At 38.5% G+C, this 105,676-nt stretch overlaps 6 protein-coding genes, 2 long non-coding RNA genes and 1 pseudogene across 10 annotated transcripts; 4 read left to right on the top strand and 5 right to left on the bottom strand.

Moving 5' to 3' along the window:
* Positions 1–2,338: 2,338 nt before the first annotated feature.
* LOC110042268 (uncharacterized) lies at positions 2,339–16,974 on the bottom strand. 2 transcript variants are annotated; one of them, XM_020747630.2, is made up of 6 exons: positions 16,768–16,974; positions 15,270–15,315; positions 13,808–14,741; positions 11,338–11,604; positions 9,112–9,528; positions 2,339–4,169 (listed from the first exon to the last, which is right to left on the bottom strand). In XM_020747630.2, the coding sequence occupies exons 3-6, from the start codon at positions 14,715–14,717 to the stop codon at positions 3,814–3,816; spliced, it is 1,950 nt and encodes a 649-aa protein (XP_020603289.2). In that variant the 5' UTR covers positions 14,718–14,741; positions 15,270–15,315; positions 16,768–16,974; the 3' UTR covers positions 2,339–3,813. The 2 variants fall into 2 exon arrangements, with proteins under 2 accessions (XP_020603289.2, XP_020603290.2); XM_020747631.2 differs by lacking the exon at positions 15,270–15,315.
* A 70-nt stretch (positions 16,975–17,044) lies between these two features.
* On the top strand, positions 17,045–23,210 carry LOC110042275 (CBY1-interacting BAR domain-containing protein 1-like; annotated as a pseudogene). The gene is made up of 6 exons (XR_016209822.1): positions 17,045–17,361; positions 18,729–18,963; positions 19,800–19,970; positions 20,995–21,210; positions 21,998–22,111; positions 22,779–23,210. The product of XR_016209822.1 is annotated as a CBY1-interacting BAR domain-containing protein 1-like (transcript).
* Positions 23,211–26,957: 3,747 nt separating this feature from the next.
* Positions 26,958–29,653, bottom strand: LOC110042283 (uncharacterized). Its single transcript, XM_089298058.1, has one exon. It carries the CDS (start codon positions 29,512–29,514, stop codon positions 27,922–27,924), a length of 1,593 nt encoding a protein of 530 aa, XP_089154184.1. The 5' UTR covers positions 29,515–29,653; the 3' UTR covers positions 26,958–27,921.
* A 6,381-nt stretch (positions 29,654–36,034) lies between these two features.
* On the top strand, positions 36,035–37,291 carry LOC110042251 (6-phosphogluconolactonase-like). Its single transcript, XM_089297940.1, has one exon. The coding sequence runs from the start codon at positions 36,050–36,052 to the stop codon at positions 36,803–36,805; it is 756 nt and encodes a 251-aa protein (XP_089154066.1). The 5' UTR covers positions 36,035–36,049; the 3' UTR covers positions 36,806–37,291.
* Positions 37,292–40,364: 3,073 nt separating this feature from the next.
* LOC110042253 (charged multivesicular body protein 4b-like) lies at positions 40,365–48,661 on the bottom strand. The gene is made up of 5 exons (XM_020747604.2): positions 48,357–48,661; positions 48,072–48,249; positions 44,917–45,031; positions 41,493–41,613; positions 40,365–40,910 (listed from the first exon to the last, which is right to left on the bottom strand). The coding sequence occupies exons 1-5, from the start codon at positions 48,526–48,528 to the stop codon at positions 40,849–40,851; spliced, it is 648 nt and encodes a 215-aa protein (XP_020603263.1). The 5' UTR covers positions 48,529–48,661; the 3' UTR covers positions 40,365–40,848.
* Positions 48,662–52,633: 3,972 nt separating this feature from the next.
* On the bottom strand, positions 52,634–58,486 carry LOC149106165 (uncharacterized). Its single transcript, XM_089297273.1, has 2 exons — positions 58,309–58,486; positions 52,634–53,637 (listed from the first exon to the last, which is right to left on the bottom strand). Exons 1-2 carry the CDS (start codon positions 58,398–58,400, stop codon positions 53,319–53,321), a joined length of 411 nt encoding a protein of 136 aa, XP_089153399.1. The 5' UTR covers positions 58,401–58,486; the 3' UTR covers positions 52,634–53,318.
* A 5,882-nt stretch (positions 58,487–64,368) lies between these two features.
* On the bottom strand, positions 64,369–79,955 carry LOC149106164 (uncharacterized). Its single transcript, XR_016209970.1, has 2 exons — positions 79,279–79,955; positions 64,369–67,128 (listed from the first exon to the last, which is right to left on the bottom strand). It is a non-coding gene; the product is annotated as an uncharacterized LOC149106164 (long non-coding RNA).
* Positions 79,956–91,374: 11,419 nt separating this feature from the next.
* On the top strand, positions 91,375–95,896 carry LOC110042305 (uncharacterized). The gene is made up of 2 exons (XR_002295880.2): positions 91,375–91,630; positions 91,816–95,896. It is a non-coding gene; the product is annotated as an uncharacterized LOC110042305 (long non-coding RNA).
* Positions 95,897–96,569: 673 nt separating this feature from the next.
* Positions 96,570–104,765, top strand: LOC110042200 (uncharacterized). The gene is made up of 2 exons (XM_089297978.1): positions 96,570–101,777; positions 103,460–104,765. Exons 1-2 carry the CDS (start codon positions 101,466–101,468, stop codon positions 103,529–103,531), a joined length of 384 nt encoding a protein of 127 aa, XP_089154104.1. The 5' UTR covers positions 96,570–101,465; the 3' UTR covers positions 103,532–104,765.
* Positions 104,766–105,676: the final 911 nt, after the last annotated feature.

The following is a 105,676-nucleotide window of genomic DNA, read 5'->3' as shown; positions in this document are numbered from 1 at the left end:
TATGTATACTCCAGAATCCGATCGATATATTACTCTGATTTCTCTGACAAAACGAGATACAAGAGTCAGTCACAAAGAGATTTGAACTCGAGGATGAATTTTTTTCAAGAGTCGCCATTAAAAAACAGTAAAAAAAATTGAGTGATTAAAGTTACGTACATCCCTATAATAGTGTCTTTGCCCTTGTCTAACCTTGGGCCGAGTCTAGGATGTTCGTGAAGAATAAAGTTGCTATAACACACCGCTACTAAGCTGGGGAAGCCTCAACACTGTCTGAAGTTCGACCCCATGTTGGGTATTTTCACGACTAAATACGAGAGAAGGGGGAGAGAGAACGATGTGTGCATCCTGCCCGTCAACCGGGGGTCGTTAAAATAAACACCCCTTCATGTATGACACATACAGCATATACAAACCAAAACCGAAACAACCTCGTTCCCAGGGTTTCTCTGGGATCGAGGTTAAGAGGACAATGTTAGCACGAACTGACTGAGAGAAGTGAGGTTGCTAATCATTCAAAGTTCACAACTATCTACATTTAATTTAAAGGGGGGGGGGGGGGGGGAATTGCCCGGATATAATAACAGATTCCCAATACTTTCTCTTGAAAAAACACATGCAATCAAAGAAGAGAATTCATATTTTGATCTTGAGACTAAGAAAGCAAATTCTCAGTCCTCCTATCAGTTTCAGCTAAAAATAGCTAATTAACTACGCTCGTATTACCCAAAGTTGTTTTTGACAGTATTTATTTCTCAACAGATGTATGCTAACTTTCAATCCAAGGTTACTGCTTTTCTTCCATTGTCTTTTCACCAAAATTGTCATCGCAAAGCGAATAACACCTTTGCTATCAGCATTCATAAATATATTTAAACGCGCGTCATAAATTCTTTCCGCAACTCTCGTCGGTTTTCCTTGAATTCGAAATTACTAACGGGTACCATTTCGGATTAAAGTTTGAGTTTTCTCGTAGGCGTAACACCCACGAAAACACTGCCACTTAAAGTTAACAAATTTATATAAAGGTAACAAACAACAGTCACATTGTGTAGCTAAAATACAAAGTTCCACATCCCTTTGTTTGTTCGACAACAAAAGTTGCTCGTAGTAACAGCCCAGTTTGGTTAAGAATGTAAATTGCGTAAATTTTAAATGAAGTTGTATTGACTTTGGTTTTTAGAGAAGTTCATATAATGAGGCTATACGAGTTCAAAATTCAATTGAGTACATATTTCTTATGTATTTTCGTCATTAAAGTTTCATGGCTTGCAAAGACAACTGTGATTAATATTTTAGCGACTTTCTTTTCTAACATTAGTTTTCGGTTTAATGCTACATTTGTTTGAGAAATGGCATTAAGGTTCGAAACACGAAAGACTTAAAACTACACAATCAAGAAATTTATCTTTTAAGAACAAAAACCTTTTAATGAAAAGTTCGACTGTTTTAAGAAATTTCCAGAAATAGCAAAGGTTTAGAAAGGTGTTAAGCAGAAATGATTCTTATCATTGATAGAAATTGAATCACAGAAACAGAACCAATTAAAAATTCTAGATGTGAGGAAACATCTTGGGGTTTGTCAGGACAACTGAGAAAAGAAAGCTTTAGGGCTCGTTAACAAAAATACAAAAACAATTCTACGACGGGCGTTGAATGAACAGTTTGTTAGTCGCGTTCTGACGTCACCAAGCGTTCACCTGTCAATCGAGCCAATGATTCAAGGCAAGCAAATGGTTTCAGTGACGTCATGGCACTGTCAGAAACCATGCAAACCGGTTATTAGCGCGTGTGATAAATAGCTTCTTTCAAACCAGAATCTTCGATTTAGAAATAAAAGAGTAAACAAAGAGGCAGACCGCGTGATTCACAGCTTTTGTAAACAACGATATACGTTAATCACAACAAGCGTGGGTATTACAAGGGTTTCGTTCGTCATCAGAGAAATCGCGTTTACTTCCTTCCCAACAATTATAAAACTATGATTAACAAATTGTTGTTATTATTGTAAAGAAACGTCTGTCTTTACTCCACAATTTACGCCATTTCCATTGTAAAGGCGGTGCAACTCAACGTCAAGAGCTACTTGTCTAAAAAAAATCTGAATTTGTGGAAGGACTTGAATCTAAACCCCGCGTCAGGTCGTTGGGAAACTAAAGGAAGTTCGTAGAGAGCCATACTGTCCAACTCTTTCAGATACAAGTCAGGTTGCCCTGAGCAAGTAAAGAAATAAAATAAGAGCATGGCGCACGAGATATTCACGCACGAGATATCCACGCACGAGATCCTCACGAACGTGATTGCCGTGGTTTTAAATTGTTACAAAGGAAACCCAGTGTTCAGTCTATAGGGAATTTATTCCAAACAAGTTCACTACATACAACTTTCGACAAAAACGTTGTCCAACTATCGACGACTTTTCTACTAGAAATTGATGTACCTGACTTACTTTATAAGCTAGTGTAAATGTTACCTCCAATTTACAACTACCCAATGTTAAGTAGAATTTCAAAGGAAGCCTGTGGAGATACGTAGGAGTCTGAACCATCTTGAGTTAAATGGTACCTAACAATATTGACACGAACCCTACATAAGAGTAAGCCGACCAGTATGGGCCGTATCATCTGGATTTGAAACGTTTTTGAAAATACGAAACTGAGAAGTTTAAAGTTTCACCCACCACTGACTGAATAACTACGTAACATGCTATAACCAATCAGAACTCACTTTCTGCTTTCAACTAATCAGGAACAGCAGCGTAAAGCGTTTTCCCGCGCTTGATCGGCTTGCATGTGTTCCCGCGCTTAGGCACCGGTTGCATGCACTAGTTCGGATTCTGATTGGTTCACTGCATGATTTGTGTGGTTTTGATTGGCCAGATATGATTAGTTCTCCCACCGCGTCATTTTCAAAGCTGCTTTAACTTTGGATGAAAACAGTTAACACTGTAGAGAGGCAATTAAACGAATGTTAAACATTGCGGTTCAACACGAATTTGCAAACAGGTTTAGCCGTTAAGCCCCCCGATTCCTTCCTAGATTCGGCCTCAGTGTTAACTTTTCAGTCAACTGTGCACATTTACAGTTCACATCACGACATGTGAAACCACAAATGAAACTCCGATTAAAAACGATAAAAAAAAAAACTGCGCAACAAATTAGAATGTCTCCGTAGCCGCCAAGTATAACATACAACAGGTGCACATGTGAACGCGATCAAACTACGGGATTAAAACCAGCATTTCACAGACTAAAAATCAGATTCAGTTGAAGCCTGGGTTTGTGAAAATTGTTCTGTTAATTTAACATTTCTCAGTCACTATTAAAATCGAAAAATCCTCCAAGTGCTAAAGCAAAGTACCCTGCCTTTGAGGAGAATTATTTCTCCCACTGAAACGAGGAAAAGAATGTAAATGACTTGCAAACGCAAACATGCGATCCTATAAAAAAGAAGCCATAAAGATTCGATTCGGCAGTTGACATCTGACAGAACAAAGCGAGCACTTCATAAACAACCCATTTGGGCGCCATGTTGGACTACGATTTTCCGAAGCGAGTCCGAACGCCCTTCGAGCAATACGCGGGACTTCTCGGTAAAGTTCGCCTTTGATCACTGGAGACCGTATTGTCCAAAATGGCACCCGGTAGCAAAAACATTCCTAGGCCAAATACCTCGTGTCACTCCAATATCGCATGGGTTAAAGTCTCGAACAAGTCTCGTACAAGGTCTATACTACTCTCCATACCTTGTGCCTTCCTGAGTCCAAACCTTGATAAAACGCAATAAAAATTACGTACGAATCCTGTAAACGCGTTAAACGATTCCCAAAGCTTTCAGCGCCACATTGGCAGCCGTTTGTTCGGAACCTTTCTTGGTATTGCAGCCGCTGCTTGTGTATGCTGATCCCGCTACTTTCACCGTGCAGGTGAAGACGCCATTTTCTCGATTACTGGAGTAAACAGGCATGTCGAGCCGGGACTTCTGGCAATATTCCTGAAGCTTGTTCTTGTGTGATGTGAACATGGTCGGTTTGGCCGCGGTCAGTGGCTCTGAGGGTGGTAAGACAGGCGCAGAAATCTTCTGCACTGTTGGGATGGAAGAGTGTTGAACTGAAGGTGTGGATAAGTTTGGAGCTGCAGCTGTGGAAATCTGCTCAACAGTTGTATTTGCTGAAAGCAAAGAAGGAATCAATTAAATATAAAACAGAATGACCATGAATGAGACTGATGTCGTGTCCTCAACACCGACCTCGTTCCCAGGATCTCTACAAGAACGGACGTGGAAACCCTGGGGACGAGCTTACTTCAGTGCCCTTTGACAACTCCCACCGAACACGAAGAACACGATTACCGTTCACAAAGAGCAACAGCTTTCACTGAGCAGCTGTACACGAGATGATTGTTGATTATGACTAATTACTTGGTTAAAAAATTGAAGTAAAGACGCATTTTTCAGTCAATAACACTCGATACCAAAACCTAACGTGAGCTAACTTGCACGGCTCTCCCGCGCGCTCTGGCTAAATGTTTTTGCTTACCTAACTATTTGCACTGGTGTGGTAATTGCCGTTTCAATTGTCACAAACGAGTACAAAACTGCAAGCCATTAAGAATCTTCCTCGTTACTGCGCCCGATTCTATCACATCGGGTGACTACAAACTGAACAAACGCCACTAAAACTTTCAACTTTGACTGCTACGTCATGCAAAGTTGACATAGCGCTTTAATATTACTCAAATTGTTTAAGTACACCCTTCTTGTTGTTTTATGGAGTCCGTTACAGCCACAAATTTTCTCTATTACCCCTCGTAAACCGTCCAAGTACCGATAACAAATACCGCCGGATTTCATCAAATGAACACCGTGGGCGCGTGTCTATAAGTGTTGCCCATTAGGTTCAAGGATAATCTGGGATTAGTCTCAAAGTTGAATTCCGCATCATAAGGTATAAATTCTCCTATTCCTCATTGACACGTGCCAAGCATGCCTAGACTAAGCTTAGACAAATTACACTGGCCCTGACTTCACACACACACATACTTCTTTGTTTGATAATGACCCTGCTAAAAAAAGTAAAGCACAACCTCCCTATCTCGAGCACGGTTTTCTCAAATTCAAATCATTTTCTCTTAGATATCCTTACCATCAGCGAACCTGATTTCCCTTTCGTAAACAGTCGATGTCATGATTGATAACCGAGCTTTTCGGAATGGCCGATGCCATACCTGCGCTAGTTTAGGCCTGGACTAGATTGAAAGTGGTTATAATTTGGTGAAGACTAACAAGTACTCACCCAATGCTAATTGTTCACTTTCACACTGGTTTGCTTGCGGTTAGCTTTCATTTGCTGGTTAGGGCAATACCATATATGCCATGCATAAAAAAGTCACCTTTTCTAATTAAATTTTGCGGGGATTTGGCGGATAAACCTGGTGGTGTAGTGGTAAGAGAGGGATGTTAGCATGCGAGAGATTCTGGGTTCGATACTGCGTAGTGACTTACAGCTTTTTTTTTCTTTAATTTAGGGGGAAAAAATTCTTTGATAGTTAAAAATTTCTACGCGTCGCGAAAATGGCAACGACCGTTTATGAAAGGGAAACGTGCATCGGCTATCTCAAAACCCCGCAAAGTTGTCGGGCAAGATGTGGGGTTAAGCCTACTTGTTCTGTGATGTTGAAAAAAGTCTAAAACATCTCTCAGAAGGCAGAGCTTATGTACGAAATAATTTTCAGATTTGATCGAAACAGGACAAAGGACAAAACGCGTTTGAGGGCTTGGTATTTGACATTGGGTTTGAAATACTCGCTCGACAATTATGACAAATAGTCACCAGAGATCGAGCGTTTACCTCCCAATAAAATACGATACATGTATGTCGATATGTTCCGGAAGTCTCAATGCAGTTGTTTCAATATCCAACCACGCTCATGAGAAGCTACTTGAAATGCCTCACGAACGCTGGTGAAGGAATGTGTTAGCACGGCGCGTCCAAGCAAAGTGGTTTTTAGTCTTCGTGTTTTGCAAAGAACGTTACAATAGTTTTTTAACTGGTGAAGAACATTCAGCACATACGTTCCCAGGCAGATTACTCTGGATTAGGTGCAACCTTCTCATCCCCGCCATTAAAGCATGCTTTATTTCAAGGATAAAAATAGACAAAAATACTACACAGCAGGAATCTTGCGATGAAAAGTAGCTTTGTCCAAAACACTCCTCAAGTATACGGTACTTCGTTGTTGGTTATGTTCTTATCACTCGGTGAAAATCACACTGAATAATAACTCAAAGTATATTTGAAGGCTTTCTTGTCCTTTATGGCGAGCACAACAACTAGGAGGTTCTTAATTACTGTGCCACGCGTCTGTACAGGACCTGACAACCAGACCAGACACTGTTTCATATCAGACAATGTTTCAGACAATGATTCAGATGAAAAAAAGACATGCCAAGGTGATAAGCTGACTAAGTTTGTCTGCGTGTCAAGGTTGTGTCACTGACATGTCGGCCGCCTGCTCTTCCCATTGTCTATCTCAGTTTCTACCTGAAGACTGTGTAAAAACAGACTGTGCTCTACAGCGATCCTCGTAATCCCAGAATTCCGAGACATCATTTGATTTTTGTCACGCAAAGTTTAAGGAATCCACAGAAATGAAGAAAACCTCCTTCCAGTCTCGTTGAACGCCCAGAAACAAAAGCAAAACGTGTTGATGTAATCTAACACAACGTAACATGACACGCTACTAATTCAATACTTTCAGTAGTCGCTTCCCCGCCACATGACCCGCCCCCAATAGTCATCGCGTGGAACGTGGGAGACGCGAATGGAGACTATCCTGCTCGTGCGCATGTTACACGTTCTAGATCCCACAGCCCTTCCGTTTTGTGCATAGTTGCTTCAAGAAAGAGAGCCCGCTCGCAGGCTAAGAGAGAGAGAGAAAGACACCAGGGAAACTCTTGTGTAATTGTGAAGTCTAAAATTTTTGCCACGGGTTTTCTCGCACAAAGCAGACTAAGTTTCCAACAATGTAAGGAAATAGGATACAACACCAATGAAGCACTACCAATATACGTGCAAAGATTTTTCCAGAGACACCTTGACCAAGACTCTCGGCAAAGCAAAACGCCAACTCGATTGTTTGGGGATAGTTCAAAGTAATCTACATGACTACACACTTGAATTTCTGACGCTGAGTAAAACAAGAATCAAAAAATAATAATTTAGGGAAGTCTCGATTTACCACCAAATTCTCCAAACTGATATTTAAGGAAACACGTGACAATCAGTATGGAGAACTTGTATCTTGAGCGATGGATTGAAAGAGTTACGCTCTTTTTTTAAGTAAGAATAATTTTCCGGTTCAGTCTGAATGTTCTTATTTTTTCTGCCGATTTTAGGCTGAAAATAGTCTTGTGGATATCCTCACATTATAGCGAATGACATTTCCGTTTTACCCACATTGATGGCGTTGAAGTAAGTTTAGAGCCAGACTGCAGGAAATAATTAGCTCTTATTAACCGTGCAGGAGGTCTGTATGGGAGAATCTTGACCGAGGTCGCGAGTACAGACCAAATGCAGTGAGGTCTGTACACACAACCGTGGTCAAGATTTTCCCATACAGACCTACTAAGCTCGGTTAATAAGATTTTTATTATGCGTCAAACAGCAAGAATTTAATTTAATTTAACTGGTTTGTACTAACTGACATTTTGCTTGCGAACAGCGATTAGCTGAATTTAATTCTGCCAAAGTTTGCGCGTCCTCTTTACTTTTTTTTTCTCATCAGGCTTTTTGGCACTTCCATAAATAAATATTGGTAGAAGAAAATAGACAATGATCTTGCATTTTAGTTTGCAACGTTTTTACTGCAAAACATTACCGGTCTAGATGCCAGCCTAGATGGGAAAATCTAAACCGCTTTCAATATCGATTTCAACCAATCAAATTCGTGAATTTGGTAGTTCTTAAACCTTGTGAGACAGAGCTATATAATAAAGCCTGATAAAACACATGCAGAAATGTTATAAGCATCGAACGTACCGCTACTACTGTTTTTGTCGATTTTTTTTTTTTTTGGCTAGTTTTGCCGTTTAGAGAAAAGAAGAATTTTATACAGTTTAGATAAAAACATATAAATGTACTGAATTTAAGAAACTTTCTACACACAAAATTAAATTCTTTTCAAAATCTCAGCCTCGGGTTTATTTTTACAATATTCTAATTTTCTTAACATTACGCAAATTTCAGCCTCAATATTCTTATAAAATATGTATATTCTTATATAGAAAAAGAGTGTATTTGTTGCTGTAAGCTTTCGACTCAAGTGATTTTGAGCTTACACAGTACATGTACACTTTACCTCTCATGGTACTGTTTCTCGTCTTTGGGTGTCCTTTATTAGAATAGACTGTTTTCTCCAAGGCCACCATGCAAGCTTTTGTGTAACCCAGTTGTCAAAACAATAATACTGACAACACTAATCATGACATCAACAATTGGCTCAAAATGTATGCTACTGAAATGTCAGAATGATTGTTAAACAGACAAAAGGTTATGGCTAGAGTTCTAAAATCAAAGGTGCATGAATAGAGATTTCCATGAAATTACAGTCTTGCATGTACATTTGGTTTCTACTTTGACTAATTAAGTAAAACATTACTTTCTTCATAAAGGAAATAAATTCAAAATGTTGAAAATCAATGGCAACTATTTCTGAACAGTGCCTATGGAATGACTGTGGATTACATACATGTAGTGAACAGTTAAGGCGGGCAAGTGGCTTACCAGGTTAAGCAGGAGCTTTTCCCGGTTTCTGTACCATGAAGCGACCGGGCGTATTTCTACTCCCCCTTGGATAGGATGCCAGTCCTTACAGGGCTGACCCCAGTACTAAATTTGCCAGTACCCACTTATACACCTGGGTGGAGATAGGTGCTAGGAGAGTAAAGTGTCTTGTCTGAGAGCCTGGCTAGGGCTCGAACCTCATACCACTCGATCCAGAGGCCAGCACACTAACTATCAGGCCATCATGCCAACTTACATGTACTGGAATGCTATTTTAAAAATTTACAAAGTTATTTCTTATTACTTTTTACAACTAAAGTATGCCTTACTTGTGGTGGAAACAGCAGCAGTAGACGTCTCAGCAGCACTGGATTCTGTGGTTTTATTCTGTGTTGAAGTAAGCTGCCTGCACTGTTCAATATAATCGTGAAAACTTGGAGCTGGCGGGGGACACTGGTTCAACATGTGAAGAACAACTTGAGCTGCATTCTGTTCTGCCTGCTTTTTAGTTGTCTGTGGACCATTGCTTTTATAAACTTTGTTGTTGAAGACGACAGTGGTAATGAACCCTTTGCCATTCTCAACTTTCTCAGTGTCGTAGGATGGAATGGAAAGGCGAAACTTTTGGCAGAATTCATTAAGTCTGCTCTTGAAGGAGGTGGCTACAGGCGATGTTGAATCAAGTTTGATCCGTTTTCCAGAAGAATCATGAATCATACTGTTGTCTATAGCAGGTCGCTTGATCACTGCAAGAGTAACATAGCTTTTGTCAGGGAATATTGATAAGGTAAAACCATGTTAATGTGGCAGTATTCTTTCCAAGCCATTTAAAAATTAGAGAAAAGACAAAATAATTGGGGGCCTGGCATACATCTTTTGCTGTATGGTAAATGTTAGTGTTAGTGATAGTATAAAGTTTAAGAAACCGTACTAAGCAAATGTCAACACTCAAACATGTTCTATAAATGTGCGGTGGCAGAAAATCTCCATACCCCCACCACAGAGAGACTTAAAATTTTCAAGGGGTGGGAGGGGGCAAAGGCCCAGGAAATTCCAGGGGGAGGTGAAATGGATAGTCTAAAACTAGTTTCCAGATAGACAGATTCAAGTACAGACCCATCACTAAACTAAGTTGCTTTTGAGTCTGTTGAGAGGCAGTTGATTTGATTTGTGAAAAGCTTCATTGTTAATGTACATATATAGGAAATGATCTCATAGTTTCAGGAAGCAGAGGATTTTGTGCTCTTGTTAATCTCTTTCCATTTCAACCGTTACTTAGTGAAATATTCAAAGATCCTTTGTTGTACAAAAGGGGCAGATCCTTAAAGATATGCTAGTTCGAGCAGAACTTTCAAAGCCGCTATGACACGTGGATAGGAGTTGTGTAGGCCTGTCACCCTATTGTTATCACAGGTAATTTTGTTGATAAAAATTGACTTTGTGAGTGTGTTTGTGATCGCGTTCAAGATGAATGATGGTGTCATCTACACTATAGAATCTCCCAAGGGAAATAATACTGCATTGAAAAGGACATGATTATTAAGGGAGGTAGTTTGATAAGTCACTATCAACTATTTAATCTCATGGAAATTGCAATGTACAAGTACAAGAGTCCACCAACAAACAGTAATGATGAGAAAGTTACAAAGGATGGCCCAGGGTCTACATGATACCATAGGAGGCCCCGTGCATTCTTTCGCCATGAATATTTATTCAGGCGATGTGGTGTCCAAAGATGTTCTGAAATCTTTCTGTAATTTATTACAAGGTGGAGATGGAACATCCACAAAGAAATTACATGAAGATTTTGATATTCTCTGGGCGTCAAAAGGTGGAAATGTAGTTCTGTCAAAGTGGTCAAAAGATGATTTCAGCACTGGTTTGATTCCTGATCACATCAATTCCAAATATTTTGCCGGCAAGCCCGTGGCGACCAAAAATTTAGGTTTGTGTTTCGCTGCAAATGAAAAATTTTATTGACACTTTTTGGTGACCACATTTTTCCATTTGCCGATTGAAAAAAAAACTTTCAGTCGCCAGTTGGCGCCTGCCAGAAAAAGTTAATTTCGGACCCTGGCATTATGTTGTTTGAGAAAAAAACATACCCCTTCCACTGAATGTTTGTTGTAGAGCTTGCATTTTATTGAAAGATGCAGACCATCCGATGAAAGTGGTTTGCTCCTGTTCTGAAAAGCTAACTTTTAGTCTATATTCAATGTTTTTTCTATGTTCAGGAGTCAATAGTTAGAATTGTTTGTCTAGAAAACATTAATTTGTTTAAGGGAAGGATATCTCAAAGCTAAATTCAAACCCTCCAAGAATTGGAGAGTGTTAAAAAATCATGTTGCTTTCAGTTTTTAGACTGCTGTGGAAAAAATCAGAGCGTTTTGTTTTGTTTTGTTTTTTTTCATTTGGAAGGTATGAATATTATGACCAAACACTTTGACCTGCTCCAAGAGAAACACTGAGTTTTTTGAGGGTCTCGTAGAAACAAAGCTCACTGTTTCTCTTTGGTCTCGTCATTATCGGAATAATGTTATCTAGCTTCACTGTACCTGCAGCTGTTTTCACATCAAACTTCACTGAAGAGTCAATCAACCCAAGATTTATTAGAGCAGTGTAAGCAGCTCCCTGCTCAGCTTCTTTGCGATCTCCTTGGATTCCTGCACTTTTAAAGATATTATTCGCCACCTCAACCTTAGCTGAGTAGCCAAAACTATTTTTCCATGTGGCATATGAAGGAACAGGCAACTGCTGCTTTTGACAGCATTCTTGGAGACTGTTCTTAAATGAAATGAAGTTTGCTTGTCCTGGAATAGCAGCTGCAAATAGGAATTAAAGAAAGAAGTTAAAAAGTAGTGCAGGCAAAAATGCATGCTAACGATGAAGAACGTAGTACATTTGAGCTGCAAGATCACCTGGTAGGGGATCCTTTAGGAAGTACATGTATATTGAGGTGAAGTTTCATGTACAGGCAGGGCTCAACACTAACGGTAGCCAACTCGCCACAGACTAGTACAAATTTAGTTTTGGCTAGTAGGTTTCTGATCTCCACCAGCCACTTTGGCTAGTAAGCAAAATGAAATTGGCCGAACTAGTATCTGTCTTCCTCACGGAAGACAAACACTAACACTTTTCTCGGAAACAAGGTCAGAATTTCATTGTGGTCGTATCATGTTTACTTTTCGCTGTGTGGTACTTGGAAGGGTATAAAAACTGAACATGTTATTATGTGAAAAGAAATATTTGACAAACAAGACAGCATTTTCTGAAAGCACACATCAATGTTCTTTCCTTGTTACAAAATTAGTAGCACAAAACATGAGTATTGTGATAAAATCATGCACAAAATCGTGCAGAACTGTAAAGGGATGACATTTCATTTAGCACAACAACATATAGGTGATTTAACATTGTGTCTATACTGACAAAACTTACCACTGCAAAAATAATTACATGAGAAAGATTTATTTCCTTTGACATTTATTAGCAGCCAAATTTTGCTAATGCTGCTTTTGAAACAGTTTGAATTCTACAGCTCCTGTCTGTGAAGAGACTGAAGAAGTCTCGACAGTTGTTAAAATCATGATGTCTTGGGGTCTCGATATTTTTACAACAAAGTCTCAAAGAAAAACAGAGTCCTGAAAGTTTTTTTGGGATAATCACTGGATTTTTCTTTGTGATCTGTTGGCTTGAGAGATTTGATGTGAGGAAAACACAAGGCCATTGAACAAAATTAAAACCAGTGCAATTCAGTGATAAATTGGTTCGCCCTTGTGTTTAACATTACCAGTCAAGCATGACCCAAGGTGTGCCAACTATATGTCAACTGGTCAAGAGGTTTCGAATGCAAAACTGCATTGATTTTTTCCCTTAAAATTCTATAATGGATATAAGAGGGTTCTTTACCAGCAGTACTAAAGAAAAAGCCAAAAAACCAGAGTTCTGAAAAGAAACGACCCACTCAGGAAGAAAGTGTAAGGGCCTGATTACATGGCGAATTTCAGCCCAGCTAGGGGGGCTGAAATTTTGTTGCGATTACATAACAAATTTCAGCCTGGGCTGAAATATTAGCCTCGGCGCCAAATATGAAATTGTGTGCAAAAAGTCTCCAGAGAATCAAAATGGCGCAGAGAACACGAATCGTGAAAATAGGCGCATTGCTTCTCTCATAGTTTGACCTTTTGTTGGCGCTCAATTTTTAACTTTTTGGGATAGTAACACCCTACAATGATGATGGAACTGAAACAAAACCTGTCTCTCAGCCAGAAAGACGTACTTTTATAGAAAGGAAATATGTCCTCAAGCTTGCCAAGTTCATGGCCTCCCTGACAGCCTCGTGCTGTTTAACCTTGTCTCGATGTTCTTATATTCCATCTAAGCTTTGAAATTAGAGAGATTCTCTATTTTATCGCCTTTATTCCACTGAGATCGCTTCTACTTCATAGCGGCAGCCATCTTGTTTCCTGCTTTTCAGTCCGGGCTGAAATTCCATTTCGATTACATGAAATTTTTTCAGACTTTTCAGTCCATTTGCCCGGGCTGAATCCTTCTTCATGTAATCGCCAATTTGATGTCATGAGAATTTATTTCAGAAGCCAGGCTGAAATTCGCCATGTAATCAGGCCCTAAGTCTCAAACGTCCACCATCAAAATGCTAATGTGCTCTTTTTCATTTTTCACATTGTTTTATAAATATAATATATCTTGTTGTTGTATTATTGGAACTGGTTTAAGTACAATGTAATTACCAACAATATGTATTAAAGAGAGTTGCTTGGATTGTGCTTTCAAGTCTTGCTAGTAATTCTGCTGTTATTACACCCAGCCAAGGTCAACACTTGGCCAGTAAAATTTTTTTGCTAGTAACATCTAGGTTGTCACTAGCCACTGGGCTAGTAAGTTGAAAAGTTAGTGTGGAGCCCTGTACATGTACTTGTCCAAAGCAAATTTCGACTTGTTCCAGTTTTAGTGCAACCCTCCACTTTATATTCATACCCCTTATCTCAGGTCCTTTCGACATACCTTTAACCACAGTACTCTTTTCTTTCTGCTTTGCTGAATAATAATTTGTGTGATTCACTTGACCAGTGTTTGAAACTGGATTTGTTGTAGAGTTTTGATTATTTGGCTTTGCAACATTAGTTCCTGGGGTTGACTGATTGCTGTTCATGTTTCCGACAGTTCCTGGTGTGGTTGAACCACCTCTACCAGAGTTACCGCCCCTAACAGCACTCAACCATTTGGCTGTACCTCTACCACTGCTGACTGTATTTCCACCTCTTCCATTAGCTAATCCATTTCCATTAGAGGCACCTCTTGTAGTGCTTGTTCCTCCACGGGCTCCTCTATTTGGTGCTCCTCTCTTAGGCCCTCCCCTGTTAGGTGCTCCTCTTGATGTACTAGGAGCTCCCCTTGCTGAATTTGCACCCCTACCATTACTTGCTACCCTAGCAGGGGCACCCCTTGTTTGATTTGCACCACGAGGGGCCATCGTTCCTCTAGATGAAGCATCCCCCCTACCACCAGCTAAACCTCTACCTCGGTTGCCACCTCGTCCATCTCCGCGTCTCCCTCTTCCCCTAGGAGGTCCATTCGAAGGGTAGGGAGGAGGAGGGGGTGGTATGTCAAAGTCATCATCAGCAAATGAACGTGGTGGAGGATAGTCCTTATCCCAAGGTGCAGGTCTGGAAGGACCATCAATATCATCTCTGACCCAAGGAGGAGGTGGTGTCAAAGGCTGGTCATCCCAGAATCTTGGTGGCCGTCCAGGTGGAGGTGGTGGTGATGGCGGATGTCCAAAGTGGTTGCGGTGCTCCCATGGAGGTGAAGGAGGTGGTCGGTGATCAAATTCATCATAATAATCTGGTGGTGGTGGGGGAGGGAATGGTCTGTCTCTGAATCCCCGTGGGGGAGGTGCTCCCCTTCTTTGCATTTAAAGCCCAGGATCTTACAGAATCTGTGTAACATAAATAATAAAAATCATGATGTCCAAGGAATACAAACAAAACAGTTCTTGGCCACTGTAGCTCATGCAGTTACACAGTCTTCCTCAATCTGTAAGGCTGTATTTTTTACCTTGTACACATGCAAGTTAACAGTGGAACTGAAACCAGGTCAAATTACTTTTTCACATAGTTATATTCCTTTTTTCAGGAAATCTTATTTCACAAAATGTTAACGTCACTTTTTTTTTTTTTGGTACTTTTCATTTGCCAAAATTCCTCATACATTAAAACAAAGTAGACCTTTGCAGTGTGAAAGGTAACAGTGTCTTCATGATACCACTGTCGAGCTCATAAGAGAAATAATCTGCGAGTCCCATAAAAATATTCTGCAAGACCTTCCTATAAAGGACTTGCAGAATATTTTCATAATCACCTTGACAATGGCATCATGATGACACCGACATATCGCTTTTATGGCATATTTTTGCCTGCCTAAACACTACAGATTACAGATCAAAGCAGGTGACCAGGAAAGATACCTTGAACTATTTTGACTCCTTTCCCAGCTGTAAAGTGATACAGACCCTGTTTGAAAAAGACCTTGCCTTAATAAATACTGACTGGTGCTTGTAAAGTACAACCTTACATTATGGTTACCATTAGAAACTACATTATAATAGAGAACGGAATGTCAAAACCAAATTTGATTAAGATGAAGCAATCCAGTTTGTTCTCACACTTTTTTAGGATGTTAAAACTTCACATGATGTTATCTGGTTCAATGCCATGCTTTTTCCTCAGTTGGTCTCATCTTTGCCTCATGTTTGAAATGCTTTTCATTAAGGAACTGAAACCAATGCTTAACAAACAGTGTCACTCAATTTGTGCAAAGCTATTTGTTTAGATAATTATGCATGTTAACATGCTTTAAGGTTTTTAAATTCCCATTTACTTTTTAGACTTTTATATTTGTATGCTATTTTATATTTTACTTGAACTTGAACATGACCTTGGAGAGGTTGAAACATCATTCGTTTTTATTGCTGATTTTTATTACCAAATCTTTATCAAAGAAACTTCTTATTGAAATAAAATTAGCCAGATTATTTGAAGGGACACGCTATTGCATTGTGAGACTGTGTGCTAGAATTATTTTTATTTTGCAACTATACAAACATGGAGGAAAATGAAAAAAATAAGAACTATATCGTCATTATAATAAAATGCGAATAACTTGCCACCCCCAGTATCATAAACATTTTGTCATATTTCAATCACACAGACAAACAAAAACACCAGGTCAACAACAAAAACATCCGCACAACTTTCATAACTATGAAAGCCCATACACACACCACTTGTTGTAACATCCCTTTAATGTCTATTTTCAAGGGGGCACCACATTAACCTGGCCAGATTTCAGGCTTCACTATGTCCTGCCCTTGAACACAAGGAAATGACCTTGCTAAGAGTCATGATATTGATGGAAAGCAAGTATTTGGAAATAAATAAATATGTCATTTGTTTAGGGTTCATTGGTTAGCTGAAGTGTACTATTTGGTCTTAAAAAACAGGTTCTTGTGTAAATGGTACATGAGGTCAGAACCACATTTTGCTCTCTCGGCAATGCGTAGGTACAAATAAGGTTACACTGCAATCTGTTATCAGGCTATTTACCCAATGATTGAAAGTAAATTACAAATTTTTTGTGATTGTTTTGGTATGACTTATTAGATTAACATGATAGGATCTACTTAATTCAACCATGTGGAACCTAAAACACTTAACAGTAAAAGAAAAGCCAATAGTTCCTTTTTTCAGCTCAGATTGATTTTCACTTCTGCATGTTCATGAACCGGTGGAATTTTGTTAGCACACTCGCCGGCTGTAGTTTTTTTTCGCCGCTAAGCTTCTCTGAATCAATAACGATAACTTCCTCTTAAGCTGACTGTTCCGTAACGCGATTTCCGTCTTTTCTTCGCGTCAAACAACGTCGCAAAACACCCTAAACACAAACAACCGGTTTCAATGACTTACCTGATTGAGCACGTGAAAGCAAAGGACCTTGTCGTCAGCCCGACAACGTGAAAATCCGCCACATTAAAGCCCTTATCGACGTACTTTACGATCAATTACAGTCTTTGGAAGTAGACAGCAGTAAATATAAAAGATTCTGACAAATATAAATGCTGTTTTACTCGCTGAAAAGCTTTGCACCTGGAGGTACAAAATGGCGACCAGCAAAGCGGTTACTATTGCGCATGTGTGGCTGTAAGAAAATTTTTCTTCACCTCCCCACACAGGTGAGCATTGTCATCATAGGATGGCGGGCGAAGGGTGGGAAAGGCATCGATCGGTCTGAATTCGTTGGAAATCTTTTACGGTGAATGCATCTAGCTTCTGACATATCTACGAGTATATATATGAGGAACATAAGGAATCTGTCTTGAATAACTTAGAGCGCAAAAGATTCGTTGCTTGGCAATATATTCTGCGGCGTCGTTGACACGATCGCATTGATCGTAACTTCTACAGGAAAGAATCTGCTAAGTTTCCAGTGGAAATGAAGAAGTCTTCGTCGAATTTAAGCGCTTCCACTCCGAGTGAGATCAGAAGTGAAACAAAAGCAAGGTTGATATATAATAAGTCGAGTTATGTTATTAATATTAATAATTTACATCAACTTGTCAAAACTTTCATACACATGTGGTATAAGCTTAGTTCTCGCCGTCGTAGGAGTAACTCAGCAGCCACACCTGCCATTTTTGTTGATGCTGATGGTAAATGTTTTCATTGCTGAGTTACTAATTATGAAATAATTTAGTAATGAAAACATCTACCCAACTCCATTGAAATATTGCACATGTGACCGTAAGTACAGTCAGCTTGTTTGTCCCTTAAGGCAGACCACTTAAACTGTCAAAGGCAGTCATTTCCTCAAGGTGGACACCTCTCTATTTAATGAAGACATGTATATGTATGATGTTTCGAAGGTTAGAGGCCTCTTGCTAAGATGGTTCTCCTCTGAGGCAGACACATTTTTAAGATGGTCACCTCTCTAACTAAAGGCAGACATGTTTCTAGGGCAGGAACATAGACCTGCAAGGTAGACACCACTCTAAGACAAAGGGAATCCTACTGTGCTGTGTTGGTGGACAAGTGAAACACTTAATAACAGTCGAACCCCTGGTCACAGCCTCCTCTCCTCAGCAACCATACACTATACTCTATCAGTCTTAATAAAGACGACCTTAAATGTCTTATAATTACAGAAATTTGGTTTTATTTTCTGATTCACTCTTCTCTCAAGAGCAGCCAACATTTAAACAGAACTACAGTATAAAAATCAAAGTACAGTATTCAGCACATAGGTTAAGTCTCTGCAGTTACCATATGCTAATAAGGCAAAATTTTGACCCAGTATGGTCTAAGCTCTTGTAAGCGATCACCTCCCATAAGCGACCACTTAGGTTTGACATTTTGGGTGGTCACTTATGGGGGTTCAACTGTGTTGATAACATTATTATGAAGGTAAATTAAGTGACAAAGAAATTTTTTGAAACTAACATTTTGAATATTAGTCCTTGGTCAGAGCAAAGAGCATATTTACACATTGTACCTTGCTCCGACAAAGGGCTAACACTTGGAATGTCAGTTTCAGAAATTCGCTGTACAACAGTTAGTCAAAACCTGTTATGGCAGCTAATTTGTCTTTATCATCTTTGAGTACATACATGTACTGTAGACATGTTCTCAAGGTTGATACCTCTCTGATTTGGACACCTTTGTAAGTTGGATACTTATCGAAGGCAAGTATGTCTCCAAGGTGAATACCTCAGTCTTGCCTTTGTGAAGCAGACACCTCTGGATCTCTGAAAAATGCATCTCTGTAAAGTAGACAATCAAAGCTAGTCTCCTAGCTTGTCTACTCTATAGCATGTACTTCTGTACTGAGTGTAGACATTGACTGACTGTACTTGTATGTCATTGCATTTCAGAGACCATGAACTAAAGGTAATAACAGAGAGAATCAATCTTTCAGAGAGAAATTTCAGCACACTTCTTAGAGACTTTACAGCCTTTAGTGGGGGATTACAATCTCTACAAGAAAAAGGCATGAAACTGTCCAGGAGTGTGGATATGTATTCTGACAAGGAGTACCCTTCAATGAAAGCAAGTTTAGCTGGCGTCAGTGAGAGTATTGCCGCAATACAGGACTTTCTGGGTGCACAGGTGAGTACATGTAGTCTTACCACAGCATTTAATTTGCCTCCATTTAAAAGGTTTGATGTCATTTGTACATGTAACTATTTTTTGTCTCTCATTGTTGTTATGCGTCAGTTGGATGTAGCTCTGATCTTTATTTACTCTTAGTAAATTATATATCTATGTCATGAGACTACATGAAAGTGCAATTCTACTACACCCTGAAATGTGTAACTTACAAGAGATTTTTAATTAGTTTTTGGCCAATGGTATTTCACTATTGCTCAGGAAAGGGAAAAATGAAAAATTTACACAGATATCAGACCTAGCTAAAATTCTTGCTCCCCTTGGTCTTTGTCAGCTTGCATCAGTCGTGACCACCAACTTGTTCTCCCAACAATGCTGCTCACATTTCTGACCCTAGGGTGGACCTACTCATAGGCACCACCCATGGGAGAAACCTGATATAAAACTTGGGGGTCTATACCTACAATATACACCTGTGCTATTAGGGGTGGTGAATGATCCTTCAAAAACCATGAGTCTCGCAAAATTTTCTTTGAATTTCAGTGGTTTCTTAGGCTTGATTTTGAGAAGTTAAGTACATCTCGCAGTCTCAGTTTTTTCAATAAGTCTGTATCGATACTTTGTAAGACTAAGAAAGTCTTGAAGTCCTGATTCGTTTGTTGGTTTTTATAACTGATATTTGAACATCTTGTACTCACAAAGGTCTTGGGCTCGTAAAAAAAGCTAGTCTTGCCTTTTCACAAGGTCCCGAATTTACCATTCACCAACCCTGTTGTTGCATCCCTGCCAATGTAGAAGTTCATATCATGATGTATGTTTATAATATTATTTGTCAGGTGGACTTTATGCAGGCAAAGGTTTCTCCACCTCTGTCCCTCAATGCCACAAATGTTAAACATGCAAGGGAATATGTAAAGGAACTGTCTGCATCCAGAGAGAAAGAATTGCTGAAACGTAAAGCAGTGGAAAAACTTAAAATCAAAGAGCCCAAAAACAAGGGAAAGATTGTATCCTTAAAATACTTCCCGAAGAAATTTAAGGAAACATATCATAATGCTGGAGGGATTGTGATTCACTTTAATTAATTGTAACCAATTATTTTCTTATGTTGGCAAACTGTTCAGTACAATAGTTGCTATTACAGTGCTATGCTGCTTTGCACTGTGCTATGCTACATTGCATTACATTATGTCACTTTTTACCTACATTAAATTCACCATACATTGATTTGAGAGACCCAACTGGGTGCACAAACTGTTGTTTTGCTCGCAGATTTGGTGTATGCTGGATTGGGCAGCCTCTTCTGCTGGTGATCTTTGTTTCTGTTTACTTTTGTATGAGTCGTGTACCTGACATAAAATCATCAGTGTTATTAACTATTGAGATTATTATTTTTAATTAGTCTTCATAAACTCTTAATTCCAATTATTTTCCCTAACTGTTGTTATTATAGTCGAAGGTGGGTAACCTTATCTCCATTGGAGGATACCTCTCACAAATCTCATGTGAATGTTTTAAAACAATTCTGATTTCCCATCAGGCTTTATAGCAGAACAGAGGATATTGAAACATGCCACAAAGATACATTTACATGTGTAACCAAGGTTTATCACGATTTCATGAAAAGGGTGCATCCTAAGAGCATGTACACTGGGAAATTAACCAGAAATAAAGTAAACATTTTAAATGGGAAAGAGCCACATCAGTCATAACAAATTATCATAGTTCACCTTTTGCAAAACACCTTAATGCCCTTCTGTCTCCAGTGAATGTTTACTGAGAAATGCTAATGTCAACCACCAAATGTTAATGATCATGTTTACTGCTTGCTAATTAATAATACCAAAGCAGAGGCAAGCATATGGGTTTACTGAAGAGGCTCAAAAAGGCTAGTGGTGAATAGAACTGACCCAATTTTTATTGTTATAAAAACTAGAGATGTACGCATTCAGCAACTCAGATGCTAGCCTGGTGAAGCCAGACATAACAGTACTCAAATTAATTGCTGATTTGAAGTTTGAATATTAACAGCTGATATTAAACTTTTTTTTAGCTCTGTCTTGAATTTCCCTTAGCTTTAGCTGGTTTTCTTTTTTGACTAAGGTTTCTATTGTTTGACTGGGCACACACTATGTTTTCCAGGCTGAGCAGGACCTTCAGAAGCTAACAGTTGATGCCAACCGCTCAAGACAGACACTGGAAGAACAAATGGTGGAATTTGAAAGAAAGAAGATGGAGGACATCAAGGTAAGAATTAAATGACAGAAGTAAATTTTTCTGACTTTATTTGCAACCAGTTTCTGTATTTCATGAACTCAAGAAAGGAGCATTTCATTATGTACACCTTTTTAATTTATTGTGTAAATCAAGAGCTTAAGGTGTCTTGTTCCTTTTACAGTTGGCTTACAGTTGTTCTTTGAGATTGTTGGTTGTGACTGTTTGCTGGGTTTTGCATTCAAGCCATACTGGGTGGGGTCAATTTTTTGACCTTCAGAACATGTTAATGTATTCATGACCTAGTGCATGACTTAATATGCTTTTTGTTAGAATTTGCAAGACTGTGAGATTCAATTGTAAAAGTTCATGACAGACCAACAACAATGGCGACAAGCTTTATTTCCCCCATTTGGTCCACACGCATAATATTGTGTATAACTTATTTAACTCCTACACCATCCTATTTCTTACAATCCTATGATTTCTGGACATTTGTTCTGGGGTGTGTCTTGGAGTTAGGAGTTAACTCAGTGTTACTCCTCCACCTAGAATTTCAGCTACTGTTACAATTAACTGCAGTACACACTGAAGGAAGAATGTGTACAGGGCCTTGTAATGTTCCTGTTTTTAGCCTGGGTACAGACATGCTAGACTTGGATGTAGCTGGATTTGTCTTTATTTTGGTTTCAACCCAGTTCTTAAAAAAAATATTTAGATCAACAGAATTTTATGTATCAACTTTGTATCATGATCATACATGCATGCATTCCACTTAAAATACTAATAGTGATAATTAATTTTTTTTTTCTGTCTACAGACAGTGTTCAGTAATTTCTTCCATGGCCAGATGTTGTTTCATGCCAAAGCCTTGGAGCTTTATACAGCTGCATTTCAAAGTCTTATTTCCATGGATGAGGAGCAAGACATCGAGGTATTGTTCATTCTGAGTTACGAGTGCAAAAGGTACATATATTAGTGGGTTAAAAACATCTCAGTCTCTTTTTTGAATAATAATACCAAATATCTGTTAGTGGTTTTTCTATACATTTTAACAAGTCCTTCTAAAATTGTCACAAATTCAAAGCAAATTTGCCTTTTGGCCCCTCTATTTTTTTTAGGATAACAAGACATGAAGTATCTTAGAGCAAAAAATCGCCTACCAATCTGAGTACACCGATATCCAGATTACCCATGGCTATGGCTTTGAATTCTAGTTTTTCATTGACTGATTGGTAGACAAACAGACAGACAGACAGACAGACAGACAGACGGATGAACGACTAGAGAGACCTATTTATTTATTTCCTATCCAAGGTTTTGTTAGACAGTGTAGTTAGGTTAAAGTAGCTTTTAGTTAAATTAGATTTTATTGTTGTACATTTAGATTTATTCAACTTTTAGTCCTCCAAGGAGTTAGATTAGAGTACCTTTAAATAAAAGTTAGATTTTATTATAGTAAATTTAAATTTATTTTCATGTTTAGTCCTCCTGGTGTAGTTTTTGCTGTCTTAGGGGTAATTTATTAAAGCGGTAAAGTAGCCAACCGTCAGATTAAGCAACATCTAGTTTCAACGTTCCCTCCGAACTTTTCAATGCAGGCCTTCCAAAATGATCTTCATCCTGCACTACCGCCCTCTCGACTGGACGTGGTGAAGAATGGTTCCCAGACCTCACTCAACCGGTTTAGCTCCCAAGGCTCTCTCGGATCACAGCAGTCACTTAACAGAACAGGGACAAGCGACAGAGGTGTAGATATTGACGATTATAACAGTGACTTCCAATAACAGATGCAAGTCAAGTTAATGTGTCTTTTCTGTAAATCCAAACAAGTCCAACCTCGTCGTAGATATTAATTTCCGATTACCAGTACTTTTGGCCACTCAGAACATAGCACGTGCACCACTTATCACGGTGCAACGTCCTTGCGGAAGGAAGCGTCTCACGAGAATGCGAGGCAAGCGCAAAGGGCGAGGCACGAGCGAGATGCGTTTAGAGAAATAATTAAAAAATGAACCATTGTCCCACCACAAGTCTCACGCTAGCCTCTTTGTCTTCCAGAGTAACTATTATAAGGATTTTGTTTCGAACCATGCTGCTACTTTTTCGTTACCGCATATTTTTCATTGTTTTTCCACTCTAACTCGTGAACTAAACCATATAGTTAAGATATACGCGTACTTGTGTTTAGTCCTCCTGGTGTAGTTTTTGCTGTCTTTGGAGTAATTTAAAGCAGTAAAGTAGCCAACCGTCAGATTAAGCAACGTCTAGTTTCAACGTTCCCTTCCAACTCTTCCATGCAGTACAAATAGGTCTTAACGCTGCGCGATTGGCTTAAAAAACTCGCACTGCTTTGTCATCCAATCAGAAGTAAAACCAAAACGAATCGTCACGCGCTCGCACACGTTTTCCCGTGCTTCGCCTCAGCCACATATACCGTAAATCCTCGAATTAGCGCCCCCCCCCTCGAGTAAGCGCCCCCCCCCATTTCGTGGACAAGTAATGAGACAAGAAAGGATGTATAGTTTTCGTCATGTTGTATTTGATTTGTACATTGTTTCAGTTTGTGAACACGTTTAGTGAACACGTTGAACACGTTAAGTAGTAACGGTGCCGCGATTTAAACTTTAGGATCAGCTTTTCATGTCAATAAACAGCTTATGCAGGTGTTAACGCGCACATGATGTATTAAAAAAAGGATCATGTCAGGCCACGATTTGGGAAAAATGAAATAAGCGCTCCCCCCCCCCCCCCCCCCCACCTCGGATAAGCGCCCCTCTCGAATAAGCGCTCCCCGGACGCTAATTCGAGGATTAATGGTATTTGCTTTGACTTTTGATTGGTTCATTGGATTGTTTGTGTAACTCATTGGTTCCTTAGTTATCAACCTTGTAGCCCGTTCCAGGCTCTCGCTTTGTCGATCGCCCTCACGATCACCGACCGGGTGGGTGACGAGCGAGGTCTGGGAGGGTAATGTTGACGCCCGCTTTTTCTTTTTCGAGACTGGAACAGGCTATCAGCCTTGTTATTTATTATTTATATATTTGCCAATAATCGAATGTTATATCTTACATTTACCATTATAGAAAATTGCAACACAACCTTTATACATATTGACATGAATTAATTTATTTATTTATATCATTTGTTGTTATAGCTTTATTTATTTTTGTTACTATTATTTTCTGAATGTTAAGATTTGTCTTTTTCCCGAAGAATTGATCATTGTAAACGTTAACCGAATTTAAGCGAACAGCCAAACTTCATACGTCATTTATGAATACTGAAGGTCGTCCAGTCGTAGTTAGAAAGCCCAATGAAAAGGGCGTGAAGAAAGCTTCCAGCATCTTTCTTCCACACCTATTTGTACTTTCAAACTTATGGAGGGGGATTTCGGTCACAATTCAGAATTATGAAATAACTGAGATACTACGCGCGCTCTCATTGGTCGTTAGGTGTGTTTAGATGAGAGTATATAAACACGGTTGTGACTTTTTAGATTTGCGCGTATTTTTGAGAAATATTTGATAAAAGCAACAAAGTAATTTTTCCGTGTTTACATAGCCTCATCTAGTTGGTACAACCCATTTTTGATAAGGTACGATCCAAGTCCGAATTTTGACCCAAAATCGCCCTCCACACAAACCGCAAGAAACCGCCGTGACCACGTCTCAAAATTGGTAGTGTTGCAATCTCATCTCGCTCCCCTTTCGTTCCATCACCGATTTATTTTCATCAAATTTTCATCGACAAGTTCAGGTCATGGCTCGATCTGCAAAGGTCTTGCTCAGTCACAAATCAAGTCTATTTCAGACTCGTTAAATAGTCGGCCCAAAGAATTTTAACATAATTCCTGTCACTGCAGGCCCTGCTCTCACAGACAAAACAAAAATTCTAATAATTGTACATATATTTGTCATAGTGTTTCTTTCATTCATTTTGTATGCTGGGCCGTTTTCCTCTTTCCTTTGTTATTTTTGTAACTGTTTTAATTGTATTGTACTATAATAGTACACTTATATTTTAGACGTTGTGCGCAAGTGTGAATAAATAACACATTTATGTTTTAACCAGTTCTTTCGTCGTTCAACCCGGTCCCCTTCGCCGTCTAGGGCATGTTCTAACATTTAAAAGTACTAACACACGAGGGGCCATGTTGCGTGTGCTCAAGAGACTTCATTATTAAAGTTTACCGAATCATGTCGCTGCAATATGTGCACCTCTCCGTTACATTTTCTTTTGTGGACATACTGTGATTTTCCGGCTGCTATTTGTCGCTTGATGAGTGGCCTTATGCTCCACTTACGAAGGAGCGAAGAGGATGAGTGTTTGAGTGTGATTTGTCGCTTCAATACGTCCCTACAACAAGCCCTTTCGCGTGTAGGCACCTTTAGGCCCTAGTTGTCCCATGGTCGTATAGACTCCCAAATAGCCCAAATGCTGCACCAAACCTCTCTTGATTCTTTCAGCTTGAGGTTTCCGGATTCAGTTGTTTGTCGTCACAGTTGAGAGAAAATAGAGGTTAATTAGTTGATCGGCAATTTCTGCTGACTGGTCCTTTCAGTTTCGCTATGGCGTCCATTCTCCACAAAAGGGGAACCCCCTTCCCACTGAGAAGACATATACGACTTCCTGTTTATTCCACCCAGTCTAGTCTATCCTGTTAGATATGTTGCCATCTTCACTGCATATTACAGGGGTAAGGGATAAAGAATTCACGACATCGAATTCTGTGGTCAAGTGAAAACTATTTTTTGTGATCATGTGTGATATGTTATCACGGGTCTTTTCCATGCCTTCTGCTACGCTGGCGTCAACAATGGAATAAACAAAACAGGCAACCATAGGACTGCACTGGTTGCTTCGTCTGATAACAAGTCAACTCACGAAATCGCTCGAATCAGAACTGTCTGTACATGCTTCTTTCGTCACTTCCAATGAGTGTGCTTTAATTGAATTCTTGTTTCTGCAAATAAATAAATTCGTTTGCTCGTAAACTGAGTAGCTAAATATACCCTAAATCTTAATTAATCAGCAGTGTCATCGTTTTTGCGGCTTATTAGCCAAGGTAAATTTTTTATCGTACTAAAGCCTGTCTGATGACCACCTCAAGGCGTGAGACTCTTTGATTTATCCTCTTTGAGTTTTTTTCTGTACAAATACAACTTGATATCTCTTCAATTAGATACAAAAGAAATTGCTTACTTGGGGCTATAAAATTCCGCCAATTATGATTGAAATGAATGTATACAGCGTATGAAATTTCACATTTTGAGCTTAGGAGAGCTTAGACAGCTTAGAAATTAGCATGCATAATCACTAAGGCACATGATCGATGCATGCTTGATCGATGGAATAGAACAATAAAATATTGCGTGCCGGACGCCAGAAACTTCTGCTGCGTGCGTGACACCCAGGCGACAAAGGGCGTACAATCTGATGGCATGCAAAACGTAAACAAAGAGCTGGTCTCGACTGAACGAGACATCTTCTTAGACTTCTTAAGACCTCTTGCTTGTAACCTTCACAATGAATTTCCATTGGAGTCTGCCATGTAAATTTTGTGTGCATTCCACTCACCATAACTGCGATGGATCTTTCATTGTAGTTGATTTAGCGTGTGGCCATCAACATGGAAAATTGCAGAGACCATTGAAGCATAACAGGACAAAATTATTCATTGCAGAGAACCCTTGTGCCACAGCACAATAAACCAACATTGTACTTACTGCACCAAAACTCATTTCAGAGAATAACAGCAGAAAATCCTGAACACAACATTTCTTACTACAAAAGACCTTTAATATATACGAAACTTTGGCCATGGTATAAAAAAGATTGTTTCAAGTGAAGTTGTTCTGTTACACAGATCAAATATTTTAGGTTGATTTCTTGCCACACTGACAAAGTTACCAAAATTCTATGAGAGGAGCACTTGCCTTGACCTGTTGTTTGCTCAAGTGAACCCAAAATACTTCCTCCCTGCCTCATCCAAGGGTTAAAAATACCCAAGATATGTAGAAAATTGACCAAAATGCCAGTTGAATGGCTGTGTAACTTGGTTAATAATTATTAACAGTTCCCAATAAAAAATACTGTCACTTAACATGGATATTACGAAACAGTATTCTATCACCAATCAATACAACTGGAACCCTCTCTCTTTCTCTTAAACTCTATGCCAATAGTTGAATGGATCTTGACAAAATCCAGCCATTTCTGTTGCCCACAAAAAGGTCTTTGTCAAGCCAGTAAACATGCTGAGCCAAAAATATGGTGTGAAACAGGACCTAAAATGGATCAAGTGGCTAAAAAACTGACAAAAATACCACTTTAAACGATCACCAAATCTTTCCTAAACACTTATAAAAGCTACTACACTTGACTCACAAAAAGAGGCTGGTACAATATATACATTTCTTTTTGTCTCTTGAGTTATAAAGTACTGAAAAGTCATTAAAATTTTATGTTTAGACAAGTCAAGTCACTACTGTCTACTAATAACTGTACAGAGTAGTACTGGACTATCAGCCTCTTGATAAACTAGCTTTTGTTATCGTAATATTACGAAAGTTTAGCCATCTGTAGTACATATTACAAGCAAAAACTACCTAAAACTATCCCCTAGCCCTCTGAATACATTGTAATACAGTGCTTCAAATTGAGAAAAATCAATTAAGCTGGGTATGAATTCTGAAACACTTTGATACACTTAAGAAGAAATTGCATCTTCCTGCCTTCTACTTAAACCAAAAATAGCTGTACTTTACGTTTTCCAACAGGTTTATTGTTTAGCTGCTCAATTGCACTGTAGGCTTCCCCACTGGTAGGTAGTGTAACCATGGCGTCCCCAGATGATCGCCCAGGAGCAAGGTAATGGATGCGTATCGAGTCTGGAATGATTGGGAACCCATAAAAGAAATCCAAAATTTCTTCTGCCGAAACAGTGGAGGGCAGATTACGAATCCCAATCACACATCCTGCACTGATATCATTCACACTTATATTAGCGCCAGCTGCTAGCTGGTTGACAGGATTCAAAGGACCCTCCATACCCACAACTGCATTGTGTGGAATAGGCATCTTTCCCACAGAATTCACCCCAAGACTGTTCACAGCCATACCCAGGTCAGGAGTTGAAAGATTCTGATCTTCCCCATTCATGTTCCCTACGGAATACATTGCACTCTCCTGAGAGAAATTACCCCCAATAATGGTGTTAGGTTCCTGAAATCTCCAAGAGTTTTCAATCTTGTCTCCCAGAGCATTCAACACCTCCTCGAAGCTGCATCGCTTAACGCCACAATATCTCCTTCGAATGAATTGGCGGTTTCTGTCTTCTCCTTGAATACAGTCCCCAACTGACTTAAATTCCACATATCCATGGCCATTTTGTTTCCCAGCAAAAGGTCCTGACGTGTGCACCATCAGATGGATACCCACAACATTCAGCCCTGAGAAAAACTGACGGATCTCGCTCTCAGTGACACTGTAGGGTAACCCATTCATGCTAACCCACGTGGATTTGGAATTTGCACCATCCTGGCTAGTTGAGTCTCGCCGGCTTCTGTTGTTGCTGCTGAAGGGCTCGCGTCTAAAACCATTTGATGCTCCCTGCCTTGCACCTGAAGTCTCCAGTCGAGTCTCTCTGCCTTCCCTATCCCTGCCATAACTAGCTGAGATTTTACCAAGCTCACTTCTGTCAGAACTCCTTCTTCGTTCCCTTTCCCTCTCCCGTGGCCGCCGATCCAGCTCGTTTCGAGTTGTTGCCAGTCCATTAGCACTACTATTTGTGCTACGCAAACTTTCACGGTCATTAAACTTCTTACTAGTAACCGATCGTCGATCACTCACATGATTCGACCCACCATGATCCCTACGGCTCCTGAATCCATCAACAGAAGCGCTTTTCCGGATTGGGCTTCGACTTCGTGATCGTCGAGAAATATCTCGAGTAATCTTTGAACTCTCTCTCAAATCAATGGACTTTGTTTTACTTTCAGTCCGGAGTGTCTCAATCTCAGGTGGACGCTCACGATCCGAGCCGTCAAAACGGCGAAAACGCACACCCTCGCTCAAAGTTTTCTCCATTTCCGACTGACTGCTTAGTACAAGCTCAATATATCGTTTTCCCACGTAATTTCCATTCCTGTACATAGCTTTCCTGGCTTCGTCGTCCTCTTGAAAGCAAGCGAAAGCAAATCCAGATGCCTTTCCTTCTTGGCTTGGAGCTAGGTGAATGTCTTCCTCGCTGATGTTAAGTCCTCGATAAAATTTCCTAATGTCTCGGGCTGTGGCTTCCCAGGGAAGACCTTTCATCTTTATGATCACAACCATGTCGATTATAAACCCTCAGCCTGTCTTTCCCTGCAGCAATAAGGTACAATGTATCGTAATATAGGCATGGACTTCACAATACACACTAAACTTGCAACCACATCACTTTATGCACTCGAGGGCTTCCGCTTTGCAGGGCTGGACCCCCCAAATATCACTGAAGACCGGAAGTCGAAACCCCGAATGACATGAGGAGGGAATTTTTTGCCTCAAAATATGCTCTAAAATAGCTCCCTCGTGCGAAACCAAATACAATAAAGCATCAAATCAACACATAATAAAATTTAAAATTGTGATGTTTGCATACAATTCATTATTTTTGGCAAATTGAAGTCAAAACCTTAATGTTGCCTGGTATTATTAATTGAGTTTTTGCTGTTTCTTGGGTGACAATACTGAATGGCAAACAGAGCTGAAATTGAAGCAGTATATACTAAGAAACAAAATAACGAGATTTTATGTAAATTCTTTTCATTCCCGTGACAAATTATATTCGAAAAGGAAATAAGAAACTGAAACTCGTGTTGAAAACCTTCTTTTATATTTGAGATAGCGTAATGACACATAACAAACGTCACTGACAAACATCATTGTGTTTCAGAAGACAAGTGTCTTTTGAATTTTTTGTTTGGTTATAACTTTCTTCTGAGTATATCTTCGTTGATATCCCCCCAAACAGACGGAGTGCTCATTAATGTAGTGAGAGTGGTGAGAGACCGAAGAATACAGTAAACGAGTGACTCCTGAGTTACTCAGACGCAAATTAAATACCTATTTGGGACAGAAATAAGTCGCAGACAAAAAATTGCAATCAAGAAGCAACATACTATCGGATATCGTGCCATCAAAACTAGCTTAACGATGTGTTTATGTGTTTATAGCCTGAAATTATCAAATGGGAGTTTTACCGAAAATGAAAACTCACGACTTCCCCTATCCCTGCCGGAAAGTGAAACATTTTATAGCAGACAGTTTTACGCTGCCTCAAGAAAACGAAAAGCATGGCCTCTCGTGTCACGCATTTCTACGCTATCAGAAAGCGGAGCCGGTTACGTGAGAGAGAGGCCTGGGGTAAAATCAAGAAAGAAAAAGAGACGTTACATCCCCCCCCCCCCCTCCCCTCGCCCCTGTCCTCAACAATCAATGATGAGTTCGCCCTAAAACCGACCAAAATTCCGTCGTTTTTCTAATCAAGAACTGGGAGAGGGGTGGTGTAAATTTTTCACCTAAACTTTCCAACACTGTAGCCAGTAGATCGAGGAGAGCGTGAGACTTGCAAGTCACGCTGGATTGGAGCGTAATCTTCTCGTATCGCTCGACGACTTGATCATCTAGCCCTCACCTCCCATAATGCATCTGCCTAGTGCCTCTGTTCTGATTAGGAACTTACATTTATCAAGAGGCTAAAAATAACTTTATGCCTGTCTTAGCTGTTTATGGAAATACTTTAAGGTCTCCGCCTAGCAAATTCTGCTCTGAAGTGTTTGCTGGCAGTGAAAGGAAATTAAACATAGGAAAACGGTGAATTATAGGTCACCTTTGTCTCAATAATGTCTTTCACTTACCATCGATCGGATGTGAAGACTTTATAAATCTATTTTTCGTATAGAGCAACTAACTGGCATGGTGTAAATTCACGAATTTCCAGCCAGGAGAAAACAGACATTTCTGCCTGTACCTCGTGCTAATGTTTTGCCATCAAAGTTTGCACTTGAATGCCAATAAACGCCGTGTTAAACAAACGCTTAACTGGTACTAGGTATGGGCTCTTTCTTTAGCTTAACAGGTGCCCCACAGGTTAGCTCATAAGTAATTGTTCCGGCAATTTACGTTTTGGGTTGAGTCAATTACAGCGCTGTTGACATTGATAAGTTTCCTTTGAACCCCGAGTACCCAGTGAACTTGATTTTGACCGATGCTTCTTTTTTTGGGAGAGCGGGAGAGCATTTGGTATAAATAAACAAACTGTTGTTCCTTTGTTTTGGTCACCCGGATTACTCATACATTGAACACAAATACAAACTAATGGAATATTAATGCTTTTTTTTTGAAAGTTGCTGTCACAAGTACTGATTCAAAGCTCTCCATTCGCTTGAAGATTTTATTTATTGGTAGGCAAGTACTGTTACATTGATTTGATTTGATTTGATTTGATTTGATTTGGGCGGTGCAAAGGGGAGGGATATTAGACTTAGTACCAAAGCTGTCTGGAGTAGGAGGCGTGGTGGCGTGCATGAAAGCTCAGCTAGCAAACTCGATTTGTAATTAAAAAGGTGTCGTTCGATCCGAGACCTCTTGTTGTTGGGATTCTTGTGCGGTGTTCTTTTTCTACACACACAGCGTCTCTTTGCCACCCGAGAGTATAAATGAGCACCGGCGAACTGTTTAATAAGGGATGGTTTCAGTACTCAGCGCATATACCAGTTAAAACGTTGGTTAAATTCGACAATTTCTGTTAAATTTGCCGTGATGATGTTTGGTAATCAATCACTCTGCTTGTACTGCTAAGCTACATTTTGGTTTAGTAGCTAGGAAAAGCGAAGAAAGTCAACCTTGTTCTGAGGGCTTTCCCCTGGGAACGAGATTGTTTTGGAAGAAGATGCCCATACTCACGACATACTCCACATATTCACCCACCTGTGGAACTAAAATGCTGCGGGTGTGTGTGTGGTCGGGGGGATGGAAAGCAGGGTGCTAAATTTTAAGCAATACGGGCTCCTGGTAATACTTGCTCCTAGACATATTTTCAAGCTTATTGTCTTTTTTTTTGTATTCTTACTTGGGACCTCTTTCACATGGCCCTTTGATCAAGTCTAAGTGTACTCTAGTTTGACTCCCCCCCCCCCCCCCCGCTCCGCCCAGAAGATCTGTCTTGACGCTTTATAGATGCAATTTCTGATATCAAAGGACACTTTGGGAATAAGGGGCAGAATACCTTTGTGTGATACCGTCTGTACGAAGTGAAAATGTAGTCTTTTCGTTTTTTGAACTCCACCAAGTATACGTTGAAGCGGCAGTCGCGTTTAAGTTCTTCTCGAGAAGACAGTTCGGGGAAATAGCGCGGGTTCCTTTCCCGAACAGCGGCTGGTAATCGAGCCTAACTAATCAAGGCTCAAATCGGCTTAAGTATTTTTGAAATAACATGTTCATAACAAAGTAATGCTTGCTCAATATTCCGATGAAATGTCGTGTAAACCGGTTCTCTTTCTTCTCCTGGAAAATTTAAGTGATTGCAAAAACTGAAAAGCAAACTTAAAACTCACGACGGAAAGAAAGCCGTCAAGCCCTATTTTGAAATCCTATTTCAAAAAACCTGATTTAAATGCACAGTACATGCTCGCTTTACGAGGTGTGATTTCCAACACGTGACTATTGACTTGAAACACTCCGCTTCTCAGATCAAGCCGCCATGAATTTTACTCGTCATTCACACAACATTAATTATCACTTAACCTGCTTGCAGCATTTTGTGAAAGTGTTGGAAAGAGAAATCCTTCCTTGGAACAACTAGCAAAAGTTAGCTTCACTAGAACAGTGTCATCAGTTCATTCACGATACACCATTGCATTAGAGTGCATCTTCACCCACGCCGGAGCGTACGTTCACCATCAATTCAAGTGAACCCATTTAATTACATACTTGTCAGTCAAGTTTTCAATCCGCCATATTGTTTGAAGAAAGTAATAATTATACTGAACTCAGAATTGTTAATCTTGACAAAATAACAATCTTATGAAACCTTCCTTCAATCCAAAATTTGCGAATGACTATCTTTTTCACTGAAATTGCGATATATAATTCCACAGCCTTACGTATTACACACGTTACGAAAAATTGTAAGAACAACTGGAAAGCAGTACCTGGTTAATTTTGGCCAAGCTGCATTTTTTTTCCAGCTCCCATCCATTAGAGTCAAATCAGTAAAATTTGTGTAATAAACACAATACAATTATACTTAAGATTGCTACAAATATTGAGATACTTCAGATGTACAAGAGTTCTCTCGCCTCGACTGAATGGAGTATTGTAAGTTAGAAAGTTAAAGAGAAAGACGTAGTTTATTTGCTCCTTGATATTCTAGCTGGACTATGTAGATCATGGTCAGATCATGGTTTTAGACAAACCTATTTGCCACTTTTATTATTCGGTATGATATAAAACTGCTGTCGAAATCTAAAAAGAAAATTTCGATTTCCGACGATTTTCACATAGCCGCGCCATACAATATTAAACTGAAATAATGTCGTTCAACATTGAGTCTTTTTAACTGTGATCAAATTGACAAATCTCACCTGAGAGTGTTCTTTGAGGCCGTCCATTAGTTCTTCTTCAAAAGACGTCAAATGAAATTCGAAAATGGAAGATTTCACACAGTTTACCGACTGAAATCACTATGACGCCGTGCCTATCGCTGGCTGGAACGTTCACCGATCGATTTTCCATTAGCAAGCTATATAACCGTTACTGGCCCTCTCCAATTTCATCCAGACAGTTTTAGGTTTCTAAGCAACCTTAGTAAATCCTTGAAATCCGTGTCACTTTTAATACTTACTAGCGCCTTACATCACTTTTAGGTCGGAAAAGGGTTTCCTTTGTTGCAATATACCTTATTTATTGTTTCGTCTCACTTTATAAAGCAACTGAGTACGTGAGCACTTTTTCAGGGGGCAGATTCAGGTTTAAAATCGGAAATTTTGAACCTCTTAATTTTTCATCATTTCTGATACGTTTACGTAGCCATGCTATGTTTTAGCATTATGGCCCAATATACTCTCAATTTTATGGGTATTTCTACAACCCAAAAGGTTTGCGTAGTTACTAACATATTATCTAACCACAAAAATTAAATCATTATTCCAAAATTAGGCGGCTCTCAAAAATAATTTTGGAGTAAATACTTCATTACTGGGTCGGGCCGATTTTCCGAGAACTTTCGTCTTTGCGGTGTTTGTCCCCCTGGCAGACAGCAGAGCTCATTTGCGTCATAAATAATATCAAAACCGTCTTGGCGGCTATCGGTGAAGATGGTCTATTAGCCACGTACTGGTGCTCAACCTTTTAAAATAAGGCAATTATTGGTAGCATCTTGAAGAAATAAGGCTACCAGTCCTGGAAATAAACGACTTCGTCAAATCTAAATTTTCAAACCGGTGTCTCAAGCCCGGGGGTACTCCCTTAGATGGGCCTATATTTAAGCAATAGAGCACTTTTTCCGCGTATACATAGCCTCATCTAACGAAGAGGGTTGGGGAATTCGAGACAGTTATGCAAACCCGAGACGTAGTCGAGGGTTTTTATAACTTTCGAGAATTCTCCCAACCCTCCGAGTGAGGCTATGCAAACACGGCTCTATTGCTTTTACAAAATAACTCTCAAAAGTACGCGCGAATCTAAAACGTCACAACTGTGCTTACATACTCTCATCTAAACGCACCTATCGACCAATGAGAGCGCGTGTAGTAGCTCAGTTATTTTATAAAGTTATGTGGGGCCCAGAAGGGTATGGTTTTTCAGCCGTTTTGGTCATAACCAAGGTATGGTTCTTGTGCTCTAGGCTTGAATTGGGAATGTTTTTTTTAGAAGAAGCTACTTTTTCATCATTATCGATAGGACCTTCAATAAAAGCCCTTCATAAATTATACTAGGGCAACTGTGTGAGCCGCAACGGTCATAAATAGGGTATCAAATTTTTGGTCAAGTCATAAATAGGGTAGGGAAAATCGCATATTTTGGTCATAAATACGGTAAGGGTTTTGGGAAGCGGACCAAACACCCCCACCTGATTGTTCTGGGTGTTCTTCACCCCAGTGTCTCAAGTCAATTCTCAGGACAAAGAGAAGATGAAAGGTTATAGAGTTCATCCCCATATAGGCCTTAGTTTTTCTTAGGTAATCCCCCCCCCCCCCTTAGTTATTTTTAGATCACTCCCTGCTTTAATTAGATACGTGCAGGGCCGGTAGAAATAAGCAATCCCTGTTTCGCGAATTATAGATACAGGGAACGCCTAAATGGTTTTGCGCTCACTTTCATCCTCCGCGATCACGCAACGCGCATGGCAATAACATCCTGATGAGAGAACTGGATACCACAACTCTCCTATACTTTGTCCGCTCTCGTTCTTCCTTGCAAACACTTCTAACTTTTCTAAACTCACATGAAATCACACCTTCACTGAAAATCTCTGTACTTCCGAAACTCTCCCTAACCTCTATAAAACAAACACCTTATATTATGGACAGCCAAGGAATCTTCCCTTCACTGCAACGATATACATATCGTGCGTAAATAAAGGCTACCTAGTGCGAGTTAAAATTGCGTGACGAGCCAAAGCCGGAATTTAAAAATACTGACATGTGATAACGGTCCTCGGTGCTACCCCTGTTGTGTCTGTTTTTAAGTTGTTGGCGTTAACGGACTGGGAAAACAACCGAAATATAATTTCAGGGAAATAATTCCATATTTTCATAATTTTCCCTCCTGTTTTAGGTGTAACCTCGCTGGGACCCACATCGCGTGACTTTCAGTTGCGTCACGCATGGCTCCCATGATGCACTGGTTCTCTTTCAAAATGGCCGCCACACATTGCTTTTCAAACGAAGCAAATCTACAGCGAGAGGTTTGTTCTCTGATCGCTCAGAAGTCATCAGAAGCGATTAAAGACCACGGATTCTTCTCGGTCGGGTTTTCAGGTGGAAGTCTGCCCAAAATTGTTTGTCCAGGTTTGCTGTCGCGGCAGATTGACTTTTCAAAGTGGCGAGTGTTCCTCTGCGATGAGCGGTACGTGCCAATATCACACGCTGATAGTAATTATCAAGGAGTAAAGCAGCATCTCTTAGACAAAGCTTCTGTTCCACCGGAGGAGGTATTAGTCATCAATCACGACATCTCGTTGGAGGAAGCTGCGAAAGACTATGAATCTCGCCTGAAGAGTTGGTACCCTGGGAGTGAGCTCCCCTCCCTTGATATGCTTCTCTTAGGGATGGGTCCCGACGGACACACCTGTTCTCTCTTTCCTGGCCATGCTTTGTTGAAAGAAACGTCTTGCCTTGTAGCACCGATATCTGACTCACCCAAGCCACCTCCTTGTCGGATCACGCTGACCTATCCAATCATTAATGCCGCTAAATGTGCAGTGTTTGTCAGTACTGGAGCAAGCAAGGCAAGTGTACTCCAGCAGGTGCTGGAGGGCGGTCCTGAGGATCCGCTTCCTGCTGCAAGAGTGAAGCCAGCTCAGGGAGAACTGCACTGGTTCATTGACAATGCTGCAGCTAGTTTGTTGAAAACCAAATGAACAATGACTCCTAATTTAGTTTTTTCCACTTTGTTTAGTATTTTTTTAAAGAAAATTTTGGAGGTAAGTTGGAGTTTATTGATTGGCTGATTTAAATCCCCGGGGGACTCTCATATAAAAAGGACGGGGGTGCTTGTTGGAAATTTTGAAAAGAACCCCTTACACCCTGAAAGATACTGCGACAACCCAGAAAGGTACAAAGAGCACCCCCATCTTTTTTACATGGAAGTCTCCCCCGGGGTCTAATCTAGTTTGAGCCCCAGTCAAGGTCGAGTCTGAGCTGATGCTAAACTAAAAGTCACATTAAATGTAGCATGTCACATTACCCCAACAACTATTTCCAAGCTAACCATTCAACTATACAGTAATAATTTTAGTTTAACTGTTGTTCAGGCACATTGGAACTCTATTAGTATTTGGAGTACCCGGTCTGCTATTTAGGCTAAAAACAAGCAAACTTTAAAAAATAAAAACACTTTAAGGTAATTCACTTGAAATTGTTCTACTATCAAACTTTTTTTGAAACTTGGCATAGTTAACCTGCATGATATGAACATTAAAAAAATGCAATAAAAAATCGGGTCACCGTGCTTGTTTACGCTTCAGCAGGCTCTTAAAATGGGGTATTTTAACTGGTTGTGCATTAAAAATTCGAATCACTTTCATATAGGATTAAGTCTTGGTTACTTGAAAGACACAAAATTTTATCTTGAAAGTAAAGCTTCTTTATTCACATAAGTAGTATTGCTTCATTTAAGCGGTTTTTGTCTGCCAGGTTGTGGGAATATTGCCTTTTTTCGGACAGCTCTGTGGTTAGCTGGAAGTCCTTGCCCTGGCCAAAGTACACCCAGTACGGAACTATTTTCCAAAAAAAAAAAAATCATGTTCTACTATCAAACTTTTTTTCTTCTTCAAATATGTTCTTTATTAGACTGTTCTTAGCAAATACCTGTAAAAAATTGGGGGTCACTGTACTTGTTTAAGAGAAAAGGAGCATTTATTTCGCTGTTGAGCTTAGTTTGAGGGAAATCTCTTACGTTTTGTATGTGCACACGCTCATGTTAGCACGCTAATGACGTGAAAATTGTGGACAGTAGGGATGTGCAATGCAATACTAAAGAATCACTGTAAGTACTGTAGTCGCTCATCCCCTGCCCAGCAACTGCTAGTTTCAAAACCACAAGGAGTTTGGAGATCATCAATCAACAATGACTCTACACTGGACTCAGTCTCACATTTGTCCCAAGGTCAGATCTGACCCCTAGCACATTTTACACTTAAGGTAGCTCTCAACACTTTCAGTTTAACATCTCTAGACCATCAATATAGGTTGCTATGACAACACCAAAAGGGTCAGATGTACCCTACTTTGCATCTTTAGAGGTGAATAACTAAATGAACCTTCCTTCTTAGTGTATTATTCTGTCTAGTTAGATGTAGTTTATTGTTGATGGAATCAGTAAAATGGAATTGGAACAGCTAACCATGATTGATGCTTTCCTTTTATTTAATCATATCAATATTTAATGGTGTTACCTGCAAAGTTTGTAAAGTAATTAAAATGTACGATACAGTAGAATTGCAATTTCTTGAATGTTTGAGGGAAACGACTTTAGTTTGATTTGGAAGCTCAAGAAATGGGTATTCCATTGTAAATAATAAAATAATGCTGCATGCTCAACTGTAGCCAGGAGGATTCGAAGATGTTTTGAAGCAAAATTATTACTTGTGTACAAAACATTACTTCAACTTGTGTATGATTAAAAACAATATGACTACAGAAAAACACAAATGTTGTAGATGTGTTTGAAGGACTTTGGGGGGAGGTGGGGTTCATAAAAACTGAGACTAATGTTTACTCCGTACAAATCTCTTTTGAAGCTCAGCTGATAAACTGACGCATCCATTCCTGGTAAATGTGTGTGCAAATGTTAAGCGCAGTAGTACATTTTCAGGTCACTTGTTGACTAGACATGAAGGAAAAAATACTCCTTCTGAACAACACAGTGTTCTTTTACACAATGTTTTGAAAAGTATATCTGCAAAACCTAATTTGTGGGCAGTCAATCTTTGCAGTTCTTATTGCATTTAGGTTAGAACCACTGAAGGAACAAGTCAAATTATTCTCCTTTTCTAACAATAACAATAACAATAACAATAATAATAATAATAATAATAATAATAATAATAATAATAATAAATGTTAAATAATAAATAGTATTTTTATAATTGCCTGAGAAAAAAGGTTTTGACTGTTGTTATGAAATTGTTTAAAGACAATTTGAAGCTACAAACATTAGACTGCGCGCCCAAAGTTTCTCTAGGCTACAACTATAACCAACTTAGTAATCACATGAAGCTGAAGTAATTAAGGATTTAAACTGTTCATGATGGCTGTAATTTCTTTGCACCAGCTCACTTAGAAGCATAAGAAAATTATCAAACATCACATGTAGTGTGACCCCTTAATTATAATCAAATTTGCACTTACATTCGTATGATTACCAATACTAAGTAACTACATGGCTATACCCAGAGCTATCCGAGAGTACATGAATCCTTTCTATCCATGGTTTAGATTGGAGCAGATTCCAATTGTGGCATGACATACATAGTCACGTGAGCAGTGGCATCTCATGGCACCTTTTCAGCCCGTAGTTTTTCTGATTTTACTGTCATCACAACTCAACAACAATGACATGACTTCTGCTTTCTTCATCCATTTGGAATACTCTCTGGTCCTTTCTAGTCGAGATTTAATGATAACATCAAACGGTTTGCTTTTGGCACTAGTAATTAAAGAGTTCATTCTAGAATCACCAAAGGAAAGTGTGACATAGCCCCTATCGTTGGATACAAAAGAAAATAACAAGACTGCAGTTGTCAAATTCGGCACCCAGCCTCTTTAAGATGACGTCAATATTCACCTCTGAAAATATCTGTCTAAAGTAATACCACTAAAAGTTATCCCCACTCAGGCTTTTAGCCAGGATTTGAAAAGTAAGCATCCAAAATGTGCTCTACAGCCTGCTCAAATGAACAATTTATAAGACGACATATGAAAAATAAGTTTCTTTAATAACTGGCCATCCAAAGGACACCTGGATGCCCACCTCGCTAAAAGCCTGTCCCCACTTCTCGCATGGGTGGTACTAATCAAGAAAATATTATTCTGGACTTGCCCCAAAACATTTGTTACCACATTTCAATAAAATCCATTTTTAGTAAAAGAAACTTAAAATAAAGTGGGAGGACACATAATTTATTTAGATTGTTAGTCACCTTACAAAACAGGGCATTGCAAAATAAACTTAGATCAAGATATACATAGCTGGCCCTTCCCCAAGCCATCTCTATGCTCCGTTGCAAGTAATGATTAAACTACACATTTAAAATGTTGTCAACAGGTGATGGGTGACTTCATTTAACTTCCTAAAATAAGTCAGAATATAAGTTTGGTACCCCTGAAAAATTGATAACATCAGATAACTAAGTGTTTGAATGTGGCTAGCACATTTCAGCCTAATTAAAATAAGGTATGTTGCAAAAAAATTAAACATCCTTTTCCATTTGTTTATGGTGGACAATAACTGCATTACATAAGAGCAGGTTTCAAGTGACTGTCAAGTTAATATGTTTAAAACTTATTGGCATTTCTGCACTATAAAGAGGACAATTCACCAATCAAACCAATCAACCAATCAAAACAAACATGCCACTGTGCTTTTAACCAATCAGACACTAGCTATAGAGTATAGCTCATTATTATAATTCAAGGCTGTGGTCTAAGAAAAATTACAAGGAGACCAAAGATTGCTAAACCATGAAATCCTGGCTGCCTAGCACTTAAGCTTATATGAAAAAAGTAAGTTTTTCCAGTCGTCCAAAAGCAAAAGTTGGTTGCCTGTGGCACCTGGGTTCTTTTAGTGCACAGCCCTGTCATATGGCATAAGTTATTTACATGTGTCATTGTGTGGCCTAAGTTAGGACAATCATTGGAAAACTGCTCTAAGCACAGTCAAAGGATTAATAGGTAATTTATTCTAAGAGGCCCATGCTTCAAGTTCTCTCAAATCATCATCTTCAGCTTTGGCTTTGGCTTTGGCTGGGAAAAAGCAAAGAAAAAGAGAATGCAAGATGTTAGCAACTGGTTAAACTCTAAATTTTTCCTTGGCTTATTTATGGCATCTAGGACATGTCCAGTTTGTAGTTTGCCCCAGATTACTTATGGTGAGCAATTCTTCTCAAACCAGTTTGCCAACCAACCCAACAAACATGACCCTTTCCCCAACGTGTCCTGAAATAAGATTTCCTGAAGGCACAGGTAAAGGTAAAATTAAACATTTTAAGGAAACCTCTGATAAGGAAACAGTTGAAAGTACAGTTGATTACAAAAAGAAGTGAAAGTAAATTATGATGTTTCAAAGTCATCTTGACTCCTTTGTCAAGTAGAGAAAAAAAAAATGGTTGAGATATTAATTTATAGTGTGAAAGGTGTAAGAATATGTTAAAGAGTAACACAGCCCAATTAACAGTTCTTAGGTGTCAACAGTTAAATGTACGTAATAAACTCAGATGAATACTCTTGCACAAATTGAGTCCGCCTGTGTGTTGAGTTTTGTTTTTCTTTCACGTATGAAGAGTATTTCTTGAACTAAACAGCACTTTAATTGACAAAGTAACTAACCTGGAGCAGCTGGTAGTTCTGTAGCAGGGACACTTGGCAGATCAGCTGTGCCACCAACCTCTAGCAACTGTTCGTCTAATCCTTCTTGTTCCAGCTCTTCAAGTTCATTCATGAGTTCATCCTTAATTAAATGATAATTTCAAACAAAGCATTACACAACCATATCCCCTAATCAACATTTCTATTTCGTATTGACTACAATGGGAAAGCTTCCTATCCGGGGCAGAGCACCAACACTCCCAGTCACAATTTGCAATGTGTTATTGTAGAAAATATCCACACTTCTCCCACAGAGGGTTTTTTGGTTTTTTAACCCCCACGCTCCCATCCCTCTGTAAATTCCTGGCAGTTTTAGTTCACACATTCCTTTAAACATTTTGCCTTTTGAGACTCCTCTCCATATTAGAGTTTCTAGTAACCCTCCTTAGGATAAGTATGGATATTTTCTGGAACCACACATTAAGATGAAATCTGATAGAAAATCAAGCAATTTCAGGTTTTAGTGGACAAAAATCTGGTACCAGAATAATTTTAAGTATTTTACAGTCATTTTTACATTTTTTTAAAGCTAAATACATAAATAATCGCCTGAAATAACACTGAAAACAATTTCCCATGGAAACCAGAGAAAATAAATTTCAAAGTTCAGAGAACTTGTACAAACACAGGCAAAATTTTATCATCAGTTTCATTTCACCAGCACTTTCAAGTGTTTCTTACGAAGTTCAACATTCGTTTTCAACGTTTGGTGTTGCTAGAAATGATTTTGTTTTTTGGGAAGATATTTAAAACAGTCATACAGAAGTTTGCAATACGATGTAAATAATCTTCGTACTGGGTTTTTGTCCACTTGTTACTCAAACTTCTTGTGGATCCTGTCTTAATTACATTACTATGGAAACCAAGATAAACTCTGGCAGTATGGGACATGTTGGCCATGTTCCAAAAGTAAATGCCCACAACACTTTCAGGTTTAGAAACTTAAAATACTGTAATTCTTATTACTACATTAATTTTACAGGCTTGCTACTTTCAGGGGCCATTACTTTCAGGTAGCTAAATAATATTATTACAGTAATTTACCCAATTTTAGGAATAGAGACCTGGAGAGGAGATTATCACTTGATGTTGTTTGATTTTACACATGTTTAGTTCTCTTGTCGTGATGACAATTTTATTTATATTTGAATGTTTTAATGACATGTAAATATTGTAATAATAAGGTCAGTAGTTTTTAAATTTTTACTTATTATCACATTGCTATTAGGTCTTTCTTTTATTTTATACACGACCCCACAAGCTTTTAGCTTTAAAACTCATCGTGTTGAGAAAAAGGCTTCCTAGCCTAGCCTAGCCTAGCCTAGCCTAGCCTAGCCTAGCCTAGCCTAGCCTAGCCTAGCCTAGCCTAGCCTGGCCTAGCCTAGCCTAGCCTGGCCTAACCTATCCTATCCTATCCTATCCTATTCTATCCTCTTGTCATTTAGTGACAAGAACTAGAAATTAAACATGTTCTCATAAAATAGATGGACTCCTATCTATGATGAGAGAACTACCGGTAAACGTGAACAACATCAAGCAATGTTGAGTAATAAACTCAACCCCTGGTCCCTATCTCTGAGGTTGGGTAAATTGTCCTTTTATGCTCTACCATGCATGGTTTTCCATTTTACTTATTTGTGTCCACTTGGAAAACTGGCATACCCAAAACAAGCATGTAAAAAGAACTGCTACTTGAAAAAAAGGAAACTTGAAGTGCAAAAAGTGGTTGTGGGTAGCCTTTTAAGGTTACTGTTCTGTTTCCTTTTTTAAGCCATGAGCGTAACATAGAAAGAACAGATTTGGTATATTTGGATTTTTTAAAAAAATTCCAGCAAGTTACAATTAAAAGCTTCTTGACAAGAATTTACATTGTCCTTGGTATCAGTTACTTCCTGCTGTTACTACTTGCCCAAAAATTCACTTGGTTAGATTTGATCATTAATTACACGATTGTAAAACAACAGTGAAATTTCATAGATCTATTTTCATAGGGATTTTTCCTTTAGGAGAGTCATTACAGTCACAGTAGTTACATTGTGCGTGCACTATATGACACTTAAGGTGGCGCGCGCTTCTGCAACAAATTTTGCACACGCAACGTTGCACAAGTTTTTAACATGACTTGTTTCTTATTTGTGTTTTGCACTCAATTACTATACTTTGTAGCCTTAAGAGTACTATTTATGTTGTTGGAAGTTTCTTTAAACGTGTATTCAGTTATTTAAGGCTTTTTCGTGCGTATTTGTTTCTTGTGTACATTACTTTGTTTCTAGATCTATCTAGTAAGTTCTGTGGTGTCGCGAAAACACATGTGTAAGCACTGCAACACCCAACTAGCGTTTTATATGGATTAGTTTTTCCGTTAGCAAGATCAGCTGACGCAAGATCTGTTAATTCCCTGCACATTAACAAGTTTTTACAAGTTTATCATTGTTCTGGTGATCAAGGCAGCCACAAGGTAATCATCTTTTACGCCATTTTAGTTTGTTTATGTAAGCGGTTTGTATCTTTACTCCCTTAAGTTCAATCTAATTAAGGTTTTAGATAAAGTCAAGTTGTATACAACATTGTTTTACTGTTATTTGTAAATTGATCTCAAGTTTTCTCCTCTCACTTTTGTAACTTTCAAAGCGTGTGAAATGTATTTATATCCTGTTATTTTTGCAATCTAATTTGTACTTTATTTGTATCTTTTATTTTAGTTTTCACAGTGTTTATAAGAGTTTTAAAGAATTTTAATAAACAACAGTTTGTGAACCAACACTTAACAAATCACTGGAGCAATAGCCATTACTGTCTTTTGAACAGTAATTACTAACAGTAACTAACCAGCTCCAAGCTTAAGAGAGTTTTAAAGAATTTTAATAAACAACAGTTTGTGAACCAACACGTAACAAATCACTGGAGCAATAGCCATTACTGTCTTTTGAACAGTAATTACTAACAGTAACTAACCAGCTCCAAGCTTAAGTTCTTGATTCTAATAGTAGTTCCCTAGTCAAAATATGGGTTATTGACCAAGCATGAGGTCAAGATGGCTGGGTAACAGCCAACTTCTTTTTTTGTGTGTTTATGAATTACGACGGAATCAAGGTCTATAAACAAGCAAAAAATGAACGAGGCCAATATTTAGCCATCCTGACCAAACAAGCTAGGTCAATAAAGGATTTATTACTTGGAAGAAGAACGCTATTTTCTTGCGGGACACAGCCAGTAATCCCGAGCAGGCAAGATAGCACCATCTTGCCCAATCAGGTAGCCAATCACAGCGCAGGTTTCAGTTCATCTGGCCTACAGAGCTAGCCATAAAGTAAGAGACAATACTGACGCACAAACATCCTAATATGTGTTAGTTAAGGTGAAACAATGCAAAAAGATTCCTCACCTCATCAACATCCATTCCAAATCCAGCTGGTTCTGATATAGCTCTAGATATTTCATCAGCCAGTTCTGTCTGTTCCTGAATGTCATCCATCATTTCATGCACATCATCAACATCACTGTTGAGGTGAAGATAATGGGGAAAGGAATAAGTTACACATGTAGAAATTTGGTTTGTACATGGATTCCATATCACAGTCAGCTCATTTTCATTATTCAACACACAAGTTCAGTAACTGACCTGGAAGCACATATTATTTTATACTAAAGCTGATGTTACATGAGGCAATTTTTAGTAGAAATGTATATACCATGTCACACAAGAAAATGCTGTCGAAAAAATTGTTGCAAAAATGGTAACACAGGAAGGCGTGGTGGCTAATGGTTAGAACGCCGGAGTCTGGATCACGCAGTAAGGATTTGAACTCTGGTCAAGGTCATTACATTGTGTTCTTGGGCATGATACTTTACTCTCACAGTGCCTCTCTCTGTCCAGGTGTATAAATAGATACTGGTGTGCATGATGCGAAAGAAAACCACGAGAGAAAAATGGCTGCAGTAAATCCTGGGGGCAAAGAGCATGTGAAGGGGCTACCGCCTAAGCCCAAGAGTTTGCCCTTTCATGGCCGAGTGATTTTTCGGTGTAGGATTTCTCATCTTGATGTCCTCTTATTATTGCCTGTTGTCAATAAGCTTCAATAACCCTGGGAGATATCCTGAATAAAATTGCTCTACTCTACTCTTCAAGCAGCGAGGCAAAAATGAGAAGAGAAGTATATCTTCTTTCAGTATTCGTTCAGAGAGACTGTCCAAGAAGTTTTAAAAGAAGACGGCAAATAGGGTATCTTGTAACGATTTTCACTGCGTCTGTAGATGTAAATCTAAAAGTTATTGCAAAAATTTCAAATGCAGAGTTTCAACCAAGAATTTACCGGCATTATGTGTTTGATATAGGAGATCATCTGACTACGGTGAAATGTTTGCCGATAGCAGCGGAAAGTTTCAGGTGAATGTCCAGTTTCAAGTGAAGGTCCGGTTCAATCTTTCAAATGGACGGCGGAAAGGCCAAGCTCAGTGAATATATATTCGCTGACCTGGATGATGCTGTTGAGCAGCGATATCACAAAGAGGCTTGAAGTCACATTGGAGGCGGGAAGCTTTGCCAAACAAAACACTGGATAAATTTAAACCTTTCCAAAGCCTGTTATTAGATTCGCAAGAATATCACGGATTGCGAAGCGCGATTCCAACGCTTTGATTTGCACTGGTACCGTTTTGATTTGTTCCGGTTCCAAAACATTCCTGCAAGACATCACACATATCTCGAATGTTGACAACATGTTGTCAACGCTCCTAACATAAGCCAATCATATTTTTGCGTTGTGAGAGCAACGCATAATTCAAACCCTTGGGCTTAGGCGGTAGTCCCTCCTTTCGTGCGCTCCTCGCCTCCAGGTTTTCACACGGCCATTTTTTTCTTACGGTTTTCTTTCGCGTCACACACAATGGACTAAGCAAAAGAGGGACTACTCGTAGTCTACAAAATGTGAAACTAGTCGAAAAATAATAATCACAAATATATTGAAAACGGACTGCCAACAGATAAGAGCCATCTTTATTTCATACTTACTGAGATTTTTGCATAGAATCGATCGCATGAAAAACTCATACAGAAATTTCTTCATCCAATCACAATCGTGAAACAACTGTCTCACACGTGGGAAAGCATTGCATCCAATCAGAAATCAACTGTCAAAATGAATCAGTCAGTTCGCAACGCGTTGATGTTGTTGTTGGCGCCACTTCAATCTTCATTCACAGAAGTTTGTAGAGTTTCCACAAGTTTACCCCAGTTTTCTCACAAATTAGCTATAAATCACAGACAATGGCGGAAAGTTTGAACAGGTTTATTGCTTTACATAAACCCATTAAAAAGTACATCCAGGAACAGCAGAACAAAAGGACTCGAGCAAAAACCTGACGAGACGTTAGGCTAGCCTGCTTGGCGAATTCCTCAAACAGAAGAGGCAAATACGCCGTAAGCATTATCGACGACAAAGAGTTTTACCAAGCAAGGAAATATCTGGAAGCTCGAAACAAACAACTTTAAAAAAAAAAGCAAGGCAAAGGAAACTAATCAAACGCAGCTGAAGCATTGACTGATGACCAGGTAAACAATCTGTGTGAAAAATATTAACACTAGGTTTTTGAAGAAGCGACAAAGTGCTTGCACTCAGACAGAATAAACACATAACTTGACATTTTTTCTGCCAAATGAAGGGTGAAAACCTGGTTGGGGGTGAAAATCTCAGTAAGTATAAAATAAACAAATTACAGCATGGAAAGTGCTTTGTACGGTATTTACGCACTCGTTGTTTTTGTATCAGAAAACTCACGTGTAAGGACCATACGCCCACAATTTCCATGAAGTAATCTATATATCATACAATAATGTAGAAACCAAAACATTTCATGTCACATACGCGTTCTGAAGTGTTTCCGACAGTATATAAGATTTTGCAAATCAGATTATATTACAGTTTTCTTCAACTGCCTACAATAAATTACTATTAACTTCCTTGTCTAATCAATAAAGTTTTCAATTTCTGTAACAAAAATCTCTCATTCAGACGTGTAATCTGATTTCTTCCAAACCAAATGAATTCAAATTTATACTTAAGAGTCTGACACTAGTACATGGTTGTTAGAAAATGCTTTGTAAAGTTAAAGAGAAAAAGTTAAACAGAAAACATGGGTTATCAGCTCATGTTACTAAGAAAGGGGAGGGGAGGGGAGGAGGAGGAGTGGGCTAATAATACAACACCTAGTGGAGACACTTTGAAGGATCACCTGGAAGGATCAAGATTCTTTTTAACAAAACACACACTCACAAAAATGGGAAAATGTCTGCTAAAACCTGATGATTCACTTGGCACATTAACAATTCGAAAAAGGAAAACAATCGCTACTGAGTGCTAATTTTGACGGTGTGCTTGGATATTATGGTCTTATGGTATAAGCAGGCTGACTTGAGGTCTGCAGTTGTTTAGTAGTCTGTTGGCTAACTGAATTTGACGGGACGTTGGAACTTTCAAAAATACTAACATCGGAATGAAATGATAAGCTTGAATGGCCGTTAATGTTTAGAAATGTACTCACAGTTGCTGATGAGCGGATTTGAGCGCCTTAGCTGCATATGACATGTTCTTGAGGACTTCAGTGTTAGTGTTGGCGTTCTCCAGCGCCTCTCGTTGAAACTCAATCGTGGACAGTGTTCCATCGATTTGTTGCAGTTGCTTTTCGAGCCGTTTCTTCCTCTTTAACGCCATTAATGCAGCTATAAACAAAAGTACAAACCTGGGCATGACATTTTCATCAGCATCGCCGGTCGCCGATTCAGTGGGCAAACAAAATCACTTAAACTGATATCTAGCTATGGCTCACCTCTCTTGTTCTTTGAAGCAAATTTCCTAGCCGTTGCTACTTCTGTATCGATCTTTTTCTCCAAGAATTCGCTCTTCTTCGTCAACATTTCTTCTGTGGATCGCAATTTTTGAATCGCCTCTTGAGTAGTTGGCGGTTGCTCTTTGTTTCTTCCACCGAAGATTTTCCACATTTTGAAATGCTAATTTCTACACTTTTTTATGAGAACAATAAATCAGTCTTCCAACGACAAAATGAAACCAAAACTGTCCTAAAATTCCTGCAGCAAGACGACAAACTCACAGCTCCAAGTAAGACCTAAATTTAGGTTTAGGACGTCATGTCCTTATTAGCAGTCTTTGCAACCAGGCAAAATGACGGCAAGAACCTGGCCGCTAATAAGGGCTGGGGATCTTGGCGTGGGAGGAACCCGCCGTCCTTTGAGACTAAGAGACTAAATGTAGGGGTTAGTTTAGATTGTTTTTTTTACTTTTTAGTTTAGCTTCGCTTAGTGGAAGTTAGTATGGCAAACGATTGGCTGCCCGTACGGATTCTTATCAGTCACTCGACTCCGGATCCTTCCTGAGCGAAGACTTTTTGCCGTGGAATGGAAGTCAGTATGGGCCGTAAGGATGTAAGCCCGGGGATATAAGGAAGTGAAAACGAGGCTTAGAAGTAGTTACGCGTAATTTAGAATAATTAAATTACCAAGATAAATACCGCTCACGAATGTTACATTCAAATAGTGATTCCAGCTGCATTATTCAATGGACAAATTCTCACCAACAAATAATCAGGCAAAACCAAAGTCTATCAATAGGGACTTAGTTTATAGGAGATTAGCGTCTCTTGTGTTTGGTTCTGGTTGTTTTTGTTGTTATTTCTGATTATCTCACTGGTTCATTTTCTTGTGTCGCATGCGTTTGTCTTGATCGACCAGATGTTGTGACTGTAATGATTCAATTTAGCGACGAGAGATTGTCAGTGATCTGATCATAGTCCCTTGTTTAGGGCCACTCTTCTAATATACATTTCCTTTTTAATTCACGCTCCATTTTGAGCATGTATTTAAGCGCTCCTATTTCAGTAAGAAGCCCCCTTCCAATCGCGTCCCCAGTGAGAAAGTGACAGTCAAAAAATTGACATGAAATAAAATGATTCGACGAGTAAATTATGTAGCCTGTTTTCTCTTTGGAATAACGAAGTAAATCGTGTTATGACTACGAAAGTCCCTATAGCTACATTTCTTGTGCTTAAGTATATTAGTATCACCCAACTAGTGGATTAATGCAAATCCTGCATTTTGTTTGGCTACGCTACTAGGGGACTATTAGTAATAGTCATCGAGTAGCGAAATTGGCGCCATCGAGCGTGATGCTTTCTTTCGTTTTATTCCCAAATAAATATTTCTTCAACTTGCATTTGCTAACTTTATTATTACCTTCTCTGTCCGACTAGTTGGGTGATACTAAAACAATTAGACCCTTCGCCCTCAAGGGCCACGGGTCAATAGCCCATTCAGCTTCGCCTCATGGGCTATTGACCCGTAGCCCTTGCGGGCTACGGGTCTAATTGTTAAATAGTACTTTCATGATTAAAGTATCTGTTGTTTTTCGCAAAGCGCTGCATCACACACATATGTAGCTAGATGTTTATGTCCAGAAGCAAATAAGCGCTCAGTCCCTAATAAGCTCCCCTCTTTAATAAGCACCATATCCTGACGTACCAAAAGTAAATCAGCGCCTCAGGCGTTGAATTGAATAATTCTGGTATAGAGGATTCCGTGTTTCCGCAGTCGTCACTGAAAACAATATATCTATGGAGGAGTGGCATACCCATCAAAATTAAAATAGCCTTCGACTCAAATGATGATTATACATTGGTTAAAGAACAAACATAGCAAACCTTCTCATCTTACATTTTGCATATATACTTTATGTCTGTCAGACTTTGCTTCACGGCTCCTAGACTTCGATATTTCGACGCGGTATTTCGTGTCACGAGAATTTCCCGCAGAAATACTCGTGAAATACGGTCCCGCGGTGCTTCGGGTCACGTGGTATGAGCGATACGGCTTTCGTCCCGTTTTAGTCACCGAAATGAACTGACCGTGAAGGCCTGGGAGAAAGCCCCACACGAAGTCCAGAAAGTCAGACGTTTGATAGGCTCCTGAGATAGTGGACGCTCTCTTGGGCAGGACATCGACACGCGCTCCTCCTCCGCAAATAAGAGGGAGGGGGGGGGGGGGAGGGTGGGGGAGAGTGCGTGACGAGTCCAAAGGATGATATACCTTTGTAGAAGTATGATGTTCATGGCACCCGGCAACGAAAACCTCTCCTGACCTGTCGGGAAAGGATTGCGATCACCCGATCAATAAAAACTATTAAAACTCAAACTACAGTTCAGTTATTATTTAACAATGTGAACTCGGGACGGAATATATTACTATCCTTTAGTGCAGTCCGTCTGGACCCTTTTTGAATTAAGTTCCAATGTTATTGTTGTTCTTTAAGATTTCACGAGTTCTTTTAAAGGTTAGTTCTCAGAGTTTGTTTCATTACTCAAGACAATATCGAGGCTATCATGACATCTGGCCTTCTTGACAAGAACTGCTGTCCCCAGATAATTACTAATAAAGCACATCGACAGTCCTTTCCTGGCAATTAGGAAAATGTTTCTTCTCCTTTCCCGATTTATGCTAAGAGATTTTGAAATTTCAATAAAATAATGACAAAATTGTTATTTTTATCCGAAAAACTGCATCCAAGAGTTTATAATTTTCAATCGCTGCATTTCCTCGTCAGTGAACATTGAGCTTGAATTCGCAGAACTAGGCCTCATATCGACACTTTTTCCAAGTGCACATCTGCAAGACTTGGGTGAAAACTCATTGCACAGCTGTGGTAATTGGCCACGCAATTTCATGTCTTCTCTTCTGTTGTTGGTGTGCAATTCCTCTCGCGGAGACGTCTTCACGGTACTTGCTTTAAATTTTGGCGGGGGCGGTAAAAGATATTTCTTTCCGGCTAAGTCGATTTTATTTTCTGTAGCAGATCCTCCTTTCTTCTCCAGCTCTGATGTCCCTCTCGACTTGATTTTGTCGCAGTAAGTGCTCTTTTGGCGCCCATCCCCCGCTGTACGAGTAGTGTTGTTTGAAATCTTTGCTTCTAGTAGGATATCCTCATTGGAGGCATCGTTGTCAACAGTAAAATATCTTGAGTAAGAGATGCGTGGAACAAGACCTTTATATCCGACTGAACTCCGCTCAAGCATTTCCTTCTTCTTGTGTTCTTTACCGGATATTTACTGGTCTGAAATATTCAATCGACCGATTTAATTCCTGCAAGAAGACTAGGAGAGAAACAGTTTTTCCAAAGCATATGTAATTAAATGTAGGGTATTTACGATTGAGTTCCTCCTGCGTCAGTCTTCCGACATCGAAACTAATTGTGCTTTTTGTAACAAGCGTTTTACCTTCTTTCCTCCTTGTATAGAGGTCTGATATTTGTTTCCACGCTCAGCGTGCTATCACAGGATCAGTAAGTGTTATTTTTCTAACAGTTGATCCCCGTGTACCTGGTACAGACGGGCCTTTCGAACTCATAGAGTGACATTTCAATTTGTATTTTTTCATGTTACCAAAATAAATTGCTTGCTTTCGTGTTTCCTATCACATTTCCTTCTCTTATTTTTGTTTTCCACGAACGCTTCCTGCCTTCAAAAATTTGATACGTGGGAGGCATTAATAAAAGTCGAAAAAATAAAACACATGGCATTTATGACGGCGCCAAAAGAACAAAAACATATTTCAAAAGTTCGGGACAAATGAATACAAATGAGGAAGGCGGGTTGAAGGCAATATCTCCTAAGCGTCCGGAAGATAATTTCCTAAATTTTCCAAAAACTCACAGTAAGTTATTTTTCTCGTAAAATCGCCATCGATATTTGTCAAAATACGTCGGCAATGGACAAATACAGCGTTGGTTTCACTGAATATTATTTTTCATATGAGTCACTTATGAAAAGAACGATGGGACTATAGAGTTATATTGTATACAAATCAAGTTTTTGATTCAAAAACAGAAGAGAAGAGTGGCTAATAAATATAAAAAGTCATGAAAGCCCTAAGTGGTAACATAGACAGCCTGACGGTGATTTTCAGCTTCATGAAAACATTTAATTTTCCTCTTAACCATTCTGTTTTTGATTCGTGAGAGTACTATACGTACGTGCAATGGACATTGTTTTTGTTTTTCACGGCGTTAGAAAAATTTAATTACCGAAAGAACGTGAAATCATGTACAAAAACATGTTTATGAGAAATTAGACGTCAGCTGTTAGAAACAATATAAATGAAGATGATGCATAACCTAGATAATAATTCCTTGATTGCAATCACTGAGAAGATTACATTCGAGAGCCTCTTCCCAACAACAGCCTAGCTACCGTTATTTTCCTAGCTTTTAGAGGGAAAGTGACCTGTTTTTTGGTTCTAGTCTCCACCTTTTCTTAACTAACCCGCGAGCAGGCTAATATGTCATTCTTGTTAGGAAGGAAGAGCGCAGAAAATCGTATTGTGTCTGGTGCAGATAGACAAGTCATACAACATGTCAATATTCCATTAAGGGTTGCGCGCCACTCTCAGTTTAATCGAGTGGTCTTTTTGAAACCTTGTCAAATCCCGTAAATTTGTTTATGTCGACGTTCACTCGATTCACAGGCAAGGGCGTCAAATTCCTCATTTTGCTAAATGTTTGCATCCGCAATAGTGAAAGGTGACGTACTGTGAAATATCATTACATTTCGTCAAATAATATCAGACTTTGACATAGGTTTTATCAGCTGATTCAGATGCAGTGATATGAGTTTATAAAGCTAAACTTATGATATTATTTTAATAATGATAAGCAGAATGATGTAACTGATAAGATGAAATCTTCACACGAACCTTGTGTAGTCCTCTTTTCTTCGCATTAGTTTATCTCAGACAAAAACTTGGGACTTATATTGGGTGTAGGGCGCCCCCGAGTGATAATATTTTCTTCTTTTTCCGTGAGCGGAGCCCACTGTTCTCTGCAGTGCCTCCTGTTCTTCTATGCCTCCTGTTCCTCTGTGCCACCTGTTCTTCTGTGCCTCCTGTTCCTCTGTGCCTCCTGTTCTTCTGTGCCACCTGTTCCTCTGTGCCTCCTGTTCCTCTGTGCCTCCTGTTCTCCCGTGCTTCCTGTTCTTCGGTGCTTCCTGTTCTTCTGTGCCTCCTGTTCTACTGTGCCTCCTGTTCTTCTGTGCCTTCTGTTCTTCTGTGCTGCAAGGTGCAGAAAGATGTACCCAATAACCAATTTACAACAAAAACGTTAACGAAATAATGCAGGTAATCAATTCGACTCTACTGCGTTTTTTATTGGTAGACTAAAATAATTTGAAAATTGGTCTTCTGGTCAATATTTAGCAAACATGGTTGTCACCTTCCAGAGTTTCCTAATCAGATGTGTCACATGTTATTATAACATACCGCGCTCGCTAGTTCTATCTAATTCCTATTGAGCCATCATGACCGAAATCTCTATGTGTGTGCAGTTTCAATTTAGCTGCAAAATTTCCAACGATTTTAGCGCAAGTTCCTTTTGTTTAAGTTTCGGCAATGTGAAGGTTATTCTGAACAATCCAAACCCTACGTCGAGCCTTTGACTTTTGCCTAGCTAAGATGTTTACTTAAACTTGAGTATTTTGACGTTGTTTGTCTACATTTTCATTGACTATTTTTGACTTTGTTTGCCTAAATTTTCATTATAATTAAACTTAATTCGAAGAACTTGGATTTTTCATTGACAATGTTAGAAACCAGGTTTTAAAAGCGTTTTCGTTCAACTGTTGCTCAACTGATTGTGGCGTGTTAGGATCCTAATGACCTTTGTATTCCTTCACCGTGCATTGTAAGAACTTTGTAGTCAATCACAAAAAAAACATGTTTTAGCGCCCAGGCTGTTGTCGCCATGTTATAAAAGAATTGGTTCATGCTTTTAGCTGTGCGTATATCGAGTTATGGATGCACTTGGGAAGTTTGGAGAGCACTCAAGAAGCTAGAGTTGCTCTCGGCTATCACGCCTCGAGCACTGAAACCTTACTTTTCTTTCGTGCTCTCCAAACTTCCGCGTGCATTCATAACTCGATATACGCACGCTAAGCATGAACCATTAAAATATTATTTGTTCTTGGCATGGAGTGGATACAGGATTTTAGAGAAGGGGGTTCAAGATACGGGCCGCCGAAGCAGTTTTTCCATTTTTTTAAAAAAAATTTACGCTCCAGAATGATTGTTGTAAAATTCCATGGATATAATATTCCGGAGAGACACCCACGCAGCGTGCGTCAGTCGTTAATTTTTCCCGCCACCTTATGTAAATGGCGCGAAAATTTGGCAAGCGCCAAACCGCCTCCTCAAGACGAGGTAAAATTTTATCACGTTTACTACCGCCATTTTGATTTCTTCAGGCTTTTAAATACGTCGTGAAAATGTCTAAAAACAGCATTGTTAGAAAACGAGGAAGCTCGAATGTTCCTGTTAGATGCCAAATACGCGTTATGCAGTTTTTTATTACAAGACGGAATCTTCAAGTAATGGTAAGATGATTTTATAATTCTCTGCACCGAACGCATCTGAACAATAGGTTCTTCTTATGAAAGTGAAAGTTTCATTTGCGAAATTTCAATTCTGTTTAGATTATGGAAAGTTTTAATACCTTTGTACTACCTTCAAGTAATGCGAAGTAATAGCGTTGCATATTTGTTTTGAATCAAACGGAAATGATATCTAGTAGTTTCGCATGTCTTGTCTTTAAATGTCGAGCTAAACGTTTTGAACGATTTAGTTTTGCTCCATTAGCCGATGTAGAGTCGTGTTCTATCAGATATCGTCGTCAGAACCTGTTTCTTTGACCGAACTACCAATGCAAGATGTCTGATTGAAACACAAATGTAACCTCACGTGTGCCGTTTAGGGCCCTTTATAGTCACGCAGTCGATCGTTGGAGGAAATATCGGGTGACAGGCTCAAAGATTGTCTTTGATGGGCATTTGTGGATGTGTATCAGGTATTTGTAATCTCTAATATTTATTATATATATACGGAACTTACATCTACCTCCTTTCAGTACAAAATACTGAGCTGAATATCCGTGCTGATTGCGTGACTCTAGCTGTAGTAAAGTCACGGCGTGACTTCTAGTATCACATTTCCGTTGCTGCAAATGCCCGCACAAATAGTTAACAGGGGAATTCTGAACAAAGGCCGTAGCGTTCTATAATATCCATGCCCAGAATCTAAAGTTATGTCTTTAGCGACTGATAGAGCACAGAGGATAGCGTTTTGTTCGTAAACATCTATTTAAAAGCGGTCGTATCAGGCCGGACGCCAAGTAACGTTTTTACCGACGTATCAACAAACTCCGCAATTTTTGCAGCGTTATTTCTGCACAAAATGCTGATGTGCCTGATGATGCTTGAAAAATACTTAGAATAAAGAATTGTCATTTAATGTTCTTCTCTACCATTATTATGCAAATACACCTGCTTCTTGCTTGGTCCGAACTTTTTAATGCTATAAAAGACTACAATTTTCAAGTCTTCAATACTACAACTGAAAGAGAAAGAAATGCAAACGAAATTGAAATTCGGGTAAAAGAAATAGAGAACATTTTGTGTGTGTTTTGTATTGGCTTATTAAACAGTATTTCTCTTTCTCCTAAACTTTCACTCGTGTTTCCATTCAACTATCGCGCACAGGAATCGAGAGCGAATAATCTTCTCCAGGGGTTGGGCACCGGGCAAATTGACCGGCAGTGACAACGATTTTGCCCTCCTGGTTTGACCATCTAAAGGAAAGTTTTATTAAAAAAAATTCAGTTCAAAAGTTTTGCCCGCCTGTGAAAACCAGTTGTCTCCCTGGTAAACACGTTACTCTAATCTAACTGGCGGTAGAACGCTTGTAAATTTATACTAAAACTCGATAGAAACGCGGAAATTTGGGTATTCTTTATGCTGTTTAGCTTATGGGGTGTTCTCTACCTACCACAAATATGTTGCCAAGCTTTTTATGTTTATCAAAAATGGAGGTCTTTCACGTCAAGTCTATTTTATTGTTTGTTTTCCGTGCTTTTTGCGTTGTATTACAGTTACAAAACACTCAAAACAGTTGAAGAATTACAGAAGACAAGAGAGCAAGCAGCCATGAAATCTAATGATTGTTTGACTTCAGATCATTCAAAGGCAAAATTATAGCACTGGGTGCAACCATACATATTCAACCACGAGTGGATAAGCGGATCGTTAAGTCTGTGTTCTGGTTTCCGATTCAGACTCAAAGCTGTACATTGACTTTCAGCAGCACGCGATGCTCTGCGGTAAGTAAAAAATTCTGGGAAAAGACGCTCTCCTTGGTTCCCTCGCCTGTTTTCACGAGACTCACACTTATCGGATTCGCAGTGCAGGTTTTGGGTTGCTTGCACGTGGCATGTTTGAATGGTCTTGTCGTCTTCACGTGTTTCGTGGAATTGTCTTGCGTTCGATTGAGAAGTTTCCCTGGAGTTAAGCAAGGTCTTCATTCTAAAACTGAGAAAGCGAAATAGGTGTCAGGATTTAGCTGCTTTTCACTGTGATTCTTACTTTGTCCCCGAGATGCAAAGATGTTAAGTATTTTTCGTCCTTTGTACGTTTCGCACGATTGCTTTTGTTTTGCCATTAGAAGCACGCTATGCTAAAAATTAAGATAAAGAAAAATTAAGCAAATTATGAGAATCCATCAAAGGAGACAAAACGTTTCTAGGAGTAAAGAAGTACCTTAACCGTGTGAAGTAAACTGGGACGCGCGACTAAGTTTTGATCTTCGTCAGAAGTGTTCCGCCAGTGCCTTTGAAATACGTAACAATATACATGCTCGCGAATTCTGCATATTCTGTGCAGCAGGGTGCTAGTGGTGTTATTGGTTGTTTTTCCAAGCTATCATATTAGGCAGGTGATTGTTGACTTACATGTAAGTGCTCTATGAATAAAAATTTAAATTGCTTTCCACGAGTGGAACAATAAGCAAACTTCAGTGGAGTAGAAATTCTCAGGACAGTCACCAAACAAAGCGATCAGATATTGCTGATTATTTTCCGCTGAAACACTTACAAGGGAGAAATGGGCTTCGGCGTTATGATGTGAAATTAATGAGCCAGAGCTTCTGAATATCACTTGGCGACAATTTATGTCTTTTATGTGAGAATGTTACGGCGTTCAGTTCTAGATCTTTTAAAATCCCGAGTTGCTCCAGCAGCTGCGCTCTTAAACTCACGTGGTGATATGGGGCTTCCCCTCTTCATCACGTTTAAAGCACGTTTTTCTGTTTTGAAATTGATTGATACCCCCGGGCTGTTTTTGTGGAGAATTCTGTAATTCTTTGTTAAGCCTCTGTAGCTTTGGATAGAACCCTACGCAGCCTTTTGAATAAAATGTTTTGATTAAAGTTTGTTCTGTTAAAAGCAGCCCTTTTTAATTAGACTGAACTAACTCAAGCGATAGGCGTAGTCGTTATTCTCAAAGAAAAACACGTTAGTTAATCGTTATTGAATTGAGCCAGTGTTTTGGAATATCTTTTAAAGTTGTTGACATTCAAATAACCTGCTCAAGGCGTTTAGTTAGTTGGGGAACAACGCGAAAACGGCGAGGGAAAAATAGGAGAGGAGCAACCGAACACCTGGAACAGACTAACATTCAGAATCATTCAGGGCACTCGTCTGCGCGTCGGAGACGATTTGTTTTTGGCGCGGACGAGTAAAACCCACAAAGTAATCGTCCGACCGGAATAGTACATTGCTTTACCTTGTAAAACATTTCCTCATCTTAGCGTTTTAAGATGTGGAGTTAATAGCCTGCATAGAATAAATTATCGAGGAGTAACTTGTTGCCTTCGAATTTGTTTCAATGTCGTTTGCCATACCTGCCATGTGCGCTTGTTCCGGCAAATGCAGAAAGTATGTAACTATTCCTTGTTCTTCCTCGTAGCTGACGGCCTTCCTCTTTGCGTGTCATATTTCAGTGCCAAATTTGCATATTTGACGTGGCCCTTTGAATGTTTACATAAGACTTGAGGCCATAAACTTGAATTTTTACGTAAGAAAATTCATATGAGTCAATTGATTATAGGTTTTGGATTGCAGAGGAAACGAAAGCTTAGAGAAGAAACAGTTTCAAGCAAATGTGAACGCTAAAACGGAAACGCAAAGCGACGTTGTTTATTCGCGTGGAATTAATGATAATCACTAAGCTGAGATGCTCGGTTGCACGAGACTTGGTTGCTTCCATTTAGCGCTTAATGATACACACATAGAGTATTTCGATCAAAATCAACAACGAATTAGCGATAAGAACTAAAGCGTTTCTTCTTTAATTCTCGATATAAGGTTAGAAAATAACTATTTCTGCCTCCTACACTTTTCCGGACTTTCAGAATAACGATATTGTTCAGTGTTTTAGTTCACTTTTATTGAACTTGTAGATGAAGAGATATGCGGATAAAGTGATTTGTTTTACTACTATCTGTTGTTGTTTTGGTAGCAGGCGACATATTGTTCGTCATCTATTTTCGGACAAGTGGATTTTATGTTGAGGCGACCAAACTCTGGAAAGTACTCGTGAAAAAAAAAAGGTTTTGTGCCCGGATTTAGATAAAACGTATCTTTTTTATCTCTTAATTACTTGCCACACTCCTGACACTTGGGAGCGTGAGCAAAATGGATTAGTTTCTAGTTCTTCTCTCTCAAAGCGTGTCTGAGACGATTTGGGTTGGAGTTTGTGGGTTGATTAGTTGCCAAACGTTCTTTTATCGTAAAGAACGCCAGCCTGAGACGTTATAGGAGACATTATAGGTAGGAGTATGAAGTTTGACTACGTGAGCGTAATGGATTAGTTACCAGACGTTCTCTTTTGAACCGTGCCTGAGGCGATTTGGGTAGGAGTTCCAAGGTTTGAATTATAACCACGTGGGCAAAATGGAGTTGTTGCTAGGTGTTCTCTCTCAAAGGGTGCCCAGAGGGGATTTGGGCACTAGTTTGAAGCCCGGGGGGTCTCCCATATGAAAAGCAAGGCTCGAACGGGTCCTGGAAAGACCTGGAATTTTACTGTGGCATTTTCCAGGACTGGAACATCCTGGAAAAGGGCTACTGGCCCAGGAAAGTTCTGGAAATCTGTTAAACTCAAGTAAAAATATGAAATGTATGGCAGACAGTAACTGGGAGAATTGGCATTGAAATCTCTGGAGTGAAAGGGTTAATGTGAATTTTTGACTCCTGGAAAAATCAACCTGAGCACTGGAAAAGTCCTGCAAATTTGTTTCTGAGAAAGGGTACGAACCCTGGAAAAGGTCTTCAGTGGATGATCGTCGTCTCGCTTAGAGGCGTAAATCAATGATTCTGCTTGGTCTCACTTAAAGTATTGGCAACGAAATGCCACTATTTTTAGCTGCCAAATTAGAGCGCACTTGAAGAACTCATAGTAAAAGAAACGCTCATATTTTCGTTTTTAGGCTCGATTTCAGCCAGTCTCTAGAGTCCGGTCTACTAGCCCGGGCTCCCTTCCAGAACAGGGGCTGCTAATCGAGCCTATTCCCTTTTAAGTGGTATCTTTTAGGGGTCAAATAAAGCTTGAACTACGCCCAGATTGGTCTCCTTTAGGGGTTTGATTCAAAATTTCCGACGAGCATCCCCGATCTTTTCATATGGGAGTTCCCCCTGGGTTTGAAGTTTGGCCAAGTGAGTTTGGAGCTTGACCACGTTCGTTCAAAGTGACCGTGATCAAAAGGAAAACTCATCAGTTTTCTCATAAAACTCCACTAGATACTTCAGAGCTGGCTGAACATAATTTCTTGTCACAAGCGGCGAAAATTCAATCATACGTACTGTCTAGTATGGAAAACTGACCTTTTTGGAATTCGTTTAAGCATGTACTAATTATTACAAAACAATAATACATGTCTACTCTAAGATTCTTGAGATTGTTTTGTAGTTAGTTTCAACGATGTTTATTTAACTGAAGCTAAAGTTATGAATTTAAACAGTCAGGAATTCAGTCGTTATCTGAAGAGGAGAAAATACATCAACAATTTGAAAATTTAAGATCTTGTAAATCTCTTCTGATTTCGATTGTTTTTCAGATGTGTTTCTGTCCAGTGCGTTTGTGTATGCGGTTTTGTCTGGTAATTTTACAGAAGAAAGTTTCCCGGCGTGGAGAGACGGCTTCAAATGACATCATCATTATCATTACTGTTCATGAATGTAACCGCAAGTACCACACAAAACACTAAAGAATAAAAACAAATTTATACTCGGAATGATGATTGCACAGTACAAGTCTGAACGAAATTACAACTCTTCTTGGACTAAATCAGTCCTTGAGCGGTTTAAAATATCTATACATTTATTTCAAGTGTGGTTTACGTAGCTGACGGGTTGAGAGTAAACACACCAGTATGACACCATGCATCTTTAAAGAGTATTCAGTTTATCGACAATAACAAGCAGAGACGCCAAATGTGTCTTCTCCAATGTTTTTGGCTGATGGTTATCATCCCATATCTGTAACATTCTCTCCTACATACAACAAGAGGCATTGTTTTGTTTTTGTATCTACCGGTTCAAGTTTTCTTGGCTGGTTTCAACTATTGTTTGTCAAGTAGCTCAGTATTGGAATAACATTTAAAAGTGTGACCGGTCTCGTTTATATAGTTGAGTAAATGTTGACAGTTTACCCCGAACCTTAACCAGTAACATTTCGAGTTACTAAAAGCAACGTATTTAAACATCGTTTCACTAGACATCTGTAAGGTTTTGATCAGACATGATATTTTCTTTGAAAATCAAAAAGATAATCTAAATTTAGATTAACAACAGACTTAAATATTTATTACATGCGTGGGTAAGCAGTATACAACAACCAGCAGCTTATTTTGCTTGGTTGTTTTTTTTTTTCTAACCCCACGCATTATGCTCACTATTCGAGATATATTTAAATAACAGCTTTAGTAGTAAAGCACGGAGCAAAATGGCGCAAAAGGTAAAACGTATGCATCATTTCAGCCGGCTAGATACCATAATGGAGGCAACACAGAGAGAAGAGAGCGACAGTGGTGATTGTTTTCATTTAGAGTTGTCGCCAAAGTCTTTAAATGGGCAGGATTCTGTTGATGTTAAAGACATACAGGATTTGGAAACTTCAAGACGAACTGGAATTGTTTTATCCTCCACGCGAATCTGCAGATCTGGACAAAGGAGACACGAGCGTGCCACTACACCGCGCAATGTTCCATCAGCTGAATGTCTTTTTAGATTTAAACAAGATCACATTTCTGAAACGACCCAAAAGGACAACAAAAACGCTCGCGACCTCACACAGGTACAAATGCTCTTTCCAGAATTCTTCTCTAGTGGAGCGAGTAGTTCTTTTATTCATCAACAGAACTGGCATGAAGCTAATCATCAAAATAACACGACATTATTAAATGAAAAGGTCAAAGAAGATCCATTCATTCGGCCTTGGTTGAACTTGTTTGGACCCTGTTCCTAAACTTGAACTTCTTTGCTGTTTGAGCACTATGAAACTTGTCAATTGACTAATTAGGACTCAGAATAGGTATATCTCTCAGTAGTAAAGATGGCATAAACATTTTTGGAAACTAATTAATCATTGTGGTGTAATTTTTTAAACATTGAACACAACGAATAGGTAACCGTGAGCCAGAGTCTGCGAAAGAGATTTATCACTATTCCATGAAAGATGTGTTCTGATTCCAACCGTCCACCACGAACTATGTTTTATATACTACCTAAATGTACTTGCCGTGCTTTACTTGACAAAGGAACAGGGACTAAGGGTCGACATCCGTGTTCTCGAGGTCATGATTGTTACATATTTACTACTAATAAGTAATTTTACGTTTCTGTTACACATAGAAGTTAGTTTATACTCAGTCGATACATGTCATGAGTAGACTTGTAACAAGGGAGTGAAAAAGATAGGCTGCTGTTGTTATGAACGCTTACTGGTTGATACGAGTCTGATAGTTTATATCAGTAGATAATTAACTTGATATCGAGAATCAAAGGACACTGTAAATAATGAGTCTCTCGTTACCAAGATATTAACAGCACTGTAAATAAATGGAATATAAATTTCGATACAATTAGCTTTGGAACGCAGACAAACGTTCATTTGTTGTTTCACGTCGTCGGCGGTTTCTTTCCGTCGCTGAAAAATTCAAAGGTATCATAAACTACCTACGCATTCCACCTTAAAAGGTACATTGTAGTACCAAAATACGTCATCACAAAATTGCTGCTAACCCAAATTCCAACCAAGCATAATTGTAAATTCGTTGTTTTAAAAATCCCTAATTGTAAACGGTTCTTTTTTCTTTTAAACCTCCTATTAATAAAAGCCTCCCTTCCTCTGAAAAGCCAATGATGGATAATACAAGAAAACGTGAGTTAATAGCTATACATATGGTTCACCACAGCTTAATGTGGTCTACCCAAATTGTGGTTAATCCACGTTACCCGGGCACACCCCTATATGGTATGGTTTTTCAGACGCGTTAGTCTAAAATAGGATATCAGTTCAGCTCAAATCAGTTATGACTTTTATGCTGTTAAAATATTCGGCCCTGAAACATAACCAGTTGACATTCATTCCAGTTTTGACATGAGCAAAACGAGAGTATAAGATCCATTTTACGCGCTGCCCTCCTCGTTATAGAGTGTTTATTGCTAGCACGAAGAAGCACGCTCCAAGGCCTAGTTTGAATGCCAATTAATTAGTTTATTAAAAAATGATTCTCAACAAGGATTTTAAGTATTATTTTCAGCTTACTATGCATTTTAGTTGTCTAGATGCACCAGATTAACAACAACCGTATTAATTATTCCTTCTAGGACTGTCAGAAATGGTTAGAGACATGACTGAATGACTGTTTTTGTTGAAAAAAGCTTCAATTTAAAAATGCAAAGGGCTTATAACATAAGTTCAACCAAGCTCGAACAAGAGGAACTTCGTTTTCCTTCCATGTTCGATTGCTGATCATTATAGTAGTTTCCTAGTCGACAGAGATCAATGCTCTTTTTCTGGGGAAAAAATTCGAGAAAAAGCATTTCAACTTCAGCTATCGCGCAGAGCTTTCGAGCGTCCTGTGTTATTTTGATAACAGCTTCGTAGGTCGTTTTCACTTTTTCGTTTCTGAATATCAGTGAAAATTTAGCTAACGTGTTGCGAGAGGTCAGTCAACTTTTTTGAATTCTTTCTGTTTAATCCTGTTGTGTATTCGAGTGGAGGGTAAAGTAATTTTATCTCTCCTTAGATTGTTATTTCCGCATTTCCAGAATCCTGCGCTGAAAATCAAAGCACTCGGCATTGTTTCTCTTTTCCACTCTTTCATCTCCATTATGGCTTCAAGGCGGCTGAAACGCAAACCTTTTGCTCTATTTGCCATTTAGCTTAGTCAACCGCTGTAAACACAAGTTCTTTTACTGAAAATCGGTAAGATTCTAATTCTTCCAAGACTGTCAAGGCTGCTATATCTCAGCCTAGCGTTCCTGTTTTTTTCTTCAAAAAATGATATACAACCCATTTTATGTTTGAAATAAATGTCACTTCCAATAGTAAAAATATAGTGGCTGATTACACGAGGCGTCGCAGATGTTATTGGAATGAAGTCATCCAGTTGTTATGGTAGGGTTGAAGAACAACTAAACAAGCTCATCAATATTTACTCTGCGGTAAACCGCGACCACTTTGCAGTTACGCACATGATCTGAAATTAAAAAATATCCAAAAAAAAATACGCGCACTGATTGGGTAAAAACCGTGTTGTTATAACTCGATAGAAACACAGAACTAGCACAAGTGTTGACGTATGATGGCGCGAGCAAAGAGATTTTCATTTTGATGATCAAAGTAAACAAGTTGTTTTCTTTTTTCGTGGCGTTATTTACTAAAAGAAACAGATAACATGTTCTCCGTGTTTCTGTCTATCTTTTAATTCTTTATCGTACATGAATTTATCATCCTTACCAACTTCAAGCTGGGAACAGAGAAACCGTTTCCCTCTTTGCTGTAGGTGACAAGCAGCTGAGGAGGATAATTTATGTATGAACAAAAAATATAAAATATGAAGCGTTCAAGGCACTATATAATGGTTTTACTTGAAAGACGTTTACGCTAGATAGTTATAAAACAACAAACTAGTCGGATTATAAGGTAAAAACTGGCTGCGGTATTAATAACTAACATGTAGTCATGTCTAATGTAGGGGCTAGTTTTCGCTTGAAACCTTAGGGGCCGAGCGATGCGCCATTTTCATGGCAGAGGGAAAACGCCGTACTTCAAATACTGAAAGGCTATCGCTAATAGCAAATTTACACGATGTCGTTATTTGACTGCAGCTACCAGACTCCATTTCGTTTTCCCCTTATTATGTAATTTTGAAGTCACAGTGGGGTTTAAACCACAATTGCCCTAATCCCCCTCAGGAAAAAAGATGACGACTGGTACTACCCATGACTCTTAGCGCACGAAAACTTAAACAACGCTCATAGAAACGTACAGAAAAATTCTTTCAAACCTAGCATACACAATTTCGCTAGCACAGGGAAAAATATCGAAAAATATGACTTTCCTTGTACTTTATGGGCTGTGTAAGGCTCGCATGGTAATGTGGTAAAATGTACAGCCGACATCTTTTTTCCCCGCAGAGGATTAGCATGAAATTCAAGGATTCTGGTAGTTGTAATCACATGACGCAATCGTACAATTCGCCTATTCTAAACTATATCTCGTGCTTGTTTAGTGCTCGGAGGAACAGTCATTATATATTCAAAGGGTTGCCGTAAATATTTAAAGGAACGACACATTGCATGGTGAAATTGTCTCCTAATAGGTCGTGACGCGATTTTGTAGTCATCCGATAGACTACTTAACGATTTTGTCATTACAGTGAATTTCTTCTTTTAAGATTGCAACTTTCTTCCCATGGTTTTAAAATCCTTTTTGTTTCGTCTAACAACGCGGCCGACCAGATTCGGACCAAAGGGACTGGGACTATGACACTTGAGTTGATGACGTAAAGTACGTCATCATCAGATACGCGGAGGGACTTGACATAACAATTAGGGGGACATTTTGCATGGAAGCAGCTGCAGTTAAAAGCCCACTACACGTCGGGCTGAGGAGTGATAAAGAATAACTAAAGGCATCTTACGGAAGTCATGAACGCAATTTGCTTTAATGCCATGCGAATCAAAATTATCTTGCGAGCTTCTCTGAAAGGCCTTTTTTGAAATTTTGAGCCAAAGGTTTTTATTTTTAGATTGCTTTTCTCATCGTTACGTTTTTGAGCTGTCCAGTTTGTGGGTTAGCCGTGTAGAGATTTTGATGTGAGTCTTTGCTCGTACGGCAAACTTTGTCAAAAATGTTTTTTTTTTAAAATAGAAAATGATTTTGATATTTGAAGTCGCGCTGTAACTAGATACTGCGAGATGTTCACCCTGATATCTTTTAGTCCATAAGAAAGAACTATGTTTTTTAAAAAGCTCTTTCTGCTAGTTTTTATTTTTATATCTGAAATACTTCCATTTTTGCTTTTGCACATTTAGGGTTTCTGGAGTGTCAGTCATTATGTGGATTTTCGCCGTTTTCTCGAGTATTCGTCTTCGTTAAAATTCAGTTTAGCCCATTTCTCAGCTTACAGTAAATTTTATGGATATCAGATCTCAGCTGACAGTTGAAGAAAGCGTAATTTCGCAGCAGACACTTAAAAAGTTTGTCTAATTCTCGGTTATCATGCAGGCCCTCGCATTATGCTTTTGCTTCCTAAAATGCTAAAGTGATCGGTCTACCCCAAAAAGGTCAGTAGTACTCTCGCTCATGATAAAAATGTATTAATTCTCACATTTTTAACAGGCTAGGTTGTTGACTCAGACAAATGTGTTAACGTACAAGTAATACAAATCGACTGACGATGAAGATGAGCTTACTACTATCGCGCGTTGTAACTCTTCAAACCGAAAACCGGTGATCTTCATTCAGCTATTAGGGCTTAGTTTCTTGGCTTTGGATTTTTAAAATGTTTGAGCATCAATATTTTTTCAACTTCCTTCTTCTGTGAATAGAATTTCCAGCAAAAACGCCATCAAAATGCTCGAATAATGCTTAATGGTTGTGCCTGATTAAAATGCTCGACAAAATGCTAGCGTGATGCACAAGAGCCTATCACGTTGTATAAGAGATAAATTACTTCAATACGACCGAGTATAATGGGCAAGGCCTCTGTAGGGGATGTTAAACAGCAATGTTACATCCTCCTTTCGCAGTAAGCACATGATACAAGAATAAAACAGAGTTAAATTCATTATGTACTTGCACAAAATGTAAATTTGTCCGGCTTCACTTAAGTAATACAACAACCTCCGGTTTAATGATCTAATTTCTCTGCGGGGGCTAAAATATAATTATTGTCCCTTCCTACCAACGCAATAAGAAAACGATGGAGGAATAGAGTAGTGTGCAATTATGTACTCGCGTAAGATATTAAAAAAAATCAAATTACATCTCTGGGACTCTCTGTCAAGGTCAAGTTCCCGATGCTCTGATAAGAACTCGAGAAAGATGTCAGAAAGAAACGTTGTATCGCTTCTAGTTTAGCTACAGAGGGAAAGCTTTCTAGCTGGCCACTGCTAGCTCAAAACAGTCATGTGGGACCGACTCTGATGCTGTCCTAAAAGAGATAAAGGAAAATACAAAATGTAAGAAGTTGACAAATTTTACCAGAAAAGAAGTTGTTTCTCAGTGTGCAACAGGAAAAGGGCAGAGCTGTCGAAGCTGATCAATGTGTTAAACATCACATGTTTTCTTCTTATCGCTATAATTAAAACAGTGAAATGTTCTGCAGAACATTCGAGTGGCATCTAATGCAAATAAGGCACTACTGTTTTGACAACTTACGGCTGTATCCTCCTTTATGCGACCGACAGTTTTTGTTATCTTGATTTCTTTTTCATGCACCCTACTGTTCCTTATGCCACCTTTATTGACTACCATGGAACCCAGCAGTGCCCAATCAATTACTAGCTCAAAATGATGCTTAATTTGAAAAAAAAAGTTGAACGAGAATCGAAAACTTGTAGGCGCGACATTTCCGAATCGAGTATCACTTTTTTTCCAATTTACGGCACCTTTAAAACTTCGAAGGAGAGACGCGCACAATTTTACGTCTTTTTTAATGATAACAAATGACGGAAAGTCGGAAAATGTAAAAGATATAAATATATCCTTAGGTTAACATGGATGTCTTGTGACCTAAAAAGGTATTTAGTATTCTGGTGTCAGAAACAGCTTGACATTTAATGAAAATAGTCAAGATACTGGAAATACTACAATTTTATCGAACGTCATCACAAGATCGTAGCTTCAGTACAGGAAACTGCAAAGGCAAGTTGTTTAGAATTCATCACACTAGTCTTCACCAGATTGCGCCAAGTTGTGCTTGCTCTTGCGCAAAGAACAGTTTAACATTAAGACTGTAGCCGGGCACACGTTGACTGAACAACATTCTTGCCTGCGTTTCAGCTCAAGATTCGCTTGAACTCACGCTCCACACTTTTTTTGAGTTAAACATAAATGAGAACTTGAATTAGCGTCCAGACTCTTATCAATTTCACTTTGCTTACGCCATTAACGGTAAGACTGTAGCCGGGCACACGTTGACTGAACAACATTCTTGCCTGCGTTTCAGCTCAAGATTCGCTTGAACTCACATTAACTCGTCTAAGTTAATATTTTATTTTATATACATAGCGTTACTTTATTTTAATTTTAATTTTCTCGGAGATACTAGCCTATTTTTGGCTACTCAAAATCTGAGATGAAATAGAGTTTTATGTATGTGTGCATGTATGCATGTATGTACGCCACCTTCGAATATCTTAGCTGTGCTTTTAATTCCACGTGTTTCTGTAAATATCTGTTCTCCATCACGTTTTTTCCTTGTTTTTTTTTTCTTTCACGACGGAAATTACTGGGTAAATTTTCTTCTCATGGTTTACATTGCTATTTGAAAACCATTAAGGTTGTCTGTTGACTTAAGGTTCGTCTTTCTGTCTAGTCCTTTATAATTTAACCACACTGCGTAAACAGGGCGGCCCGACTGACAACAGTGCTTCTGTTTCGCGAGAGAAATAGCCCAGTTGCTGTCGGCGAGTCACCAAAAAGTTAACCAGAAATTTTACAGATTCGCTAAAATTTTGTCGGACTACGGGAAATACCTAAGATACCCAACTTATAGGACATTTAAAAGCGACACGATTATTTTACTAAGAAATACCAGTTTGTAAATTAAAATAACGTGTGTATTTAGAGCTGTGTTAAATAAGTCAACGATTCTGACGATAGTTGTTATATATATCACATAAAGTTAAACCCGAAATTTATTGATTTATCGACCTTACATCAGATAACAGGGAATACCTGAAATATCTAACCAATATGTCTTGGAAATACGATAAAATAACCTTAAGAAACACCAGTAGGTAAATAATGTGTATGTTTAAAGCCATTTTAATGCAGTCAGTGACTCTATTTGTCACACACCTCACTGGCATTTTCATTTCAAAGGTTCCGCAAATTTAATAAAAAATCAAACTGGATTAGCTTTTGCTTGCGGGAAGCTTTTATCAATATCACGGAATCAAAATAACTGCAAGCCCTTTTTTCTCTTTAAAAAAAATGGTGTCTGACACTTATTTATTTTCATAGCAATATATTTTCAAACCACTATTGCTGTTTAGGTTTTTCACCCTTTATTTCTTTAAGTAAATGTCTTCGATAACTACAATTATAGTGCCGCCAGTGTCAATAGTCATCGTTAGAATTAATGGTGTGTAGGCGTACAGAAAAAGAGCAGACTATGCAGCTTGCAAGCACTTTTGCGCTGAATTCGAAACATAAAAACATATTATAGGCGAGAAATATGATACAAAACTTGTTTATTCGTTTTGCCACACAACACAATCTGTTTTTAAAACATACTTACTGAAGGATTAAACACTGGTCGTAGATGGAGCATTTATCTTTAAGTGTTATTTTTCACACTATATTTTTTCTTAAATGATCGGAAGTAAAGAAAGTGTCTTAATTTTTCTAAAACACGTGTTTCTACTTAGGGAATATCCTTGAAACTTTTAGGGCGGAGACCTACACTTACTGCTTTAAAAAACAACATTTCCAAGAGAAATTAATTAAGGAGTTCTTATTTATATATTAAGTAATCTAAATCTATGACCCTAGGACTTATAACTCGCTTAGATGATGAGCGCGGGGTTCTAAAGGCCTAACAAAAATATGGAAGATTCCCTGTTCGGCTTTTTTCAGTTGTACGGTATCGGAAAGAATGTTAACAATCGTTTTGTTTTGTCTTCTTTATCCGCAATTTTTGACCGATGAAAAGCCAAGCTATTTCTTTTTTGTTCCTTTTCACAACGAACATCCGTACGTTCATAAATGCGCGCACTGCATGTCTAATCACTTGAGCCACCTCCATACAAGTTCAACCATGACTGAATAAGTGGATCGTTGGGTGTTTGCTCAAGCTTGCCATTTCTATAAGTCTTGACCTTGTGGCTTTCCACGAAAACCGTGTTACTGCAACTTGTAAAAAACTCTGGAAAAAGTCGCTCCACTTGATTCTGCAGTTGGCCGTTGGCTGTATGAAGCTCATATCGATGGGTCTCGCGTGACGCGTGAAATGTAAACTGGCTCACTTTGCCTGTTAGGTGTGCCATATCACCTTCACATGTTTCGCCGCTTGTGCTCGCTTGTAAGATCTTACTCGTGCTTTGTAAAATGGTCTTCATTCTGCTTATACCTAAGGTTTCAAATGAAAAATTATCTGCCATCGTCAAAATCGATTTTAGAACTATATTACGGTTCTCAATGGGTACAGCGAGCTTCTTACTTTACGAGCTCAAGTTGCAGTGAGAAGAAATATTTGTACTAGTCTATGTTCTATCACTGTGTATAGAAGGAAAAGCAGGGAGACAGTGACACCAGGGAAATTAGAAGTTTTGGAAACTAAAACTAGATACAGTAGGGATATCTATCTTGCAGACTTGTGAAATGTGCTGCCAACAGCGTGTTGATGGATGTTGCTTAGTGCTTGAACAACAAGCGTGTTTTATTTCTACTGAGCGGCAGAGAAGCTATCTAGTTGCCATCAATTCAATCTGTCATCCAAACAGGTGGCTTGGCCGCTGGCTATGCAAAATCAATCCACAATGCAATATTTTAACGTGACAAATGAACAAAACGCGATATTTGCGTGTGACTGCCACGTGCGGATAGGGACTAATGATGAAGTGAAGCATTTATTTGACCGGCTTTCTTTTTTTACATGTGATCCAACAGTGTGTTGTTTTTCAAAGTTGGATTTCAGTGAGAGCAGAGGACTAATATCCGTTATGGACTTCGAATCCCTCAGTCCGTACGTTTTTAATTATACTGAAGCCTGCCATCGTATTTGTTCTTCAGTGTTAGCTGTCAAGTCCACTGTCAGCCAAGTCTATGTTTATCATTCATGCATTAAGCAATTTTGCCCATCTGATATATCGAAATTTTTGTTTTCGCTTGTACATGGTATATTTAGACACAGCATGCGATTTACACTCAGTTTATTTCTGGACACTTACGATCTCAAAAAAAAGTTCTACATCTTCTCTGTCTTCTGAGATAAACGCGAATAAGTGGTTCAGAAAGAGAACACCTCAGAAAGTTCATTTTACGAAGCGGGAGTAAAACCCTTCAACTACGAGAATCTCTAGTGGAGAGTTAAGACACGTGAAAGTGACAGAGCGCCCCTAAATAAAACGTGAGTTCAACATCGATATACACCTGTCGCGCGAGGACATCCTCGTGCAGCCAAGAATCTTTGGCCCTTTCACATTTCATTTTACACGCTGCAATTGATACAAGTTTGGTGAAAGATATACGGTCAAAAAGGGCGTGAATCTGTTACCTCCTAGAAAGGCTGGACAATCCGCCGATTCAGTCACGACTTAACCTGTTTTGGCAGCGGCTAAAGAGAGTAGACAATGCAAATTCATTTATCAGCTTAATTTCACAATGGTTGTAAATTGCAAGACGGAACAATTAAGGAATGGCATTATTGCTTTAAACGTGGCCAGAAGGGATTGTCAAATAAATGGCGACAGAAGGCTTCCAGATCTGTATTTTATTTCCAGGTATCCACAGTAATCGGGAACGAAATTGTAAACTCATTCTGAAAATATCGATATGTAAATTATCTGAAAATTAATATAGGTTTACTTCCTGCGATCAGGTATTGATGAAGGAAAAACGAAGAATATTATATGTTAATAAATTATGTATTTGAGAATTGGCTACGAATTGGCCCTGATGTACATACTAATCTTTTCTGATGAAATACGTATAATAAAATAACTAAAACAGCACCGGCCTTTACTTGTGAGCGCGCTGAAAAAGTCACATTGGGATATTTGTGCTTATACTGTATCTGATTTCTAATCTCAGTTACAACATCACGCGTCACTCTTTCCGTGTATATTAATACAGCATTCAGCTCGATCTACACTCGCTACAGTAGAAATTCTATCTAATCTTGTATGCTTTTTAACCCGTGAATTGCATAAACAAGTTACGGGCTGTATTGGAGGAGGATCAGATTGTGCTACTGAAGGGCTGGTTGATTATCTGCTACCTTTTCGCAACTCCGCTGTTTTGCGGGCGCATATATCGTTTGAAATCTCTAGTGTAGCGCTAAACATGGAACCGTTCGTTCAAATTACTCAATTTAAGGTGGCTTACTACAGTTTTGATGGGTTATAACAGCCCAACTTTTAACTCTTTTAAAAATATTCTATGATGTTTTTCCTTTCTCTATTAACTGTTTGCTTAAGGTGGTTCCATAGAGTAATCATTTATCGGGTTGCGCGCGCTAGTGTTATGTTTTGACTGCTGTTTTTGCATTCGTTTTTACACCCAGTCCTCTCAAACTTATCAAATGTAATAAGCAATAATGAAATAATGTTTTAATTACTGCCATCTCTGTTAAAATTATGGCCTTTAGTTTAGAATTATAATGCCCAAACATGTGCGTTTTTTACCGTTTTTATGTCTTTATTTGTGATTTTCTCGAATTTCCTTCGCTGAAATCTTCCAAAGTTCTCATAGTACGTTGAATCCGGTGGGATACGAATTTTACAACACGAATAAAGTAGGGTTTGTAAAGGTTGTTTTTCCGATTTTTGCAGATTTATGTCTTTTACCGCTTCTGAAAATCTTGTCAGATCGATTTCTCTAAAAAACGAGCTCCAACTAAAGTAAAATAGTTATTACCAGTATGTCAAATTTTACGGAATTTCACCGAAGGAAACGCGAGAAAATTCACTGTTAGTGTTACCTTTTGTGCTTATGTTGACGTCATAAAATATCGAAAACCACGCTGCGGAGTGGGTTCAGAGCCACCTTAAAATTTCGCAAATTTAAACCCACTCCGCAGAGTTTTTTTAAACTTTGCAAAAAGTTGCATCTTATCATGCTTATTACAATTCGATAATAAAAATGGGGGTCACCGAGCTCGTTTATGAGTTATAAGCGTTAAAAGCTAAAATTTAGGGTGTTTTTAGCAGGTCATATTGTTCCTACAGGAACCTGTTATATTAAAAGGATAACCGCAACTTGTTTACTAGTGGTTAGGAATTTGTATGATACCATTATTGTAGCAGCACTTGTTAAACATTGGTAGTATTCATCGTTCAAAGTATAGCTGTTAGAAAAGTGCTGGAAACTGTTGCTAGCCTCCTTAATCTCCACTGTTTGGGCGTACGTCAATTTATGTTTATATGTCTTGTTATGTCACAGTCCTGTACAGTTTATTGGCAGTTTGAATCCTCTTCTGGATTCGTATTAAACCAAGTTGTTATTCTATCCCCAGTTGTAAACACCCAAAGAAAAACACCTTTTTCTTATTTTATAACTTTGTTGTACGGTTTTCTCTTGTCTGTGACAAATGGGGGAAACTAATTTCTGTCTTCTTCTGATAACTGTTCACATGGGAAAATCTATTCAGAACTGAGTTTTCGAACTCTGCGATCGTAGCAATTCCACCTTTTCATAGGTATATTTAAGACTGTTTTCTGGAAAAGATAACAATTTAGAGCAGGATCAGAAAAGTTAAGTGAATCCGTGCATTTGTACTGATTCCAGTAGTAGTTGATCTTGCCAAGCTCTTTGGTAAAACCCAGTGGATCAAAATGCTCAGAACTTTTCACTGCAAGCATAAAAACGCCTTCTAAGAGGACATGTAGTTACTGGAGAGTTAATAACCACAATGGTGCAAAAATGTGGAAGTGTAGGACATGGGTTACAAGGCAATTACAAATGAACATATATGAAATTGGTTTAAATTTTGGCTTGATGTTGAGGATAAAAATGGGTCAAATCAGAAAAGACAAAGACATTATTTCATACGGAAGCTGAGGAGGGACTTCCGACTTCCGACTTCTGAGTTCCGACTTCGGATCGGACTTCTGAGTTCCGACTTCTGAGTTCCGACTTCCGACATCTGAGTTCCAACTTCTGAGTTCCGACTTCTGAGTTCCGACTTCCGACTTCCGACTTCCGACTTCCGACTTCCGACTTCCGACTTCCGACTTCCGACTTGTGACTTCAAAATTTAAATGATCGAACTCCGACGAGTGACTTATTTCCCTGGAAATTGGGCCAGATTTTAATATTTGTATTGTTATGTTTCGTTAAGTTGAAGTTAAGCTGCATTGTACTTGTTATGTAAATGTATTTTCACTGACAAACTAGAAACAGATGCTTTTGTTTTGCAAAATCATGTTGGAAACGCAACGGTATCGAGTCCAAGACGTCGCCAAACAAAGATCGCAATAAACTGAAACTAACAAATTTTGTTACCATTACATATAGACACTTATATTATTTATACACAGTTTGGTCGGATGTAGCCTGCCAACCTTATTTTGTGTATTAGCGAGTGCAATCATTAGCGTTTGGAATCGCTTTTCTCCGGTCGTTTTGTGTCACTTTACTAGCCCTTCATACTGCGTTATTTAATAAAACATTACTTTATCTTGTTGCTTTTCTGAGAATTTTCTGCGTTCACTATAAAACTCAGATGAAGAGACTTCAGTTCTAACGTTTTAACCCCTAGTGGGAACTGACTTAAATTATCTTATGTCCTTTTTTGTCTTGACGAAGACATTTGTTGAGCCTGATTCCAAACAACTAGAGCAGTGTATTTTTCCTCAAATGTTTATTAGGGACGGATCATTATTTTTTAGGGGGGAGGGAGAGCTGGGCAATTTCCAAAAAAAAAAAAAATCCTGCACAGCAAACACTGAAACAAAAATCGAGCAAGTGCTTCTACTATCAATATTTTGAATTTTTTTATGTCCAAAAAATTCTTGCACAAGGTATTGCCCACCAGAAAAAAATATGCACAACTGAAATGTGAGAAAAAAATTCATGCCCCAGAAAATCCCCAACCCCCCACCTCCCCCTTAGAAGAAAATAATGGTCCGTCGGCTTATGATGTAGATAATAACAACACATCTCGTTGTGCGATCTGTTTCTCATTGGGTGGCATTGAAAAACAATTGAATTTTGACAGATATGATTTCAAAGTGAATAGTCTTGTGAATAGTCTATTCTCGTGAATAGTGATTGCTTAGTGAATAGTCTCACTGCGTGACCGAGCTCTTTTAAACAACAGAGCTATGAATTCTTAACTGCGTTTTGCGTTACATTACCTCAGAAATAGTGTTCGGGGTGGAGATGGGGATGCTCATCATCTCGCTCAAGGGCATAAATTTCGGATATTTGGTGTTCACTTCTGCTGGAATTGTTTGGTTTAAGACAATAATTTGACCCCAAATACGAACTAAGTTAACACTAACTTACCGAGACATGCAAATATTGAAATCTGACCCGAAACCTGACGTCTGATTTGGCTAAGAATACAACACAAACAGCGGTGATAAACATTGTGGTAAACAATGTATTCAAAGCTCCAGGTAAATAAGTTGTACGTCGAAAATCGGTCCTTTAAATTTTGAAGTCGGAAGTCGGAAGTCGGAAGTCGAAAGTCGGAAGTCGAAGCTCGGAAGTCAGAACTCGGAGGTCGGAAGTCGAGAGTCGGAAGTCAGAAGTCGGAACTCAGAGGTCGGAAGTCGGAAGTCGGAAGTCGGAAGTCAGAAGTCGGAAGTCGGAACTCAGAAGTCGGAAGTCGGAACTCAGAAGTCGGAAGTCGGAAGTCGGAACTTAGAAGTCAGAAGTCGGAACTCAGAAGTGGGAAATCCCTCCTCGGCTTTCGTAGATTCATACTTTTTCATTAATTCATTGTAAAACATGAACAATCATGAGCTTATACAATTAAGATCAAATTTTGAAACTACTTGAAAAGCAATGATGAACATGCTATTGCACTCTTCCAAAAAGCTATCGGTCACCAGTCGGTCATCATTAACATTTATTGATTTGGAACTAGTTTTCTGATTCACAGAGGTACAGCACTATCCCACGTATCCCACAAGAGACGTTCTCTAGGACCGATGGCTGCTCGATGTAGCCTCCCCCGCAACACCTTGATTTAAAAATCGCATTTCCAATCAAAAGCTTTTGGAAACCGCTCAAAATTCTACAAGATTCTTCGAGAACAATATTTTGGCAAATTTGGTGAAAGCTGTCCCTAGTTATAAAGCAAAAAAAGATAGAAAACAGAGAAAACATTGCCTACTCAACAAGATATTCAAACGATGTCTAGTCACGTCGAAGCGCGTGGGAAAATGAGTCTGCAATGTCCTTCGTTTTGAACGTGGTAGTCAGCGGTTTTATCAGTAAATACTAAATCGGGTAGGTCGTGGACTTTCTTAGGGCCATGTTTTTAGTAAACTTGAATTTTTTTTACTCGAAATGTGATATTCAATGTAACGTTACCAATTATAAACTTTAAAAAGCAGTTGTTTTCATCGTCATCATCATTATCATCATCTCTTCTCATCTCGTCAGTAGGCGCATAAGGCCGTCATTAAACCGAAATGTGGGCCTGGACCTACCACCTGTGTACAGCGCAGTAGAATCATCACATGGTCGACCATCACGAGACTGTTTTAAAATTCACACAGCATGCAAGACATTGTGATAATTTCGTACTATTTGATTCCTAAGAACGTTTTGCTCTGAGTCAGCATTTTTCACTATTTTAGGTGTATATAACTTTGATGGAAGAATATTCTTGTGAAAGGATTTCACCACCAAGGTGCGGACCATTCCAATATGTGTAAATTATTTTTTCATCGATTTGATATTGGGATTAATATACGTGATAGACAGTTTAAGCTACAGAATGCAATTCATATGAAAACTGGAAAACGATACCGTGTTATTTTCAGTTGAGCTGCCTTATTCTTAGCGGGGAAAGTCGGAAAATGTAAAGAACAAACGAGTGTCTATGGCATTGTTTCAGGCCTTTTTTGCAATGTCTTACATGTAAACAGCATACACAACCACTAAAATCATTTTTTTCAGTACAGTTCGTTAATTAACATGAAATACAGCCTTTGGATTCAGTAGATTCCTAATTGCTTGATCAGTTTGAAAATCAGAACTGATGCTTGAAATATCTCAACGAGTTAAGCTCATACGCCAAAATTGAACTACGTAGATTCAGTGTTCATTTATATAATCGACGCTCTCCCAGCACATAGGTTAGCAGCTCTAAGGTTATTTTAGGCCAAAATATCTGGTGAGGATCAAAAAGTGTTTTTGATGTTCCTATAAATGATCATTCCCTCCAATGATATGCTTTATTGGCCCTAACCTTTTACTCCTTGGCCTTTTACTCCTCTGAGGTATTGTGTTTATTTCATATCGACTTTTCCTATACGTATGACTTTGTCTTTGTTTTATCCTCTAGCTTAGAGTCTGTCAGTGAAATCTCTTTTGTAAAAAGGAGGTAAGAAGTCTTCTGATTTTATTTCATTCAGACTTCTAGCAAAAATATACAGCTCACCCCGCTCGTTTCAATTAGGTTACTTTGTTTTTCCGCCATGTTTTTTTTTCAGTTTGGTGTGTTTGGTGTTTCACCATACAGCTGAATGTTATCTATGTTTTTATGTCGTTAAATTGTCTAATACACATGCTATTGTTTGGAGCAATTTTACCGAAATGTATGTTATTGTCTATTTTTGATAATCTTCCACACGCCGCTAGCTAGCGAGTTACTAATCACCGAACAGCCAAACCGTGTTCTTGTCGCTAGAGAATGTTGATTAACCTGTGTACTCTTTTAGCTTGGTCAAGATAATTTTGATTCGTCGTTTCTAAAAAGGGGAAAAAAAGCAATAAGATTAAACGAGAAATGTGGCTCTCCCGTCACTAAAGACCTGCCTCAATCAGTTTAAGCAGCTGTTATTTAGCGCAAATCCTATTGGTTTCTGGTAAAAGCTTTCCTGCAAAGTGTTAATTACTATCTTCAAGACTTTAAGTATGCGAAAAATCAATTAACTGCTATTTTACGCTTCAACTGAGATAGCTCTTTTGATGGCATGGACTTGCTATATATGGAGTCGCAATCAACCAAGAGCCTCAAGGACTGTCGCACTCTTATTCGATGCGTCTGTTGATCTCAATGGACGAAAAAGGCTGTTTTGCATTCTATGTTATTTTTGGACAACAACACCAGAAATAAACTAAATTAAGTAACTTCAGATATCAAGTTTAAAACAAGGTCTGACAACTGCCTGCAGGACATCAGTTTTTGATAATAATCAACAAATACAACTTTGCTTTATAATTACTTGTACGTAATCATCATCGTTGTGTTGTATATATTTGAGTCGGAGAAAACTTTTACTTACTTTACGACGAACAATGATTTTTCATTAAGAACAGCCCTTAATTTTTCGATGCGCTCATGACAAACATGAAAACAAGTGCTTCTAAAAGCACTTTCGAACTGGGAAGAAACGCTATGTTGTTCTTTTTTAACTGACTGGGAATTTTTGTTAGGCAGTCCGGAAAATGAAAGGTTACTGTGATTTTCTTGTTGCCGGTAGTAGTTCTGTAAACACACAAGACGATCCCATTCACGACGGACTCCGCAAAATAACAGGCACATTTTGAGCTTTCATTATACAGTCATTGAGAACAGTCTCATCTCAATAAAAACTCTGTTAAGAAAATAACTCCTCCTTATTGGTCATTTGTGGGTGCATGTGCTGGTCAAAGGGAAGATTTAAAGTTTTACTATCGATTTATTAAACATTGTTAAAAACAAGTCCTATAGCTTTAAAACTTTACTAAGCTCTATTTTCTCTTTTGTGAGTTACATTTCTTCTTTTTTTAGGAGCTCGGAATTGAGTCGAGATTTTTTTAGCTAAAAATCTCCATTAAACGTTACAGAGAAAGTAGCCAACCATACATGACACACGATTTTTTGGGGTCGAAAGAAATCCTTGTCGATGTTATTGAGTTTTAATCTTTTCTTATTTTTATATTTGATTTGATTCTGAGACCGTGCCAAGTTGTCTGGATCAAAATAAAGCGACGCAGCGAAACAGTTTATTTATTTTCACGGTAAAGCTGCCTTTCAGAACGGGCGTAATGTATAATGTATCCTCCTGCGTGGGTTCAAACTCGTGTGGACCTAACGCGTGAGGTGAAAATCACGTTTTAGGGCGACTGTGCTTGGTTACACAGTTCAATCATGTTATTGTAAAATAGACCAATAAACAGATGATGGCAGAATCGCTAGGTTGAGAAAAAAATGTAAAAACGTGAGTTATTGTGATTAAGAATCGCTGCCTACCTCAGTAGTTTGCATGTTTTCTTCAAATGGTTCATTCCCGATGCAGCATTTGGTTCACTAATCATGCAAACTCCATCCAACAAATTACTTCACCTTGATCCTGAAACAGCTTGCGAGAAGACGTTATGTGTTTTCGAAGGAAGAGGATTGCTGCCTTTAAACCAAGATCTACAACCTGCCAATGATGGATTTTCTCGAAAGTTACAAATTAACGAAACCACAATTTCAAGGAAATCCTCTCTGCTAAAAGAATTGCGGCCTTCGGCTGGAAAATTAAAATCAAGCAGTTCAGAAACACGAAAGGTTTCTTTTCGTGATGAACCTTTATATGAAACTGTAATTCCATCGTGTGATCACTCAAGAGCCCAGCTTCTCTTCCCGGACTTTTTTCCACGCGGGAAGGTGTTTTGCCATCACCAGGACTGTCTGATACCGCTTAACGTCCGAGCTGATCCAGTTCTTGTTTCTTGGTTACATCTCTTTGGACTGCAAATGACAAAATAACGCTGAATCGTTTCGACCGCTGAATAGTGAAAGTTATGTTGTGGACATGCAAGAACGCACCCAATGGCAATTTCAAGGAGCAATTTCCCAAGGAGAGCGCGGTTGAAGAACTCGATTTTTAATCCTGAAACCCAAAGTGAGAAATTTAAAGAGTGATCAGCACTAGTCATGTATTTACGGACCGACAGCCTAGACAATTAGACAGGTGTTGTCAGATCAACTCTCTTATTAATGGAATATTCAAAAACTTACCTATCAGGCGCAACAAATTGCTGTATGAAATTTTGGTCCATGAAAACTCTCTTGGTCTTCTTCAGACATAGAATTTTAATTAAGTGCAGTTTTCTTTTTTTGATTGGAAAACGTATAATGAGCAACAAAGTAACCCTGTTGCTCTAGCCTGAAGCAAAGTAAGGCTGCATGTGAGGATGCGCCGTCACCTTCAAAAGAGAACGGAGAAGTGACGAAGCGAAATTTTAAACTTTCTTCTCGCGCTTAGGATCTCTGGGTTCAAATAATAGCCCCCGGCTTTCTCTTAATTAGACAGTTATCTAATAGCTAGTGTTCACAAAGCTAAGATCGTAGTATCTGATCAGCAGTTGACCTTAATCCTTAATGTATAATAGAACCGCACATAAGGTTTAGGCTAGTGAGATATGCAAAGGCAGCGAAAACTAAAAAAAGAAAAAAGAGTGAAAATAATAAAATAAAAATAAACAAGAAATTTACCGTTTCGCACCTTCTTTAGAATTGAAATAACCACCCTCCTCAGTTAAGCGCAATTGTGAAGGCTCTAAGAGATAAATTATTTTCAGGGCTTGATTACTGTTACCGAGTCTCTTTCCGTCTTTATTGTATAAGTACTTTGATTTCTGCCTCCTCCTAAAATGAATGGAAATTTGAAAATATAACTGCGCGTCTTTCAGTAAAGGGAAATGGGAAATACGTAATTTGTATTCAAAGCTCATTATCCTTTAGCCTACGAGGGCGTCCGGCATTTTCGGCTCTTGTTTCACGGAATTTTCGGCGGAGACCGGACGACAGTCGGAAATACGTCTGCGTTCGCAGGCTACTTATCCTTGGGTACCGAAAATGTGCATGGCCGTTGGCCGAGGTGACGAGCGGCGAAGCCTATGTTTGGAAAGAATAATTTTATCTATTGTAGTCATTTGCGAGTTTTAAATTGGCCAGTGTGTTTTAAAGCCTCTGTATTCCTGTTCAAGGGTTTGTTTACTTCATGTTTCCGTTTAATTTGCTCCTTGTATCAGAGATGAAGATTGTTTTTTATTGGAAGAATTTGTTTCTTAACATACGCCTATGAGAAAGCTACTTTGTCGAGACTGATATTTTGCGATTTTTCCAAATGTCTCAAATTTCCTTGAATGATGTGCCGCTGAATAAGGTGTAGCGATGCTGCTTTAGCATGAATTTGCAATCCTAATGAATGTCACCGACGAACGGTATTTATTCAGCTGTGTAGCAAGTGAAGAAAATAGTTCTTTGTTACCGTTTTCCTTTAACTAAATATAGATGAGTTCCATGGAGCAGTGCAGCTGATTTGATATATGTGCAATGCCAATGGAAAACAAACCACAAGACACAAGCGTCGCGTTTTGTTGTCTTGACAATCCTTTTCAGTTATTGTCAATAGTCAGTCATCACGCCACTTCCAGGGGTTCCTGCGGTAAAAATTTACTCGCGTACCGTTCAAAGGCAAACAATTATCAAAGGGGTTTCCTTATACGTACATTTCATGCCTGCAAACTTTAGGTCCAACTTTAATTTAAGACCGACTTCAACCTCGCCTAAGGGATACAGATACTTTTAGAATAGATATTGCCCCCCAGTTCCTTGTAAATTGTCATGACCTAGTTATATTTTAAGAATTGAACGAACTTTTATTTACAAACAGTTGTATCGTTATATTAAGAACGGTTAAAACGCACAAAGTTTTATTTGATCAATTGTGCTAAAATAATAACACTCTAACTGGCACCTTTCAGTTGCGCGACAAAATAGGTCAATAATCGAAGAAGTTTGTTGTGGTGTTTTTTTTATGCTAATTGACGTGACTGTTATGGAGATTTTTAAGGACAATAGCAACAAAAAAAATGTTTTCTTTTATTACCGGACTGATATTACAGACTGTATACATTGTGAATTACAAACAATTCATTCGAGCTTCTTCCTTATGTAGATATGCAAAGTTGTAAATAGACAACCTTATTTTTAAATATTGCCTCATTAGCAATGCAGGTAGCGACGACCAAGCTCAGCTCTTGAACGTATTGTATTAGTCAGTTTAAACTTTCAATATTATTGTTTTACTCGCTCTATCTGTTGTTAATCGTCTTTTGAACCAAAACGCAAAATAAACCAAATACACAGAATACCCGGTCGAAAAAGAAGGTAAAATTATTATGCATGCTAGTATAACTGAAACACTTTATGTTCCTACAAAAATGTTCTGGTCTCTTCTGACACGCTGTACCACCGGCGGGTATCCAACTTTTGGCTCCATTTTATCTAGTTTCCGAGATGCACCGCAATCGTTTCTGTATCTAGAACTCTCACCTATCTAGCCTTTTTGTTCTTATAGATACATGGATGATAAATACATTTCCATCCTGGCTTATCCATAAACCTGCGACCCAAACAAATCGAGCCACGACTGGACAAGCGGATCTTCGTAGTCTTTCTGACTGTACTTTTTAGACTCCTTGTGGATAGTCTCTCTCTTATTACTACTGTTCTGCATTTCACCGACCGTAAAAAACTCGGGGAAAAAGAGCTCAACCTCAGTAATGTCACGGCCTGTTTTGAGCGGAGATCTCATCAATGATTCACTTGAGCTACTAACAACTCCCGCAGGTGTTTCTGATACGCTTGCCATTTCCCGCCAATATGACGATGTGGCCGACAGTGTTTGTGGCGTTGCGTGGGAGCAAGATATTCTTCTTTCGAGGGGGCTGTATACAGCGGTTGAGTCACTTGAAGGTCTTCGGCCTGACTGCCCCGTGAAGGTTGTTGCATTATAGAAATCGTTAGAAATTTCTTCTTTCACGAGAGTTGAGTCTGCCTCTAGATTACCATTTTCGTCTTGGTTTTCAGCTATTTCTATAATTGTTTTGAGCCGTCTCGAGCGACCGTCGACTTTCTTCAGCATTTGTTTCATCTTAGTTTCCCCGACGTGTTTTTGAAATACGCTGCACGGAAGAGCTTCTCTTGTAGGGTTATTCCACTACTTGCGGAGAAGGAAATTACTTTAACTATATCTCTTCTAGAAAGTGTAAATGTGCATAATAAATTGAAATGTATTACTGATTGCTTAGCAACCTCCAAATATGACTACCATCTGGAGATTACTTAGCTTCCCAAAATAGCACTTGCCAATATTCCGCCTTTTAAGGTATAGATTGAAAACAGCGCATTGCATTTTGATGCTAATGCAGGTCTTTCAGGGACAAAAGTGTTACCACGGCTTCTGAAAAACACTGTTATTTTTTCTGAAGGGGAAATTGCAAGGTTTATTCAGGCTATATTATTTATAATGTCACTTTAATAAGATTTAGAAAAACACATAAAAGAAAATTTTATGAAATTACTGATGATATGGTAATTTCTCATGGATTATGAACTCAGTTTTATTTTACGATCAGTCCGAAAACTACTATTTCAAAACGTTGCGTCAGTTAACATTTATAGTACCAAATTCGCTTTCCCCTCGCAAATAATGATAAAAAGGCGACAACTCTGCCGGATTGATCGGAAATTGTTAAAAGCTTAAAATGAAATGCGGTTCAATTTTTTCCGCGATTGGCTATTAATGCGAAATTAATGTGAATCCTAAAAGGCGAGTTTGTGCGATGCCACTTCAGTTGCTTATGCGTCATACATTTTTTTAAAAAGACAAAAAAGCTTGGAAATGAAGCAAAGGTACGATTTCCTCATCACATTGACAAAAGAGTCATCTAGAATCACTGTTTCTGGCTTGCCCCCTAACATATTGATTGGAAAGTTAAATGTTTGATGTTTGCTCGATGATTCCTTCTAATGTTAGATTCAAATTATACAGTTAAACCAAAATAGTTTATCCGCTCAGTTTTGGTCATTAAGGGATCGTAGGATTATCATCGAAAATATGAAGATAACTTTCAAACCTTACTTATTATTATACAATATAATATTACACCACCTTTTTTGAAATTCACGCTCAGTCGTGTATGTGGAAATTCGACAAGTTTTGAATATTATTTCAGTGCATTGCCTACCAATAAGACGTATCTGGCCAAAAAACATCATAGTCTGACAAGAACGACAAGTTAAGTCTGATGTCGTAAACTTGTCATCCTTCAAAACTGAAAAGAAAAATGTTTAAAAAGAATTGTATTTTAAAAGATGGTTGTCCTCTCGAATTTACATATGCTAAAAACTAGAAAAAAATTTTCCTTTTGTCTTTCTAAAAAGCTATATTTAGTTCTTTTATGAATTATTTTTCTGAATTATTGAAATAATCCATAAAAAGGTTTTAGCTTTGAATCTCGCAAAAAGAAAGTAAACCTTTAAAAGCTTTCGTCCACTTCTACTGACTTGTTTACTTAGCCGTTTGGCGGCACATCCGGGACTTGGTCAATCTCGGGCGCAGTTCTCTCACGAAGTAAATTATTCCAAATCGGAGACAGTTTGTATCGTCCACTGTCTGCATTAAAATTGGGTTTCAGGTTCTGATGTAAATAGCCTCTTTTACATCTCTCTCAAACCATATGTGAACCACAGACAAGATCTTGGTCTTTTTTATGAATCATGGAATTACCGGGAAAGTCGTGCCCACATCAGAAAATATTTAGTTCTGTTGTTATGGGCAATCCCTATATAAATTATAACATTTTCAGGGAGGTGACTTCCAGTAAACGTAAATTTCCGCTCGGGCAAATGATAACCGTTCATGACACGAAAGCCATACCCAAATTATCTTTATAATTCAATTTTTTAAATCTTATCTGTGATTATTCCAAGGGCGTTCCCGGTGCTTTTGAGACAGAGACTATGCATGAATTCGTGTTTAATTAAAAGAGGAAATTCTTAGGGTTGAATAGGTCTGCATTCGAGCCTGGTGGCCTATTTGTTTTAGTTGCATGAATTGATCCGGGTTATTTCTACTTCCTCCTGGATGGGTTGCTCATCAATCGAAGCGTTACCTGGTAACAATTAATTTGCTCGTGCTCAGTAATGCACTTTACACACATAGTGCAATCACCCGTTTTGAGATCTAACACAGACCGCTTCATCCGGAGTCCAGCGCACAAATTATTACGCCACTGCGTCTCCCCTGTAATTATTGTTATTAAGGTGGCTCGATCGGATTTTTGAGTATCGATACCGTTCAACTTAGAGTGACTAGAACAGCACCATTATCAATCCAACAGAAAATCGAACGTCACTAGTGTGCTAGAGAAAGATGAAAGTTTCAAATAGGATACATTTCAGCAAGATCTGAGTTACCATAGCAACGAAATGCCGCCATACCCCATTTTACATAAGACCGAATAACTTGTCAGCAGGGATATTTTTGGAAACACGACGTCGGGATCTCAAACTTGACATAGATGTCTTAACGATGGCAAAATTTTAAAAAATCTTTAAGAGCGTTTTCGAGAAAATTGCGAGTGAAGTTTCAAGGTGTCAAAATACAACAAAAACAAAGCTGTTTTAAATGTTATTGCAAACTATGTCCGCAAGACTTGAATAAATGGTATTCTGGTCTTAAATGAATTTTATAACATATGATTACCTCGAATGAAAGTCTCGGAGAAATCACTCTGGTTGACTTTCAGAAACAATGGCTTGAATATCAACTGGTGTAGGCTGTTGTTTTGCTTTTTATCAAAAATTGCCCCTAAAATTCTTAAATTGGGCGGGAATTAAAAACCACAGGATTAATTTTTTTAAACCTTGGCCCTCAATGAGATTAATCCATATTCCACGTAATACCGGAGTTTCAAATAAATTGAAACATTCTAAGGCTGCTAATTTTCAGCATCAATTGAGGAAAATATTGCGCCGATTTTCACTCATGTTGTTTGTTGTCTTCATTATAATTTTCTTTTGTCTCGAATCACCATGCTATTGTACATTTCTGCACATCATGAATTCATAAAACGTGCGATTGTTTTCCGGTGATTTTCCGAAGCATGCTAAAATATCCCGAGCTAGCCCATTTATTTCAGTGTCATTATGATGGTCTACGTTATATTTACAAGTAAGCATCTACGTAGTGAAGCAAACAGAATTTGAGTAAGTACGTCAGAAACGTTTATTAGGCTGATTTAGCAAGAGAACGGGAACGTCACTTGACGACGGCGCGCGCAATACAAATACCCAAATATGGCCAAATTAGAACAGAATCCAGGTTTTTCCGCGCGCCGTGCAGTCGTCATCTGACCATATTTGGGTATTTGTACTGCGCGCGCCGTCGTCAAGTGACGTTCCCGTTCTCTTGTTAAATCAGCCTATTAGCTAACTAAAACCGACTGCGTCATGAAAGTTTGTAATACAAAGTAAATCGACAGTTGGCATTGCCGCGTTGATTTGCGAGATTCTGGGCGGGCGCTAAAGTTCGGAATCTATATCTTTAAACAAAAGGAACCATGCCAGTCTTCCTTCGATAAATGAACTGCTTATCCATTACAGTATTTTGTCTGATAAACTTTGTCTGATCAGGCGATGTAACCGAGGATGTAAACAAGTGTGGCAGTACAGTGCTCCTCCCACACCACAAGTTGACGATGCCTTCTTGCAGAAGTAACGAAATAAAACATAGGGAAGTCAATATTTGCAGCTACATTTGCCCTCTTTGATGTCGATTTAACGCAAGTTTTTGAAAATCTATTCTGAACACACTCTAGATAAATAACATAGGGGGATATGTCTGCTTACCATTGTACTCCCTAAGTAGTCACGCATGGCACAATGTTTAGTAACCGTTTCCGTCAACTTGCACTTTTTTCACAGTCTGGATTCATCGACTGCCGTACAATGACATGTGCATTCTTGTACGAGGAGAGGCAGACTCGACGATCAGATAAACTGCAACAACAAAGTGTCGGTTTTCCAGTCAGTTTTAGTAGGACCACGCCACCCACACATTTTAAATTTTCCACGACTTGAACGCCCTCTGTATTTCCAACGTGTGACAACAACGTGTACACCTGAAGCCAAATTTAATGTTTTTTCCTGTAAACACTGTTTATAAATAGCCCTTTTTAATGCCTTTTGGGAAGGTACGGAGATGATTTATGAGACTGAGATATAAATTGTTTCAAAAAATAACTCGGCTAGTTCACAATAGACGATATTCAAATATTTATATAATTACTCATACCATTATCGATACAAAATCGAATAACAAATCAGTAACTGTTCATGAATTGGAACGATGACTCAAAAAAAAAACGTTTAGTCTTTCTCTCCAAATAGCATAATTTTTGCTAACGAAGACTAATACATTTTTGCCTTTTGAGTTAGTAGATTACGTAATCGCACAAAGTGAATTACAATGAGTTTACAAGTGGCGTGTATACATCAACTTGTTTTTAGGGACAAGGGTATACTATGCAAAAGATTTATGGAAGTTACTTGCATAATTAACAAATCTCACGTTTGGTTGATCAAGTTGTTTCACAAGTTGTTCTTTAAGTGTTGCGTCATCCCCGTTACGCCTCTTCCAGTCCTCTTTGCTGTTTTTGTATTTAGAGTTACTGGATATTTTGAAAGTCTACCTGATCAAAATTCATGTTTTAGCTTTTTTAATCCGCGTTAGAAAATTTGCCATTGGATTACTATGCATCTTTTTTCATGTTAGTTTTGAGATAACGTACCGATTCAAAAAGGTAAAAATGTGAAACTAAGATAGATTATGTGAACCACGCACTCTTGGAAGTTGTCAGAATACACCTCGATATAGAGATTGCTTTCGTCACGTATCCTTTTGGCTAATGTAGTCGAGGGAACAACAGCAACGACAACAACAGCAACAACAACAACAATAAATGATAGCAATAAGTAAAAATATAAACAAGTAATAAGCTTTTGAAATAAACTTAAGTGTTTCCTTTCTTCCTTTTCATCAATCACAGTTTCCTTGGAAGTTTTTTATCTTCGTGCTTCAGATCATTGTTTCTAAACTCGATCTATGCTTTCGTGATGTTCGTTAAATCAAGGCGGCAAAAGCATGATTCTTATCACAATTTCTTCAGAATCATTTGCATCGTTTGCGTAAGACAGTGATTGAATAAATTTTGTAAATTTCCCACATAAGTCTCACCTGATTCACCGAAATACCACACTTAGTACTTTTCAGTAGAAAAAAAAAAGAAATTGCTGGTTCGGTGCGTTTCTTGTTAAACTTTCTTTTATTTTTGTTCAGCTGGCAGCTGTAAGTTTCGAAATACTTCTTGATGTGTATGGATGCACGTGCTTAATTCACGTGCTTCGGGCTGTGGAAACAGTATGTGAGTTGTTTGGTTATAGATTGAGCTCATTAGTATCTTTTATCTTTGGCTGATAAGAAAGCGAGGAAATGTAATATTAATCTCAGTATTGAAAAGGGCGATGTCATGTCACGTTTAATCAACTCGCTTCAGCTACATGAAAAATCGTTATCGTTTTATCTAGCCAGTTCACTATATAAGGGGGAAAATATTGCCCTGAAGAGTTAAGTCCAGCGCTTTGGTAGAATCAAATTCGACTGCGACTGCTGATGCAACGCTTGGTCTGTTGTCAAACTACAACTGAACATAGTTCACTTTTGAGGTGCCGACTACGTTGAGCATACAACTCTGATTTGAAGTAACCTTGGGTTTTTGAATCGTCAGGGAAGTAGGATGTGTCGATTTACTGGTTCAAAGCACAGAGACTATTCCCCGAGTCGTTCAACAACGATGTCTTACTGGCGTCGATTGCCCACAATTTATGAGGCTACTGATGTTGAAATGGCTGAAGAGACTGCAGCAGGCGAAAAGAGCGAACAGCAACATGTCATTGAAACAGAACAGCTGGGGGAGTACGGAATCATGTTGCCCCTTACCAAAAAGAACAAACGATCTAAACCAAGAAGGCAAAAAAATGCGAGATGCATTGTTCCTTCGTTTATTAAACCCGACTTTACAGAAGCAGATGCATCGCGGTCATTCCAGCAAATTCAAGATGAGTGGAGACACTTGTTAAGTACGCCATATTCTGACTTTTTCCCACAGGACATGAAATCGTCATTTATAGACAACAGCTTTACACTTTCAAGTAAGAAAACGCTCGGGAAAATACCAAACAGAGATGCTCAAGCTTGCAAGTTTAGCGAAATCGCTGCCTGGCTAGAGTTTTTTGGATGATAAATCTTTACCAAGGTAGCAGTGAATAGAAATCAAAATTAATAATTTATTGACATTGATGATTCTTCATTTTTCCTTCAGTAAGGAATTGACCTTTGAAGGCCTCATATGCTAGATACACCGTTCAGGCCAAACAAAATTGCCGCCTTGTTTATAAAGAAGAGACAGAAACTTTGACACTGACTGAGTTGAATTAGTCAATCGCAGAAGGGTCTTGGGAAAAACAAATGAGTCGAGGCGTGTAGCAATTGTTTGACTTTGTTTGATGATTTAAATATCAACGCTGTGTATCAAAAGTACTGATGAAAAATACATAAAACAAAGGTTTCCCCTTCAAATCCACAAATTATGTATTTGTACATCAAGTTATGCTCTTAAAGTATTCAATTTTATCGGTTTCATTAGAAATTTTGGGTCAAAATCGTTAATACTGGGCCAGACCGAAGATCGAGATTGAAACTTAACTACGTGATTGTTAATTTTAGAAACATTAATTTACTTTGTCATATCGAGCCTACTGTCCTTTATACTGTTTTATTAAATGTGTTGTAAACTAAGAATACATTAAAGTGGATGCCTCTTTCTATTGACTGCCCGAAACGTCAACCCTGTATTGCAATAGACTAGTTGTGGTGTTATCACCTCTGGTGCTTTCCGCAAAAGTTGTCAGTTTTTTATCGGGTGCTGATTGAGTAATTGTATTTTAACACAACGGATACTTTTGTAAGAGAAAAGCGTTTAGAAATAAATGCTGTCGGATTGAAGCTCGTCGATAGAGCACTTCATCGGTATCATTGAAGTCATGGGTTCGAATCACGTTCAATTCTGAATTTTTTTCAGGCCTTGTCTTTCATTGTTTAATATTTTTTTTCTAACTGCGTGCGATGATATTTCATATTTTCACTGGGAAAGTTTAATTGCTGTTAGAACTCACTGCCATATATTTTCTCTCTTTCCTTCTTTTAATATATCTCGGTTATTTACAAAAAATATAAATTACTGACGCCTTTAAAGAAGCCTTACTGTATTCTTTATTATTTTTAAAGTTCTTAATTAAATCTTCGTGAAGGCGCATCAGTGTGTGTGTGACTGATATTAATTACTGATTTTATTCAGTTTCCTACTTTGATGATTTAAACAATGTCTATGTAGTTTGTTAAAAAAATTGACTCTAAACATAATACTACGCTTTTTTTCGACTACTTGGGTAAAGATCAAAGCGGCTAAATCTTGTCCAAAAACACTCGACAGAGCCTTTTTTCCCTTATCTATTTTTCTGTGCGTAGGAAATTTAGAACAGCTTAAACCTCAGCTGTAACATGTCGAGGTATGACCAATCTACTTATTTATGTTCATAGCTCTCTTCTTTGAAACAAACAAACGACACGTCATAAAAAAATATAAAACCAAATGTACAATTGCAACAAAAAAATTCTAAAAAACAAAAGAAAGCAGAATAAATTAACTTTAACATACTGTAAACCAAACAACCATCGACAAATTTAATGTACGTAATACAATGAGGAGGCAAACACTGAGACGGAATAATTCGTAAACATGGATTGTACTGGCTTGAAAAAGTAAATTCCAGAGCTTGATCCATCCATGTGTTGAAAATGTGTTAAAGGACAAAATAGCTGGGTAAAATTGAAAACAAAAAAGAAAGCATAAAAATAGACCGAATTGGAATGAAGGCGATCTTTCGCTTCTGAATTTGAATATGAACGCTCTGGAAATTATACTAAATTAATTGATTTATTTATTTATTGAAGTATTTTTTTGGCTGCTCGCTTTGCATATGTTCCTACCGTGCGACTTCTCACGTACAGCAGTGGAGATTACTATAAAAGGACAACAATCACCGACAGCGGAAATCGGAGGACATTGAATATGTCAAATACGTCCATCAACAATCGGAACACAAAGTTATCTTTTGTTGTTTTTAAGCTGCAAGGAGTAAGCTTGAGAGAAAAAAAAAATCCCAATACGATTAGAAGTCTTTGTGAAGAAAGATATGTCTGTTGTGTTAGCCTTGTTGTCTGGCAAAAAAAAGGGATCTTAAAAGAAGTTGAAAGTAAAAAATAAGTCCATCAAATTTTGAATTAATTCAAATCATTTGCACGCTCTCCCACTTGATTTATATATATATATATATATATATATATATATATATATATATATATATATATGTAAAAATTCTGATGAAAGAGCGAGCGAATGAATACGACGCAGAGAAAAAGACAACACTCCTTTGGTTTCCACGTTTGTTTTTGTCAAGCTTTAAATGACAAAAGGGGTACGTGCCATGCATGCTGCTTGATGTTACTCAACTGTAGTCAAAACACCTAAGAAAAGAACAGTGGCCTTCTAGATTGATTCAGCTAAATTTGAACAACGATTGAGATGTTTGGACGTAAAGAAAACTAAGGTTCACATTAAGCCCAGACAAGTCTCCAATAATGGTAAAATTGGTTTTGAAATCATTATCAATATCCGTGCATTAGACGCCATTATTGTCATGAAGTGCATCATATGTTGTCAAATTGTTCTGTTTTGTGATATATATACATTTATTTTGATTAAACTTATGGTATATAAACATGCGAATGCTCATTTCAGTATCTTATTAAGGTTTGTTTTTTTGAAGAGGCTGGGATCAGCGGGTGGAAAGCTCTCCTCAGATTCAGAATGTGTAGGTTTTGCAGACACCTTGGAAAAATGCGTGCTACTTATCAAGGCAGAATTCAGACTAGGCGGAGAATCGCTTGCCTTCCTACTATTTTTGAAGCGGTAAACGAAGAGATAGGTACACCGAACAATACTGATGATTCGAGGTTACCGTTGCACCAGCGTTGTGAATATAAAAGGGAAGCAAAGGAGAAGAATGATCGTGTGGGAAAGGTTCTGTGCAAGGCTACAAGCCGAACCATGGTATTAACTATGGACATTGGAGCGACTACGAGAACGATTACTCAATGCAACACGCACATGCGGACAGTCTACCCGGATTTTTTTCCCGAAACGACATTCTGTAGCAGCAGTATTTCAATGCAAAGTACAGGAGTTTTCAACCAAAACGCTTGCTTGGGAATAAAGCTTCTCAAAATCGGTGGAAAACGAGAATGTTTTGAAAAACAAAGAGGAATTGCCGCCTGGCTTAAGTTTTTTGGCTAAGAATGCGTCTAGCGTATTATGCAAAACTTGTTGCCGGATCAACAAACAAACCTGGCAGGTGTAGAATTGTCAAAAAATCTTTTTCCATCCAGCGTTTTATGCTGAGGAATAGGATTGTTAATGTCATTTTAGTAGTAGTAGCAATAGCTGAAGTAGTAGTAAGACTCGTTGTTGTTTATTAAATCCGTCATCTGGCTCTAATTTACTTTTCTGATAAAACAGAAAACTTTGTTATGGGGTGCAATTAATTTGATTTGTATTGAGCAGGTTGTGATGCGCATAAAAGAGATATTTTTGTACAGAAAACGTGCTGTTTACCTCGCTCTAATTTGGGAAAACTTAATTTTCTTAAAAGAAACTGAATTACCTCCGTTTCAGGGGTTTCTCAATAAATAGGAAGAAATAGGTTTTAACCACGATCGAGGCAACTTGCGTAGATTCTATAATTACAAACAATGCAATGAGTTCCACGCAAACAACGTTGTTTGCGCAAATTCTCACAATCGCCCATCACAAAATTTCAATTTCTGTTATTTTTTGAACGCGCCTCTTTTCGCTTTAGAAATTAATGACCTATAGTGATTCATGTTCGAGTGAGATCGTTTCATGCTATATAAAATGAGGTAAACAGGGTGCGAAGCACAGTGCTAAATATTAATCATAAAATTTGATTTATAAAGCGCATATCTATTTGGCACCAATTTTTACTCATTTGTATTAATTCGCCATTTCACCCATTTTCCTTGATTGAGAGCGTTGCAAAAATCAACAAAACATTCCAACTCAGGAGTTGTTCCAACTTTCACCCAGTTCCATTGTAATTTGATAGTCCATGTGCTGATTTGCCGCTTCGTCGGGAAGAGACCACTCTGAGGACAAGTGCCTCAGTGCCGTCTGACAGCGAATATTCGCTTAAGCACTGGTAGAATTTCCGATATTGGTTTCCCGATGACAGAACAGCGAGAGTAGTCCGAAAGTTACCGCGCCATGACTGCGTGATCAGCTGCTTAGCAACTTCGACAGGAAGACTGCGAGTTCAGTCCGATCTCGGAGGTCTGAATTCGTGGTAAACGTGTGCTTGGTATCTCACCGAGACTGTGAATGACTACTGAGTGAAGAAAACAATACAGTGATGTCAGAGTGAGTCCTTCAGTAACGGTAAACTTACTAATGATATCTCGGGCTTCGCAGAATTGCAACAGTGATAACCTAGCAAACGACTTAAAAAAAAAAACACTGCTACAACTAAAGGTTGCAGACAACAAGCCACGTTGCTATTTCATTTCCACATCGACGCGGAAGAAATCCAGCATTGAGCTTCATTATAATTTCCTGAAGTACTTTTAATGTAAGTACTTCATGCGAGGAAGAAATCTTGTAGCAGGGATGAAAGTCCACTTATGCTTTGCATTTTTCCGTTAGCGTCTATTGATCAGCATTGCTTATTTCAGTAGTGCTTATGTGCCAAACTTAATTTTGGTTTTGAATGAACCATGGTGCATTATATTTTTCTTTGTGCAACTAAGGCAAGTCGATCCTTTTTCAAACCTTCAAAATCAAATGCGCCAACGTGATTGTCTCGGCAGACGCTTACTGGGCGTGTATATTTTGTATCGAAACGTTTGGGCACGTTATTTTTCAGCTTTTTGTCAAGTTGAGATTATACAAAACATTGTCTAGGCTTTAAAAGGGAATTGCTTCGAGAAAAATCTTACATTTTATTAACGCGTGTTACGGTGACAATACCTTTCAACTTTAAGTGGCGTAAACTCTTTCGATTATATCATACGATGCCACTTTACCGTTTACGCTCCTTAACTGCCGGCTTATATTATGTTCGACCAAGATAAAGGACCTGCTTGAAAACAGCCAAGGTTGATGTGGCTTTCACTCTTAATATTGTAATTTATATATTTATGTTCTATTTTTGAACGTAAGTTCTGTTTTTTTCTGTGATGCTATTAGCATTACGGCCCCGACTTGAGGGTGCAAATTTACATCACCATATATGGTAAAACTGAGTGTGTTTGTTGACGTATTAGGCCAAAACAAATCAGTCGGAAATAATACGTCGTGTACTTCCCTCTGCGGTGTCTCGGCCACTTTGCTAGTCAATATTGATGTTTGCGTTTGCTGCGCAGATGTTCAACCAGGGGTTATTAGAAATTCTAGCCACGTCTTCAGAGTTAAAAGGGTGTTGTTCTTGTAATCACTGAATCAGTAGGACTGAAATTAAATTCTAAATAAATGTCTTTAGCCACGCTAGTCAGGGGTATATTCAATGTTGCTAGTAAAAGTAAGATAACGTAAAAACAAATTCAGCTTACATTATGAAAAAGGTTGACTGACTTTTGCTAGCATGATATCTAAATAGACCTGTATTTTTATTGGACAATGTGTCAGGCTTTTGATATACGATAATGCATGTTGTCCTGTTGTGTAGGTTGCGCTATTAAGCCTTGGTCAGTGTTTTTTTTTTAAAGTTGGAGATGCCCGTGTTTGTTACTCCTGTTAGCCATTGTTACAAAAGACGCCGCTATCAAATAGCATATGAAATGTTTATGCTAATATCGTATTGACGTCTTCTACCTTTGGGGTAATGTGTCTGATTAAATGACTGATATCAATCTTACACTGTTCCAAAAACAACAATCATTTTGCTTGAATTATGTAGAGCCGCGCTCACTTTTCCGTTTCACTTGACGGTGCAACATTGATCAAATTTTACTATTTATTCAAGTTGTTATCAGGGAATCTGCTTCTCACAGAAGTCATCAAGTACAGAACAACCCACAACTGAGAAAAGAGGTTTCACGCGAAAGAAGAGAATCTTTTGGATCTCGAATTGTTTCTAAGAAAAACAATTAAGCCAGAAAATTTGACTTACAATCATGGAAAAATCTTCTTCTAAGAAAGTCTTCCGTGCCCATGTGGTGTCATCTAACATGTCTCGTGAAAAACGTAGACTAGCGGCAAAAGAGCCCACCCGAAAGAGCCGAACGGAGATGTTCTGGCGCAAAGGTTCGAAAATACTTCCAGATTTTTTCCCGCCTGACAAGCTAAAGAGGAAAACATTAAATCATCAAACGATCCTTTCAGTTGTCAAGAGGATTAGCATAGTGAAACAGTATTCCTGGGAAAATGAAGAAAGCGGAGAGTCTGAAGCGCAAACGATCGCTAAATCGTGGATGATGTACTTTGGCTTTGGCGCTTGTGAAACGTGATTTTCTCATTTAAAACATTGTGTTGTACGAGACGTCTTCCATAAATACAATTCTATCTAATTATTTTTTTAAAAAATGACGAATCTTTTTCGTTGTCTTGATGGAACCCTAATTGCAATTATGTATCACGTCTACAACATTCTTATTGTTGTGAAAATGCTGGTAATTCAAGCTTGTCTTGAATAATGAAAGACTAAAACTTTCTAAAACAATGATTTGGAAGTATTGATTTATTCCATATCCATTTGCCCGCAGTTATGCAAATGACTATAAAATAATTTTATTTTGATTTACCGTTTAGAAAGATTAAACAAAACACTGTCCATTGTACGTTTACTCTTAACACTACACTTGAGGGTAAAGTCAAAAACAAAACTTGCTACGACATAACACCTGTCACTATTGGTTTATTGCCTCTCTTTCATACTCCAACAGGAAGAAACGGTCAATGGTTGTGGTAATCTGACGGTTCAATCCGTTTGAGCTGAAAACCTTGCTTAGAGACGACAGTGTCACTAATTTGTTAACATATACACTATGATTCGACCCATCATCATCATTATCGAATTAAGTATTACAAAACTACGTTTTTAGAATTAAAATAAATCGAAATATAATTGAAATTAAAACATAATTCTTATTTCTTTTTATTTCAATATTTCATAACTTTAAGCTTCGTAACAACACACAGTTCGGATGTACACGTGCTCTTCTAGTCGTGTAAGTTAAAATCATGATTTGCATGAATACCAGTTTAACAATGTCCTTGGTCAGGGCGCAAACCCTCAGCATATTTATCAGGTTGTCGTAAAAATATGACGGTGTTCATTTATACTCCTGGTCGAGTGAGGCATTGTTCAGTGAATCATGCACAGAAACACAAATACGAAAGATCAGTCCTGATTTCGATCTCGTACCTCTAGATCTAAGGTTCGAAGTCCGGCATACTACTAGGCCATACCTGTAATGGGCACAATTTATCTATTAGCAAGAAAGGCCTGAAATACATGACTGGTATTGATCGTCGCTTGTTAGATTGTAAATAGCAACCTCGTGCTTTAAGAGAAAAAAAAACGAATCATCAATTCATGTATTTGTTGGAGCTCTTTGCTCTAAATTTCTTTTGACAATATGTGATATCAGTAACATAGCAATGTTATGCGTGCCCACTTGTGAATTTCGTGTGAAGGTGGGTGCAATCTGTACGAATTTATTATATCAACAACGGATAATGACGAGATCAAACCGGGAGCATCAAACAATCGTTATCCTGCCAGTTCACACATCTTCTCGCTTTTCGCCAATGATAATGATTTGACCATGCTCTTTTCTAATGCATGCAGCACTAACGACGAGGAGACAAACAAACAGACAGACGCACCCGTTAACTGTTTTGCGTCTTGTGTCTGTTCTTAAGGACGTGTGCTGGGTGTATACGTCACTGGTTTGCTGTCAATTTCTGGGTATGATGCTGATTCTATTTATAGTTTTGAATCACCTCAAGTAAACAGCGCCGAGTAGTAGAAATATCAGACGGTAACCGATTGTCAGCAACCAAACTTGGCATGCGAAAAGGATGATAATCACCAGAAAATACGTTTTAAAAGACAGCCTGGAAATTCCTTTGACACAGAAAGTCTTTCAAGGATATATGATGCCATGTAACAGTTCTCGTAAAAAACGCAGATTGAGCAAGTCTGAACGGACACGGCAGCGCCAAGAGATGTTATGTCGAAAAGGTTCGAGAATGCTACCAGATTTTTTCCCGCTTGATGAACAAAAGAAAGAAACCTTCAATCATCAAATCATTCTTTCAACTAAACAGATTCGCACAGTGAAGCAGTACTCCTGGGAAAATGAGGAAAGCGGAGAGTCTGAAGCGCAAACGATCGCTGAATCGTGGATGATGTACTTTGGCCTCGAGACCTGTGATTCTCGATGTTCTTTTAAGGACTGTGTTTGTTACCATGCCTGAAAGAAATTCGTTTGACAAAGAATGTGCATTGTCAGTTTTACGCAGTATCAAAGCAGTTCATGTTAATCTCTAAGACGAATTATAATGTGCGTGGTTTCATCTTGAGATTAGTTGAAAATGTTGCATAATAGACTCTATCAATTATTTTACCTTGTATGCCCGTGCTGCTATTTGCAAACGTATCTGCTAATTGGATTCTTGTTTTTAGTTCCGTTTTTTTCCCAGAACACGACTAATTGTAAACAATTTTGTTTCTTGGGTGGAACTAAACAGATTTTGACATCTTTCAATGTCACAGAAAACCCCACACACGTAGCTAAAAATAATTGTTTTGAAGCAACATCAGAACATTTATCTAATTTCGCCCTATAGGATAGCGCTGCAAGTATATTCATTAAGAAAGTAAACGATTCTGCTTCAGACAGTTGAGGTGTTGTAAATAATCATTAGGGAATCAGAGTTTGAGACGTGGTTTCGTATCACCGATGTAAAGCGAACATAAAAATCTCAAATAAACTGCTTGTAAGTAAATATCGAGAATCCTCAATCGGAGACAGAACCGAAGCTTCGGATTTTCTTCCTGTTAATGGAGAGACCCGAAGTAAGTCATTGCGATTTCAATTTTTTTGGAACAATCTTGCAGTCAGATCAAATTACGCAAGATGGAAAAGAGAAAATAAATTACGTAAGAAGGAACACTTCAAGACAGACAGAAGCTTCCCTTGAATCCATGTGTTTAGACAATATGGAACTATTACCACAACATAACTCTAAAAAACATTTTCGACAAAAAATCTCCTAAGTCGTCTAAATCTGAGCTTTTTGACAAATCATAGAATGCAGAAGCCCGGATAGGCACAAAAGACCCGGGAGATGTCTTGAAAAGGTCCGAAAAGCTCTCCAGATTTTTTTCCCTTATTACACGCCAAGTAAAAGGAAGGCATTAGATCCGGCAAAGCACAGATAGCCCAGGGTCCATAAAGCCCGAATGATGACTTAATCATGGAAGATGTACTTTTTGCGTCGGGGCCGGTGATACTTGGTGCTCTGTTATGTAGAAGTAACCGCATACCATTCGTGTTGACGAATGAACGTCCAGTAGCACCTCAATGCTTTTCAGAGACTGGACAGGATACTTCCACGTTTTAAACAAAACCGTAGGCTGAGGAATTTAGAATGTATGCTTGTAACTTGGTTACATGAATCATTTAAGACGAGGAGATACAAACAGAATCACCCGCCAATTGTTTTAGTTCCTTTGTTGTCTGTTCTCAAGGACGTGTGCTGTATGTGTACGTCACTGGTTTGTTTTCAATTTCTGGGTATGATGCTGCTTCTATTTATAGTTTTGTATCACTTTAAGTAAACAGCGTCGAGTAGAAGAAATATCAGACAGTAACCGATTGTCAACAACCAAACTTGCCAAGCAAAAAGGAAGATAATCACCAGAAAATACGTTGTAAAAGACAGCATGGAAATCCCTTCGACATAGAAAGTCTTTCAAGGATATCTGATGCCATGTAACAGCTCTCGTAAAAAACACAGATTGAGCAAATCTGAACGGACACGACAGCGCCAAGAGATGTTATGTCGAAAAGGTTCGAGAATGCTACCAGATTTTTTCCTACTTGATGAATAAAAGAAAGAAACCTTGAATCATCAAGCCATTCTTTCAATTAAACTGATTAAAATAATGAAGAAATACTCTTGGGAAAATGAGGAAAGCGGAGAGTCTGAAGCGCAAACGATCGCTGAATCGTGGATGATGTCCTTTGGTGCCGAGGCCGGCCTGTGATTTTTTATGTTCTTTGGGGGACTGTGTGTGTTACCATGCCTAAGAAAACTTCGTTTGACAAAGAATGTGCAGTGTTTTTACTCAGTATCAAAGCAGTTCATGTTAATCTCTAAACTAAGACGAATTATAATGTAGTTTCAGCTTGAGATTAGTTGAAAAGGTTACATAATAGGGTGTATCAATTTTCTAACTAACGTGTCCGTGCTGCTATTTGGAAACGTATCCGCTAATTGATTCTTGTTTTTAGTTGCGTTTTTCCCCAAAACACGATAAACGTATCGCTGAATCGTGGATGATGTACTTTGGCTCCGAGGCCTATGATTCTTGATGTTCTTTTAGAGATTTGTATGTTACCATGCCTGAACGAAATTCGTTTGACAGAGGATGTACATTGTCTTTTACACAATAGGCTGTATCAATTTTCTAACTTGCATGTGCGTACTGCTATTTGCAAACGTATCTGCTAATTGGATTCTTGTTTTTAGTTCCGTTTTTCTCCAAAACACGACTTATTGTAAACAATCTTGTTTCTTTGGCGGAACCACATAGATTTTGACATCTTTCAGTGTCACAGAAAACCTCACACACTTAGCTGAAAATAATTGTTGGGAAACAACAGCAAAACATTCATCTAATTTCGCCCTATAGGATTACATTTCAGGCATGGTTATTAAAAACAAGGAAACGATTCTTCTTCAAACAGTTGAGGTGTATGCAAATAGTCATTAAGGCATCAGATTTTGAGACGTGATTTCCGTATCATCAATGTAAAGTGAACATGGAAGTCTCAAATATACGATTATTTACAAAGATCGCTTGTAAGTAAATATCGAGAATCGTCAGAGACATAACTCAACTTGGCTTCGGATTTTCTTCCTTTTAATGGAGAGGCCCTTTTGGTGAACTTCTTTTCAAAACTAAGTCATAGCCAGTTTAAATTTTTGAGCAATCTTGCAGTCAGATTAAAAGATCAAAGAGGATCCGAAAATTACGAAGGATAGAACACTTCAAGACAGACGAAAGCTTCCCTTGAATCCATGTTTTTAGACACTATGAAACTATTACCACAACATTACTCTAAAAAAAAAACATTTTCGACAAAACATCTCCCGTGTCGTCTAACTGAGCTTTTTTGACAAACTTCAGAATGCACAAACCCGGAGGATGTCTTGTGAAAGGTTCAAAACGCTTTGCAGTTTTTTTCCTTTATGACACACCCAGTAAAAGGGAGGCATTAGATTCGGCAAAGCATAGATAACGAAGTGTCCACAAAGCCCGAATGATGACTTAATCGTGGAAGATGTAGTCTTGGCTTCGAGGCCGGTGATACTTGGTGCTCTGTTATGTAGAAGTAACCGCATACCATTCGTGTTGACGAATGACCGTCCAGTAGCACCTCAATGCTTTTCAGAGACTGGACAGGATACTTTCAAGTTTTAAACAAAACCGTAGACTAAGGAATTTAGAATGTATGTTTGTTACTTGGTTACATGAATCATTTAAGACGAGGAGATACAAACAGAATCACCCGCCAGTTGTTTCAGTTCCTTTGTTGTCTGTTCTCAAGGACGTGTGCTGTGTGTGTACGTCACTGGCTTGTTTTCAATTTCTGGGTATGATGCTGCTTCTAAACAATTATTGGATGAGGTTTTTGTGATACCCAGAATAATCAAGGTCGAGGTAGGGGTTATCAGCCGAAGCCGAAGGCTGAGCCTGATAACTCTTACCGAGACCTTGATTATTCTGGATATCAAAAACGGAATCTAATAATTGTTTTATTACACATTGAACGAAAAAAATGGAAGTCATGTCTTTTCTTCTTCACTGACGGCAAGCAACACAAAGTGCGCGAACTTGACATGATTACCCGTGACCTTGAGTGTCCTTGATATGATTATTGCATAATCTACAGAGATGACGTCACAGGCGCTGATTTCGAAAATTCACTGTACGCTTTCGGCCAATCAGAAAAGAGATAGTTCAATTTATAATATTTATAGTTTTGTATCACTTAAAGTGAACAGCGCCGAGTTGAAGAAATATCAGACAGTACTGAATCGATTGTCAGCAACCAAACTTGCCAAGCAAAAAGGAAGATAATCACCAGAAAATACAGTTTAAAAGACAGCATGGAAATCCCTTCCACACCGAAAATCTTTGAAGAATATATGATGCCATGTAACACCTCTCGTAAAAAACGCAGATTGAGCAAATCTGAACGGACACGACAGCGCCAAGAGATGTTATGTCGAAAAGGTTCCAGAATGTTACCAGATTTTTTCCCGCTTGATGAACAAAAGAAAGAAACCTTGAATCAGCAAATCATTCTTTCAACCAAACCGATTAACATAGTGAAGAAATACTCTTGGGAAAATGAGGAAAGCGGAGAGTCTGAAGCGCAAACGATCGCTAAATCGTGGATGATGTACTTTGGCGCCGAGGTCTGTGATTCTTGATGTTCTTTTAGGGACTGTGTGTGTTACCATACCTGAGAAAAATTTGTTTGACAAAGAATTTGTAATGTTTTTACTCAATATCAAAGCAGTTCATGTTAATCTCTAAACTAAGACGAATTATAATGTAGTTTCAGCTTGAGATTAGTTGAAAAGGTTACATAATAGGGTGTATCAATTTTCTAACTAACGTGTCCGTGCTGCTATTTGGAAACGTATCCGCTAATTGATTCTTGTTTTTAGTTGCGTTTTTCCCCAAAACACGATAAACGTATCGCTGAATCGTGGATGATGTACTTTGGCTCCGAGGCCTATGATTCTTGATGTTCTTTTAGAGATTTGTATGTTACCATGCCTGAACGAAATTCGTTTGACAGAGGATGTACATTGTCTTTTACACAATAGGCTGTATCAATTTTCTAACTTGCATGTGCGTGCTGCTATTTGCAAACGTATCTGCTAATTGGATTCTTGTTTTTAGTTCCGTTTTTCTCCAAAACACGACTTATTGTAAACAATCTTGTTTCTTTGGCGGAACCACATAGATTTTGACATCTTTCAGTGTCACAGAAAACCTCACACACTTAGCTGAAAATAATTGTTGGGAAACAACAGCAAAACATTCATCTAATTTCGCCCTATAGGATTGCATTTCAGACATGGTTATTAAAAACAAGGAAACGATTCTTCTTCAAACAGTTGAGGTGTATGCAAATAGTTATTAAGGCATCAGATTTTGAGACGTGATTTCCGTATCATCAATGTAAAGCGAACACGGAAGTCTCAAATACACGATTATCTACAAAGATCGCTTGTAAGTAAATATCGAGAATCGTCAGAGACATAACTCAACTTGGCTTCGGATTTTCTTCCTTTTAATGGAGAGGCCCTTTTGGTGAACTTCTTTTCAAAACTAAGTCATAGCCAGTTTAAATTTTTGAGCAATCTTGCAGTCAGATTAAAAGATCAAAGAGGATCCGAAAATTACGAAGGATAGAACACTTCAAGACAGACGAAAGCTTCCCTTGAATCCATGTTTTTAGACACTATGAAAGTATTACCGCAACAGAACTTTAAAAAAAAAACATTTTCGACAAAACATCTCCCGTTTCGTCTAAAAGTGAGCTTTTTTTGACAAACTACAGAATGCACAAACCCGGGAGATGTCTTGTGAAAGGTTCAAAACGCTTTGCAGTTTTTTTTCCTTTATGATACACCCAGTAAAAGGAAGGTATTAGATCCGTCAAAGCATAGATAACCAAGGGTCTACAAAGCCCGAGTGATGATTCGGAAAGATGTGGAAGATGCAGTTTTTACGTCGGGGCCGGTGATACTTGGTGCTCTGTTATGTAGAAGTAACCGCATACCATTCGTGTTGACGAATGACCGTCCAGTAGCACCTCAATGCTTTTCAGAGACTGGACAGGATACTTTCAAGTTTTCAACAAAACCGTAGACTAAGGAATTTATAATGTATGCTTGTTACTTGGTAACATGAATCATTTAAGACGAGGAGATACAAACAGAACCCCCCCCCCCCCCAATTGTTTCAGTTCCTTTGTTGTCTGTTCTCAAGGACGTGTGCTGTGTGTGTACGTCACTGGTTTGTTTTCAATTTCTGGGTATGATGCTGCTTTTATTTATAGTTTTGTATTACTTTACGTAAACAGCGCCGAGTAGAAGAAATATCAGACAGTAACCGATTGTCAACAACCAAACTTGCCAAGCAAAAAGGAAGATAACCACCAGAAAATACAGTCTAAAAGACAGCATGGAAATCCCTTCAACACAGAAAGTCTTTCAAGGATATATGACACCATGTAACAGCACTCGTACAAACCGCAGATTGAGCAAATCTGAACGGACACGACAGCGCCAGGGGATGTTATGTCGAAAAGGTTCCAGAATGCTACCAGATTTTTTCCCGCTTGATGAACAAAAGAAAGAAACCTTGAATCATCAAATCATTCTTTCAACCTGAAACGGATTAAAATAGTGAAGAAATACTCTTGGGAAAATGAGGAAAGCGGAGAGTCTGAAGCTCAAACGACCGCTGAATCGTGGATGATGTACTTGGGCGTCGAGACCTGTGATTCTTGATGTTCTTTTGGGGGACTGTGTGTGTTACCATGCCTGAGAAAAATTCGTTTGACAAAGAATTTGTAATGTTTTTACTCAGTATCTAAGCAGGTCATGTTAATCTCTAGGACGAATTATAATGTAGTTTCAGCTTGAGATTAGTTGAAAAGGTTACATAATAGGGTGTATCAATTTTCTAACTAACATGTCCGTGCTGCTATTTGAAAACGTATCTGCTAATTGATTTTTGTTTTTAGTTGCGTTTTCAGCCAAAACACGATAAGCCTATCGCTGAATCGTGGATGATGTACTGTGGCCTCGAAGCCTATGATTCTTGATGTTCTTTTAGAGATTTGTATGTTACCATGTCTGAACGAAATTCGTTTGACAGAGGATGTACATTGTTTTTATTCAATATCAAAGCAGTTCATGTTAATCTCTAAGACGAATTACAGTGTCCTTTCATCTTGAGATTAGTTGAAAAGTTACATAATAGACTACATCAATTTTCTCACTTGCATGCCGGTGCTGCTATTTGCAAACGTATTTGCTGATTGATTCTTGTTTCTCGTCTCGTTTTTCCCCAAAACACGACTAATTGTAAACAATTTTGTTTCTTGGGCGGATCTAAACAGATTGCGACATTTTTCAGTGCCACAGAAAACCTCACACACGTAGCTGAAAGTAATTGTTTTGAAACAACATCAAAACATTCATCTAATTTCGCCCTATAGGATTGCATTACATGCATGTTCATTGAAATTAAGGAAACGATTCTTCTTCAAACAGTTGAGGTGTATGCAGATAGTCATTAAGGCATCAGATCTTGAGAAGTGTTTCCGTATCATCAATGTAAAGCGAATATGGAAGTCTCAAATAAACGATTATTTACAAAGACCGCTTGTAAGTAAATATCGAGAATCCTCAGATAGTTTTGAATCATTTTAAGTAAACAGCGCCGAGTAGAAGAAATGTCAGACGGGAACCGATTGTCAGCAACTGAACTTGCCAAGCAAAAAGGAAGATAACCACCAGAAAATACGTTGTAAAAGACAGCATGGAAATCCCTTCGACATAGAAAGTCTTTCAAGGATATATGATGCCATGTAACAGCTCTCGTACAAAACGCAGATTGAGCAAATCTGAACGGACACGGCAGCGCCAGGGGATGTTATGTCGAAAAGGTTCCAGAATGCTACCGGATTTTTTTCCCGTTTGATGAACAAAAGAAAGAAACCTTGAATCATGAGATCATTCTTTCAACCAAAGCGATTAACACAGTGAAGAAATACTCTTGGGAAAATGAGGAAAGCGGAGAGTCTGACGCTCAAACGATCGCTGAATCGTGGATGATGTACTTTGGTCTCGAGGCCAGTGATTCTTGATGTTCTTTGGGGGACTGTGTGTGTGATCATGCCTGAGAAAAATTCGTTTGACAGAGAATGTGCATTGTTATATCAGAGCAGTCCATGTTAATATGTAAGACTATTTTTAATGTAGTTTCAGCTTGAGACTAGTTAAAAAGGTTACATCATAGGTTATATCAATTTTCTAACTTGCATGTCCGTGCTGCTATTTGAAAACGCATCTGCTAATTGGATTCTTCTTTTAATTTCCGTCTTTCCCCAAAACACGACCAATTGTAAACAATTTTCTTAGGCGGAACTAATTAATAAACAGATTTTGACATCTCTCAGTGTCACATACGTCGCTGATAATAATTAATAATGTTTTGAAGCAACATCCAAACTCTTGATCTAATTTCGTCCTTTAGGATTGTACTTCAAGCATGTTCATTAAAAACAAGG

The sequence above is a fragment of the Orbicella faveolata genome, unplaced genomic scaffold, assembly GCF_042242905.1.
Source record: "Orbicella faveolata isolate gen_17 unplaced genomic scaffold, um_ofav_v1 contig_3, whole genome shotgun sequence".
NCBI lineage: Eukaryota > Metazoa > Cnidaria > Anthozoa > Scleractinia > Merulinidae > Orbicella > Orbicella faveolata.
This window is presented reverse-complemented; position numbering and strand designations above follow the sequence as displayed.

Excerpts from the sequence above, each read along its gene's own strand:
- LOC110042268 (XM_020747630.2), bottom strand. The coding sequence starts at position 14,717 with ATGCAAAGAAGGGGAGCACCTCCCCCACGGGGATTCAGAGACAGACCA. Across the intron at positions 11,605-13,807 it reads AAAGAGTACTGTGGTTAAAG|CTGCTATTCCAGGACAAGCA; the intron begins GTATGTCGAAAG and ends TCCTATTTGCAG. Across the intron at positions 4,170-9,111 it reads TGCTGCTGTTTCCACCACAA|CAAATACAACTGTTGAGCAG; the intron begins GTAAGGCATACT and ends CTTTGCTTTCAG.
- LOC110042283 (XM_089298058.1), bottom strand. The coding sequence starts at position 29,514 with ATGGTTGTGATCATAAAGATGAAAGGTCTTCCCTGGGAAGCCACAGCC.
- LOC110042251 (XM_089297940.1), top strand. The coding sequence starts at position 36,050 with ATGGCTCCCATGATGCACTGGTTCTCTTTCAAAATGGCCGCCACACAT.
- LOC110042253 (XM_020747604.2), bottom strand. The coding sequence starts at position 48,528 with ATGTGGAAAATCTTCGGTGGAAGAAACAAAGAGCAACCGCCAACTACT. Across the intron at positions 48,250-48,356 it reads TGCTTCAAAGAACAAGAGAG|CTGCATTAATGGCGTTAAAG; the intron begins GTGAGCCATAGC and ends TTTTGTTTATAG. Across the intron at positions 40,911-41,492 it reads AGAACTACCAGCTGCTCCAG|CCAAAGCCAAAGCCAAAGCT; the intron begins GTTAGTTACTTT and ends GCTTTTTCCCAG.
- LOC149106165 (XM_089297273.1), bottom strand. The coding sequence starts at position 58,400 with ATGACACGCAAAGAGGAAGGCCGTCAGCTACGAGGAAGAACAAGGAAT. Across the intron at positions 53,638-58,308 it reads GGAACAAGCGCACATGGCAG|CACAGAAGAACAGAAGGCAC; the intron begins GTATGGCAAACG and ends TGCACCTTGCAG.
- LOC110042200 (XM_089297978.1), top strand. The coding sequence starts at position 101,466 with ATGGAAATCCCTTCCACACCGAAAATCTTTGAAGAATATATGATGCCA. Across the intron at positions 101,778-103,459 it reads TGATGTACTTTGGCGCCGAG|CGCCGAGTAGAAGAAATATC; the intron begins GTCTGTGATTCT and ends TTACGTAAACAG.